The 144,179-nt window shown below is 34.9% G+C and overlaps 7 protein-coding genes, 3 long non-coding RNA genes and 2 other non-coding genes across 15 annotated transcripts; 5 read left to right on the forward strand and 7 right to left on the reverse strand.

Annotated features, from left to right (window-relative positions):
* Nucleotides 1-11,178: 11,178 nt before the first annotated feature.
* Nucleotides 11,179-11,286, forward strand: LOC112787958 (small nucleolar RNA R71). The gene has a single exon (XR_003195343.1). It is a non-coding gene; the product is annotated as a small nucleolar RNA R71 (small nucleolar RNA).
* A 4,090-nt stretch (nucleotides 11,287-15,376) lies between these two features.
* LOC112785540 (ethylene-responsive transcription factor 15-like) lies at nucleotides 15,377-16,177 on the forward strand. The gene is made up of 2 exons (XM_025829002.1): nucleotides 15,377-15,460; nucleotides 15,701-16,177. Exons 1-2 carry the CDS (start codon nucleotides 15,377-15,379, stop codon nucleotides 16,175-16,177), a joined length of 561 nt encoding a protein of 186 aa, XP_025684787.1.
* Nucleotides 16,178-25,096: 8,919 nt separating this feature from the next.
* LOC112782396 (uncharacterized) lies at nucleotides 25,097-28,039 on the forward strand. Its single transcript, XR_011878668.1, has 7 exons — nucleotides 25,097-25,723; nucleotides 25,808-26,092; nucleotides 26,202-26,299; nucleotides 26,565-26,738; nucleotides 26,819-26,956; nucleotides 27,070-27,194; nucleotides 27,299-28,039. It is a non-coding gene; the product is annotated as an uncharacterized lncRNA (long non-coding RNA).
* Nucleotides 28,040-30,379: 2,340 nt separating this feature from the next.
* On the reverse strand, nucleotides 30,380-32,334 carry LOC112785541 (protein FAR1-RELATED SEQUENCE 5-like). Its single transcript, XM_025829003.1, has 5 exons — nucleotides 31,855-32,334; nucleotides 31,609-31,698; nucleotides 31,445-31,524; nucleotides 31,208-31,391; nucleotides 30,380-31,111 (listed from the first exon to the last, which is right to left on the reverse strand). The coding sequence occupies exons 1-5, from the start codon at nucleotides 32,332-32,334 to the stop codon at nucleotides 30,380-30,382; spliced, it is 1,566 nt and encodes a 521-aa protein (XP_025684788.1).
* Nucleotides 32,335-39,318: 6,984 nt separating this feature from the next.
* LOC112784868 (uncharacterized) lies at nucleotides 39,319-42,717 on the reverse strand. Its single transcript, XR_003194093.2, has 4 exons — nucleotides 41,920-42,717; nucleotides 41,293-41,426; nucleotides 41,133-41,211; nucleotides 39,319-40,180 (listed from the first exon to the last, which is right to left on the reverse strand). It is a non-coding gene; the product is annotated as an uncharacterized lncRNA (long non-coding RNA).
* Nucleotides 42,718-43,867: 1,150 nt separating this feature from the next.
* Nucleotides 43,868-48,874, reverse strand: LOC112785057 (probable glucan 1,3-beta-glucosidase A). Of its 2 annotated transcripts, none has more exons than XM_025828460.3 (10): nucleotides 48,351-48,874; nucleotides 48,111-48,226; nucleotides 47,729-47,848; nucleotides 46,799-46,984; nucleotides 46,301-46,459; nucleotides 45,936-46,105; nucleotides 45,685-45,840; nucleotides 44,797-45,149; nucleotides 44,329-44,508; nucleotides 43,868-44,103 (listed from the first exon to the last, which is right to left on the reverse strand). In XM_025828460.3, the coding sequence occupies exons 1-10, from the start codon at nucleotides 48,424-48,426 to the stop codon at nucleotides 44,021-44,023; spliced, it is 1,599 nt and encodes a 532-aa protein (XP_025684245.1). In that variant the 5' UTR covers nucleotides 48,427-48,874; the 3' UTR covers nucleotides 43,868-44,020. The 2 variants fall into 2 exon arrangements, with proteins under 2 accessions (XP_025684245.1, XP_025684246.1); XM_025828461.3 differs by having other exon boundaries at nucleotides 48,346-48,836.
* An 11,609-nt stretch (nucleotides 48,875-60,483) lies between these two features.
* On the reverse strand, nucleotides 60,484-60,555 carry TRNAQ-UUG (transfer RNA glutamine (anticodon UUG)). Its single transcript has one exon. It is a non-coding gene; the product is annotated as a tRNA-Gln (tRNA).
* Nucleotides 60,556-75,280: 14,725 nt separating this feature from the next.
* Nucleotides 75,281-76,857, reverse strand: LOC112785542 (uncharacterized). Its single transcript, XM_025829004.1, has 3 exons — nucleotides 76,632-76,857; nucleotides 76,220-76,413; nucleotides 75,281-75,868 (listed from the first exon to the last, which is right to left on the reverse strand). The coding sequence occupies exons 1-3, from the start codon at nucleotides 76,855-76,857 to the stop codon at nucleotides 75,281-75,283; spliced, it is 1,008 nt and encodes a 335-aa protein (XP_025684789.1).
* A 5,497-nt stretch (nucleotides 76,858-82,354) lies between these two features.
* LOC140182985 (uncharacterized) lies at nucleotides 82,355-85,112 on the forward strand. The gene is made up of 4 exons (XM_072230971.1): nucleotides 82,355-82,615; nucleotides 82,659-82,746; nucleotides 82,915-84,036; nucleotides 84,316-85,112. The coding sequence occupies exons 1-4, from the start codon at nucleotides 82,355-82,357 to the stop codon at nucleotides 85,110-85,112; spliced, it is 2,268 nt and encodes a 755-aa protein (XP_072087072.1).
* Nucleotides 85,113-90,977: 5,865 nt separating this feature from the next.
* On the forward strand, nucleotides 90,978-93,324 carry LOC112783601 (uncharacterized). 3 transcript variants are annotated; one of them, XM_072229221.1, is made up of 4 exons: nucleotides 90,978-91,880; nucleotides 92,145-92,267; nucleotides 92,740-92,899; nucleotides 93,143-93,324. In XM_072229221.1, exons 1-2 carry the CDS (start codon nucleotides 91,129-91,131, stop codon nucleotides 92,197-92,199), a joined length of 807 nt encoding a protein of 268 aa, XP_072085322.1. In that variant the 5' UTR covers nucleotides 90,978-91,128; the 3' UTR covers nucleotides 92,200-92,267; nucleotides 92,740-92,899; nucleotides 93,143-93,324. The 3 variants fall into 3 exon arrangements, with proteins under 3 accessions (XP_072085322.1, XP_072085321.1, XP_072085323.1); XM_072229220.1 differs by having other exon boundaries at nucleotides 92,740-93,324; XM_072229222.1 differs by lacking the exons at nucleotides 92,740-92,899; nucleotides 93,143-93,324 and adding an exon at nucleotides 92,375-92,587.
* Nucleotides 93,325-94,497: 1,173 nt separating this feature from the next.
* LOC112783600 (ATP-dependent RNA helicase DEAH12, chloroplastic) lies at nucleotides 94,498-101,543 on the reverse strand. The gene is made up of 3 exons (XM_025826619.3): nucleotides 100,355-101,543; nucleotides 96,668-99,794; nucleotides 94,498-95,990 (listed from the first exon to the last, which is right to left on the reverse strand). The coding sequence occupies exons 1-3, from the start codon at nucleotides 101,288-101,290 to the stop codon at nucleotides 94,777-94,779; spliced, it is 5,277 nt and encodes a 1,758-aa protein (XP_025682404.1). The 5' UTR covers nucleotides 101,291-101,543; the 3' UTR covers nucleotides 94,498-94,776.
* Nucleotides 101,544-113,754: 12,211 nt separating this feature from the next.
* On the reverse strand, nucleotides 113,755-114,968 carry LOC112783847 (uncharacterized). Its single transcript, XR_003193628.3, has 2 exons — nucleotides 114,715-114,968; nucleotides 113,755-114,498 (listed from the first exon to the last, which is right to left on the reverse strand). It is a non-coding gene; the product is annotated as an uncharacterized lncRNA (long non-coding RNA).
* Nucleotides 114,969-144,179: the final 29,211 nt, after the last annotated feature.

Consider the following 144,179-nt stretch of genomic DNA (forward strand, 5'->3'; position numbering starts at 1 on the left):
GTACGTATGCACAAGTCTGTGCGTGTGCACAGGACCAAATTCTTGCATAGTGTGGGTGCGCACAGGGCTGTGTGTGCGCACACAAGCCAAAAATCACAAATTTTGCAGAAGTTGCAGAATTCATATTTTTCACCCAAACTTCCAACGATCATATCTCCTTCCACAAAATTCGGATTTTCACAAAATTTGAACCATTTAAAAGCTTATAAAGTTATCTTTCTATTGATGTAGAAATCATAAATTTTCGAAAACAATTGTTCAAGATATGATCCGTTGAAGTTCATCAAAATCTCAATTTTTCAAAACTTATAAACTCCCCATTTTCAAAGCGTACCTTTACCAAACTCATTCAAAAGCCAGCCAAACCCAAAGTTTCAATACCAAATACTCTTATCCACTCATTCAATCATCAACTCACCAATTTCCACCATATCTAACCAAATTTTAAGGCGACAATTCCCACATAAAAATCAACAATTCACACCTCAATCTCCAACAATATCCAATTCATCAATCACCATATATATATATATATATATATATATATATATATATATATATATATATAACAAATTCATATTTTCAATTCATGCTCATCAACAAGAGCCTCAATGCTATCATCAATTCTACACATTGAACCATATCACACCCAATTTTCACACATGGTACCACATTTATCATCATTTCACAATTCACTAAATTCATATACAACAACACAATTCATATCAATCCATCCACAATCTTAATAATTCAACTCCTATCTTAGGGTCTCTAGCCTACGTTTTCACACCACATTACATTTTAGATACAGGAAACTGAAACCATACCTTGGCCGATTTCCGTTCCACCCAAAACACTCTCAAGTTCACTTTTCCTCAACTTCCAATGTCTCAATGCTTCACCAACAGATTTCCAAGCTTGGGATTCCACACCAAAGCTTTCCAAAACCACCAATCAACCTCCAAAACACACATATACAATGCCTAAGCCACCATATCATATAAAAACACAATAACTCAATCACTAAATCACAAAATCTTAAGTCTCTAGCTTAGGGTTGAGAATCTCACCTTACCCAAAGACCAAGGGAGCTAGAGAAAGCTTTCCCTTCAAGTTAATTTGATCCTATAACACCAAGGAGTTCACAAATTTCAACATTATGCTCAATAAACTCAAAATCAAGGGCAGATAATTCGAAGGGCCAGCTAAGACTTACCTCAAGATTACTTGGGTGGATTTTGTAGAGCTCGATGCTGCAGTCGCGTGGCCGCAAATGGTGCATCAATCGGAGCTCCGAATCAAAAGATATGATCAAATGAAATTGGAACAAGGGTTTGTGTTCTCTCCCTTTCCCTCTCTTTGTGTTCTGCGTGTGTGAGTGGCTTTTGGGAGGGAAGAGAGCTGAGCTCTCATTAATTAATGGGGCTTGGCTGGGCCCTTGGGCCAATTTGGGTCCAGTTGGTCCGGTTTGCCTCTTTCGGCCCAATTTTGGGCCGTTTTCCTTAAAATTGGTGTCGAAATTCTCGTTTTAAATTTTTCTACCATATTAAATCATAAAAACCTTATTTCTCACTCTCTAGAATATATTTTTAATTTATGGATTAATTAGCCATAAATTAACCGGATTTTACAACATTGTTCGATGGTATTCTTTTGATTGTTTGAGAATGATTAAATGTTTCATACATTACCTATTGTCATTACATTCATAAAGAAGCAAATCCTAGTTGTAATGAACCTATATAGTCTAAAAGGACTTTAGTATTAACTTCAGTTTTAAAATTCGTATGGTTCGAAAATTAGATTTCTAAAAACTGGTTTTGGAAATGTATATTTGGTAAAAAATTCTAGTCTTCGAAATTGGATTCCTAAAAGGTGGTTTTCAAACTTCCTTTTTGGTTAACAAATGTGGTTTTAAAAATGGAATTTCTCGGAAAACTTGATTTTTAATTTGGATATTAAAAATTTGGATATAAGACGGGTTGATATATAAAACTGGATTTAAATATTAAAACGGGTTTGACACAGGTTTTGAATTTTCCATGACTGTTTTAATCGATTTTCCCTTTTAATCTGGTTCCAGTTTAGTTTTATGAACCCCAAAACTGGTTCTGAAATGGATGCAGTTTGAAATTTTGAAAATCCAAACTATGCCCACCCCAAACTGTAGCATGTGTAGAACGGTGGGACAAGACAAGCTATGAATGAACTTCATAGACTGACGAAAATGACATTCCTGAATTCGTAAGAGAAGATAAGTAACATGAACACATAGTTATAGGTGTTCCTCCCTCATCTGAAAACTTATTTCCTTACAAACTATGCTTCAATTTTGAGAATAATGTTTTTTCAATTAATGACCCTTATATGTAACTATAGCCGGTTTTGGTTCTTGGTTTCCAAGTCTTTCCACTACAGCTGCACCACAATTTTCGGTCCCTCCGCATTCTTATGGTTCGTCCTACCCCTACGGAATCATGCAAATAGCAACTTAAAATCAAGTAGCTTCTCCAAATTTTGTGACGCAGCTCCATCTTCCTTCCTCTTCCACATCATCATGAATCGGTTCGTAATCGTCCTAATTATTGTTGTGTATGAAGTTGTTATCAAGTTTAACAAATTTTTCAAACGTAATTCTGTTCAATAGTATCTTAAAACAAGACAGAATATTCATTCACAATCCATTTCAGTTTGATTCATTCCTTTTCAAAATAAAATGTTAAAACAATGTCGAGAGACTACAAAATACAAACAGGGTACGGATTTTTCCTTGTCGTTTGTTAATAATTAATTGAGTAAGTGCTGCCCAATACAATAGGTGGCATCAACTTTTATAAAAGAAATATGGGAGGGGAGTTTAAAAACTTTAATATCGTTAGACCTACCAGCCGGGGATAGAGTAAAAGTGAAATGGAGCGAGAAAGAAGATGATAGCGTTTGTTTGAATGAAGGTCGTTGCGGAGTTGTTAAGTTATCAGTGTTAAAGCATTGTTATTTCGTTGTTTTTAGGTGTAACGGTGAATCTAAATATAAATTCGTGGTGATTCATAAGGGTGTTTGCGGTGTGGTTTGGTTCAGTTTTTTAAGAAAAACCTATCATATCCAATTTTATATTTGTAGTTCGGTTCGGTTTGGTTCGGTCTTTTTACTGAGACCATCCGAATCAAACCAAACCAATTAAAATCGGTTTGGTTTGGTTCGGTTTATTCAGTTTTTCAACTCAAAAAATGAATTCAGTTCCAGTTATTTCCCATGTACTAAAACTTTGTCCTATGTTATTTTCAACAAAAACATATGCAACAAAATAACAAGTTTAATTTCACAAAGTCATAAATACAGTCATACAACATAATAACTAACAAAAATCTTGATACAAGAAGTTCAACAACAAAAGAAATTATAAATACAACAATCGAAAAACATGAAAAGTTCAACCCAGTAAAAAGAAAAAAAAGTTGCTTCCATTAATTTGTACAGCAAAGCAGCCATATTTTGATGTTTCCTAGCAAGATTACAAAAAATTGTTCAGCAAACAAAGAACCTGAAATTAGAAATTAAGTTATAACAATTAATACCAAATAGGGTTGTATATTCAGGAAAAAATGAATGTTAAACAGTAATATGAATGCTTAACTAAACTAAAAATGTGCCTCTAAAAGGTATTCTCGATTCTCAATCTTCAAATTAGGGGAACAGAGCCATGCCTCAATTTTTGCATTATTTTTAAAATTAGAATCATAACAAGTTTCAGCAAATAAACACAGTTTACAAACAAAATCATTGAATACAACCAAACTGATTCCAAAGTCACTAACAAGTAATCAACTTGACTCAAATCATTAACAAAGTAGTAAAAACACAACAAATTAAAATCATCAACAATTTTGTAAAAATAGGGGTAGCAGAAGAGTAAAAATAGGGGACACAGAAGATGGAACAATAATCAACCTCACTCACAAAAATCAAGAAGCAAAAAAAAGAAGGCAAGAGACTGAATCAGAAATAGAACTAAACTAAATAAGAAATATAACCAATCTGATTTCAAAAATTTTCATGTAGGGCACTAATTCCATAAATTCTTCTTCTTTCACCTTTTCCTTTCGTGCATTAATATTGAATAAACAAGAAATTCAGAATCAACCCTAAACAAGAATTACCCTAAATCAAACATAACAAAAAATTCAGAATTAAAAAATAAAATCAAAATCAACAACTCAGCGATAGAATCAAGAACAAGCCAACCAAGTGTTCATCCCAAATTAGAATCAATAAGAATACTAAAACAGATTTAAAAAAATAGAATCAGAAAAAAAAAAAACAAACTTGAGGCTTAGGCTCCATTACAGACGATAGAGATGTTGCGACAGAGGGAGATGCTGCGACGGAGGCGACAAGGCTAGAAGAACTGGAAAACAAATTAAAATGAAGAATAAATTAAAAAAATTAATAATAGCAGTGAACCAAGAAAACAAAATTAAAATAAAAAACACCAATCAATAATCAAGAAGAAAATTATAACAAAAATAGAAAAGAAAAAAATGGCAGTTAGAGAATGAAAACTCAGAAAGAAAATCAAGAATAAACCTGTGTGACGGAAGACATGGCGGTTGGACTACGCTGCGCTGTGCTTCACGGAGGGCAATGGTGCGTGCTGGTGCGTGCTTGGTGCACGAAATTGTGATCTCAGGCAACGGCGCTAAAAACTCTGTACGCACGTCTTAATAAATCGTTTTTCATTCACAACTTCGATACAACTAACCAGCAAGTGCACTGGGTTGTCCAAGTAATAAACCTTACGTGAGTAAGGGTCGATCCCACGGAGATTGTCGGCTTGAAGCAAGCTATGGTCACCTTGTAAATCTCAGTCAGGCAGATATCAAATAGTTATGGAGTTTTCGAATAAACAGAAAATAAAGATAGAAATACTTATGTATATCATTGGTGAGAAGTTCAGATAAAGGTATAGAGATGCTTTCGTCCCTCTGAACTTCTGCTTTCCTACTGTCTTCATCCAATCAATCCTACTCCTTTCCATGGCTGGCTTTATGTAAGGACATCACCGTTATCAATGGATACTTTTTATCCTCTCTGGAAAATGGTCCGATGCGCTGTCACTGCATGGCTAATCGTCTGGAGGCATCACCCTTGTCAATGGCTGCATCCCATCCTCTTGTGAAAATGGTCCAAATGCTCTGTCACAGCACGGCTAATCATCTGAGGTTCTCGATCATACTGGAATAGGATTCACCCTCCTTTTGCGTCTGTCACTACGCCCAGCACTCGTGAGTTTGAAGTTCGTCACAGTCATTCAATCCCAGAGTCCTACTCGGAATACCACAGACAAGGTTTAGAATTTCCGGACTCTCATGAATGCCGCCATCAATCTAGCTTATACCACGAAGATTCTGATTAAGAGATCCAAGAGATACTCATTAAATATAAGGTGGAACGGAAGTGGTTGTCAGGCACGCGTTCGTGGGGGAATGATGATGATTGTCACGTTCATCACATTCAGGTTGAAGTGCGAATGAATATCTTAGAAGCGGAATAAGTTGAATTGAATAGAAAAATAGTAGTACTTTGCATTAATTTATGAGGAACAGCAGAGCTCCACACCTTAATCTATGGAGTGCAGAAACTCTACTATTGAAAAATACATAAGTGAATATAGGGTAAGCATGGCCGAGTGGCCAGCCTCCCATGGAGGTCTAGAGATCTCAAAATGATCAAAAGATGTCTCATACAATAGTAAAAAGTCCTATTTATACTAAACTAGTTACTAGGGTTTACAGAAGTAAGTAATTGATGCATAAATCCACTTCCGGGGCCCCCTTGGTGTGTGCTTGGGCTGAGCTTGAATGTTACACGTGTAGAGGTCAATCTTGGAGTTGAACGCCAGTTTGTAACGTATTTCTGGCGTTCAACTCTGGCTTGTGACGTGTTTCTGGCGTTTAACTCCAGACAGCAGCGTAGAACTGGCGTTCAACTCCCTTTTACGTCATCTAAACTCGGCCAAAGTATGGACTATTATATATTTCTGGAAATCTCTGGATGTCTACTTTCCAACACAATTGGAAGCACGCCATTTTGAGTTCTGTAGCTCCAGAAAATCTACTTTGAGTGCAGGGAGGTCAAAATCCAACAGCATCAGCAGTCCTTCTTCAACCTCTGAATTTGATTTTTGCTCAAGTCCCTCAATTTCAACCAGAAAATACCTGAAATTACAGAAAAATACACAAAATCATATTAAAGTCCATAAATGTGAATTTAACATAAAAAATAATGAAAATATCCCTAAAAGTAACTAGATTCTACTAAAAACATACTAAAAACAATGCCAAAAAGCGTATAAATTATCCGCTCATCACAACACCAAACTTAAATTGTTGCTTGTCCCCAAGCAACTGAAAATCAAATAGGATAAAAAGAAGAGAATATACTATAAATTTCAAACTATCAATGAAACATAGCTCCAATCAAATGAGCGGGACTTGTAGCTTTTTGCCTCTTGAATAGTTTTGGCATCTCACTTTATCCATTGAAGTTCAGAATGATTGGCATCTATAGGAACTCAGAGTTCAGATAGTGTTATTGATTCTCCTAGTTCAGTATGATGATTCTTGAACACAGCTATTTTATGAGTCTTGGCCGTGGCCCTAAGAACTTTGTTTTCCAGTATTACCACCGGATACATAAATGCCACAGACACATAATTGGGTGAACCTTTTCAGATTGTGACTCAGCTTTGCTAAAGTCCCCAATTAGAGGTGTCCAGGGTTCTTAAGCACACTCTGTTTTTGCTTTGGACCTTGACTTTAACCGCTCAGTCTCAAGTTTTCACTTGACACCTTCACGCCACAAGCACAAGGTTAGGGACAGCTTGGTTTAGCCGCTTAGGCCAGGATTTTATTCCTTTAGGCCCTCCTATCCACTGATGCTCAAAGCCTTGGGATCCTTTTTATTTACCCTTGCCTTTTGGTTTTAAGGGTTATTGGCTTTTTGCTCTTGCCTCTTGGTTTTAAGAGCTTTTGGCTTTTTCTGCTTGCTTTTTCTTTTTATTTTATTTTTTTTGCCTATTTTTTTCTGCAAGCTTTGTTCTTTGCTGCTTTTTCTTGCTTCAAGAATCATTTTTATGATTTTTCAGATTATCAAATAACATGTCTCCTTGTCATCATTCTTTCAAGAGCCAACATATTTAACATTCTTAAACAACAACTTCAAAAGACATATGCACTGTTCAAGCATTCATTCAGAAAACAAAAAGTATTGTCACCACATCAATATAATTAAACTAAGTTCAAGGATAAATTTGAAACTCATGTACTTCTTGTTCTTTTGAATTAAAACATTTTTCATTTAAGAGAGGTGATGGATTCATAGGACATTCATAACTTTAGGACATAGTTACTAAATACTAATGATCATGTAATGAAGACACAAACATAGATAAGAACTTAACATAGAAAACGAAAAACAGAGAATGTAAGAACAAGGAATGAGTCCACCTTAGTGATTGTGGCATTTCCTTCTTGAGGAACCAATGATGTCCTTGAGCTATTCTATGTCTCTTCCTTGTCTTTGTTGCTCCTCCCTCATTGCTTTTTGATCTTTTCTAATTTCATGAAGGATGATGGAGTGCTCTTGATGTTCCACCCTTAGTTGTCCCATGTTGGAACTTAGTTCTCCTAGGGAGGTGTTGATTTGCTCCCAATAGTTTTGTGGAGGAAAATGCATTTGAGGCATCTCCGGGATCTCATGGTGATGAGCTTCATGCGTCTCTTGAGATCCATGAATGGGCTCTCTTGCTTGCTCCATCCTTTTCTTAGTGATGGGCTTCTCTTCCTCAATGGGAATGTCTCCTTCTATGAAAGCTCCAGCTGAGTAACATAGATGGCAAATAAGATGTGGAAAAGCTAGCCTTGCCCAAGGAGAGGGCTTTTCGGCTATTTTGTAGAGTTCAAGGGAGATGACTTCATGAACTTCTACTTCCTCTCCAATCATGATGCTATGGATCATGATGGCCCGATCCACAGTAACTTCAGATCGGTTGCTAGTGGGGATGATGGAGCGTTGGATACTCCAACCATCCTCTAGCCACAGGCTTGAGGTCCAGTCTTCTTAATTGAACCAGCTTGCCTTTGGAGTCAATCTTCCATTGAGCTCCTTCCACACATATATCCATGAGGACTTGGTCCAACCTTTGATTAAAGTTGACCCTTCTAGTGTAGGGGCGTGCATCTCCTTGCATCATAGGCAAGTTAAACGCCAACCTCACATTTTTCGGACTAAAATCTAAGTATTTCCCCCGAACCATTGTAATATAATTCTTTGGGTTTGGGTTCTTACTTTGATCATGGTTCTTAGTGATCCATGCATTGGCATAGAACTCTTGAACCATTAGGATGCCGACTTGTTGGATGAGGTTTATTAGAACTTCCCAACCTCTTCTTTGGATTTCATTTCGGATCTCCGGATACTCATTTCTCTTGAGTTTGAAAGGGACCTCAGGGATCACCTTCTTCTTGACCACAACATCATAGAAGTGGTCTTGATGAGCTTTAGAGATGAATCTTTCCATCTCCCATGACTCGGAGGTAAAAGCTTTTGTCTTCCCTTTCCCTTTTCTAGAGGATTCTCCGGTCTTAGGTGCCATCAATGGTAATAGAAAAACAAAAAGCTTATGCTTTTACCACACTAAACTTAGAATATTGCTCGCCCTCGAGCAAGAAAAGAAAGAATAGATGAAGAAGAAGAAGAAAATATGGAAGAGAGGGTTGTGTTGTGTGGAAATGAGAAAGAATGGAGGGCTATATATAGGAAAGGGAGGGGATAAGGTTCGGCCATAAGGGTGGGTTTTGGGTGGGAAATTGAGTTTGAATTTTGAAGGTAGGTGGGGTTTATGAGGTAGGTTTATGGGGAAGAGTGGATGGATGTGAGTGGTGAAGTAGTGATAGGGGAGAGAGATTGAGGTGATTGGTGAAGAGTTTTGGGGAAGAGTGTTTATGGAATTGTGTGAAAGAGGGGTGAGAAGAAGTGAGTGGAGGTAGGTAGGGATCCTGTGGGGTCCACAGATCCTGAGGTGTTCAAGGATTTACAACCTTGCACCAAATTAGGCATGCAAAATGCCCTTGCACACAACTCTGGGCGTTCAGCGCCAGATTGGTGCTTGTTATGGGCGTTGAACGCCAGAACCATGCTTGTTCTGGGCGTTCAGCGCCAGCTCTTCTCCAGGGTGCAATTCTAGCGTTCAAACGCCCAGATACTGCCCATTTTGGGCGTTCAGCGCCAGAACCATGCTCTGTTCTGGCGTTGAACGCCAGCCAGATGCTTCTTACTGGCGTTTAAACGCCAGTGAGATCCTCCTCCAGGGTGTGATTTTTCTTCTGCTGTTTTTGTTTCCGTTCTCAATTTTTTTGATTTATTTTGTGACTCCACATGATCATGTACCTATAAAGACATATAACTAATAAAAATATAGTTAAATAAAAATTAGGTTGCCTCCCAACAAGCGTTTCTTTAATGTCAATAGCTTGACAGTGGGCTCTCATGGAGCCTCACAGATGTTCAGAACATTGTTGAGACTCCCCAACACCAAACTTAGAGTTTGACTGTGGGGCTCTGGTTGACTCTGTTTTGAGAGAAGCTTATTGTGCCCTTTTTCCATGTTTACAGAAGGATGACCTTGAGTTTTCAACACAAAGGAGTCCTCATTCAATTGAAGGACTAGTTCATCTCTGTCAACATCAATCACAGCTCTTGCTGTGGCTAGGAAGGGTCTTCCAAGGATGATGGATTCATCCACATCCTTCCCAGTATCTAGGACTATGAAATCAGCAGGGATGTAAAGGCCTTCAACCTTTACTAACACGTCCTCTACTTGTCCATAAGCCTATTTTCTTGAATTGTCTGCCATCTCTAATGAGATTTTAGCAGTTTGCACCCCAAAGATTCTCAGTTTCTCTATTACAGAGAGGGGCATGAGGTTTATCCCTGAACCAAGGTCACACAGAGCTTTTTCAAAGATCATGGTGCCTATGGTACAAGGTATTAGGAACTTTCCAGGATCCTGTTTCTTCTGAGGCAATGTCAGTTGATCCAGATCACTTAGTTTATTGGTGAACAAGGGAGGTTCATCTTCCCAAGTCTCAATACCAAATAATTTGGCATTCAGCTTCATGATTGCACCAAGGTACTTGGTAACTTGCTCTTCAGTAACATCCTCATTCTCTTCAGAAGAGGAATACTCATCAGAGCTCATGAATGGCATAAGGAGGTTTAATGGAATCTCTATGGTCTCTAAATGAGTCTCAGATTCCTTTGGTTCCTCAGAGGGGAACTCCTTATTGATCACTGGACGTCCCAGGAGGTCTTCCCCCTTGGGATTCACGTCCTCCTCTCCCTCTTTGGGTTCGGCCATTTTGGTTATGTCAATAGCCTTGCACTCTCTCTTTGGATTTTCTTCTGTATTGCTTGGGAGAGTATAGGGAGGGATTTCAGTGATCCTTTTACTCAGCTGGCCCACTTGTAATTCCAAATTTCTAATGGAAGACCTTGTTTCATTCATGAAACTTACAATGGCCTTGGACAGATCAGAGACTAAGTTTGCTAAATTAGAGGTATTTTGTTCAGAGTTCTCTGTCTGTTGTTGAGAAGATGATGGAAAAGGTTTACTATTGTTAAACCTGTTTCTTCCACCATTATTAAAGCCTTGTTGAGGCTTTTGTTGATCCTTCCATAAGAGATTTGGGTAATTTCTCCATGAGGGATTATAGGTGTTTCCATATGGTTCACCCATGTAATTCACCTCTGCTATTGCAGGGTTTTCAGGATCATAAGCTTCTTCTTCAGAAGATGCCTCTTGAGTACTGTTGGATGCAGCTTGCATTCCATTCAGACTCTGAGAAATCATATTGACTTGCTGAGTAATATTTTATTCTGAGCCAATATGGCATTCAGAGTATCAATTTCAAGAACTCCCTTCTTCTGAGGCGTCCCATTGCTCACAGGATTCCTCTCAGAAGTGTACATGAACTGGTTATTAGCAACTATGTCAATGAGTTCTTGAGCTTCTGCAGGCATTTTCTTTAGGTGAATGGATCCACCTGTAGAAGTATCCAATGACATCTTAGCTAATTCAGACAGACCATCATAGAATATATCCAGGATGGTCCATTCTGAAAGCATGTCAGAAGGACACTTTTTGGTCAGTTGCTTGTATCTTTCCCAAGCTTCATAGAGGGATTCACCTTCTTTCTGTCTGAAGGTTTGAACATCCACTCTAAGCTTGCTCAGCTTTTGAGGAGGAAAGAACTTAGCTAAGAAAGCCGTGACCAGCTTATCCCAAGAGTTCAGGCTATCTTTGGGTTGAGAGTCCAACCACACTCTAGCTCTGTCTCTTACCGCAAAAGGGAAAAGCATGAGCCTGTAGACTTCAGGATCTACTCCATTAGTCTTAACAGTATCACAGATCTACAAGAATTCAGTTAAGAACTGAAAAGGATCTTCAGATGGAAGTCCATGAAACTTGCAGTTCTACTGCATCAGAGAAACTAGCTGAGGTTTCAGCTCAAAATTGTTTGCTCCAATGGTAGGGATGGAGATGCTCCTTCCATGTAAATTGGAATTTGGTACAGTAAAGTCACCAAGCATCCTCCTTGCATTATTATTATTTTCGGCTGCCATCTCCTCTTCCTGTTCGAAAATTTCTGAAAGGTGCTTGCTGGATTGTTGTAATTTAGCTTCTCTTAGTTTCCTTTTCAGAGTCTTTTCAGGTTCTGGATCTGCTTCAACAAGAATATTCTTGTCCTTGCTCCTGCTCATATGAAAAAGAGGGGACAGAAAAATAATAATAATAGAGATCCTTTTTGCCCAAGCATAGAGGTTCCCTTATGTGAGTAGAAGAAAAGAAGAAGAGGAAATCTGAACTCAGAGAGAGAGGGTTCGGATTTTTGATGAGATGAAGTGTTAGTAGATGAATAAATAAATAGAAGGAGATGAGAGAGAAAGAGGATTTTCGAAAATTATTTTTGAAAAAGAGTTAGTGATTTTCGAAAATAGTTTTTGAAAAAGGTTAGTAATTTTCAAAAATTAAAATAAAAAATTAAAATAATTAGTTAATTAAAAAGAAATTTTGAAAAAGAGGGAGATATTTTCGAAAATTAGAGAGAGAGAGTTAGTTAGGTAGTTTTGAAAAAGATGAGAAACAAATGAAAAGTTAGTTAGTTAGTTGAAACAAACTTTGAAAATCAATTTTGAAAAGATAAGAAGATAAGAAGTTAGAGAAGATATTTTAAAATCAAGTTTTTGAAAAAGATAAGAGAAGATATTTTTGAAAAGATATGATTGAAGTTAGTTTTGAAAAAGATTTGATTTTTAAAATCACAATTAATGACTTGATTCACAAGAAATCACAAGATATGATTCTAGAACTTAAAGTTTGAATCTTTCTTAACAAGTAAGTAACAAACTTGAAATTTTTGAATCAAAACATTAATTGATGATGATATTTTCGAAAATTATGATATAAAATAAAGAAAAAGATTTTTGAAAAATATTTTAAAAATTTTCGAAAATAAATAAGAAAAGTGAAGAAGACATGATTTTTGAAAAAGATTTTGAAAAAGATAAGATTTTCAAATTGAAAATTTGATTTGACTCATAAGAAACAATTGAATTTTAAAAATTTTTGAAAAAGTCAACTCAAATTTTCGAATTTGATGAGAAGAAAAAGGAAAGATATTTTTTTATTTTTGAATTTTTATGATGAGAGAGAAAAACACTAAAAATGCTCAATGCATAGAAATTTTAGATCAAAACAATGAATGCATGCAAGAATGCTATGAATGTCAAGATGAACACCAAGAACACTTTGAAGATCAAGATGAACATCAAGAACTTATTTTTGAAAAATTTTCAATGCAAAGAAAACATGTAAGACACCAAACTTAGAAATCTTTCATGTTCAGACATTATGAATGCAAGAATGCACATGAAAAACAAGAAAAGACACAAAGCAAGAAAACATCAAGATCAAACAAGAAGACTTATCAAGAACAACTTGAAGATCATGAAGAACACTATAAATGCATGAATTTTTCGAAAATTTTATGCAAACTTTAAAACATGCAATTGACACCAAACTTAAAAATTGACTCAAGACTCAAACAAGAAACACAAAATATTTTTTATTTTTATGATTTTCTAATTTTTTTGTATTTTTATTTTATATTTTTCGAAAATTAGTGAAAAAAAGAAAAATAAGGATTCCAAAATTTTTAATATGAATTCCAGGGATCTTGTATTCTTATTCTAAAGCTCCAATCTGAGGGTTAGACATGGCTTAATAGCCAGCCAAGCTTTAGTATGTAACTCAGACATGACACGGCTGACATTCCAATTAACTTGCTTCCATGCTGATGGTTGGAAGCCTTAGTCCAAAAGAATTTAGACATGGCTTTACAGCCAGCCAGGCTTTACATGCTTCATGAAACACTAGAATTCATTCTTAAAAATTCTGAAGAACATAAATTAAATATTTTTGAAAAGAATTTTTTTTTTCGAAAACAGATGAGAAATTTTTTTGAAAGATTTTTGAAAAATTTTTGAAAAGAAAACAAAAAGAAAATTACCTAATCTGAGCAACAGGATGAACCGTCAGTTGTCCAAACTCGAACAATCCCCGGCAACGGCGCCAAAAACTTGGTGCACGAAATTGTGATCTCAGGCAACGGCGCTAAAAACTCTGTACGCATGTCTTAATAAATCGTTTTTCATTCACAACTTCGATACAACTAACCAGCAAGTGCACTGGGTTGTCCAATTAATAAACCTTACGTGAGTAAGGGTCGATCCCACGGAGATTGTCGGCTTGAAGCAAGCTATGGTCACCTTGTAAATCTCAGTCAGGCGGATATCAAATAGTTATGGAGTTTTCGAATAAACAGAAAATAAAGATAGAAATACTTATGTATATCATTGGTGAGAATTTCAGATAAAGGTATAGAGATGCTTTTGTCCCTCTGAACTTCTGCTTTCCTGCTGTCTTCATCCAATCAATCCTACTCCTTTCCATGGCTGGCTTTATGTAAGGACATCACCGTTGTCAATGGCTACTTTTTATCCTCTCTGGAAAATGGTCTGATGCGCTGTCACTGCATGGCTAATCGTCTGGAGGCATCACCCTTGTCAATGGCTGCATCCCATCCTCTTGTGAAAATGGTCCAAATGCTCTGTCACAGCACGGCTAATCATCTGAGGTTCTCGATCATACTGGAATAGGATTCACCCTCCTTTTGCGTCTGTCACTATGCCCAGCACTCGCGAGTTTAAAGTTCGTCACAGTCATTCAATCCTAGAGTCCTACTCGAAATACCACAGACAAGGTTTAGAATTTCTGGACTCTCATGAATGCCGCCATCAATCTAGCTTATACCACGAAGATTCTGATTAAGAGATCCAAGAGATACTCATTAAATCTAAGGTGGAACGGAAGTTGTTGTCAGGAACGCGTTCGTGGGGGAATGATGATGATTGTCACGTTCATCACATTCAGGTTGAAGTGCGAATGAATATCTTAGAAGCGGAATAAGTTGAATTGAATAGAAAAACAGTAGTACTTTGGATTAATTTATGAGGAACAGCAGAGCTCCACACCTTAATCTATGGAGTGCAGAAACTCTACCGTTGAAGAATACATAAGTGAATATAGGGTAATTATGGCCGAGTGGCCAGCCTCCCATGGAGGTCTAGAGATCTCAAAATGATCAAAAGATGTCTCATACAATAGTAAAAAGTCCTATTTATACTAAACTAGTTACTAGGGTTTACAAAAGTAAGTAATTTTCCAATTCGTATGGGGTCATCATTATGGAAATTTCTCAAACTTGAATAATCAATCTCCAAAGCACTCGAACAAATTGCCATGATTATAAATTTAGATTCACCATTATACTTAAATTCCGCGAAATACTCATGCTCCAATCCCAATAACTCGACAACTCTGTACCAGCCTTCGTTCAACCAAACACCATCGTCTTCTTTTCTGCTCCATTTTACTTATATTTCACCCTCGGGTGGTACCTCCAATGAAATCAGACTCCGTTGTCGATTCCAATATTTCTGTTTAAAAATTAGACGCTACCTCATGATGTCGGCAACACGTCGCAATTTAAATATTAACAAGTATGTTGTTACTTCGAAATCGCCAAATTTGCCTAGTATTGCTGTCGATTAAAATTTAGAGTTCCACAGAAAAATAGGAATGCATCAAATTTAAAACGAGTTGAGTGATGATATAGTTTTCTGTCAACGAGTTACCACCCTGAAATTCGATTGGGGAAAATTTTTTTAAAATAACCGATTTTATTTTGTTCACTTCATGAGGAGGCTGAAGACGGGGGGGATTAAACAGAAGCTGCGTGCGCACATTTGGGTAATAGAGCAGAGGAGGAAGAATAGGAAGGTTTGCCGTACGCGTTAGAAGTGTGTGGTACGTGTTGATGTCAATTTCGTGGTGCGTGACGGTGGCACTGGTTACGCGACAGCGGAGCGGGTCTTAGAGTAACGCGACACAACCATGTCCGGCTAAGCTTGAAGTTGGACATAAGTAGAGTCAAGGTGGTGGCATTGAGGTAAACCGGAACTATTCGTAGAAGATGGCTACAGTTTCGAAGGATTCAGGGAACAAGCATGTTTATGTCAGGCTTCACGGGAAAACAAGGACAAAAGGCCCTATAGAGGAGTAAGGAGAAGGCCATGGGGTAAATTTGTAGCTAAGATTAGAGACTCAACAAGAAATGGTGTTAGGGTTTGGATTGGAACATTTGACACAGCCGAAGTTGCAACTTTGGCTTTTGAACAAGCTACGTTCACTACAAGAGGTTCCTTGGTAGTTCTCAATTTCCCTGAAGTTGTTTGGGAATCACTGAACAACATTATGGTAAACACTAACAACAACAATAATAAGGAAGAAGGCTCTTCTCCTGTTTTAGCATTCAAAAGGAAACATACTGTGAGGAAAAATTCAACGTCAAAGTCAAAGTCAAATGTGATGATTAGTAATAGCAACAATAACACCAACAACAATAGCAATGAGAAGGTTTTGGTGTTAGAGGATCTGGGTTCTCAGTATCTTGAACAGATTCTGAGTTTGACTTCTTCGGAAGGCATTATTTGCTAGTAGTTATGTAGTACACGAAAGTTTTCAAATGATCCAGTCAGCTTTATTGGCAATTTGACTTTTTCTGATCTTTCACCGCGGTAACTAGAGTCATCGAATGCTTAGGTAGACAATCAGTACTGTTCTATACTCCAAAATCTGTATTCTTGTTGTTGGTTGAATCATTGAATGACTCATTGACTGTTGGTTTTTTTTGTTGGTTGATATTTGGAAAAAGATTGGTTAGAAATGTTAAAATTGTCTTAAAATTTTGGTAAAATTGTGATCATCCAAAATTGTTGTAATGTTTATTAAACTTATGGTGTAAATTTTGTTAAATTTTTTTCAAGGCTTCTATTTCCTGAGTATGATCCGTCTTTGCTGGTAGCGCAATAATTGTGAGATCACAAGACTGCTGATTTCCTGATTTTGTTGCATTCATTCACTTACTTCTTTTCGTGAGAAGGTAACTGATCCAATTGTACTGAACTGGCTATTCCGTTAGATTCTTTAACTTGTTGCTTTGGGGTTATGCATATTTTTTAGATTTTGCTTTTTTCTTTTCCTGTTAGTTAGCCGTTCTGAGTTCCGTGTTCCAAAATTATTTGTGAATTCTTCACTCTTCTTTCATGGTTAAATAATTTTATAACGCTACACTTTTTTTGTCTGGAATTCAGCAGGCTGCGACAAAGAAAATTGCCATACATTACTCGTTGGGAAGACACAGTCCAATTTCTGGTTTTCGAATACGGACAACAAAATCAAAGACAAACGGTGATTTTCACGTCATGATGAGTATGAGAACAAAACATTCGGAAGATTTAAAGATGTCATTTATTCTGCACAGTCTTCCTTTCATGTAACACACTACATGGTCCAACTTAATGAATGTCATTCAGTGCCTTTAGTTCAGGTTGTTGTTAGCCTTATTCATGTGTGAGAAGGAACTTAAAGTTTGTCCTACATATATGCTTTTTAACTAAGGGTTGTACTGTAATGTTAATGTATATGATGACCTACATGAACAATTCATTCGTGTCAATTCTTTCATGAGCAAGTATTTATCTAGGTTAATGTAAATTTAACCAACATTGTCGAAACTAAAAGTCGGGCAACTTGAATCCATGTTGATACAACAATGCAACATGTATGATGTCGGTATAAATTCCCTTCAAACTCACAAATTCCCTAAACTAAAATTCATTAAAATACAATTTTCGTAAACATTTACACTTGCACAAAGTATAAGATGAGCGACCGAAAATAACAATTTTTAGGGTGTGATTTACTTGTGGGGAGGTTTCATCTTCATTAAACATAAGGATTGAGTCTAGTTTCATGTGACTGCCTTAGCGCATTGGAAGAACCACTTCACTCATGTTTTATTCATGTAGAATGGATTCGTATTGTTAACGTTCTACGTTATCCGAAATCACTAGCATTATGACTTGTTAAAGAAAACGGATGGAAGTTATGTCCCACTGAGAACAAGTGGATATTACATTTTAAATTGTAAAATTATTATACCCATTGAAACCAATTTTAGTAGCATCATCAATATTTTGGTGTTACTCTACGGTGAAGTAAACTTGATTTTATTAGCAAAAGTGTATCATTGAAGTAGCAGTCTGCCATTGTTAAAGGAGGGGTGGAAAATAAGGATAAAAGGAGAAAAACATACAAGTACATAAATTACAGGCAGATATCAATGGTACTATGTAGTAGTAGAAGCAATGTTTGTTGGACTCTAAGGGATGACATTGTAAAGGCTGCTCTCGTAATCCGATTCATGTTTTTGTATCCTGTCCTCAAGCATCATTACCTGTTGTTGAAGCTCTGTGTTTTCTCGCTGCAAGTCCCTAGCGCGAAGGTAGTTGAAGTCTCTGATTTCCTTACCCATTTTTTGTAGGAGAACCTACAACATCCTGAAAGCAGCGTCTTCCCTAGCATCATCTTCGACCAAAGAGTACCTTCCCTTAGCACGGACGTCTTCCCCGAATGGGTTTCCTGGAATTACTACGTTGAAGGCATACAATGGACCTTGTTAACGGTGAAATTTCTCCTCACGGAAGAAACAGGGGGTGGAAATTGCAGTGTCGTAGCAATACATCATTAGTCACAGCAGCAAAATGATGAGATGCACTCTCATCTGCTGGGATCATAGGGGCTCCTGTAATTTGAAAGGATAGAATACGAAAGTCATCGTTAGCGAATTTTCAAACATCATGCAGTACAACTTGAATGACTACTAAGAAGGCCTTATAGTGACATTCAGCAATTAGAGAAGGAGATGGTTATCACACAAAACGGGAGCAACGCGTCCGTCAGCGGTCGGAACTGTTCGGGGTGTACGTGGAGGAGAGTCGACTGTGCCCGTCTCAGCCATGATTTCTGCAAGACCTTCTCTGTCCGCCCGTAGCGTTTCCATCCTAGCCTTGTAGGCATGGAGTGCGACAAGGTAACTGTTGAAGGCCTGGTATTCCAGTTCCGGATGGTTGATGATCTGCTTATTGGCTTCACCGAACGATGCATATATTTCAGGCTTAACTCCCTTGGTGACAACGAAGAACGTGAATTGCTGCAACATGTGCTCCATTGGTGTTGGATAAATACGGTGGAGGTATGGTTTCCTTTTTTTTATTTTGGAAGGACTTCACATATTTTTTTTAAATGGGCTTTCGCCAGAATGTGAAAGAAAGTGCTATCTTTGTAGGGTGAGGGAAACTTGCTAGGGAAGATGTGGAAGTCCTCTTTTCGAGATTTGAAAAGACAAAATTAACCACAAAGTGTGGTTTTGTCATACACGTCAGGTCGGATTTGATTGGAGGTGTACTTGATCCGTGACTCAGTAATAATGAACTTCCTGAAATATCTAAGACTAGGGAGGCTGCAGAAATTTAGGTGTGGGGGTGTAGTACAATTTCCAAACTGGGTGTCACAAATTGTGGGGTTGCTTTTTCGTTTGCATGAAGGCTCTACAAACTTGTGTGTAATGAATTAATCCAGCGAAGGCAGGTGAAGTGAGGGCGTGTGCATTCCCGAACTGGGTAACTGGCGCAATAATTTTGCAAACTATATGACAATACCTCACCACTGATTAATTTTCTTGCAAACCCTATGGGGTTTTTAATTTGTCAAACGAATCGGACTGAAGGATTCATTAATCATTGAGCTCATTTGTTGGCCATTGGCGCATTCATGTTTTAGACTGTGTATCTAACCTGGCTATGGAATTAGAATGATGTCAAGGGATTTGGTGGGTGGATTTAGTAGCAAACCCTGTAAAGGGATGTCTAGATCTAGTTTGTACATTGGAAGTTGAATGATGTGACACAATGACTTACTATTGCTTTCTACCAAAACTAAACAAATATATGCATCCTTTTGGCTGGTGCTATAGATACGGGAATACATGATACTGATGTATAAATATCGGTGGCATATGCAGTCATTTGTATACTATGTTCATTGGAGTCATTCATGTGGTTAGTATTATAAAGTCAATTATTATAAGTACTTTTATTTTACCATACAAATATACCCATTTATAATGTCGATTACTAATTTCATTAGGCGGGTCAAACTATATAAAAAATGTGCTTTATATTTTAACTCATGAAGTTTTTTTTTTTTTTGGTTGAGTCAAAGAGTTCACTTTTATTCTATAACTCACAATGTAAGTAGATATGAGTTACATTAGAATTTTAATTAAATTTCATAACAATGAATATTGTTGATCTTATTGTTATAATATGAACAACTCGTATTGATTTTAAAAATATTGTAATCAAAAGTACTATGCTGATAGAAAAATTAATATAGATGCAGAGACGAATTCATTCACAAGGGAGTGGGGGCAAATGCCCCAGTGAAATTTACAATTTTGTTTTGAGTGATTCTTGGTAAAGAAGTTTTTTGCCTTCCACTATATTATTAATATTGACCCTATTATATTAAATTATTATAAAAATTATTTTATTAAATTTAACTCTACTAATATATATTTATTGTGTTAAATAATCCCACATTAAAAAATGTTATCTTATTAAACTTAATTTCGTATTAAATTTTAAAAAGAAAATTAATAAAAACATAAAAAAATTAGAAGTCAAAATAAATTTTAGGTTTACAATTACTCTAATTATCCTAAATGTTGAAGTCCCTAACTTTTGACTAATGTTCTATCTAATCCAATAAATTTTCATTCATTTAACTTTTGACACTTGATAGTCAACTTGAGAACTTCATATTAAATGTGTATTTTGATGATCAATGTTCAAATTCAAAAACAATTGGTGTTCATTTTTCAAAAATTAGTTGAAACTCAAAAAAATATTGTTTATTCATTAGTATTTTTCTTTTGAAGTTAGTTTTAGTTTTGCTCGTAGTAACTGCATGAGTTGAAAGAACTATCTCTACTATGAACATCATAAAAAGTTGACTTCATAATTATATGGGAGATATATTTTTAGATGAATATTTAGTAACATATATGAAAAGAGATATTTAATTGTATTGACAATAGAAAAATTATTTAATTTTTGAAAATATAAAATTCAAAAGAATAGATTTTAAATTGTCTTTTATTGTTCTGAATTAAGGTTAAGTACGATTTCGGTTCCTAATGTGTAGGCCAAAAAGATTTTTCGTCCCCAAACTTTTTTTCATACAAAGTGGTTCGTAAGGTTTAACTTGGTTTTAAACCCCTAAGGTTTGACTTGGTTTTAAAATTTTCGCGACAGAAGCGGAGACAGAGGTGGATCGTGGAGAGATTCCTCTTCTTCTTCCTTTCCCCCTTCTTCTTTCGTTCCCCTTTCACAGCACGACAAACACTCTCATACTCTTATTTTTCGTTTTTCTTAAGTAAAAATGACGATTTTAAAACTTGGTTTTAAACTTTAGGGATGATTTTGTATAAAAAAAAGTTAGGGATGAGAAAATTTTCGGCTTATATCTTAGGGACCAAAAAAGTTTTAAATTATTATTTTATCATTTTAATTTGTGAATTAGATAATTTAAAAGGCTAATTATATTTTACAATAACATAAAATAATTACAAAAATTATTATTACATTATCTATACTTTGCCTTCATTGTTAAAATTTTTTAGATCCTTCACTGTATAGATATACATAATATTTCAAATTCCGTGTCTCTCTTATGTCTGTCGAATTAAAAAAACTTCACGTATGAACTGTTTATGGCATCCTCATGAATTTATAGACTCATAGTCTTCGTAAGTCATTTTGGGTTTCTTAAACATTTTAAGTTTACGGTAAATCGTGCCTGTGCTCTGAGAGTGTGCCAAATTGAGCACAAATCTTGGAACCCTGCTTAGGGTTAGGAACAGCAGCTAAATCATGCCAGACTGTTGTGGTTTACTCATTAAATACGTCAAACAATGTACTTTTGAGACTATTTATAAAAAATCACTGTTTACATATTATACCACAAGCTCAATGTTAGTTAATCAACTTATAAACTCATTGAGACAAAATATAACCCAAGAATATGACGCTGTGAAGTTACACCCTAAACACCCCTAAACAATAACTCACTTAACCCTAACTTTTTTCAAGTCATGTTTCTTTCTAATTTAAGTGGATCTAATTAATTATTCCGCTAATTACCTTGTAATTCACTAGTTAAACTAATTATTCTGATTAGACGAACTAAGAATTGAATAACAAGTTATACCAGTTAACTTGTCTGCTGCAACCTCTAAGGGTGAAAAAACATAATATATACAATGGAGTTATATATATATATATATATATATATATATATATATATATATATATATATATATATATATATATATATATATATATATATATATATATATAACCGTAAACCCAAAATCTAGGGTCCGTCTCTTCAGAAACTTCTAAAATGACTCATTGAGCTGCCTCACGCCAAGCATATAATGCATGCCTGTTCTATGGCTGATGATATCATCTGTCGGTAATATATGCAACCCGACACGTCTCGGTAGCTAACCATGGACATGAACACCAAGTGTGGACCTAGTGGGTTTGAACTACGATCGACTTGGTACAACCCGCAAAACCCAAAGCGAATGGAATAACAACTACTGCGGGTACTACCCAGGCTGGTGTAGACAAGTTCAACCTGGAGCAACTGGAATAATCCATTACTGCTGCTACTACCCAGGCGTCACTGTTATTGGCCTGTAGCAAGCGGGGCGAAACACAATCCTTTCTATTGAGATCGTTTTTGAGATCGACATTTTTTATAAAGGAAAAATTTACATGTATATATTTTTGTGCTTTAGTTTTAGTTTATTCTTGCAAGTTAATGTAATCAAGTCATATTTGTATAACACAAAAATTAAAAAATATTAGGCGTAATAAGAACAAACCCACTAATTTAAGTAAAATTTTTAAAAGTAAGAACTAATAAAACATTAACAGTAATAAATAAAAACAGAGCCGACAGCCCGACACAGTACCTTATGTAACTAAGAAAAACATATCTTTATTAAATTACTCGATAGAACATATATTCATATATAAAATATAATACAATAAAATAAATCTATTGAGAGTACATAAAAGTATAATTAAAACCATGAACATACAAATATAATAACAAAATTGGTACTGTAAATAAGTAAACATTTTTTATCACACATAAATTATTTAAAACTTGAATATATTATTAGAACTAATAACACAAATTTAAAATGATAAAATCGAAGTTTCCTATTTTGTTTTTGTTATAGTATTTTTATTCATTGAATTTTTAATTTATTAGTACCTTGTTATGTAAATATTGGGTAAACAAATTATTTTTTTGACAAATTATTTTTTGTATTATCTTAAAAAAGAGACCAATATAACAGTCTAAAAAATAACTTAAAAATGATATTTTAACTTAAAAAATATTTAATATTAAATTTTAAAATACAATAACAAGTTGAATAAATATTTAAGAGATAAATATGAAATACATACCTAAAATAAATTAAAGAGACAAAATGAGAGTACTCTTGTTAAAAAAAGGAGAATTATTTCTGTCTACTTTATTTTGTTGAGGCATTTTTATTTCTTAAATATCTAGACAATTTGCTTTTGTATTTTAAAAATTTAATATTAATTAATTTTTATTTAAAATTTCATATTTACATTATTTTTTAAACTGTTATATTGATCTCTTCTTTAAGATAATATAAAAAATAATTTCTCATAAAAATAATTTGATACATTTTTTCTACAACACACAAATGTGTGCTATATTTTTAACAACATAATTAATTAACAAAAATTAGATAAAATTATAAAGAATTCAAATAAAGGAAAACAAAATGGCGTAAAAACAAAAGATTTTTTGAAATATACTTTAAAATGTATCTTCGTTTAAATGGAAATAGTTACGAACTGCAAAATTTATAGTGCTGCCCATTGGAATTTAGATACCCTTATCATGAATATATATGATACATATAAATTTAGTTAAAGTAGTATGTAATTTACTTGATATAAGTTAGTAAATGCTTATTCGTATTATGGAGCCGTATGTATGTACTTAAGCACAGCATTGTAACACCACATATCGGTATGTGCACCATTTTTATTGGGGGTGTTTTCATGCATTTTCGATATCAAGGAGTAGGGTGAGTCATGTATTAGAATTTAAGAATCTTTTCCAATTATAGTATAGGATATGGGTTTCCTTCAACTAGGGTCTATGAGTATACATTAGAAGAACATACCTACACGCTACTCTCTCAGAGGGGATTTGTGACGTCTTATCAAAGCCAAAAAAAGGTGGGCAACAAGGATTGCTAATATTGCACCGTTCAAGTCTATGTTTAAGATTCGTGCATATGATTCTCATGGAATTTCATTAGGCCAACAGCGTGGACATGCAATTGGCTTGCTATTACTTAGTCAACGAAGCCCATTTTGTTAGACTAAGGTGTGTGAGGTTTTCTTTAGTGACATTGCAAGTATCATGTGCTTGTAAGTGTATCAAAGTTCCGCTAAGGTGAAAGGATGTGGGCCAGCTTCAAGTTGTCGAATCAATTGTCAGATTTAGTCACACATACATGAACGGATCTCTTTAAAAGGAATTCAATGTAGAACAGTGGAAGACACATAGTCTAAGAGTAACCTTTCCCTTCTACTCTGGTATCAATTCACTAAGGCAAGGTATCACCAAAAAAAATCAATGGTGGGAATCGATAACTTTGGGTGCGGGATTATCGACTCCCAGGATTTTGAGGCCACTGATGCGTAAGTATTGCTTCCTGTATGTCATTCCTTGCCAATGATGTTGTTACACAACAATTTCCATCTCCCTTCATCACATTCAATGTCAAAATACTCTTGCTCCACTCTATTTATGCGACTTTTGTTATCTATTGAGCCTTTTTTTCAGTGTCGTATCGGCTGTAAAGTTGGCTCCTGTTGACAACATCGTTGTTGATGACGGACCAACAAATCTGAATCTGGAGCTAACCATGAATGTGGTATGGCCATCCTTTTGAAAATTGGATTATGCTATTACTTATTACCTTGTTTTCTCCGAATCAATTCCTAGTGTTTAATTTGTGTTTCTTTGACGGGAACACCTTGTTTTAAATTCTTGGTGATGCAACAGGGCGCTATAGACAGCCCGAGTGAAAACCTCACGGAAGATTCCAAGGTCCCACATGATGACTTAATTTAGATGGCAGTTAGGCTACTAGAGGTTCATCGTTAACCCATTTAATTTTTTCCATTTACAAATGCTTTAACTTTAAGGCTGGATAGCTTTTCGATAGACGACCCACGCATGACATGTGCCTGGGATTGGAACAAAGGCAGCAAATTTTGTCTTGGGTTAAGTAAAGTTAAGGGTGTGCCCCACATGCCGTGGTCCTGTATTCGTCCATTGTGTGTTAATAAAAACATAATGAGACTGAAACTATATTTTGCACAAGCCACTTTTCAAATGATTTGCATGTAACACGTTTTAAACCTAGACTAATGTTCCTTACTGATGTCGAAAGTTTCTTCTTTTTTTGCACCATAGCCATAGAAGATCGACTCCAGGATAGTCACTTTGGAAGAACGGATGTCAGCACTGGAACGACCAATGTTACACACCAAAGTAACGTTAACAGAGCTGCAATCGTTACTAACGAAACAAATGAAGAGTCAAAATACGTCGGGGAGTATGGTATCCATAGCAGCAGTTACCAACCCTAATCTTGGTGGGACCATGTTGGAGTTAATTTAGCCCACAACAATTCATTCGACAACTGCAGCGACTACTCGTTTCAGCTCACGAACGCCAACCGAAAAGATGGTGGAAAAAGGAAAGGGGGTATTGTTGGCCAGCAGCAACTCCTTGCTAGATATCATTGTGCCGAACTCTCCCGATTATGATGACGATGTCATAATCAACGAGGCATTTTTCACTCCGCGTCCCATTACAGCGAAGACCCAGGCTGGATCCCTGAAAGGGACCTTTGCACAGTATTGGTGCTCTGGAGTGCCTAAAAGGACCACTATAAAAGGTACCATTACACATGAATCCGCAGCAGTTGCTAATGATAAGGTATACCATCTTCCCTTTGAATTCTGTAAAATGGTGTTTTAGGAATTGAAACGAATGACTCAGCCATACCAATAATTTGTGCAGGTTTTATGGACCTTTCGAACATGTCTTAGTTTGACTGCACCAGTAAAGTCTGTGAAGTATTCGCGTTACTGGAGAACTGCAACAATCCAGTAAAGAAACCCAAATTGAAACCCGTAGTGTCGAAAGCTATAAACGCAGTAGGCCAACCTTTCATTACTTAGCCCACACTATCCGTTATCACTGGCCATGCCAACATAAGTTCTCCTTCTCTGCAGTATGGAAGTGGTTTTAGACCATATGGGATGTCGAACATAATAGACTCCCCCCGTGTTACTAATTCCACTGGCAAGTCATGCACACACTCTAAATGAATCATATATTACGCATCATGACGTACATTTGTTGTTAGTATTGAGTGGCTGATGTGATACTTTATTTTTGATTGTTTGATTAGGGGTTTCAAATGGTATTCAGGCCAACTGTGCACATGGATTTGACTTATGATGAATGCAAAATGGCTACTTACATTTATGGAAAAACTGATCAGTATTTGTAAGTATACTTATGTGCATATTGCAAATTTAGTACTGTTTAGTTTATTTCTCCATAGAAACCATGGATCACACACGGTATTGTGTGTATGTTGTAACAGGGAAGTGTTGTTTAAATTCTCGACATTAGAAGTCCCTAGAGCAGTGTTCCACTCTCTGTCCCCCATTTACATGCCTAATGTCAATGTGAATTAAATCTAACCCTGCCATATTAAAATTTCTATCTGCCTGGGAAGCTGAAGTGTTTGTCTTTTTGTTTTTGTCAGATTATGAACATCATGTTAATGAGCGCTTCCATGAAAGCTTGTTGTGTTCTTCCTCCTTGTGTTTGGTACACACCTTTCGTGTTTGTCGATGACATTCTTTTTCTGAGGCCGTTGGAAGTTATAATCATGAAATACCTGAACAGATGGATATCGGTGACACCTAAGCTTGAACATGTTAGAAACATAACTCTTTCTTTTTGTACTGCATCTAGAGTACCCAATTTAAGCATACAATGACCTGACTGCATTGATAGGTCTTTGTGCCGGTATGCGAACAAACCTACACATGGTACTTGATGGTTGTGGACGTGAAGCGAGCCACAGTGTACTGCCTAGATGTAACAAGAGCACCTGGATACAAGGAACGGGGGGAGCGCAATATGCAAACTATTGTGAGTATTTTGAAAAGTGGTTTATGATTTTAAAACATGAAAGACTTGGCAACAGGCTGTCGTGGTATTCATGAACATGTTTATGACAACAATTTTCGTTTAACCATATGCAGCTACTTATGCTAGCCCAGATTTTCAAGCTAGACATGAACCTAAAGAGTTTTGTCCATGTTTCCACTGATCCTACCACATGAGGACCAGTACAGTATCCTGAAGGAGTCCCATGCGATCCACAATGGTATACTTCATATTTACTATCAATTATGAAGTGAATTTAAACAATGGTTTATTTAGTGGATTTGGTCAAAGTTAATGACATGGACATAATTTTTGGTTACGTAGTAATGATTCTTGTCTCTGGATGTTGAACTGGCTCCAAACAGAGGGAAAATTCACACTAGCGAACCTTTCTTGTCAAGTTTATCTTCTAACTCATTTTTTTATTTTTTAAATGATATAATCTTCTTCTCACAACTAATCTTGTGTTACTAATGGATGGATCATTTGAAATTAAGGATGAAGACCGCAACAATAATTGTTCTTTTGGACTGCAACGAGGTCAAGGCTGCAGTGGAGTCGAAGGCGGAGGGCGCTTGGACGAAGATACTGCGCACTAAGGAGTTATCCTCTATCATATGAAAGAGATTCAGCGACATTTATATACAACATATTGAAATAGGCTAAGTATCATTTTGGTGCCAATATCGTTTGATGTCGTTGATACCGTTAGGTTGTATTTTGTTTTATTGTTTACATAATCTTGTCTAAGAATATAGGCCTTAATTACCTGCTGATGGCTACTTTTGTGTGTGGATACTAGTGGTCTTGTCGACAGGCTAGAGTACAATCTCCACACTCCCCACTTACATCTTCCTACTATGTGAAGCTGGGTTACTATAAGTTAAATGGGGATATTGCCAATACTAAATAAAGTCTACTTGGTTGCCATTTTATGTATTGTCGGTGATGTATGTGTATCGAATGATGGAAATCGTTTTGAATAGATGTTGTTGTTTTTAGTTTGAAAACAGGGTGTATCCTTACCCATTAAGTAGTGAATGCTTATGAATGTGGTTGACAGTATCGTCACATTTTTTTCTTTTTTATTTTGTTCGCAACTTCGTGATCTCAAAATTAAGATTCAACAAATAAATGAGGAAAGCGATGACGTATTACATTGATGAGAGGGGTAAATCAAATTGTTTGTAGGTACAGGTTTTTAGTTATATATTTAACACCTCCTGTGCTTTTAAATTACCATATAAGCCTCTCAAATAGCATTGAAATTACTAACTTGGTCATCTGTTGAGATAGTGGAGAATAATTTGCAATGTATTTACCACCTTAAATGTCGGGCTTAAAATGTGTAATCTTTCTGGTTATGTGACTATGACTAGCTAATGCAAGTGCAAAAGAGTTCAACTCGATTGGGTTTTGCTGTCAACAATTTTCTTTGCCTATGCTACTTGAAACCGAAGAGAGGCCCTGCTGAGGTGATTTTCTAATGGTTTGCTTAGCTCTTTAGATCATGCATGGATCAGTTACGATTCCTATAAAGTTTTATTTTTTTATTTTTTTATTATGGCAAGCATAAAATACAGCTTGACAGTGTAACACGACTTAAGTTATGTAAATGTTATAAGTTTGAGAGAGAGAGAGAGAGAGAGAGAGAGAGAGAGAGAGAGAGAGAGAGAGAGAGAGAGTAATTAAAGGTGAAGAAAACATTTGCCAAAAATCCCCGAAGCAGCTAAGATTGTCTCACAATCTGACATTCTCGCCAACTTTACTTAAAGTGGATAATACGAAGCTAGTTTGGCATCAATTTGGACACGCACAACATGTTCGATGCTGATACGCTGCACTAGGAATGGACCGGTTGCATGCCTTTCATGAACTTAATGGCTTCATACCCACAAGAAAGCTCCCTCTTGCATCTTAATACGTCATGCAGTTGAAATTAAATGTGATTGTTTTTAAAGGAATGGAAAACCACATATCACTAGAGCAAATATTGTAGGAAAACAGCTTCAAATAAATTCACATAATAAAAAGGCTATTAGCTGATGCCGAGAAAATGCACCGTGATTAATAGCATAAAAGTTTACTTTCGGGTGAACTACATAAGAATTAGTTTTCACACAACCAAAGTTGTAAAGCCCATCCAGAAGATGGGATAAAATTGTAACAATGTTAACCAATGTAAAGAGAAAACTAATTGGTGACGTGCGCATTGCTACATCATATAACAAAGGATTCTGCATTAGCCATGAATTAACATGTGCAGAAACATGCAACGATATAGTTTCTTTGAAATCATTAGTTGTAATAAACGTGGTCCTTCTAGTCACTACTTTATTACTAATATGAATACTGTGGAAGACATCATCTCAGTTGACTAGACCCTATATTCATCCTTGGTAAAGGGACACAAAGTTTGAATCAACCACCCGACACAGTAGAAGAGTACGAAAAGGATCATCAGTCATCTGCAAGAGAAATTGGATTCGAATCCTGTGCGACGGGTTGAGAAGAATTCTGCCCCGTTAGTAACACCCAACCTCTTTCATGACGCTGTATCAGCAAATGATAAAGCAGGTTGGTTCACAGATGATAAAGTACCAGAAAATTAACACCATCACTAACGACATAAATAAAGAGACGTTGCCATAAGCATATCCAGAAGAAAAATAATAATTCAGTAAAGGGTACCAAGGATGCAATATAAAATCAACATGCCTATTTCCTAAATGAATCGAACAGCTAACATGAAAAATAAAATAACACATGATGTTATTTAAATCAACGCATCTAAAAGATTCCGAACGGAGACTAAGTCACGACTTTCCAACCAGTGCAGATGTCCATATGTTTTTGTCATGTTTTGCGAATAGAAAGAAATACTGCAGTTGCAATGTTAAACATGCAGATTTTAGACACAATACATCAATTTTAATAATAACGAAGCGATAGATATTAATTAGAATTCAAGCAGAGAAATACGACATGGGAAAAATACTAAGAAAGGAACTTGAACTTCAATTCTTCACACAACTGGAATGCCAGTTTAAATTTGTAATTGTCTGATAACTCATAAAACACATTTCTATATGGAATAAAAAAGTAAGGTTACTATTCCGAAGGTGTGAAAAAAGTGTGTATAAAAGAAAATAGTAATAGAAAGATCAGTGCATCATGTCACACTTGATATCACAGAATTCAATATCGTTCGATTTTCAACACCATACCTTGACTTTAACTGTCATATGTCAGACCGTATATATTTCATGAATGTTTAAATTAGAATGTAACCTTTTCTCTCTTGCGTTTCTGTCCTCCTTTGTTGGCATTTTGATTTGTTGTCGCGGCTAGCGTCACCCCGTTAGGTCATCGAGTCCTCCGGTGCCCGAGTTTCCTGCACGAACTTCACTTCCTTTTCTTCTTGGTAGCAGAAGCACCGGCTTGACTGCACCGACCTGTACCTTTAGTTCTAACACGAACTGGGTCCTTCACTCCATTGTCGGTTGTTGTTGCGAGAACATTGATTCTTGGTCGAAGGCCATACTTTATTTCAAGAAAAACCGCATCGGATAAAAGTTTCTTCGAGTAAATCTTAAAGTCATCATCACTCATGCAAGCCACCCGGGCTAACCGCTTGCACAGCTGTAAAAATGCTACCAACCTTGTTCTATATGTCATGCTTTGGTCAGCAGTGCAGTGCTCAATGTTTTCATTTTCGGACTGTATTTTGGCTGTCTTGGACCACCTACGCAAAACTAGGCTTTCAGAAAGTTTCCCTAAGTCTAGCCTTACACACACGGCCATGATGTGCACACATGGAATACCAAACGAATCCATCCGCATACACGTGCAGCTAAAGCTGTTGGAAATAGGCTCCCTACAGACCTGCCAGGTCATGTTAGGCCTCCGATACTTTTGGATAGTATATATATGCGGGTGCACTGTTTCATTAATTTCAGATATTCTCACACGGACACAACGTTTCAGGCTTTCCTGAAATCTAACGAACATCTCACGAGTGAACTTGGTCCACCCTGACTTTTCCAACTCAACAAACTCGGTTTGTAAAATAAGTGTACCATACCAAGAGTGAAATTCCAGCTCATCCTCGTTGTCCCAAAGAAAATCGACACACCTCTAAAAATTTGTAACAAATTCCAACACACCATACCTGCTCTCAACAAACCTCCCATGTTTGGCGTAGAGTGATTCGCACCTAGAAGTTGTCCGTACCCCAGCTGTTGCCCATGTGTACTTTTTCACATACAAGTCCTTCACCCAGTCAACGTCGCCAACACCATACTCATGGATCATGGAGGCCCAATGCGCTTCAAACTCATCAATTTCCATATCATCCAACATGCAATGTCGAAATAGTTGTGTGAATCCCGGGTCACAGATGTTCGATGTTGCATTTCTAAAAAAAGATGCCAAGTGCATAACCGATGATGCGCCTCAAGAAAAACCGACTGAATCGCCAACTGCATGGCTGGGTCACCATCGGTGACAACAGATTGCGGTGCCTTTCCTTGCATGCATTCCAAAAATTGCTGAAGGACCCAAATGTAAGATTCATGTGACTCGCATGAAACCATGGCCGTTCCAAAAACGTAGGTCTAGTTGTGGTGGTTTACTCCGGAGAACACAACAACAGGGAGGTTATACTTGTTACGACCGTACGTAGCATCAAATGCTAGCACATCGCCGAACACGGAATAATCTTCCTGACAACGACCGTCGCTCCAAAACAAGTTGCACAGGTGTTGGCCTACCCCCACCTTATACCTCCAAAACATTCTCTCATCCATATGTGCCAGACCTTCCAAGTACCTTATAGTTGCATTTACGTCCCCACCCTAGAGCCCTCGTTGCTTCCGTACCTCATTATACATATCTTGCTTTGTAAATGTAACCAGGTTGAAACTCACAAGTTGTGGTGCAAATGACTTATAAATCTTTGGAATGCTAATCCCAATCTCCCTCATGCTTGTTAGCTGAGCAACTTCTACCTCAGATATCTTCCTATGTGACCGTAGATAATCCACAAGCTTGCCGAACGCTAGTTCATGATTATGCTCCTCGACGAAACGCGACACGTACCACTTCCCACTACCGTCTTTCCGCTTTATCCTCATCTCGGCAAGACATCTGCATCGGGTTACAACCTTATGATCCCTTTTGCGATCAACCTTTTCCAACAACTTCTTCTCTTGAAACCCTTGCCTGTTACAAACGAACATGTACCTCACAATCTCACTGAAAGTGTTTCTAACCGTCTTATCGCGCATTGAGGAAAAGCCCTTTAGTCGGCTGTAGTTGTTATAGAAGCTGCTTGCCTCCTCAGGTGTAGAAAACTCCATTTCAAGGATATGTTCGGCTCGCAACCCTTCCAAACCCAAAAAACCCTACACAGTTGAAGCCCCATGACGTTAGGGATTTTTGCTAGTAAATAATTTTATAAAAATAGTCGCATTGTAGATATAGATTCTAAACCAACAGAAATCCCTTCGTGCAAACGTTTTGGTTGTCACAAGTAACAAACCCCTAAATAAATTGATAACCGAAGTATTTAAATCTCGGGTCGTCTTCTCAAGGAACTACAGGGAAGTATGTTCTTATTATCGATTATGGAGATTGTAAATCGGGGTTTTGAAGATGAGGAGTAAGTAATTTAAATTGCAATTGAAATAAGTAAAAAGACTGTAAAGCAAATAAATAACTGTAAAATAAACTTTTGGCAAGGTATGAGAAATTAGAAGTCCTATCCTAGTTATCCTTATCAATGATGATGAAAATTGAATCTTAATTCCACTTAGTTAGCCTTTACTTAAAGTAAAGAAAAGTCAAGTGACTAATTAGTTAGATCTTCAAATCCTAGTTAATCCCTAAGGAAAGATTGGGATTATTGAAGTTCAATTCAATTAGCAAAGATAACAATTATCAATCATGTTTGAGTTTGATAACTCCTGAGTTACTGATTTCTTAACCAAGACCAAAAAGGAAAAAGTAAATCTACCGGAATAAAAATGTCTTCAGATTGGAAGCAACAGTAATATAAATAAAAGAGAGCAATAATAAACTGAAATACCACAAATAACATTAATCAAAAGAATAATCTGTAACATAGAAGAATTCATAAATTAAATTGAGAAAATAAATAAAAAGGAATATTGAACCTGTGATGAAGAAGAAATAATCCTAAATCCTAAAACTAAATCCTAAGAGAGAGGAGGGAACCTCTCTCCCTAAAAACTACATCTAATCCTAAAATTGTGAATTATGAAAGCATGTTATCATGAATGAATGGATTCTCCCACTTTATAGCCTCTAATCTGTATTTTCTGGGCCGAGAACTGGGTCAGAAACAGCCCAGAAATCGCTGGAGAAGAAATCTGCCACGCTGATTTTCGGAACTGCGACGTGTCCGCGTGGAGCACGCGTTCGCGTCGCCTAGTGTTAGGGCAACTATGGCATATTATATATCAAATCGAAGCCCCGGACGTTAGCTTTCCAACGCAATTGGAACCGTGTCATTTGGACCTCTGTAGCTAAAGTTATAGCCGTTTGAGTGCGAAGAGGTTAGGCTGGACAGCTTAGCAATTTCTCCAACTTCTTGTATTCCTTCCACTTTTGCATGCTTCCTTTCCATCCTTTGAGCCATTCCTGCCTTGTAATCTCTGAAATCACTTAACACACATATCAAGGCATCTAATGGTAATAAGAGAGGATTAAACATAGGGAACTTAAGGTCAAAGAAGCATGTTTTCAATCAAAGCACATAACTAGGAAGGCAAATGTAAAACCATGCAAATAGTATGAATAAGTGGGTAAAGAGTTGATAAAACCCACTCAATTGAGTACAAGATAAACCATAAAATAGCAATTTATCAACTTCCCCACACTTAAACAATAGCATGTCCTCATGCTAAGCTCAAGAGAAGCTATAAAGGAATGAAGAGGAAAGTAAGAATGCATGAAATGCAACCTATCTGTATGAATGCAACTACATGCAAAGTGTTTCTACCTACTTGGTTAAAAGTAAATAAATTCTCCAAGAATAAATATGAACTGGAATTCACTAATTCAAATCATAAAAATGAAGTACAAGTGAACTTGCAGAAGAAAATAGCTCATGAAAGCAAGGAACAAGGGATTGAGCATCGAACCCTCACTGGTAGTGTATACACTATAATCACTCAAGTGTTTTAGATTCGATTCTCTCAATTCTCTACTAAACTTGCTTTCTAAGACTTGCTCTTCATCTAACAATTAACATAAATTTAATGCACAGATACACATATCAAGAGGTCTTTTAAGGGTTGTAATGGGGTTAAGGTCAAGGTAGGATTGTATTTGGCCAAGTGGACTAAAATTTGAATCCTTAATTAACTTAAACTTTCCACCTAACTTTAGACAATCCATGTAATCATAGTACCACATCCAACTATCCATTAACCATGTTTTCCACATATTCATGCATTCTAATTTCAAGTACAGTGCATATGCATTGTTTTCACCACTTACTTTTGGGTATTTTGTCCCCTTTCTACTTAATTGCTCTTTTTTCTTTTCTTTTTCTCATTTTTTTCTTTTTTTTTAATATTTTTTTTTCTTTTCTTTTATTTTTCTTAATGCATATGATTAAATTATTGGATGCATGAATCATGTCCTAAATATTTTTTTTACATTTTCAGAAAATTCTAACATACTCAATTCTCAAACCAAATATTTCCAAATTCAACTTTCCCACACTTAATTCATAAGCACTCTCACTAGTCTAAGCTAACCAAGGATTCAAATTAAGAATATTATTATTTTCCGCTTAGAGTTAATGATGTGCTAAAGTAAAGAATAAAAGGGGTAAAATAGGCTCAAATTGGTTTGCAAAGGATAATGAAAGGTTAAGGCCATATGGGTATGTAAGCTTAGTGAAACAAAGGCCTCAATCATGTAAGTGTATGCGTACATCAAATAATAAAAATATAGAATTAAGCAAGACAAAGATCACAATTTTAGAGAGAAAAATACACACTAAAACAGAATATTGGTTGATAAAATGCAACCAATTTAAATAAGCTCAAAATCTCACTGGTTTTGTGTGTTCGAGCTCTAAACCATGTTCCAATATAATATTTCTTCAAACAAGTGTAACATTAAATTTTATTCAAATTAGTGAAATGCTCTTAAAAGGTTTCTTGAAAAAGAAAATATTACTTCAACCAAGTGGTAAAATATGCATAAAATCAAATAATCATGCAATCAAATTTGTAAATGCAACAACTAACAAGGAAAATAAATCATTGGTGTTGAGATAGAAGAGTGACTAACCCATGGAGATCGGTATCGACCTCCCCACACTTAAAGATTGCACCGTCCTCGGTGCATGCTGAGATGTACAAGTGGATGGGTCTCTCCAACTGTTGTGCTGATGGACTTGTTTGTCTTCACATGTAAACGTCTTCCGGTTCCTTTCCGGGTGGCCATCCTGAAAGAAAAGGGAAGAAAAGTAACCCAGAAATAGAGATAAGAAAATAAATGAACTATGGGTGGATTAATGCCAAATGAAAAGGGTCTCATTTACATGGAAGCTTCAACATGTACGTGAGAAAATAATAGAAGCCATGGCATACCAGTGGTACAAAATTTGTAACAATGGGGAAGAGTGTGGGTAATGAAAATATCAATATAAGTTCATGTCAATGCAAATGAAGTGCAAGTATCATAAAAGATTGGCATTGGAAGATAATTAATATCATCCCATAGTGTAAAACAAGTCACTAAGCACCAAAATAATTCAAGAAAAGATGCAACAGTTAAATAAGAAAATCAACACCAAAGAAAAATAATGAATTTAGAAAAGAAAAGAAAAATATGCACTAAATTAAAATACAATGAATGAAATATTCAAATAAATTAAGTAAAATATAATGAAAGTGAAAAGGAGTGAGAAGTGAAAGAAATAAAGTAAGAAAGAAAGAAGAAAAGATAGAAGAAATTAGGATTAGAAAAGATAAGAAAAATAAGGATTTGGAGAAGAAAAGATAAGATATTTTGGCTGATCTGGATATTCTGTGCACCGCATGTGACACGGACGCGTGGGTGACGCGGTCGCGTGGTGCGCGATAAGGTCAGGTGACGCGGACGCATGGGTCACGCGATCGCGTGACCTGATTTGTGCGATTGGCCCAAGTGCAGCCTCGCGATCGCACAACTCTCTGTTCGAAACTTGGTATTGCCAAAATCCAGGGTGACGCGGTCGCGTGGTCGACGCGATCGCGTGAGTGGCCATCATGGGGATATGACGCAGACGCGTGAGCCATGCGTCCGCGAGGTAAGGCGTGTGCAATCAGCACCAGTCCAGCACCACTCTCGCACAACTTTCGGTCGTGCACCCTTTCTTACGTCGATTTCCAGGTCACGCGGCCGCGTGAGTGACGCGGATGCGTGGGAGGCAGGTTCCCCATGTGACACGGACACATCAGCGACGTGGTCGCGTGGGATGAATTGTGCTAAAGGCATGCCTCCAGCCACGCTATCGCGTGACTCTCTGTTCGATTTTTCTTCTTCACAACGCACATGTGACGCGGACGCGTCAGCGACGCTGCCGCGTCGCGTGCGTGCTTTTTTTTTATGCATGAAAAATGCAGAATGTAATGCTAATATGAATGTTATGCAAAACTCCAGGTTCAATACAATAAAATAAAATAAAACTCAAAAACAAATAAAACTAAATAAAAATTGTAAGAGGAACAATCATACCATAGTGGGTTGTCTCCCACCTAGCACTTTTAGTTAAAGTCCTTAAGTTAGACATTTGATGAGCTTCCTGTTATGGTGGCTTGTGCTTGAACTCATCCAGAAATCTCCACCAATGTTTGTAATTCCAATGGCCTCCGGGATCCCAAACTAGGCGCAGAAAGCCTTCAAGTAAGTTAAAGCAAGTGACAAGGCCCCAAGAGTGTTGATTTCTAGATTGAATTCTGGGGTCCCAGACCTTGCCTTTGCACCCATCTTCTAGTTGATTATCATGATTCCATCTGGGTGGTTTAGTCTTAGAATTCTCACTGAAGCGTCCAAACAACTTCCCAGACCCATTCAATTGAGCTCTACGCCAACCTTTGCATTTAAACTTAAAGCTTCCAACCATAATGAACATTGCAGGACAATTCTTACCACTGACCATCTTCCTCTTACTCTTAATGTCACAAAGAGCTCTAAGTTGACCATCCGTCTCCAGTAGCCCATATTCAAGTGGAATTAGAAAGCTAAGGAATATGAATTTTACCCACTTGAATGTTGTGAAGGATGATGGCAACTTAGGGGGAGGGGTCTCCAATAACTTTGGCAAGGTGATTCCAAGCTCCACTCCCTTGTGCTCTTTGACAACTTCCACCTCTTTGCAAGCTTCTTCAATTTCAACATCTTCCTCTTGGTAGCTTTCTTCCAATTCAATCTCTTCTTCATTGCTTACTGAGGGCATGGGAGGCTGTGCTTCTTCTTCTTTAATCTCCATCTCTTGATCGACCTCTTCCAAGTCCTTAATCATGATATGCCTTAGAGGTTGTACACCCTCCTCAGCATCAATTTCAATCGCCTTGGAAGGAGGTTCTATAACCTGACTTTCCCATGGAGGTTCAGCATCTCCTAAGTCTGCAACCACTTCTTTCTCTTCAATAATTACAGCTTCCTCCACTTGTTTCAGTACAAAGTCATGCTCCGTACTGTCCATTGGAGTTTCTAGTATCTCCTTTATGCTACGCTCTTTTATTGATTCTCCACATGTAGCCATAGGAGTTCCTTGAGTGTCCGAACGTCGGGAAGCTAATTGATTTATTGCTTGATTCAATTGATGAAGTGTGGCATTAAATTTGTCAAATGTTTCCTTGAGTCGCTCCGTTGATTCTTGGGGTGATGGAGATGGACATGATGTATAGGGAGGTGGTGGTTCTTGGGAGTAATTGTGTTGGAATGAGTGTGGTTCTATGTATGGTTCATTTGGCTCATAAGGTGGTTGGTATGGTGGATACGGGTTATGGTCATATGGAGGTGAATGGTGGTAGTTGGCTTGTGAGTGTGGTGGTTTAAAGCTATGTTGAGGAGGTTTATAGGCATATGATGGGGGTCCATCATATCTATCATCTTGGTATGCCCCCTGGAATGGCTCTTGACTATAGTAATTTGGTGGGTGTTGGTTGTCACGGAAGGGTCCACCATAACTATTGTCTTGGTATGCATCGTGGAATGGTCTTTGTCTGTGATAGTTAGGAAGGTGTTGTTGCCTAAAGGGTTGATCAGATCCTCGTGGCTCCTTCCATCTCTGGTTGTTCTGACCTTGATGTATGTTCCTGTTATAGCTTCCATTCCTTTCAACAGCATTAGAACCAAACTCAAAGCGAAAGGGGTGAGAACTCATAGTTAGTTAATAAAAATTTAAAAACAAAAATAAAAGCAAATTTGAAATTTGAAGTTTAAAATTTGAAATTTGAAATTTGAAATTTTGAATTTTAAATTTTGAAAATTGAATTTTTAAAATTGAAAATTGATTTTTTTTTTTAAATAAGATAGGATAAGATAAAAAATTTTAAAATAAAAATCTGAAAAAAATTTTTTCAAAAAAATCAATTTAAAAGTAAATATTTACAATAACCAATAATAAGGCACACGTTTGCAATTCCCTGGGAACGGCGCCATTTTGACGTTAGGGATTTTTGCTAGTAAAGAATTTTATAAAAATAGTCGCGTTGTAGATATAGATTCTAAACCAATAGAAATCCCTTCGTGCAAACGTTTTGGTTGTCACAAGTAACAAACCCCTAAATAAATTGATAACCAAAGTATTTAAACCTCGGGTCGTCTTCTCAAGGAACTGCAGGGAAGTATGTTCTTATTATCGGTTATGGAGATTGTAAATCAGGGTTTTGAAGATGAGGAGCATGTAATTTAAATTGTAATTGAAATAAGTAAAAAGACTGTAAAGCAAATAAATAACTGTAAAATAAATTTTTGGCAAGGTATGAGAAATTAGAAGTCCTATCCTAGTTATCCTTATCAATGATAATGAAAATTGAATCTTAATTCCACTTAGTTAGCCTTTACTTAAAGTAAAGAAAAGTCAAGTGACTAATTAGTTAGATCTTCAAATCCTATTTAATCCCTAAGGAAAGATTGGGATTATTGAATTTCAATTCAATTAGCAAAGATAACAATTATCAATCATGTTTGAGTTTGATAACTCCTGAGTTACTGATTTCTTAACCAAGACCAAAAAGGGAAAAGTAAATCTACCGGAATAAAAATGTCTTCAGATTGGAAGCAACAGTAATATAAATAAAAGAGAGCAATAATAAACTGAAATACCTCAAATAACATTAATCAAAAGAATAATCTGTAACATAGAAGAATTCATAAATTAAATTGAGAAAATAAATAAAAAGGAATATTGAACCTGTGATGAAGAAGAAATAATCCTAAATCCTAAAACTAAATCCTAAGAGAGAGGAGGGAATCTCTCTCCCTAAAAACTACATCTAATCCTAAAATTGTGAATTATGAAAGCATGTTATCATGAATGAATGGATTCCCCCACTTTATAGCCTCTAATCTGTATTTTCTGGGTCGAGAACTGGGTCAGAAACAGCCCAGAAATCGCTGGAGAAGAAATCTGCCACGCTGATTTTTGGATGAAGCATGCGTTCGCGTTGCCTAGCGTCAGGTCAACTATGGCATATTATATATCAAATCGAAGCCCCGGACGTTAGTTTTCCAACGCAACTAGAACCGCGTCATTTGGACTTCTGTAGCTAAAGTTATAGCCGTTTGAGTGCGAAGAGGTCAGGCTGGACAACTTAGCAATTTCTCCAACTTCTTGTATTCCTTCCACTTTTGCATGCTTCCTTTCCATCCTCTGAGCCATTCCTGTCCTGTAATCTCTGAAATCAATTAACACACATATCAAGGCATCTAATGGTAATAAGAGAGGATTAAACATAGGGAACTTAAGGTCAAAGAAGCATGTTTTCAATCAAAGCACATAATTAGGAAGGCAAATGTAAAACCATGCAAATAGTATGAATAAGTGGGTAAAGAGTTGATAAAATCCACTCAATTGAGCATAAGATAAACCATAAAATAGCGGTTTATCACCCCACTGCATTCCCAGTCGGATAAGTCAGGGTCTGCCTCCACTCCCGTATCAAACATTGTCTCCTGAAAGAAAAAATTACATTTCGTTATCTTTGTGGATGTATCTGAAATGCATTCTTATCCTGTGACGGTAAGTCATTCATGTACCAACATTTATACTACTTCACAAAACTGGTGTTAAATAACATATCAAAGTGTATCAAATCTATCTAACATGAAAATCTTAGATATTAAATAATATTGAAATTATATGATCAAAACTGATATAGTAATAAAGAATAATGGGGTAATCCATTCAACGGTATAAACTTCAACAAAATAATTCTTAGTTTATTATTAAATTGTTTTAATATGCTTTTCTAAAATTATGCTTATGCATACTGCTTAAACTTTTATTTTCTAGTATGGTCAGTGTAAAATGTTTTTTGGACTTATCTAATTACGTCTATTCTTTCGGATAGTCATTTTCACAAGTGGATGTAATATATATTTTTTCTGTTTATACAAGTTAAAGAATATAGACTTAAAATTTTCACACAAAAATTAACATATATTTTGTGATGTGGGAAAAAATATAAATCCTCAATGAGAGCACAGATGTATTATTATATATGCTGTGTTATATTTTTTTTTTATTTTATCCCCCTAACTTCAAGTAAATATCTGTCCCGGTCTATCCAGCTTTTTCACATACTGCAGCCGCGCCCTCCTTAACAAAAAGAAAACCACCCTACCTTTTATCCTAGATATCGGATCCGTGACATTATCCTCAGCAGAGAAAATAATATTTCTCGGAACATAATTCTCGTACCTACTACCCATACTAACAACTCCGTAATCAGTCTGCCCAAACTCATTTATGAAATTCGAAAAACGACACGGCTACGAATTCCAAATTAACTACGACAACAAATCTAAAAGCACATATCCAGCTACTTCTAATCAACCCCCACTCTATACATATGAATTACAAGGTAAACACATCATACATGTTGATTCGAAACACCAATATTACCATCCATCCAGTAATCCCCAACTAGTTCATTCCACATATGCGGCTCCTCGCCAAACTTGCTGGTTGATGCCATTATTATCTGCAAGACACATAATTCTACCTATAAGAAACCATGAATTATAGACATAACAGATTTCTTGTACACAGTGACAACACTCACCTTTGCTGTCTTCTACCACCATATCCCGTGATCAATGAAAATATATTCCAAATTTTTGGCTCAGACACCCTTCGTTTCCCAAATTGTACGCAATCCAAGCCACTTGCCACAACCTCACAGCCTCCAAATGCCAACTACACCCACAAATTTCCAATAACAGCACAGGCATTACAGATACAGCACCAACATGCATACACACTACACCTAACCTACTGACATTCCTATCAATACCATTTTACGATAAACTTGAGCAACAAATAACATAATCCATAAATTAGATTTAAAGGATTATCTCAAAGTCGACGTCTATATCTTGAAAGGGATCAAACAAATTCGAGGGTCAGAGATGACATTAGGGAACAAACTCAATGCGGTCATGTTTTCCAGCAACAAAAAAATTGGCTCACTCATATGTTTACCTAGAAATTGAAGTCAAACCAACAAATTCAGGTCATTATAATTTTGAACAAAAAATTTAATTATGATAACTTTCAATCGCAAAAATATTATCCAATTCAACTAAGACAAAACATTACTTCATTAACAAATTAAATTTTCACCAACAGATTCAAGATACGTAAATGAAATTGAAAAAAAAAAAAAGAAACATGGCCAATGGACGCTCACTTGCCCAGAAAGCTACTGACGGCAAAGGTAGATGAGATACTAAATTGATGGGAGAAGCAAAATGACAACAACGACCACCACCCCACGGACCCGTTGCTGGTTTTGTCTACTGCAGCTGCCGGGAAAGCGATAGCAGGAAGGCAGCAAATGACCTTCAGACCGTCACGCCCTACCGCGACGAGCTTCACGCGGCAACGGTGAGCGACGACCTTCACTAAAAAACGGTGTGTCCCCGGGTAAGAACTAAGCAATCTGTCGACGCCGACACGGGTTGCATGCGACACCGAAAACTACCGTGATTGAGGTGACGCAGCCTCAGGGAGACAGTGTCAGCAAAGGCACACACAGAGAAGAGAGACGATGAGGGGTGAGGCCAGCCTCCGAAACTCCACGGGTGGGTTGTCACCAAAACATTAGGGAACTGGTTGGGTTTTGAAAACGACAACGTTTTCCATTAATGAGCAAAAATAATTTACCATTTTCCCACCATCCCTCCCTGCATCATTTCTATAACATGCTTCATTGTTTTCCCCTAACTGGATCACCAACACTACCATTATTTCAAAAATGGCAGCAATGATACAAAGGCCTGCAATAAACAAACCCGACTAAAATTTCAAACGTGCACACATTCCTTGAATTTTGCTCGTTAGGCCCAGTGCCTCCTGACCAAAAACAATAAAATAAAGTCCAATGGCTTCAGATAGTATACCAGCTGGCTCAGATGAATTTTGGCTTTATTTTGCTTTTAAGCTGATCAGAGATCATTGCCCTTGTGGTCACTTTTCATTTTATTGCAGGGACATTAAAGATATTACACATGTTATAAGACAAAAATTTAACTGGTAGCCTTACCATACGTGGATCATCAGAGTTCTAAAAAAGTAGACTGGATCATTAAAAAACTTTTTAATATTATATAATATAAAAAATACGAATTGAGACTCAATCCTACTCGACTAACTCACAGATTAATCTGTTCCACGCTCAATCCTACCCGATTGGATTGAAACAGGTTGGGTATCCGCGGATAAGGTTGTCGTAACCCCTAGACTGACGTGAGGGATGACAATCACCGACTAGTGACAACCTGCCACTACCAAGCTTGTAAAAGAGTCTACTGTAGTGGGTCAAAATATTGTTTTTAATAGGAATCGAATCGGTGGGCCTTGGAAACGTTTTAATGAATCTATTGAAATGGAGAGCCAGGGTTTATTTGGGCTATGTGATATTTGGACTTGCATATTTTTGCTCTGATGAGAATATGAGATTGTTTTTGTTTTCCATATAATACAACTAAAATTGAATATTAATGCATTATAGAATTGGACAAAAACTCATAGACACCAAAGAATTGACCTTAATACATTATGTAGAACTGGTGTATTAATACAAACTTGAACATTACTTTTTATGAATAGTCGAGACACATTGAAATTGACTATCAATTCGGAGAGACCCATCCGTGATAAATTAATGATAATATAAAACATATTTTAATAAGTATTACATTGTTTAAAAATTAATTAAAAAATATATAAATTAATATTAAATTTGATGTATTTTTATTTAAAATATTTTATAATACAAAAATTTTTTATATTAAAATTATATAAAGTTATATTTTTATTTGTTTTTATTTTTGTATTTATTTTAATTACTGGACTTAATCCTTTTATATAGTGTCTTTTTTTTTTTTTTGGTTGTTGTTAAACTTGTTTCTTTTTTCATATATTCTTGTCCACATCCTCTTACAAAACAGGGGGAGAGGGATTTCACATAACTCTATGTATTATACTTTGTTATTTGGTTACAACGCAGTTAGAAGTAGTTATTAGACTCAGTTAGTTATTCTAACTACTTTTCCCTCATACTTGTACGGAACCAAATCAATAGAATTGCAACTTTTCCATTCCAATTATTTTCAATGTAAAATATTACCTCCCAGTTTTATTTGAATGAAATGCTATATTGAAAATTATGCCTGAAAATACATCACTCTATGAATCCATCTAAATGAACAAGATGGAAAAGTTTATGAGAAAAAAATAATTGCATCGAATCAAATATGCTTTCATCGCAGGCTAAGGCGAAGGTTGTTTCACAAAAAAGGGAGACAAAAGCAGGTGAATGCCAATCCTATCAATCCAAAAATGTTAAATCTCTGTTTGCTGGGTGATTTGCCTGCATAAATAAATAGGCACATTAATCTTCTACTTTTTTTAAAAGTTTAATTTTGATCGTATCTGATCCTGATCCTTTTTATGACCATTTAAGCAGTCAATGTAAAAGATAATTATTTTGTGATGTGCATTATGTAAAACTGTTTAACAGTGAATCCAAATTAAATTCTTGTTTTAATATATCGTAAAATTTATAGAGTGCCGCCAAATTTATGATGTTAATTACCTAACTGAAGATAGTTGCTCCTAACGTTCCACTCAAAATCCCAGTGCTGTCTGTCATTTTTTATTGTCCAGTAACACCATCCAAAGGAAGCTGCATTGTAAACTTCTAACTGTGCCCTTCCGAAATCTTGATAATCCTTTTGCGATCCGCTCGTCACATTCCACTCATTCACCCACTCTCCTGAAAAGAATAATGATATTTGTAAATACTATGTGTCGATCGACAATGGGAAACTCATAGTAATGAGCAGGGAATCAAGAGGTTTCAAAAGTCAAGGTTTATGGCTAGAGATCGGTTATTTGTACTCACTTCTGTTCCGTACATTATACCATCCCTCCACCACATGATGAATCTAATGGTGGAGGGAAGTGTGTCAACTTGGTATACCAAACAAAATATGTACATAAACATTTCACAGTGAAACATAATAATATAGCCTCAAACAAGTACTAGAGAGAGTTGTCTTACCAATAAAAACAAGTGGGCTATTTGAACTATTCAAGGCCTTGAGTTGACCTTCCCGGCTATTGTATATGTACTGTATGTTATCGCCGACGCTCATATTAACAAAATACGCGTCGAAGAGGTTGTAGTAATGCAAATCCAAAACTGTGTTATGAGATCCTATGTTGGCTTGGTAAAGTTCCATAGGATCTGCCATGCCAATTCTTTGGCACATTATTACATAAGCTGTTGAAGAGTGTTTTCTAACAATTTGGTAGCCCTGTTTGTAATAAGAAACTAAAGTATCTAATGGAACTGTTCCGGCAGACGGTTCATTTAGAAGCTCAATTCCCAGCAAAGCAGGATTCCTTGCATATCTGTAAAACGAAATCTCTATTCAGTAAGGATATCGGCAGATCGCATGAATTCACATAGCAGATCTTAAATGAGTCCATGTCATTTTCCTAGTAGAGAGAAGTATTTATTAAATAAAAAAAAAAGTTAAAAAAAGAACAAAAGTCAGCAATGATGAACTTTAAGATGAGCTTTGTCTATTTTCTAACCAGGAACAAAAAAGGACAATCTAGAATGAAGGAATTGCTATTCCAAAGGAAACTAGGATCTAAATGATATTTTTTACTTTGGATGAGAATCTCACTGGCTACTACAACACCAACTGTATATCTTGTTCAGTGTTTCAATGCTAAAAATCTCTTTCTATTCATGTAAAAAAGGGTTAATACTCATATTTGTCCCTAAAAGATAACTCATTTTTCAAATTGATCCTCGAAAGATTTTGTTAGTCATATTAGTCAAGGACGAATTTGAGTATTAACCCCTAATGCTCAACATAGAAGTTGGTTATTCTATAATAAGAAAAATATCAAACATATTCACACACTTTAAACTTACCTAGAAACTAAAAATTCAATAACATTCAACGACTGTTGAATGTTATCTGGAGAATCAGGCCAGCCGGTGAATCCATCTCTGCTTGCACTATGTTCCATCCCATTTTGGGAACCAGGAGCAGCATGAAGATCAATTATGCATTTTATATCATATTCTCTGCACCAAAATAATCATTTATATTCTCAGAAAGAAAAAATACAGTTCCAATTGTGCTAAAACTTTTAGGATAATATAGTTAAAATAGCACTTACTGTGCCCATAAAAATGCATTATCTAGAGCATCAAGACTTCCTCCAATAAAAGGACTCGGAGGATCAGGATCGAAAGCAATCCACCACCCAACTGGTATCCTCACAGTGTTTATTCCGTGTTTATATAGAAATTTGAAATCCTCAATGGTGATAAAGGTATTTCTATGTCTCTGCAGTCACAGAAAGTTGAGCAATCAATATAGGAAACACAATCTTTTACTTGATTTTGCAAGTAAATAAAATAGCCAAGAAACTTCTAACTTGCATGTTATAGCTTTTTCTAACAAAATATATATATATATGTTCAACAAAAGGATCCTTTTTGCCATTTATGTGAAGAAAATATTTGAACAATATGATTTTACCTTAAGAACATCTTTCGCACGATCATGTCCATATCCATTTGCTAGCTGGTAATCTCCATGTAAATTATTCGACAAAATTGTCATGTCAAATGTGGCAGCATTATCATCCCATCCTGGTGAACCCGGGTAATCTGCTGTAAGCTGACCATCTGTTGTAGCCTATAAATATAGCGGTACATTCAATCATGTGAATCTGTTAAAAGTTTAATGTCAATATGATTTTACATAGTAAAATAGAGCTTGATTGATATACAGCACTATCAATATAAAATGTTTTATCCTAACATCCAATCGGGTCTTGTCGTGTAGGTAAAAGTAGTTTCTTTCTAAGATAGTGAGTGTGCAAGTTAACCATTTTTGGCTATTATGAAGCATTTAATTGAATGCCAATGGAAATGTCCTTTACACGAACAGCGAAGAGTGTTGTGTTAACAAGCATCATATTTTACACACTATCGAACGGCTACTTTGGATTTTCCAGAAAATAAGGATGAATACCTGCAGATAGGCCCCATTCTTTGTCTTCATATGAATTCTACTGTTCCCATTCCGCTCTATTTCGTATGTCTCTGATGTTGAAGGAGAGTTTGCTGTTGCCGAGACAGTGCAGCCATCGCCATCACATGTAAGAAACTGACCTTTTGAGGTACGAAATTGAAATTCAGATGGAGAGACTCTCCATAACTGCAACAGAACAAAGGGAGAATATTTCTATTTAATAAAGCTTTTACCAATTGCCATATCTAACTTTTACCATTATGTTGAGTGATATAAATTCAGTTATGCACAAACAGTAAAACAAGAAAGATATCATTACATCAACTACAATAAATTCTCCAATTACAATTTCTTCCAAGAAACTACCGACACGGAGCGAAGAACATTTGCCTTACAAGCATTTCATACTTAATGTAACTAGGAATGAAACTAAAAAGTAGAAAGCAAATACACCATTCTTAATGGGAACATCTTCATATAGCTTACTACTGATCATACGAATAATTGATGGTGAATGAAACCATAACTTATTCAACCAGGTCAATGTTATTAGTGATTTTGTGATTCTTCTGAGTAAGCAACAATACATCAGATCCGATAGAAGGATACCTTTTCTGGCAAGAGTCAGTATATGCTGCAAAACACTTCCAATTTCGGACGATATTCAAGATCATAAATAAAAAGTGATGGTGAATTCAGAAAGTGAACTGATATTAGGACTAAATCAATGCTGCTTCAAATGTTATTTTAACTTAAACGTCAACAAAGGAAATCATAATAACAAACATGATGACTAATTGACTATCTAAATATGAAACTTGCTTGAAGATAATGCCCGAAACAGGCAACATTTCATAGCTGGTTAAGGATTAACAATTTGACTGGACAAATTGTTATTAAATCGAAACTAGAACTCAACCTCCGCCTTACCCTGAAGGTTTCCCATGAAGATGCAACATCCCTATCAACAGTCACATTCATTCCTCCCCCATTATCTGCAGATACATACTTCTGCAATGTCACTGACTTAAATTGCACCTCTGTTCCATCCTACATTTCCCAATATCAACACAAATATGAATCAACCACATAATAATAAGTCACCAAAATACAAAAATTTAAGAGATAAAGAATAAACATGTTTAATTTCTATGATTTGTCATCCAATCAGGTGCTGCCATGTAGACAAAAAAGATTTAACTTCCATACCTAATTGGATGCCAATGCCACTACATAGAAATGAAACTCAAAAATCAAAATAAACAAATGGAAAAGTGAGGAAACAAAAATGTGAAGATAGTAGCTTGCTTACAAGCATGTCTCCATTGGCAATGCCATCAAACAATGAAGGTTTGATCCAACCTTCAATGACCAACCACCCTCCCAAGTTCACTCCTCTCACTTTAGAACCCCTATGTAACCCCTCCACTTGAGACAAACACCAAATTCAATAAAGAACCAAGTTAGCTTCACAACATTGCCACTTTTGAAGAATGAACACATGAAATGAAAGAACCTTTTGAAAGTTAACAAAAGCAAAACTTTACCTTACCTGAATGTACCTTGTAGGTTATGAGCCAACAAGAGAGTAAGAATGCGCATGCCCATTTAGTAAAAACAAGTCCCATCAATGAAATGTGGATTTCAAAAGCACCCAGAAAGCAAAAAATGAAGAATCCAACATAGAAAAGAAAAAAAAGGGAAAAGCTCCCAATAATATTTAAAAGAAAGAGAATCCAAAGCCAAAGGAAGCTAAGCTAAGCTAAAACAAAAAAGGGTCCACTTTTGAGGGGTTAGTGTGTGAATCTATGCAATCCCTTTCGTTATCACTAAGTTAATACCAAATTGAACTTTGTGATAGAAGAAGAAAAAACACATGAGAAGGTGATTGTGATTGGGGTTTGGGATTGCTTTTGTTGCTTATACAACTCCCATTTGTTTATAGTTAATTAATGAATTAATTAGTTAAAGAAATGAAATGTTTGCAGCTACGTTGAAAAAAGAAAAATGAAGCCAATGCGAAAATATGGGCGGAGGAAAAGAATCATGTTGTGGCGTGGGAAAGGTACTAGAATCAAAACTTGTGGGGACTAGGGAGTAGTGTTAAATATCTGATTCATGAATGAATTTTTGGACTTTTGCTTATAATTTCGATGCAGTGTAATAAAATGTTTTATATGATGATTTAATTATGAGTAAAGGATCTTGTTTGTCCAACATTTGGGATAAGTTTTAAAGTTGTCTCTAACGTTTAAATCGTCCTATTTAAGTTTTTAACGTTTTAAAATTGACTCAATGTTGTGTTGCTGTTAGAAATCTGTTAACGAAATTGACGGCAGAACAAAATTGAAACGATTTTGAAACGTTAGGGACTTAAATAGAACAAAAACGTTGGAGACAAAAACGATACATAGAAATAAATTTTAATTTTATCCTTCACCAATACCAATTTTTTACAGTACATAGTTATTCAATTATTTTTTAATCACATTTAAGTAAATTATACTTAATCACATTACTTTGATTCTAAATAAATTTATTTTTTTATAATTTTACTCTTAAAAATTTTTAGTCATCATGAAATATTTATAAAATGACTAGAATCACATTACTTTATTGTATATGTATCATTTTTTCCCACAAATTTATGTACTAGTCATTCTACAAACATTTTATGATGAGTAAACATTTTTAAGAGTAAAATTATAAAAAAATAAATTTCTTTAAAATAAAATTAATGTGATTAAATGTAATTTACTTAAATGTGATTAAAAATAATTGAATAACTATGTACTGTAAAAAATTGATATTATTGAAGGATAAAATTAAAGTTTATTTCTATGTATCATTTTTGTCCCCAACGTGTTCGTCCTATTTAAATTTATAATGTTTCAAAATCGTCTCAATTTTGTCCCGCCGTCAATTCCGTTAACAAATTCCTAACTACAAGACAGCATTGAGTCAATTTTAAAATGTTATAGACTTAAATAACAACTTTAAGAATTATTCCAAACATTAAAAACAAAAACGATACTTTACTCTTTAATTATATTTATTTTTTAAGATGATTATCATGCTATCAATAAAAAATAATTATTGATTGTACTTGTAAAACTTAAATTAAACTCTTTAAAAGATTTATTTTTTAAAATAGTTAATTTTAATGTATTAATAGTCTAAAATATTTTAGTCAATTATTTAATTACATTTATTTTTTAATAATTATTTATATATTTAATATAAAAAATATTTTTACTGACATAATATTAAACAATTAGATATATATAATTATTATATATTAAAAATTAAAATTAATCGAATAAATATTATGATAATCTTTTGATATAAAAATATTTTATGCATATTAAAATATATTTAATATATATTATTTCACATGTTATATGTTTTATATTTTAATATGCATTTTATACGAATAATTTGCTAATCTATGTTATTATTGTGTGATTTATCATAGATATGAGATTCACCATGTGTTATTGGATTTGAGCTCAATAATTAATGTACTATGTTATGGTGTAATGAACTTTGGAAAACTAAAGATATATACCATTAGTTTGCATTTTTTTTTATTTTAATGTTATTTATTTTCAAAATTTTTTAAATGAAAAATAATAAAACCAATAAATCATGTTTTTAATTTTTTTTTTTTACAAAATCCTTAAAAATATATTTAAAATGAGAATAAAAAACAAAAAATACAAACTAAACAACTTCCATGTTTTAGAAAATATCATTCTCAAAACATAAGAAAATTTATTGCTCTCCAAATTTTCACTCATACAACTTCTTGATTATTATTATTATTATTATTATTATTATTATTATTATTATTATTATTATTATTATTATTATTATTATTATTATTGGATTTGAGCTCAATAATTAATGTACTATGTTATGGTGTAATGAACTTTGAAAAACTAAAGATATATACCATTAGTTTGCATTTTTTTTATTTTAATGTTATTTATTTTCAAAATTTTTTAAATGAAAAATAATAAAACCAATAAATCATGTTTTTATTTTTTATTTTTACAAAATCCTTAAAAATATATTTAAAATGAGAATAAAAAACAAAAAATACAAACTAAACAACTTCCATGTTTTAGAAACATAAGAAAATTTATTGCTCTCCAAATTTTCACTCATACAACTTCTTTTTTATTATTATTATTATTATTATTATTATTATTATTATTATTATTATTATAACACTGAATAAAAAAATATTTTTTTACATAATGATACAAAATATATGTAAGATTATTATAAACTTTTTTCATATACCATAATTATGAAAATCAAATCGAACCGAATAGTCGAACCAAATTAACCAAAAATCGATGTCAAATTCAATTCGGTTTATAAACCAAATTGTCATACTTTTTTATTATTTTTATCAATTTTTTATAATTATATTTTTTATTATTATATTTTTATTTATTATTAAATAAAATATAAAAATATTTATTTTTATATTTCTATCTTTTATATTTTGTTCTCAATATTTTATCAATATTTTATCAGGACGCGTTTAACGAAACACAGCCCAAGAGATGCACTTCCACTTAGGGTTACATTAGTTATATATGTGGTATTTCAGCCAAAACGTAAAGCTCTTTTCCTTTTTTTTTTTTTTCCTCTTTGTTCATGAGTTATTTTTTCTTCCTTTATTAATATTTTGTGTTGCTGCTGCTAATAGAAGCTTCCTTTCCTTTGTTAATATATTTATTTTTTATTATACATTATATTCTTTTTTTTTTAAAACACTAATATAATATATCGATCTACTTTAAACAAACTGTATATATTAAAAATCAAAGGATATAGAATTTAACTTTTTTAAACTAAAATTAAAAATTAAAATACATTTATACTGATAAATATGTTTTGTGTATTTATTTTTTATATTCTATAATATATAATATATAATATAATAAATTATGTATATAAATTTTGATATTATTTTTTGATATTTGACTATTTTCTTTTATATTTCACTCTTATATTGTATTCATATAGAATTATGAGACTTTGGTTGATATTATTCTTTTAATTTATGTATCTTTTTAAATTTATATTATAGTAAATTTATATTTAATGAATTTTTATATTCAACATCAATTATAATATAAATATATATATATAATATTTTAAAATTATGCCAAAAATTAATTGGAGAAATATAATGGAAAATTATTAATATTTAATTAATTAATCAATTAATTAGTGTCTTGTCTTTCGTTATCATGGATTGGACTCAGAGGAGAAAAAGGAGGAATTGTGAGATATAGTCGGTGACATGGTAAGAAAAAGTACAAAATCGAAATCAAACGGATCAAGAAAAACAAACGCTTGTTTGTTTTCCACTTTTTAATTTGTATGAAAATAAAAGTGGTGTTGAACTTAAACATGGAGAATACAGGTGCTTCACAATTATGTGGGGTCAGTAGAACAATTCGGAAGGTCCGAGTTGCATTGGATATTTCATTTCATAAAAAAATTGACAACAACAAATAATTCGGAGGCTCCGTTTTCTAGCTTCCGAAATTCATATTTGCTCAACCACAAGTCGGACCATGCGATCTCTTAAGCAAAATTTTAAAATCAAACAATTCGTATGGTCCGATTTATGTACTCTGAGTTTTTTCAAATTTTTTAACACAAATCGAACCCTCCGATTTGTGTACTCTGATTTTTTTTCACTTTTTTAAACACAAATCGGAGGGTCCGATTTGTGTACTCCCATAATTTTAAAAAATACAAAAAATTACCATGTTAAAGTATATCACTTATTTTGCTTCCATATCAAAATTTTTTAGCCTTTGTTTTCTTTGCCTTTTTGCTGTATTGGGTATTGGTTAATTAAATTTTAATTTAATACATCATGTCATCATTTATTTTGGACAATTTTGATTACGGAAAACAAATGAAAATTGAATAGTCACCAAAAAAAAAATGAAAATTGAATCAAATTTATATTTAAATCTGAATCCAAAAATTAGATAAGACTCTTGTGTGAGTTGTATTTTAAATTGGATACATTTAAAATCAGCTTAATAATTTGGGTAATGTACTTAAATAAATAAAAAAAGAGAAAATTTTACGTAATTACAACAATTGAAAATTTTTTATTTGTATATTTTTTTGTTATTATATAATTTGTGAGAGCTAACCACGGTTTCCTATTTACATGTAAACTGTAGCAGCCTGCAACAGTTTAGTAAGGAGAAGTGTTGAACGTAAACCGTAGTAGGTCACAACGGTTTTTTTTTGGTGACTTAAAAGAAAAATAAACAAAAACTGAGAAAGAAAAAAAAAACAAAAAACTGCTTAAGAAAGGCAGTCCCGCTGAATACTACTCTCAAACTCCTTCCAAGGCAATGGAAGCTCCACTTGGGGAGAAATAGTCCTCATTGCAGTCTTTGCCATGATGTCTGCTACTGTATTTGCATCTCTCAAGATCAACCGAAGATCAGCACGCCATTTCCAAGACATGATATCTCGGATTTTTAACACCAAAGGATCAGTAAACCCAGAGCAATCTTGTAAATTATTGACAATAGTAAAAGCCTCCACACAGTCTGTCTCACATATAATGTCTCTTTGTCCCGAGTCCCATGCTAAAAGAAAGCCTCTCCAAATAGCAAACAACTCTCCTTGCAAAATGCTACGACTCTCAAATTTTCCCAGACAGCCTCGTTGCCACCTTCCCTTCCAATCTCTGCTAACACAAGCAAAACCAACTCGAGCACCACTGCCAGGATAGCTAACATCACAATTAATCTTAAAGGTACCCACTGAGGGGGGAATCCAAGAGCCACTAATGGTTGAGGGGATAGATAGTCGTTGCAACTCAAAAATATTTCGGAGCTCCTTTTCTAAGGACAAAGCCATACCAATCACCTTGTCTGTGGTCCAATGCTCGTGAGGATGAAAGATCTCGTTGTTTCTCGAACACCAAATCCACCAGAGACCAGAAAAGAATCTAAAGGGGCGCTGTTTGCTATTATGTAAGAACCAACTCATCAAATTCACTGGTTGATCGGAGATCCCTAAAGCTTGCCAAACAAGTTGGGCTTTTGGACAATCCCGAATACAATGTAAAACCGACTCCTGACTTGAGAAACATCGTGGACAGCTATCCATGTGCGAAATGCCCCTTCTAAAACGAAATGCAGCAGTAGGAAGAGCCTCCCGAAGACATAGCCAGGCCAAAAATTTGTGCTTTTCCGGAACATGTTGACGCCAAAGCCAAAGCCAATTACCCCTATCCTCCCAACTAAACATCTTCTTACTGAGCCATAAATAACCACTATGAGCATCATAAACCTTTGAGGCCGCACCAGTCCAACACCAACCGACCTCTGAACCAGCTTGAACATCTGGGTTGTAAGAATTAATGTTGCTCTGCAGAGACTGATTCAGAGAAGAATAGATATTCTCAAGGTTCCACTGTCCAGATGACCAAAGGTCCAAGATCCTGAGATCCGAATCAGAAATGTGGACATAATCCATCTCCTGACACAGTCGCCCCTCTCTTCTCCATTTAGAAAACCAAAAGTTCTGTTCCAAATCCCCAATGCACCAACTAAAACCTTCCTTTAGGATATCCCAAGCTCGACATATACTCTTCCAAACATAAGATCCACTTCCTCGAGACCGACTAAAACAATCATCCTTAGAAGAATGGTATTTCTCCGTCAACAGTTGAACCCATAGCTTGTTGGGATGGTGAAAAAGTTGCCAAACTAGTTTTCCAAGAAGAGCAATATTGGCACAAAAGGGATCTCTAATTCCCAGACCTCCAAACTTCTTAGGAGTGACCAACACTTTCCAGTTAACTAGATTCAGGCCTCTACCATCAGCTTGACCCTTCCATAGAAAGTTTCGCATCATGGATTCTATCTTATTAGTTACCCCTTTAGGGAAGAGAGATACTTGCATGCGATAAGTAGGAATCGCAGTCACTACCGAGTTGAGCAAACAGAGTCTGCCTGCCTTATTAAGCAATCTTCCTTTCCAGCTGGCTAGCCTTCCCTGAATCTTGTCCAAAACATCGTTGAAAGTTGCGCGTGTCACCCGAGAGTGATTAAGGTTCACCCCTAAATACTTGCCCAAGTTCTGAACGAATCTGATGGAGGAGACTCCAGTGAAAATCTCTTTTCTTGTCGCTGAAACATTCTTGGAGCATAGCGCTTTAGAATTTTCCACATTAACCTTCATCCCAGAGGCTCTGCAGAAATTTTCCAAAGCTACCATTACAGTTTGAACTTGCTGTTTTTCAGCTTTACAGAAAAGAAGCAAATCATCGGCAAATATCAAATGAGAAATTCTTGGACCCCCTCTAGAAACCGCAACTAGCTTCCACACGCCCTTATCAACTTGCTGATTAATAGAACAGGACAATCTCTCCATACACAACACAAACAGATACGGTGATATAGGATCTCCTTGCCTAAGACCCCTGCTCGGAGTAAAGCTATTTAATCTATCCCCATTCCAGAGGATAGACAGTGAGGAAGCAGTGACACAACGCATAATCAGATTGACTGTCGGAGGAGGAAAGCCAAAACTCACCAGGGTTTGTTTCAGAAATCCCCAATCCACTCTATCGTACGCTTTCTCCAAATCAATCTTAAAGGCCAGGGTGCCTTTCTTTGACTTTGTCTTCTTCATGAAATGGAGAACCTCTTGTGCTACAATGATGTTGTCAGGGGTTCCTCTCCCCGGGATAAACCCTCCTTGAAGGGGCCCAATAATCTCTTTGAGATGGGGACGAAGTCTATTGATCAGGACCTTCGTTATAGCTTTGTAAACCACATTACAGAGACTAATTGGTCGGAAATCCTTCATGGAAACCGGGTTTTCTACCTTCGGAATAAGAACCACAAGAGTTTCCATCATCCTTGGATCCATATCCAAACCAGAGAACGCATGACGAACCATAGTCCAAACATCAAAACCAACAATCTTCCAGTATTCTTTAAAGAAGAAAGCCTGAAACCCGTGTAGGTCACAACGGTTTAGCAATGCAGAAATATACCCAAAAAATTTTATAGCCAGCCACGATTTATAAAAGATTTATTAAACTTATAAACCCATGTAGGCTGCCACGGTTTAAGAGGAAAATTATTAATGTTTAACAAATTAAATAGTGATGAGCAGAAGGGTTTTGAAAAAGCTTGAACACCATTTGATGTCAACTGCAATGCTATGATTTAACTGTAACTATTATATTGAATAAACCTTATTAGTAGCACTATAATTTAAAGCTATTTTGACTAGCATACAAAAATTAAATTGTTTTCATAAAAAACCCACTTCCATCAAGTTGGTTACGCTTCAAAATAATCATGGAACTTCCTTTATTTTATTATTTTAATTAAATATTTATTAAACTAACAAAATAAGACACATCACACACATGAGACATCATATAATAATATAATTTCTTACACGAAGAGCTCGTGAATAGAGAGAGAAAACGCACGGCCAGGGAGAGGAAGAGGGATGCCTCGTTTGTGTCACACTCTGCCACTGCCGCCGATGCTTCTGGTCTTCGCCATCGCTTCTGGTCCTCGCCGCTCCTTCGCGTCCTCGCCGCTAGTCCTCCCTAGGGTTTCAATTATGTTTTTGAGCTGCTATGCTTCTATTTCTAATTTTTTCTACTTCTGATTTGATCTTCTGATTTTATTGTTCATTATTTCTTCTGCTTCTAATTTCTTCTGCTTCTGATTTGTTCTTTGATCTCTTTATGTTTTATTTTTCTGATTTTTTGTGTTCTGATTTCTTTGATCTTCTGGTGCTTTACCAGTAGAAAAAATAAGCTGCAATGCTCAGTACCACATTTCTCTGAACTTTGTATATATGAGAAAACAAAATCAATTTTCTGAACTTTGTATTTTTAATTCTATTTTTTATGTTTATTATATTGATTGTGCTTCTGATTTTATTGTTGTTGTTGCTGGCGCTGTGATGAAGAAGAAGAAAACGAAGAAGAGATGATGCTGTTATGGAGAAAAAGAAAAAGAATAGAAACTGGGTATTTTGGTGAAGAAGGAGAAGGGTAAGGACAGTTTTAAATTAAGTTAAACCTGAAGGACGATTTTGTATGCAAAAAAAGGTTGGGGACGAAAAAAATTTTCGGCCTATACCTTAGAGACTAAAATCGTACTTAACCCTAAATATAAAGTATATAAATATATACAAAAATATTTTTATTTATTAAGATTAATTATTATGTAAATCATTTGTAATTACAAAATATAAAATAATTATTTTATATTACTTAAAAGTTTTTATATTATTTAAAAATAATTAGATTATTTGTTAAAAAATAAAAATATTGTAATAATTAATTTTGTTAAAAATATATTATTATTATATAATATAATTTTTTTAACCAAATATTTATAAATATGCATCTTATTCAAAATATTTCTAAATATATAATAATATAATGAAGAATATATAATAATATATTTTCTAACGTGCATAGAGTTATACTTTGATATTAACATATGTTTTAAGGGAATGATTTTAATCGACTAACTAGAATTTTAGATCTTAATGATCCATATAGAAAAATATAAAATAATTTTATAAAAGAGTAAATAATTATTTTTTTATGAAAAATTTGAATGTTGATAAAATTGACCATAAAACAATAAAATTAAAGTTGTACTTATGGAAGATCGGCTTACTACGATAAAATTATCCAAACCTTAAAAAATTATCCAAAAATTTTAAATTACCCTTCCCTCACCGATCATTATTATCACATTACTCTCTCTCTCTCTCTCTCTCTCTCTACACAGGCTTACCGCTCCAATCCCCCTTCATCCTCTTTCATTCACCACCGCTATCATTGTGTCTCTCTCCGCATGTATCCACCTTCATCACCATCGCTATCTTCGGAACTGGTGAGCATCAGATTCTATTTTTTCCGATTCGAGCTTTTTCCATAACCTCCAGTAGCGATCAAGGCTCGCTTTGTGACCTTAGCTCAAAGAACTCACCGTTGAAGCTCAATGTGAAACCTTTAGGGAAAACGAAAAAAGTTATGCATTTCGGCTGAATTCGGGTCAAGTCAGTTGGTATTCGAATTTTGCAAGTGGGACTGGGAATACGTTACTGAGAAAGGTGAAGATGGTACCTTTTTCGGAGCTGGAGACGGTGGCGGCTTTGAATGTGAGTAGGTTGAACAGTATCACCCCAACTGGTCCTCTGTAATCAGCGTCAATCACCCCACACTAACGTCAATCAAATGCTTCAATGCAAGCTCCGATCGGAGAGATGCAGAGAAACAAAAACCCCCAAAATCAGCACCAAAAATAAATTTAAAACCGTAACCCGAACAAAAACGAAGACGAGGATGAGTTTACTTTACCACACTACTCCTAATCTTTGAGAATCAGGGCCTCTTCTTCGACGAGGACGAGTTCACTCTCCATCGCGCTCCTTGCTGACATCGGTCTGGTGGGGGTTGATGACGACTGCCACCGAAGGAAACCTTAGTCGGAGCTCTGATCGGTTCTTCCTTTGGTTGAAGCTTTACAGCAAAAAGGATGCATCTGCTGCTCGATTACGTTGGGGATGAAGCTCTCCTGATATTGCATCTTAGATTTTGAATGCTCGATGGGACCAGGGATTAGATTCGCTACTGTGGCCAGCGCTAGTAATTGTGGCTTTTCTTTGCTGCAAAATGTGCGATGTATGAAGCTAGGGCACAGTCGTAACTCTGGAAGTGATGATCATGATGATGGGAGAGGGAAGGATAATTTAGGATTTTTTTGGGTGATTTTTTAGAGTTTTGATAGTTTTATCGTATAAAGCTGATCTTTCATGGATAAAACTTTAATTTTGTTGTTTCATAGTTAGTTTTGTCAATGTTCGAATCTTTCATAATTAGAAATGACTATTTACTCTTTATAAAATATTTATATTACCCTTTTCTCACTCCTAAGGTAATATAATAGTAAGAATAATTCTAGTATAGGGTGATCGTGTGAAAAATCTAAACATAATTTTAAAAAACATTCTTGTATTTGGTATAGAAATATGATATATATGTTTTTGTTGCTAGAAAGTGGAAAAAGAGTCCTATTTTTAATACATTGTTTAGTTCAAAAAAAAAATAAACGAAGAAAATGAAAGAAAGTAAAATGGGCGAAAAAATATATTTTCTCTTGTTTGCTTCACTAGTGAATATGGTTTGAAAGAAAATTTAGTCGTGGCCAATTTTTCTTTTTCCATTATTGAGAAAAAAATATGAAGAAACTATATTGAAAAATTTTGTTTTTCAAATTTATCTTCATTTTGTTCGATTCAAATAAGAAAATGAATTTTTTTTTCAATTTTTTTTACATCCAAACAACATAAGAGAAAAGATTTTTTTTATTTTCTTTTATTTTATTAATTTTTTTTCTCTTTTTTCTCTTATCATCCAAACAAAGACTAATCATCTTAGTAGGCTTTTATATAATCTTTTTAATTTCTAATTTAGTGGTCAAATTTGAGAAGAAAAAAGATCATTTCTCATGAAAAAAAATGTAATATAATCTTTTTGCACGCCTTTATTTTTTAATCAAAGTTTTGACCACTAAGTAAAACATATTAAAAAAAAGTTTTTTACTCCACTTTTTCAAATACTAACTTTTTATCCAAATAGCAGAATGAGTAAATGTAAATAAAACTATTTAAAAGAGATAATAGTCTTGACAATACTTGAAGTGTTCTACACAAAAAGTATTTTGTAAGAAAATTTTTGTGATAAACATAAAAAGAATAGACACTTAACTTGATTCAATTCTAACTGTATAATTATTTTTACAGTTAAAATGCAACCAAATCACTCTACCAAGCTAGTTTTCATTCAAAAAGATGAGTTCAACCATTGTTAGGTTACTTTAGATTTCATCCTTTGACAATACTTGAAGTGTTCTACACAAAAAGTATTTTGTAAGAAAATTTTTGTGATAAACATAAAAAGAATAGACACTTAACTTGATTCAATTCTAACTGTATAATTATTTTTACAGTTAAAATGCAACCAAATCACTCTACCAAGCTAGTTTTCATTCAAAAAGATGAGTTCAACCATTGTTAGGTTACTTTAGATTTCATCCTTTTAGTTTAACACTCATATAAGAAGTTTTATGCTCTTTTTGACCATGCATAGGCTACAATAAATATACTTCAAAAATACATATTTTTTTTGTGCGTGTACAATTACTTATGAGTTAAGAATGGTCATTTTTTCTCTTTGGACGATCAATCTTCTTCTAGCTAGCAATCCACATTATACCTAAGCTTAAGTTCTGGGTATTTTATCTCTGGCTACTAATCTTTTCGAATTCAACTATTAACTTGTTTTTGTTTTGTCTATTAACTCAGAATCTTTAACACCAACACATGTTTGTTTTTTTTTTTTGTTTTTTTTGAACGAAACACTAACATATGTTCAATTAAAGTAGTATATCTTTATTCTTAACTAATAATTTTGGGTTTAGAATTTAAATAAATGATATACAAAAAATTAATATAAATTATTATAAAATTGAAAAAGAAAAATGGGTATTGTCCTTTAGAAAAATATTATTTTTTTGGCAAACAATTAATATAAAAAAAAAACAGTAACATTTTTTATTTTTGGATGAAAAAGGTCCTACCGGGAGTCGAACCCAGGTCGCTGGATTCAAAGTCCAGAGTGCTAACCACTACACCATAGAACCAAGATGTTACGGAACAATTTTCAAATTTTTTTTTATTTATAAACTTAGTTTTGTCGTGGGAAGCATATGATCGTTTCACTTTCCTAGTAAAATAAGCAATTAAAAAGCCAAAAAGAGAATACTCCAGAGCAAATTTTTTGCATGGTACAAAATAAGGTATGATTGGTCTTAAGGTGTTAATATGTAGTTATGTACTATGCAAGTTTGTCCTTTTTAGCTTGATAATCTACATCTTTTTTCTAGATTGAATCACATATATCTAAATTATATTATTTGAAATTAGAATTTGAGTGTAACTTTTTGTAGATATTGACCAAATTTTGGTTGTAACATTCTGTTATTAAATTTTGTGGTATTTTTTAAAAATTTTAAGAGCGGAACAATACGTTTTATGTGTATTGTATATTTAAATATTAAAGTACAATATCTTCTCTGCGAATTATACTATTTTTATAATTTTAAAAAATATCATAAAATCTAATAATTAAGTATTATATTAAAATTTATTCAATATTAAAAAAAAAAAACACCTCAATTTCGAAACTATTAATAGAACAAGCAAAGTACTTATCACTTTAGCTCATAACACATTAATATGTGTTAGTCTACTAATATTACTTAACTCTCTTCATTTTTTTTTTCTTATTTATTTTGTTTTTGTGCCTGAAGTCAAGGATTCTTCATGATATGTATTTCGCCCCATTTAAAATTGGTAAACGTCTTGAATAAAAAGTATAAAACTAACAATATCTATAGTTAAAGAATTGACCACAACCCTAAGCATAATTAAATTAGTTTTTGATTAACAAGTATGCTTCAATTGTACCAATTAATGCCGAAAGATTTACATGGTTGAGAGTAAAAGTGAATAAAGAGTGAATATTTTTATTAAATTTATAAAAAATATATGTATCATACATGATAAATTATTTTAGGTAGATTTTTTATTTATTAAAAAAAGCAATCTTTACTTTTTATTAAAACTTTATTTTTTATCGGAGCTTTATCTATGTTGGCAAGACTAACATAAAATATAAATAATAGTATTATATAGAAATTCAACTGTAGAAATTACGGTAAAAAATATTTTTTTTTTCTTCATACATTTCTTTCATTCTTTGATCCCTAAACCGTCCAAGTCTCCTATGAGGAGCGGCTTTATTCGTGGAGGACACTCCCGTGCTCACAAATCGACGAGAAAAGCAATTGAGGAGCAACCCCTATGCGTAGTCAAAAAAGTAAGGAAAGAAGGGGAAGACAATGACTTCTTAGGTGAGATATCATTAGTTTCTAGAGAAGAAGAATGGATGAGGTGTGAAGGTAATAAAGGCAAAAAAGGGGAAATACTGAGAAGATTCTTTTGCGATGCCATAAAGGGAGGAAGATTGCCAGTAGCAATGAAAGAAGATGACAACTTCTCAGAGTCGGATAGTTCTGAAGAAGAAATGGAAGAGAATGGAAAGAGGGATGAAGGAACAAACCAGAAAGAAAAAGAAAATAGATCAGACATAAGAGTAGAGAAGGTAGCTGGAATATACAATGTTGTGATTAATGAAGCAGCCATTAAGAGTCTGAGACATCCTTGGTGGGATACCTTGATAGTGAAGCTTATGGAAATGAGGATCTCCCTTATGGCGCTTTGGTGCGGATTTTCCAATCCACAACTTACCGGTAAGTGCACCGAGTCATACCAAGTAATACCTCAAGTGAGTGAGGGTCGATCCCACGAGAATTAATGGACTGAGCAACAATAGTCGAATGAATCACTTAGTCAGACAGGCAGAAAATGGTGTTTTGAGATTCAAAAGCATTAAAATACTAACGCAGAAAGTGAGACAAGCAAATAGTAGAATCGGTGTGAAATGTATCTGAGAAGATAGTTAAGGTTTCAGAGTTATTTATTCTTCTGGATTAAGTTTTCTTACCAACTATTTTAATCATGCAAGATTCATTTCATGGCAAACTGTAATTGACTAAACCCTAATTCCTTAGTGATTTAGTCTCCTCTAACCTAATCAACCGCCAATTCCTTGGTCACTTAGGTTTAATTCTAGTTTATTGGCCACAAAAACCCTAATTACCTAAATATAAGAGGATTATATGTCACGTATCTCGTTAAGTCCAAATAATTAGCAGTTTAGGAGGAATTTACTTTCAAGCTAGTATTCAAGTGAGATAACTTTTTCAAGAATTAACAAGAATTCATATAGAATAAGGGTTATTCTTTCAATATATCCAGATTCATAAGATGAAGAACGAAAGTAATCCTTGAAATTGAATCAATACATTGATTAAAATAGAATGATAATAATGCTAATCCATAGAAATAAACAGAGCTTCTAACCTTAACCAAGGAGGTTTAGTGGCTCATGACTCAAAGAGAAAACTAGGATTCAAAAAATGTGAAAGTGTGTAAGAGAAAAGATCCCCCGAAGGGCTAAATCTTTTCCCTTATCTAACCTAGTTTTATTTGAAACTAAAATAAAATAATAAAATAATAAATTCTAAACCTAAAATATTTTGTTTGTAAATAAAAATAACTAAAATAAAATAAAATATAACAATTAAAAGCCAAATCCAACTAAAGATGCTCCTTTGGTAAAGCTTGATCCGCTTAGCTGGCGCTAAACACCAGGCTTGGCGTTTAGCGCCCTAGGGGCAGAAAGTCTCCTTTCAATACTGGCTTGCTGGTGTTAAATGCTGGGCTTGGCGTTTAGTGCCCTAGTGGGCAGAGAGCTTCCTTGCGTTTTTGAGTTGCTGGCGCTAAACGCCCAGGTCCGCGTTTAGCGCCAGCATGGTAGATTCATTTTTCTTCTCTTTTCTTGCACACGAACTCAGCCAAACTGATTCAAACTTCACCTGAAATGATTAAAACACCAAAGCAACTCAAAGTAGCATCCAAAGAGATTTCAAACACTAAAATAAAATTAAAACTCATTATATTCTAACTTAAAATAAACAGAAAATAAAGAAAAGATGCTCACGCATCACAACACCAAACTTGAACTGTTGCTTGTCCTCAAGCAACTCAAAATAATATAGAACTATGAAGAAAAATTGCCTAAGACTTGAGTGTTTATTTAAGCTCCTATCCAATTACTGAGTGGGGTTAATGACACTGTGATTCTGAATAGGTTTGGCATCTCACTATCCTTTGAAGCTCAGAAATATTGATATCCTTCAGAAATAGAACTCGGATCATATTGTGGATTCTCTTTCTTTAAGCTCTGATTAATCTTTGAACACAATTTTTTCTTATCTTTTCTTTGGTGCTTAACACCTTGAGTCTAGCCGTGACTCTAAATGTTTTGTCTCAAGCTTAACTTGACACAAAAACACCACAAGCACTTAACTGGGGAACTCTTTGAGTTCTATTTTTTTTTCTTTTAATTTCTCTCAGTCAGTGGTGCTCAGAGCCTTTGGCATACTCTGCAATTGCACTTGGTCTCAACTCTTAGTACTCTGTCTCAAGGGTTACTTGACACATTCAGACCACAAGCATATGATAGAAAAACAACTCTTTGAGCTTTTAATTATATTTGACATTCCTAACCATTAATGCTCAGAACCTTGGACCCTACTTTTTATTTTATTTTCTTTTTTTTGCTGTTTATTTTTCTTCAAGGATTAATTTCTTACTCAATTTAGAGAATCCATAATATTTATCTAAGTTCCTGTACCTCAAGAATCAACATTCAAAACTTCAATATCAATTATGTACTATTCAATTCATACAGTCAGAATCATAGATAATACTGATAAACCACTATTTTATGATTTATTTTGTACTGAATTGAGTGGATTTTATCAACTATTTTCACACTTATCCATATAAATTGCATGTTTTTAAGTTTCCTTTCTAATTTTGTGCTACGATTGAAAACATGCTTCTTTGGCCTTAAATTTGCTAAAGTTAATCCTCTCTTATTACCATTCGATGCCGTGATATATTTGTTAAGTGTTTTCAGGGTTTATAGGGCATGAATGGCTTAGAGGATGGAAAAGAATGATGCAAAAGTGGAAGGAACACAAGAAATTAAGGATTTCAGAATCTGGTAGCGACACGCACGCATGGACGATACGTACGCGTGACCGGTGTAGCAGGCAATCAACGCGTACGTGTGGATGACACGGCACGTGACCAGGAATTCGTTCAGCAACGCGTACGCGTGGCTGATGCATACGCGTGACGAGAGTCACGTGCTGCAATTTATAGAAAACGCTAGGGGCAATTTCTGGGCTGCTTTTGACCCCGTTTCAGGCCCGAAAATACAGATTACAGGCTGGGAGTGGAGCAGAATCAATCAATCATTCACTTTTCACTATTCACAATTTTTAGGTTTTAGATGTAGGTTTCTAGAGAGAGAGGATCTCTAGCCTCTCTCTAAATTTTAGGGTTTTTAGTCTTGTTCCTTCTCAAATTCAGATTTCTACCTTACTTTAATTTAGTTTTCTTCTACTTTTATTTATTCTAGTACTTTAGTTTATCTACTTCTCTTGTTGATTTCTTCATGTTGCCAATTTAGTTTATGAATTCTTCTTGTTTCCTTTAATCCATATTAATGCAATTTATGTTTTCATGTTTATGATTGCTTCCTTTAATTTGTTATTGTTTTCTCTTGCAATTGTTAGTCTTAGATTTTGCTATGTCTTGTTGATTTTCTATTCTTTTATTTTATGCCTTCCAAGTGTTTGATAAAATGCTTGGTTGGATTTTAAATTAGATTTTTATGTTCTTGACTTGGATGGATTGATTAGAGACTCTTGAGTTATCAAAATTCTCTTGTTGATTGGTAATTGAAGATTGTCGTTTAGCTTGAGCTTCACCAAATCTAGTCTCTCACTATAGGTTAACTAAAACTTGTGAACTCAAGTTGATTGTATGCACTTGACCTTCCTCCATTGGTTAGAGGTTAACTAAGTGAAAGCAATTCACATTTACCATCACAATTGACGATGATAATGAGGATATGACTTCTAATTCTCTTTTCTTGCTAAGAGCTTTCTTAGTTATTAGTTTATTTTCTCGCCATTTTACTTTCTTGTTTCTTATTTCAAAAACACCAAAAATATACTTTCCCATAACCAATAATAAACTACAGTTTCCTGCAATTCCTTGAGAGACGACCCGAGGTTTAAATACTTCGGTTAATTTTATTGGGTTTGTATTTGTGACAAACAATTTAAACATTGGCCGAGGATAATTTTTTGGTTTAGAACTATACTTGCAACGCGATATTTTTGTGAAAATCTTTACCGACAATTTTTCTCCGTCATGTTTTTGGCGCCGTTGCCGGGGAATTGCAAATGTGTGCCTTATTATTGGTTATTGTGAATATTGTGAATATGTTTGCCTTTTGTTTCTTTGTTAGTTGTTGCTAGTTTTAGGAGTTTATTTTCATTACTTTTTTATTAGTTTTTGTTTTTATTTACTTTTGTTACTATGAATCCTCACCCCTTTGGCTATGAGTTTGGTTCAAATTATGTTGTAGGGAATGGAAGCTACAATGATAACATGCATCAAGGATGGGACAATCAAAGGTGGGAGGAGCCTCAAGCTTATGGACAACCTCCATGGTAACAACCCTCTCCAATGTACTACGAGCAAGAGTCATTCCTTGATGCATACCAAGACAATGGATATGGTGGACCTCGTTGTGACTACCAACAACCACCGCCATATGCCTATGAACCCCCTCCTCAACATAGTTTTGAACCACCATACTCACAAGCCCCCTACAATCAAACACTTCAATATGACCCAAACTCATATCCACCATACCAACCACCTTATGAGCCAAATGACCCATACATAGAGCCACCCCAATTCCAATCCAATTACTCCCAAGAACCACCACCTCAATATACACCACCTCCAGTGTATGCGAACTTTCAACCACAAAATGAATTTTTCTTTCCACGATAACCCTCCATAGGGGAATGTCCACATCCATCAATCCAAGAGCAATATGATCCTAATTATGTTAGCCAAGTGGAACAAGAACCACGGGATCATTTTAAGGAAGCAATGGATCGACTTCAAGCAACCATTCATCAAATGGAGCGAGAGAAAGGCCGAAAAGCACACGAAACTCTCATGGCTAACATTGCCAAAACGAGAGCCACCATCGACCCATGGGACTCATGCAACAAACAAAACATTTCCACAGATGAATATGGAAAGTCAACTGAAGAGCGGAGCCTGAAGGAGATCTTAGAATCTCAACTTGAGAACAAGGGATTGGAGTGTGTTGTTCAACAAGTGAAAAAGATGTAGAGTGTTGAACCGCCATATCCTTATCAAGATGAACCACCTTCCTATCATGAACCCTTCCTCCCAAGCAATGAACCCTCATATCCACTCCACTCTCCAATGGATGACACCCTTGGTGTTCTTCTTCAAGGGCAAAGAGAGATGCAACAGATGACACTAGAGTTTATAGCTACCTTGACCGAGGTAGTAGATAATTTAGCTTCCCTGCACTTCGACACTCAAAGTATCCCATGGCTGCATGTGGAAAATCTAATGAAGAACGTAGCATGAAAGAGAGACTAGGAACTCTGGTGGAAAGTGAGAAATGTGACTTTGTATTGGAACAATTGGAGGAAGCCGTAATTGTTGAAGAGGAAGAAGTGGTCGAAGAGTTAGGAGATGTTGAACCTCCATGGGAATCTATAGTTGTAGAGTATTCCTCCAAGAAGCTTGAATTTAATGTTGAGGATGGTAGTGCATAACCTCCAAGGCATATTCCCTATGAAGAATTGGACGGGATAGATCAAGAAGCAAGTTCCCTTGGTGATGATGATCATGAATCAAGCCATCCTAGTAATGAATTTGCATCCACAAGTGAACCCCTTGAGTTTGAAGAGCCTTCTCCCGATAAAATTAAAAGCAACATTGAGGTAGATTTCTCTCAACCTCAGAGTTATAATTTGAGTAACGGAGAAGAGTTGGATGAATTTGGTGAGGAAGAGCTTGAAAGTGAAGAATCTTTTCAAAAGGCGGAAGTCCTTCGGCAAGGTTGGACGGGAGTTGAATATGCTTTGTCAAGATCGTTGGAGACTTCTCTACCTAGGTTGCCATCTAATCCTTCATTTGAGTGAGTAAAACTTATCTCTATTAGCTTTATTGTCCCACTTGAGTATGGTATGCTTGAAACGGATGGCCAACTTAGGAGGTTTTGTGGAATGAAGCGTAAGAGAAGGATATTTAGTGGTTGGAGTTACAAATCAAGACTCATCAAGGTTGATATTTCAAGAGCTAGATGCAAGGGTTGGACTAGTGATCAATTGGTTGGATCTAAGAGAAGGGTTTGGTACTGCATTGAGAATTCGGATTGCTTACCACCCGGTTTGAACAATGATGATCGACTTAAAGACGGGTGTAGAAACAAAATTTGGGATCCCGGTATACAAGAGGATCAACTTTGGGAGCTCAAAGTTTGTGAAGAACTTCATCAAGGCTTGGTGAATTCACTTGGAAATGTTGGAGCTTATTGGAAGTCCAAGCGTTGGTGGAAGTTTCAAGATGAGTTCAAGTACAAGCCACCATGACAAGGAGCTCACTAAATGTCCAACTTAAGGACTTTAACTAAAAGTGCTCGGTGGGAGACACCCCACCATGGTAAATTCTTTCTAATTTTCCTTCATCCATATTGGTAATAAGTTGAATTTGCAATTTTAATTAGGTTTATTTAGTTTAAGTTGTGTTTAAACTTGTTAGTTTATTATATAAGATTCTAAAAAAGAAATGGCAACCCACGCGTGCACATGGGCTACACGTATGCGTCGATGCCAATTTTGCTCTCTGGTCTAAAAAAACCAGAGAGTTGTGCTGGAACGATGCGGGTGGGGTGCTAGGCGCACAACCCAACCCACGCGTACGCGTCAATTGCATTTTTTTCTCCCACGCGTGAGCGTGGACGACGCGCACGTGTCGTATCTTCATGCTGCCATCCCTGGTACAAAAACCCGAGAACTATGCGAGTGTTGTGCGAGGAGCACAATCCACACCCACGCGTACGTGTCACCTCTTTATTTTGCAACCCACGTGTGCGCGTGGACGACCCTTACACGTCGCTTCTTCTTTTCCTTTCTTCCTCTTTCTTCTCTCCTTTCTTATTATTTCCTCTTTCCTTTCTTCTTCCTTTTCTTCTTCCTTTCTTACTTTATTCTTATCTCACTTTTCAAAATTTTCCTTCTCGTTTTTCTTATCTTTCTTGTCCTTTACTTATTACATTTGCATACTTGCATTCGTTGAATTTTAATTCTGTTGTTTGTTTTCCTTTTCTTTTCTATATTTGTTATTTTAACAATTGGTGTTAAATTTTCTTCCTCACCTGTTGAATATTCTTGCATTATTTTGGTGCTTAGTGGCTTATTTTATATTGTTGGGTGATATTATTTATAGGTCAATGCTAATCTTTTATGACACTTATTTTCCTTTTGTATTGATATGAACTTATATTGTCTATCATAACCCACTCTCTCTCCCTCATTGTTGCAATTCTTGCATTATTGATATGTCATTCTCCTATATTATTTTCTCACTTGCATGTTGTAGCTACCATGTAGTTGAGAACCTCATTATTATTTGGCATTAGCCCACCCATATTTTATTTGTTCGCATATCTTTGTTTGTGGGTTATTCTTCTTCCTTCTCTTCTTTCAGGATGGCCACCAAGAAGGGAAACGTAAAACTTCTAAATGGGGCGACAAACAAATCCCGCCACACAATCTTTGGAGAAAGCACATCAGTTGTAGCAACCCGTCCACTTGCACGTCTTTGCAGGCACCGAGGACGGTGCAATCTTTAAGGGTGGGGAGGTCGATACCGACTTCCATGGGTAACAATTCCTTTTCCCAACACCAATTCTTACTTTTCTTTGTTAGTTCGTTGTTGCATTGCATAATAGATTGCATGTGTAGTTAGTTGCTTGCATTTATGTACTACTTAGTTGAAGTGATGAATTCCTTTCCAAGAAACTTTTCAGAGTATTTCACTAATTTGAATTAAAATTTTTGTTAAACTTGCTTGAAGAAATTTATTTTGGAACATGGTTTAGAGCTTGAACACACAAAACCAGTGAGATTTTGAACCTATTTGATTGGTTGCATCTTATCAACTAATGTTTTATCATGGTGTGTGTTGTTCTCTCTTTAATTGTGATCTTTATCTTGCTTGATTCTATATTTTCATTGTTTGATGTATGCATGCACTTATGTGATTGAGGCCTTTGTTTCACTATAGCTCACATACCCATATGGCCTTACCCTTTCATTACCCTTTGCAACCCAATGTTGAGCCTATTTTACCCCCATTTATTCATATTTTAGCACATCATTAACTCTAAGCGGAAAGCAATAAATGTCCCTAATTTAAATTCTTAGTTAGCTTAGACTAGTGAGAGTGCTCATGATTTAAGTGTGGAGAAATTGGGTTTGGAAACATTTGGTTTAGAAATTGGGTATTGTATATTTTTGGCAAGAATGTGGAAAAAATAGTTGAGCATATATTTTTGCATTCAATACCTTAATCATATGCATTGAGAAAAATAAAATAAAAGAAAAAGAAAAAGAAAAAAAAGAGGAAAAGAAAAGAAAAAGAGCAAATAATAAAAGGGGACAAAATGCCCCAAAGTAAATGGTGATAGCAATGCATATGTACTGTACTCAAAATTCGGATGCATGAATTTGTGAAAAAAAATAGTCAATGGGTAGTTAGGAGTTGCATTGTAATTATATGGAATGTCTTAGATTAGGTGGAAATTTTAGGTTAACAAGGATTCGAATTTTAGTCCACTTAACCAAATACAATCCTACCTTGACCCTAACCCTATTACAACCCTTGAAAAGACCTCTTGATATGTGTATTTGTGCATTAAATTTTTGTTGATTGGTAGAAGAAGAGCAAGTCTTAGAAAGCAAGATTAGTAGAGAACCGAGAGAATCGACCCTCAAACACTAAAGTGATTAGAGTGTATACACTTCCAATGAGGGTTCGATGCTCGATTCTTTGTTCCCAGCATTCATGAGCCATCTTCTTTTGCAAGTCTATTTGTACTTCATTTTATGATTTGAATTAGTAGAATCTAGCTTATATTTGCCTTTGGAAGATTTATTTACATTTAATCAAGTAGGTAGAAGCATTTTGCATTTAGTTGCATTCATATAGATAGGTTGTATTTTATAAATTCTACCATTCCTCTTCACATCCTTTATAGCTTCTCTTGAGTTTAGCATGAGGACATGCTAATGTTTAAGTGTGGGGAGATTGATAAATCACTATTTTATGATTTATTTTATACTGAATTGAGTGGATTTTATCAACTATTCTCACACTTATCCATATAAATTGCATGTTTTTAAGTTTCCTTCCTAATTTTGTGCTATGATTGAAAACATGCTTCTTTGGTCTTAAATTTGCTAATTTTAATCCTCTCTTATTACCATTCAATGCCATGATATGTTTGTTAATTATTTTTAGGGTTTATAGTGCAGGAATGGCTTAGAGGATGGAAAAGAAGCACGCAAAAGTGGAAGGAACACAAGAAATTAAGGATTTCAGAATCTGGTAGCGATGCGCACGCATGGACGACGCGTACGCGTGGATGATGCGTACGCATGACCAGGAATTCGTTCAGTGACGCGTACGCGTGACAAGCGTCACGTGCTGCAATTTACAGAAAATGCTGGGGGTAATTTTTGGGCTACTTTTGACCCCGTTTTAGGCCCGAAAATACAGATTAGAGGCTGGGAGTGGAGCAGAATCAATCAATCATTCACTTTTCACTATTCACAATTTTTAGGTTTTAGATGTAAGTTTCTAGAGAGAGAGAGAGGCTCTCTCCTCTCTCTAGGTTTTAGGATTTTTAGTCTTGTTCCTTCTCAAATTCAGATTTCTACCTTACTTTAATTTAGTTTTCTTCTACTTTTATTTGTTCTAGTACTTTAGTTTATCTAATTCTCTTGTTGATTTCTTTATGTTGCCAATTTAATTTATGAATTCTTCTTGTTTCCTTTAATCCATATTAATGAAATTTATGTTTTCATGTTTATGATTGCTTCCTTTAATTTGTTATTATTTTCTCTTGCAATTGTTAGTCTTAGATTTTGATATGTCTTGTTAGTTTTCTATGCTTTTAATTTATGCCTTCCAAGTGTTTGATAAAATGCTTGGTTAGATTTTAAATTAGATTTTTATGTTCTTGACTTGGATGGATTAATTAGAGACTCTTGAGTTATCAAAATTCTCTTGTTGATTGGTAATTGACGATTGTCGGTTAGCTTGAGCTTCACCAAATCTAGTCTCTCACTATGGATTGACTAGGACTTGTGAACTCAAGTTGATTGTATACACTTGACCTTCCTTCATTGGTTAGAGGTTAACTAAGTGAAGGCAATTCACATTTACCATCATAATTGACGATGATAATGAGGATAGGACTTCTAATTCTCGTTCCTTGCTAAGAACTTTCTTAGTTATTAGTTTATTTTCTCGCCATTTTACTTTCTTGTTTCTTATTTCAAAAATACCAAAAATATACTTTCCCATACCAATAATAAACTACACTTTTCTGCATTTTCTTGAGAGACAACCCGAGGTTTAAATACTTCGGTTAATTTTATTAGGTTTGTATTTATGACAAACAATTTAAACATTGACCGAGGATAATTTGTTGGTTTAGAACTATACTTGCAACGTGATATTTTTTGTGAAAATCTTTACCGACAATTTTTCTCCGTCAAATACCACCATATCAAAGTAACTAGAACAACTCAGAATATATAACTCAAGTCTCATGTATTTTACTACTTCTTTTCTTTTTCTTTTGATTTTTCAAACTCAGTGAGCAATACATTAGACATTTTTCAAAATAAACATAAAAGATCAAATTAAATAACTAAGCTAGAAAAACAATAAAATACTACTAATAATCATGCAAAGGCTTCAAACAGATAACAGAAAACAAGATATAGTACTAAAAAATAGGAAACAAGTAAAGCAGTAGATAATGAAACTCAACCACCTCATTCCCGGTGGCTGCTCCCTCCTAGGAATCCTCTCCAGTGCCTTAGCTCCTCCAACTCTCACACCTGGCTCTACTGTTCCTCCACTAGCTGATGGAGGAAGGCAGAGTAATCCTGATGCTCTATCCTCAGCTGATCGACTGATGATGTCAGTTGCCCAATAGATGTAGTCAACTGATCCCAATAATCACGAGGAGGAAAATAATATCCTCTCAGCCTGCTCCTATTGAGTAGGAGAACTGGCTCTTGAGGCGGTGCTCGTCCAAGCTCTTTGGCATACTCTATACCCCTCCTAGTGATCGGCCTATCAACGTCAATTGGGGTGTCTCGGTCATTGCAGACGCGAGCAGCCACACACAGGCGGAAGATGAGATGAGGGAAGGCTAGTCTAGCAGAGGTGGAGGCCTTCGCTGCTATGCTGTATAACTCCTGCAGGATCACACGATGCATCTCCACCTCATTACCTAGCATGATGCAGTGAATCATTATAGCTCAGTCAATAGTAACCTCGGACCGGTTACTCGTAGGAATGATGGGGTACTGAATAAACTCCAACCACTCTGAGCAACCGGCTTCAGATCATCCCTTCCCAACTGGTATGGTTTCCCCTTAGAATCACGCCTCTACTGTGCTCCGGGGAGGCATATGTCAGTGAGGATCAGGTCCAGTCTCTGATCAGTATTGACCCTCCTAGTGTAAGAGTGAGGGTGATCTCTGGATGTTGACAGCTGAAGTATATCCCTCACTCTCTCTGGACCAAACTCTAAGATCTTCCCTCAGACAATAGTGCGCCAGTTCATTGGGTCGGGGTTCACACCCTTGACATGCTTGTAATTCACCCAAGCATTGGCATAGAACTACCTGACTATCAGAACACCCACATCAGTCACAGGGTTGCATAGAACTTTCCAACCCCTCCTCAAAATTTGTTTCCAGATCTCCAGATACTCATCCGGCTGCAAGTTCAAATTAGACCTCCGGGATCACTTCTTTTTGCTCACAACCTCATTAAATTGATCCTCATGGGTCTTGGAACTAAACCAATTAATGTCAAATGGACCGGTTACAGGAGCCTTCTCCTTTCTCTTCCTTGAAGAGGATTCTCTAGTTTTTGGTGTCATATGAAAAATGATAGAAATAGAAGCGGAGTGTCCCAACACCAAACTTAAAGTTGTTGCTCATCCCCAAGCAAAGAAGAAGAAGACAAGAAAAAGTAAATAAAGGGTAAAAGGAAAGATAAAGGTGGTGAAAAAGAGAAAGGTGCGGGCAAGGAAGGGGGATGCATGTATGAGGGGAGGGTGTGGTGAGAAGTGAAATAAATAAAAAATATGTGGAAGGAGAGAGGGGGTGTCTTCGGTTAAGAAAGGAACAAAACGGGAGGAATTGGATGCAAGTGAATTGGGTAAATTGTTGTATGGTAAAACGATAGGAAAGAGCGTGTATATATATATATATATATATATATATATATATATATATATATATATATATATATATATATATATATATATATATATATATATATATAGGTAGGGAGGGGGTTCGGGTATGAGGGAGAGGATGGGGTAAATAAAAATGGGATTGAATGGAATGGGGAGGGGATAACGGTTGGGGTATGGGGAAGAGAGATTTGGTGGGATTGCTGGGATATGATAGGGTGATGGGAAGGGTGGTTGGTAAAAGGGGGATGGAATAGGGATGGGAAGGTGGGCAAGGGGAAAGAGGGAGTAGGGGGTTGTGGTTTGAACGGTCAAGTGGGGTGAGACCCACTGGTTTTACCGATTTTAATGTTCAAACCTCTTTCTTCAAATTCAATTCTGCGTTGCTGGTGCTAAATGCCAGCTCCAACATTTAGCGCCACCACCTCAAGTTTTTTTTGAAATTAAGGACGAGGCCTGGCGTTTAGCACCCTATGAGGCATGTGCTCCTTGGATTTTGTGCTATCTAGGGCCAACACCCTAGCTACCAATTCAAGTGCTAAACGCCTAACTTGGCATTAAGCACCCAAATCGTCGTAATTTCACCTCGATTCGCATGTTCCTCAGTGCTAAACGCCTAGCCTGGCGTTTAACGTCAGCCATCAGAGAGCTTCTTGATAATTGTGCCATCTCTGGGGCTGAACGCTCATCCTAGTGTTTAGCTCCAGAGCACTCGAGTAAAATACTCCCCAGGGTATTCTGTTTCTCTTCCAGAGTCCTCCTGTTCCTATTCTAAACACTTTGCATGACTACAAACATAAGTAAACCAAGGAAAACTATGAATAAAAGTCATAAATAAATAAAAATTAAACAGAAAACAAAATCAAAGGATACTCAGAGTTGGGTTGCCTTCCAACAAGCGCTTCTTTACTGTCACTAGCTTGACGATCAACTCTGCTAAGATGAGGGTTGATCATAGTGCTTTAGCTCCTCATCTCTCACTATGAATCTTTTTCCGGTGTTCTTATAGTTTAACTCAATATGCTTAAGAGAGAGGATCATGTTCACAGTATGAGACAAGATTAGGCTTTTAGTCAACACCACTTTCACTCCTAGTGAGAAATCTTCAGTAGGGATCTTCTTGTTTTTCATCCCTTGGGTATTTTCTTCTTGGGACCTTTCTCCTTGGTAGATGATGCACACCCAACACCCAACTTAATTTTGATGTCAGGAGGGATTGTATTAATTTCCACCAAAGGAGGCTTGAGCTGTAAACTCTACTTCACTTCATTCATGGATCCTTTGAGATTTGGGTTAGTGGAATCCTTCTTCATCCAATTGTTTCTTTCACTTGAGTGTTGCATGGATCCAAAAACCTTGAAGATCAAAAGCTCCTCATGCACCCTCAAAACAAATTCACCCTTTTCCACATCGATCAGAGCTCTTCCAGTGGCTAGGAATGGTCTTCCTAAGATGATAGAGACATTTTCATCCTCTCCCATCTCAAGGATCACGAAATCTACTGGGAAGAAGAATTCCCCCACCTTGACCAAGACATTCTCCACCATTCCATGTGCATGTTTCAAAGACTTGTCTGCCATTTGTAATGCTATTCTTGTTGGTTGTACCTCTTGAATTTGCAGCTTCTTCATCACAGATAAGAGCATTAAATTGATACTTGCACCAAGATCACATAGGGCTTTGTCAAAGATTGTGCTTCCAATAGTGCATGGAATCTGAAAGCTCCTTGGATCTGGCATCTTCTTTGGCAGTTTGCTCTGAATTATGGCATTGCATTTCTTGGTCAGGACTACAGTTTCATCTCCCCTTAAAGTCTTCTTCTTGGAGAGTAAATCCTTCATGAACTTGACATAGAGAGGCATTTGCTCCAAAATTTTAGCAAAAGAAATATTGATTTGCAACTTTCTGAAGACTTCTAAGAACTTTGAAAATTGCTTGTCCTTGGTCTCCTTTTGCAGCTTCTGGGGATATGACATCTTGGGCTTGTACTCAGGAGCCTTGGGCAGTGCCGGATATTTTTCATGATCATCTGGAAAGGGGTTATTCGGATGCCTTGGAGGGGCATGTGCTACCATATCCTCAGTCTTCTCTGGAGCTTATTTTTCAACTGGTCCCTCAATAACTTGTGCTTCCTCTCTGGTCGTCAATTCACTTACCACTGTGATAGCCTTGCACTCTTCTCTTGGATTAGGTACTGTGTCACTAGGAAGAGTGTTAGAAGACCTCTCAAGTACTTGTTTGCTCAATTGACCCACTTGTATCTCCAAGTTTCTGAGTGAGGCTCTAGTTTTCTGCATAAAACTATAAGTATTCTTGGAGAGTTCTGCAACTATAGAAGCCAAGTTAAGAGTATTTTGAGGTTGAGAGGGTGCTTGTTGTGCTGAGAAGCCTGAAACTGACAGTTGTTAAAATTATTCTGATTAAAACTGCCTTGAGAATTATTGAAGTTTGGTTGCCTCTAAGATTGGTCTCTCCACCTAAAGTTGGGGTGATTCCTCCATCTCTGATTAAATGTCTTAGAATAGGGATCATTATTGGGATTTCTGGAGGAGTTTCCCATGAATTTAACTTGTTCAGAAATAAACTATCCATAGTTATAAGTCTCACCTTGAGGGAAGCCATCACTCATATCATAGGAAGTATCTTGAGCATTAAAGGCTGAGACTTGCATTCCACTCAAACGTTGTGTAATAGCATTAATTTGCTGACACATGGCCTTGTTCTGGGTAAGAATAACATCCAAGGTATCCAACACCGTAACTCCCTTCTTCACTATGGTCCTCTCAAAAGAGTACAAATATTGGTTATTGGCAACCATCTCAATCAACTCCATAGCTTCTTCAAGGGTCTTTTTTATGTGGAGTGACCCTCTGCAAAATTATCCAGAGACATTCTGGCGGTCTCAGAAACTCCATCATAGAATATCTGCAACTGAATCTAGTCTGAGAACATATCAAGGAGACACTTCCAGAGTATCAACTTGTATCTCTCCCAGGCTTCATAGAGAGACTCACCTTCTTTCTGCCAGAAGGTTTGAACGTCTATTCTCAGCTTAGTCAGCCTCTGAGGTAGAAAGAACTTGGACAGAAATCTGTTAACCACCTTATCCCAAGTGTCCAAGCTCTCCTTGGGCTGAGTGTCAAACCACTATTTAGCTCGGTCCCTTATAGCAAATGGGAATAGACATTAAGATAAACTCCATTTTTCTTCATAGTGTCACAGATTTACAGGAAATTAGATATGAACAAGTTTGGGTTTTTCTACGGGAGTCCGTATAACTGGCAATGCTGCTGCACCAAAGAGATCAACTGAGGCTTCAGCTCAGTTATTAGCAGCAACAGGAGATACAACAATGCTATTCTCATAAAAATCAGGAGTGGAGGCAGCGTATGAGACAAGTGTTTTCCTCGGTTGTTCAGGCATATTAGGAGGATTAACAACATTGACATTAACTGCATTGTTGTTATTGTTGAGCTCCATAGTGGACTCTTCAACTTTCTTATCAAACTTGTTACTGAGGTTCTCAGCAGCTTTATAAGCCCTAGCTTGCTGTAAATGCCTTTCCAAGGTTCTCTCAATTTCAGGATCAAAGTCTAAAAGAAGTTCTTTGTTCCTGTTCCTGCTCATAAATAATAGAAAACAAAGAAAAGGTAAAAATCTCTATGTCAGAGTGCAGAGAATTTTCAGTGAGGTATCCTGTGTAAAAGAAATAAAATAAGATAAACTGCACAAATAACACTAAAAATTTTGAAAATCAACAAAGAAAATAAACCACTAAATTCGAAAATAATGAAAAGAAAGTTAATCAGGAAAAATAAAATAAAATTACTAAGGGGACACCAAACTTAATTTCAGAAACTAAGATTGAATAAAAGTTAAAAACTAAGAACGCCTAATCTAAGCAATCAAACAACGGTTAGTTGTCAGTCACAGTCAATCCCCGACAACGGTGCCAAAAATTTGGTGCAGATTTTCCAATCCAAAACTTACCGACAAGTGCACCGGGTCGTACCAAGTAATACCTCAGGTGAGTGAGGGTCGATCTCACGAGGATTGATAAACTGAGCAATAATAGTCGAATTAATCACTTAGTCAGGCAGGAAGAAAATGGTGTTTTGAGGTTCAAAAGCATTAAAATACTAAAGTAAAGAGCGAGACAAGCAAAAGTAGAATGGCTGTGAAATGTATGTGAGAAGATAGTTAAGGTTTCGGAGTTATTTATTCTTCCGGATTAAGTTTTCTTACCAACTATTTTAATAATGCAAGATTCATTTCATGGCAAACTGTAATTGACTAAACCCTAATTCCTTAGTGATTTAGTCTCCTCTAACCTAACCAACCGCCAATTTCTTAGTCTCTTAATATAGATTAGAGGGTTATATTCAGTTCTAGTTTATTAGCCACAAAGACCCTAATTACCTAAATATAAGAGGATTATATGCCACGTATCCTGTTAAGTCCAAGTAATTAGCAGTTTAGGAGGAATTTACTTTCAAGCTAGTATTCAAGTGAGATAACTTTTTCAAGAATCAATAAGAATTCATATAAAACAAGAGTTATTCTTTCAATATACCCAGATTCATAAGATGAAGAACGAAAGTAATCCTTGAAATTGAATCAATACATTGATTAAAATAGAATGATAATAGTGTTAATCCATAGAAATAAACAGAGTTTCTAATCTTAACCATGGAGGTTTTAGTGGCTCATGACTCAAAGAGAAAACTAGGATTCAGAAAATGTGAAAGTGCGTAAGAGAGAAGATCCCCCGAAAGGCCAAATCTTTTTCCTTTTATATCTAACCTAATTTTATTTGAAACTAAAATAAAAAATAAAAAATAAATTCTAAACCTAAAAAATTTTGTTTGTAAATAAAAATAACTAAACCAAAATAAAATATAATAATTAAAAGCCAAATCCAACTAAAGATGCTCCTTTAGTAAAGTTTGATCCGCATAGCTGGCGTTAAACGCCAGGCTTGGCGTTTAGCGCTCTAGGGGGCAGAAAGTCTCCTTTTAATTCTAGCTTGCTGGTGCTAAATACCGAGCTTGGCGTTAGGGGTGAGCACGGGTAGCGGGTACCCGATTACCCATCCGAATCCGAACCGAACCAATTAAATTGGTTCTGGAACCAACGGGTAATCGGGTTCAACCCGAATCAAACCGATGGTCTTTGTTATTGATTGGTTCGGGTATCGGTTCTAGGAGTGCGGAACCCGAACCAACCCGCGAACCGGATCATATATTAATTAAATAAAAAAATAAAAAATATATATATGACTTTTTTATTAGGCAAAGATTATTCACTATTAATATGTTTGGATTTTAATGAGTTTAATTTTTTATGTGTTTGGTGTTTAACATGTTTGGATTATTTCTATTGATGTTACATGTTTATTGTACTTGTTGAATTTTTAAGATAAAAATTTGATTTTTTTTTATGAATTTCAAAGTCATCGGGTATCCAATTACCCGAACCGAACCAATCCGTTCTTAATCGGTTTGGTTTGGTTCGGATACATGTACAAAAAAACACAAATCCAAACCAAACCAAACCAATTATATTTTGATCAGTTTGGTTCTAATTTTATCATGAATCCGAATCAAACCGACCTGTACTCACCCCTACTTGGCGTTTAGCGCCCTAGTGGGCAGAGAACTTCCTTGCATTTCTGAGTTGCTAGCGCTAAACGCCCAGCAAAAACGATAAATTAAAATCCACTTATAATTCAAACACAAATAAAATATAATCAAACTACAACACTATTTTTCACGATCTTGTTTTAAATTATCAACTTCAATACCGTTGTTGTTCATCATAATATATATTCTCAAATTATTGCAAAAAATAAAAAAATAATTTCAATTTATTTTTTCAATTAACACATCATTTTTAAACAACAACAAAATTTATTAGATAATACAATACAAAAATAAAAATAGAATCTTGTAATAAAAATTTTTTATTTTAAGAAACTTACACAATCTAAAACATATATACAAGACAATAAAATAAAATAAAAAATAGAAAAGTAAAATAAATGAAGAAAACAACAAAAAAGAATAAAAAAGAAAAAGTAAAAGAGAAGTGTTTGAAAAATTCTAATTTTTAACATATATATATATATATATATATATATATATATATATATAATCACCTTTAAAGAAAATGCAATTATAATTCAATGTGAAATTGTTGTTTTATTAACAGTTATTAAAGAATTGCAAATTCTTGATAATATGTCTAGCTATCTATCTATAGTAATATTCCAAATCAGTTCTTACAAAATTTTTAATAAGATATTTTAATTTTCAATAAATTTTAATTACCAAATCACTTTTTAAATATTTATTTAGTTAGATAAATCATCCTCACATCAAATTATTCGTCTAAAGGAATTACTTTAAAAATTTTAAAAATTTTTAGGGACTAACATATTATTGTTAAATAACAATAGGGACTAATTTTTTTAATTTTTTTTATCAAAATTTGACGTGAAAATTAATATGTTTAACAAAATAAAAAATTATATACTAATTTTTAGAAATAAACCGTGTGATTAAACATTGTTTGTGGACTAATTTAACGTATTACTCATTAGTACATAATTGAGTAACCTGTGAAATATACATGTTGGATAAAATGAACTAGTTTGAAACCAATTAAATTTCATCGGTATTTGGAGGGAGGCCAGAAAATAGGAGAAGGCAATATTAATAGTTATATTTTTAACATTACCTTTTAAATAAGAGTCAATATAAAGCTCTAATACTATGTTATGAAATCACTCATCTCAAAAAATTAAATTGACTGGAAAAAGCAACATTAATAGTTATATCTCTAACAAAAAACATAGTCGATAGAATTTTGTTTTGACTTGTTTGATATTGTTATGTTTTATTTGTTTGACATTCCTTTTTTGTACATTTGTTATTTTGTTATTTGACATTGTAGTTGATTATTTTAATTAAAAATAATATTTAATTTTCATTAATTATGAGTTAAATATTGGTTCTCAATATATATGTTGATTCTGATATAGCAAGTTATAGTAACGACATTGTATATAGACATTTTTAAAAAATAAAAAAATTATTTTTTTATTATTGTAAGATTTATTATAGAAAAAATCTAACTGTAACTAGCGGCAAATTCAAAAAAAAATTGACAATAAATAATTACTGACGAGTTTTATACCATCTGTTTTAGTCTAACAAAAAATTTAACAATAAATTTGTTGCTGTCAAATTTTATTAGAAATTTCGCTAGTAAATTTGATTGTACTTGATGAGTTTTTGAAGTGAGAGCATATTAGATCATGTTAGTGTATTTTTTGTGACTGGACCCGAACCAATTCAAGTCTATCAATTTCAGATTGGATTGATTTGGGTAATCGGATACCTATTTAGAATTAAATTTGTTAGAAAAATAAAGAATGGAGAAATGGGAAAAAGAAAAAAAGAATGATGTAACACTGAAAAACAAAAATAAGAAAGAATGGCAAATGAAGTGAGATTAGGATTAGAAATTTTGCTAATAAATCTAACGGTACTTAGTTCAATCGGTCAATCTTTGCTTTTCTTTGGCTTGAATTTAAACATAAACTGGAGCCTGAGTTACCATCCTTTTGGAAAGTGTCACCGATGTCTTCATCATTCACATTAGATGTGACATTGTTGATCATGCCAGGCCTGTTTTCATTCTACATATTTGGTAAAAAAAAATCATGTTTCCTAAAATAGACGTCTATCATGTGTCTGTTTTTTTCACAATGAATATAGTATTTGGAGTTCCTGTCCCCTTTTTCATATGTGCCTCTACCAGTTCTGCCTTGGCCTCTGTAAGAAAGAGAATAATAGAATTGGGTGGGAGTGAGCACTCTAATGCAAACCATGCTACTAAAGGGAAGTTAGTTATAGAGCAGAAACACGTGGCTGCTGACCCACTTTCTGCAGACGTGCGTAGAAGCATGAGAGGACGCATCATAAATACCAAATGGAAGGATTATGAAAGATAGCTAAAGCCTAGTATGGTGCTATTCTATCTTCTGTTCCTCCCTATTCTAGTTACATAATACTCATTGTTCTGTTCTAATTAATTCTTCTTCTTACCCAGGTCCTCACGCAAGATCAGAATTTGATGCGTTCCTTTTCCTTGCTTCACTTAATTCTTCTTAGTCCAATCACTGTTCATTGTTCTTTTTCTTGTCTTCAAGTAATACTTTCAACTCATATAGCTCCAAGTTCCTTGTAATTAAATTCTAATTCATCAATACAACATCACTTTTCCTTTGCGTTATTAAGTACCTTCCATTTGGTGCTTTCATTGTCATGGCAGACAACACCAAAATGAAGGGTTTGGAGGCCGACATCAAGAAGCTGTTCCAGATGATGGAGTCGATGATGGAGGATAATAGATTTGAGCGTGCTCGATTGAAGGAAGCAACGGATCTGAAATTCGAGTCTCTCCAAGCCTCCATTTCCCAAATCGCTAATGAGTCTTCTCAAGCTCGCTCGGTTGTCTTGGGTTCTCATCATGGCGCGAACTCCAGAGGGGATCATTCTTGGCGCGGAGCTGCGCAACCCAGGAAGGTAAACTGCGACTTGGCCAAATTTGACGGATCTGATGCCTTAGCTTGGATTTTTTTTTGTTGATCAATATTTTGAGTTCTTTCGGGTTCCCGAAGAGGAACAAGTGGGTCTAGCTGCAATGCACATGTCAGGTATGGCAATTCCCTGGTTTTAGATGACGCAACGTACATTCTCCTTTTGTTCTTGGACCCAATTGAAGAGATCAATTGAAATTGAGTTTGGTCCTTCACTGTTTGAATCACCGAGAGAACTTCTTTTCAAACTCCAACAACGAGGGACGGTTTCCGATTATTAAGCAGAATGTGTGGCATTGGCTAACCGATCCCACATTGAGCCCCTGGATGCGTTGAGGGATTGTTTCATTAGCGGGTTACATCAGGATATTAGGCGCGAGGTCAAGGCGCAATGCCTGCCTTCCTTGATGAGGGCCGTGAGCTTGGCCCGTTTATACGAGGATAAGTTCTCACCCAACCCGACTACCACTACGGTGCCGGCCTCGTTCCGCTCTGTTAACCCTCAGACATTGGCTCTAACTCAACTTAAGCCTTCTCTACGTGCAGGCTCTCCTCCATTACTACCAGCGCCATCACCACGATCCTCCACTTCTTCTCTATGGAATCCGAGTCGCAGGTCATCCTCAGCTGAAATTCAGGCTAAGAGGGCCAAAGGCTTGTGTTATTGGTGCGGTGAGAAATACACGACTCTCCATAAATGCCCAAATAGACACTTCATTTTATTTCAGCTTGAAGAAGACGAAGCCCCTGATGGGGAACAAAAAGCTGCAATTGAAGAGGAAGTAGATCCCTTCCTTCAGACCCTTGAGCAACAAGTAACTGACCATCACCTATCCTACAATGCCATGCATGGTACCTCTGGTTCATCCACAATCCGAATTAGAGCTCTCCTTCAAGGATTGGAGGTTCGAGCTCTATTGGATAGAGGCAGCTCTGATAGTTTCCTCCAGCCTCGAATAGCCAAATTCTTGAACGTTCCAGTGCAACCTGCCCTTGGTATGAGGGTGACAGTGAGAAATTTTGGCATCATGGATGTTGAGGGTTATATCCCTTCTCTGGAGGTCACAATGAGTGGGTGCAAAGTCACTATTCCACATGTCTTTGTGCTACATGTGGCTGGAGGTGACTTGGTGATTGGTTCTCCTTGGCTCAAGCAACTGAAAATGCATATTGTGGACTATGATGCTTCTTTTCTTCGATTCCTGCATAATGGTGAGTTTGTGACAGTGCATGGTGAGAAGAACCCCACCCCGAAGCAAGCTCAGTATCACCACATTCGACGTCTTCTCAACACTGATGCAATTGAGGAAGCCTTCACAGTGGAAGTTCAGCAACCTGCACAGAATACAGCCACTCCCCTGCCGTTTTCCCTACCATGGGGCCTACTTTTACTGAACTCCTCCAGAAGTATCAAATAGTATTTCAGCAACCTACAGGGCTTCCCCCACAAAGATTGCATGATCATTTTATTTCCTTGGTAGAGGGGGCAGCACCAATTCGAGTTAGACCGTACCGATACCCTCACCACCATAAGACTCAAATTGAGTTCATGATTCAAGAGATGTTTAAGGATGGCATCATTCAGCCTAGCCGTAGCCCTTTTTTCATCACCAATCCTTTTGGTAAAAAAGAAGGATGGCTCTTGGAGATTCTGTACTAACTACCGTTCTTTGAATAATATTACAGTCAAGGATCGCTTTCCCATTCCCACCGTGGATGAACTTTTGGATGAGTTATTTAGAGCAAAATTTTTTTCAAAGTTGGATCTCAGAGCAGGTTATCACCAGATTTTGGTGAAGCCGGAGGATAGATACAAGACCGCATTCCGCACACACCAAGGACATTACGAATGGCTAGTAATGTCATTTGGATTAACAAATGCACCAGCCACCTTCCAACATCTTATGAATGATATCTTTCAGCCATTCTTGAGAAAGTTTGTCCTTGTCTTCTTCGATGACATATTGATCTATAGCCCTTCCACTTCTCATTACTTAGCACATTTGGAGATCGTGTTACAAACATTACAAAAGGAATCCTTTTTTGCCAAGATGTCAAAATGCGTGTTTTCTGTGTCCAAAATTGACTATCTGGGCCACACCATCACAGAGAAAGGTGTGCACATGGAAAAGGATAAAATTCAGGTCGTAATAGCTTGGCCAACACCTGAGAACCTCAAACAACGTCGGGGATTTCTAGGGTTAACAGGTTACTATCGACGCTTCATCAAAGGCTACGCTTCTCTTGCATCTCCTCTCACAGATTTATTAAAGCAAGATGCCTTCCAGTGGAGCTCAGTTGCTGCTCATGCCTTTGAGTCATTAAAGAAGGCAATTACTTCAGAACCAGTGTTAGCTCTTCCCAACTTCGATCAACTTTTTATAGTGGAAACTGATGCTTCTAGTATGGGAATTAGAGTGGTTCTTTTGCAAGATAAACACCCCATTGCCTTCTTTTCTAAGAAATTATCTACTAACAAATAGCACCAGTCAGCTTATGCCCGGGAATTCTATGCAGTAATTGAAGCGGTAGCCAAGTTCCGCCATTACTTATTGGGGAAGAAATTCATTATATGTATAGATAAGTAGAGCTTAAAGACTCTAGGAGATTAGACCTTCTACACCCCTGACCAGCAAAAGTGGATACACAAGCTCATGGGGTATGACTTTGAGATTCAATATAAACCTAGTAAGGAGAACACTGCTGCTGATGCCCTTTCTCGCAGCTTCATGGCTGCTTGGTCTTGCCCAAAACCGGAATGGTTTAATACATTGAAGAGCGAAATAGAGGATGACAACGTACTGAGGGAGCTTCGGGGGAATTGTGAGAAAGGCTCACCGAAAGACCCCAACTATTCTGTTCAGAATGGGGTGCTATTATGGAGAAATAGGTTGATAATTCCGAAAGGGAGTTCATTGATGCAAGTAATTTTGCACGAATACCATGATAGCGTGATTAGAGGTCATTCTGGCATTGCCAAGACTGTGGAATGAATTTGTTCTGCTTTTTATTGGCCAAATATGCAACAAGATATAAGAGCTTATGTTCTTTCCTGCTCCACTTGTCAGCGCGCCAAAACAGAGGCTCAACTACCTGCAGGATTGCTTCAACCTCTCCCAATACCATCACAGGTTTGGGAGGCTGTCTGCATGGATTTCATCACTGCTCTTCCACAGTCTCATGGGTACACAGTCATTATGGTGGTCATTGATAGATTGACAAAATTTACTCATTTTATACCGTTGAAACATGACTTTGATAGCTGCTCCGTGGCAGAGGCATTCATCAGGAATGTTGTTAAACTCCATCGCTTTCCTAGATCCATTGTCTCGGACAGGGACCGAGTCTTTATGAGTCATTTTTGGCAGCGATTATTTAAGTCGCAAGGCACTACTTTATCCATGAGCTCAGCATACCATCCACAAACGGATGGGCAAAGTGAGGTCTTGAACAAGACATTGGAGATGTACCTTTGTTACTTCTGTTTCGAGAATCCTAGGTTATGGTTTGATATTCTATCTTAGGCCCAGTATTGGTATAACACTTCTTACCACATAAGCATCAAAATGTCTCCTTACATGGCTTTATATGGTCGTGCTCCCCCAAATCTCATTAGATATGAGTTCTCTCATGATGATGAATCCTCGTTGCAAGAGTTGCTAACCAAGCGGGACACACTGCTGGAACAACTTAAGGCCAACCTCAATCGTGCCCAACAATATATGAAGACGTTTGCTGATAAAAATCGTCGAGATGTTGAATTTCAAGAGAATGATATGGTACTAGTTCGTTTACAACCCTACCGCCAACACTCAGTGGCTTTGAGAAAAAAATCAGAAGTTTGGTATGAGATACTTTGGCCCATTTCGCATTATCAAGAAACTTAGCTCGGTGGCATATAGACTAGAACTTCCTCTAGAGGCCAAGATTCATAATGTGTTTCACATTTCAGTGTTAAAAAGATTCCGCGGGGATAACACTGATCAGTACTTGCCATTGCCTCTACAGACTAGTGCCAAAGGGGGAATGGATCCTCTCCATTTTTTTTTAACAATTGAGGGAGTAAAGTGTGATCTTTCACCATTAGTTTTATAAGTGGGACCAACAATAAATATGAGAGAGAGAGCAATGGAGGGTTAAAAATCACACTTTACACTCTCAATTTTTTTTAACAATTGAGAGGATCCATTCCCTGCCAAAGGTCCTATACTTGAGCCTTCTCGAGTTATAGAAGTTCTGACGATTCTCAAACATGGAAAACCAGAAGATCATGTCCATATGCAGTGGGGAATTGGAGACACTGCAGAGACATCCTGGGAACCAGTTGCAGACATGATTAGACTATACCTTGCTATCAACCTTGAGGATAAGGTTGGTCTAAATGGAGAGGGTAATGTAAGAAAGAGAATAACAGAATTGGGTGGAGTGAGCACTCTAATGCAAACCATGCTGCCAAAGGGAAGTTAGTTACAGAGCAAAGACACGTGGCTGCTGACCCATCTTCTGCAGACGTGCGTAGAAGCATGAGAAGACGCATCATAAATACCAAATGGAAGGATTATGCAAGATAGCTAGAGCCTGGTATGGTGCTATTCTGTCTTCTGTTCCTCCCTATTCTGGTTACATAATATTCATTGTTCTATTCTAATTAATTCTTCTTCTCACCCAGGTCCTCACGCAAGATCAGAATTTGCTGCGTTCCTTTTCCTTGCTTCACTTAATTCTTCTTAGTCCCAATCATTGTTCATTGTTCTTTTTCTTGTCTTCAAGTAATACTTTCAACTCATATAGCTCCAAATTCCTTGTAATTAAATTCTGATTCATCAATACAACATCACTTTTCCTTTGCGTTATTAAGTACCTTCCAGCCTCTTCCTCTAAGATTAGAATTGGCCATCAAATTTTGTCTTTTGTTAGTTTTCTTGCATTCATCTGTCTTTCTTATTGTAGAAGCAAGGAAAAAATTTTGTCTACCACAGATAATGACTTCTTCAACATTACTTGAGATCTCACAGCTGAGAACTGTTTGTTCAGACCCCTAAGGAGCCTCACTATACAGGATCTTACTTTGTATCCTCTAACTATGTTCAATACACACTTGCAATCATCATCATCATCACATTGAGAACAGACCGAAATTAGTTGAAAACTGTTCAACTCTTTCTAAAGTGCTTTCAATTTTGTATAATACATAGTTATTGAAAGATCTCCTTGTTTCATAGCAAACAATTCTTTTCCTAATTCTACAATTCTAAAAATATCACTTTGATAATACTTGTATTGTAGCTCTTTCTACAGTTCTCTCGCTGAATCTATCCATAACATACTCTGCGCAATCTCCAGGCTCAACGAGCGGTTGATCCATGAAGTCACACAAGTGTTGCAACACTCCCATGCTTCATACAATTGTTCATTTTTTTCTGGTTTCTTGATTGATTCATCTACGAACTAAATTTTGTTGTTCGACCTAAGCACTCGTAGCATCGCTTTCTCCCATGCATGATAGTTGCTTATTCTAAGAACTATTGCAATTAATGGAGTTCCTAGGCTTTTTCCAAGATGAAGGAAGTAGGGACTTATTGGATCCAGTGCTGAATTAACTGAATTTCTAGGTTGATTCACTTGCATCTAATTGATCCAGTTCACTAGATGTGTTATCATTTGGATATTGATTAAACAAAATGAGGCAGGAATGTCCTCCATTGGTTCGAATTCTCAGAAAATTTTAGATCTATTCAATGTTCGAGAGGAAATTCTCAATAGTATTTGTGATTCCTTTAATTTTTTTATCTATGTTTACCGCACCATATAAAAAGATGAGTTTTGAGAGTGAAGAGAATTAAGAACACAGAAATATTGAATAAAAAATAGATAAGAAAAAAAGAGAAAAAAAAAGAGAAAATTTGTCCAAACTTTTTTTACTAATTTTTAAAAAGATGAAAAATAAACTTTATAAGAACAAATCACATACATTACCACTAACTAACTTTACTTATATACTACACTATTCGCCTATAATAATTACCAATTTTCACATACTTAATAGCATTGTTGACTAGATATTGTAACTAGATATTGTAACTGCCTAACTAACTTATTGATCAATTAGTACTCTACAAATTATTTTTGGCGTCAACTCTAATTAACTCATGTAATAAGTTCTATATAATAAGATAAGGAAATTATTATGGTACTTTTGAAATAAATTTCTCTGATACCATGTTAGAAACAAGAGATTAAACTGGAGGAAGGATTTGTGAGTATTCAAGTTGTTTATTTAAGTTGTCTAGAATGATCCAATATAGAAGGGTATTTATAGGTGCTAAGAGAATCGAAATAATAAAGACGTAATCTCCTATAATAAATATTCAAATATACTAAATAATACTAATTGATCTTAATTGATCCTAATTATATTCTAACATCCCCCCTCAAACTCAAGTGACAATTTGAGTTTGAAACCTATTTAAAACAATGAAATAAAGAGAAAAAAAACTACAAAAACTGATAAAACGGGTGCAGACGGAACTGCCAGAAGAAAGTACAGATGGAACTGCCGCTAGTCTGAAGGAAGCGCAGACGGAACTGCCGCTATCTGAAGGAAGTGCAGACGGAACTGCCAGAAAGAAACGTAGACGAAACTACCACAAGGAAACACAGACGAAACGCAGACAGAACTGCCACGAAAAAACACAGACGGAACTGCCATGAGAGAACACAAACGAAACTGTCACGAGAGAACGCAGATAGAACTGCCATGAGAGAACGCGGACAGAACTGCCACGAGAGAACGCAAACGGAACTGCCGAAAGAGAGTGAAAACTATATGATTTCTTCATGAGAATAGGTAAGCAGCGGAGGACAATGGTGTTTGATCATTCGACTAAAAAAAACACAAGACAGAAAAAGTAGGCTAGTCGATGAGGTGAAAAAGCATAAAAAGAGTGACAAAAGGGAAAGAAGAATGACATAGAAAAAAAATGCAAAAACTACGGTGATTTCACCGCAAGAAAAACAACATATCCTCTTCAAGGAAGATACCATGACTCTGATACCATGTTATAAACAATATACTAAACTGGAGGAAGGATTTGTAAGTATTCAAGTTGTCTATTCAAGTTGTCTAAAATGATACAATATAGAATGATATTTATAGGTGCTAAGAAAATCGAAATAATAAAGACGTAATCTCCTATAATAAATATTCAGATATACTAAATAATACTAATTGATCTTAATTGATCCTAATTATATTCTAACAATTTTAATCTAAAATATCATATTTGAATAATTTTTTAAATAAGTATCTTGTCATAGAATTTATTCTTATGCAATTATAAAATTTGAGAAATACTTACATCATCTTAAAATATATTTAATATGTATTTTAAAACCTTATTTTTATCCAACTTTTTAATATGTTGGATTGATTAATTATATAATTATTTTATGTATTAAAAGTGTGTAAAACAAATATATATAATAATATACGAAAGAGTGTCATTTATCCTCTAGTTTAAAAAAAAATACAGGAGTATTTACCGATAATAAAGGAAAAGCATAGTGGCATTAATATAGAGAAAGTTTCGGATTCTTAAGCATATTTTTATATAATTAATAGATTTAATATTTAATTTGATTTTTGAAATAATTTATAAATTTTAATTTAATCTTTAAAATTTTAATTATCTTTATTTAATTCTAAAATTTTGCAGGTGTGATTCACATATTTTTTGAATAATTTTTGACACATAAATACGTTAATAAAGCACTGATATAAGTCATTAGATGTAACTTATAAAATGATACTATTTTTGTTTTGGCACTCAAATAGTCGTAAAATGATATTGTATTATTTGTTTTAGAAAAAAAAATTCAATAAACATCATTTATGATATATTTTTTTTTTTTTTTGCTATTTGAATACCAAAACTAAGTTGATATCATTTTACAGAATTTAGCATAATATTTGACCATTTAAGTCAACATTTTATTAATATTTATATATTAAAAATTATTTCAGAGACTAACATAAATTATGTTCATAAAATTTAAAGATTAAACAATTAAAACTTTAAAAACTAAATTAAGATTCGCGTATCTCAAATTAATAGAAAAAAATAATAATTATTGCAACAGTGACAAGAAGATAGTCGCATGTCTTTTTTCATTAGTTGTGAATAATTGAATATAATACACTTGACAATACTACATATACAAATATCTAAGAAATTCTGTAATTCACAAGACATTAACATAGGAATCTTTTCCTTCAAGGAGTGAGGGCAAGTTGCAATTTTCATATAATTGGAGATGGACCAAACGCGCAAGCAACGAATTTTTCAAACTCAAAAATATGACGCAAACTTGCACAGCAATCCAAATTCCTAAAATTAACAAAATTACTGTCGCTTTTGATTCACACTTTTCCAGTTTTCAGTTTTCCCTCTCAACAACCAACTTCACAAACCCAACTACTTTTTCCTTCCACGCAACTGCATGTTTTTCCCCTTCCTTTCATACCCAAAACTCTCCCATTTTCAGTTACATTTTAGAAAAATTAACCCTGTAACTGCCCTTTCCCCCACTTTAACCTCCTCTTCTTCAAGATTGGATTTTTTTCTAATGGGGGGCCAAGAAAAGAAGATTGATCAAAGAACAAGGAAAGAGATTATTACGGCTTTCACAGTTTCTTCTCATCACAAATATGCAGGGATTGACCTTATGCAGAACTGTGATCTTCCCCCACCTTCCAAGGTTTTTGTTGGACCGGATGAGACCATTGTGTTTCCGATGAATCGGGCCTGTGATGCTGTGGGTAAAGAAGGAGAGGAAGAACAACGGGATGGAAGACATTATGGTACTTATGGGGGTGAAAACGGTGGTGGCGATGATAGAGATAAAATTGAACTTCTGAAGGCCCTGCGAGCTTCGCAGACTCGTGCCAGGGAAGCGGAGAAGAAGGCTGCAGTTCTGAGGAAAGAAAGGGATGGTCTTTCAGTGGCTCTGGTGGAGGAGGCTATGCAGTTGTTCGCGTATAGGCAGCAGGTGAGATTGCTTGAGCTTCAAGTTTTGCACTTGCGATTGCTGTGGCCAGAGAAGAAACTTGTAAATTGTTGCGCTGACACAATAGGATCATCATCGATGGAAGATGGCTCTGATGGAGAAAGGTCAAATGTAAAATTTGTTCTGGCTTTGGCTCTTACTTTGGGGATTGGAGTGACCACTGTTCTTGCTTGCAAATACTTCTTGTAAACTCGCCAACTTCTATTGAAGTTGTTTCTATATAATGATTGCACATGCAACTAGTAAACAAATATTTTTGACTCACGAATCAATAAATAATGTTCTAAACAACGGTTAAGCATTCCCTATTGATTAAATCCCCAATTTGGTCCCCAAAATTTAAACTATGCATCAATTAAGTCTCTGACTTTCGTAAATGACCAATTACGTCCCTTAAATTAAAAAATGTGAATTCACGTTCATTCCTAAATAAATTGCCGTCTTAACAGTGCTGATGTGTGCTGTACATTTCAAAAAGGAAGGTTGGTAGATTATTCACTGTGACTAGGGATACCAGTCGGAAGCAACTCGTGGGAGGAACCAAAATCACCCTCTTCCTCAAGGAGGATCAGGTAATACAGAGACCTTAGCCCCATTTTGATTTCTATTTGTTCAGAAGTTTGATGTTTTCTTTGGTATTGAATATGGTTTTACGTTTGGTATTCTATATGATACGAAGATGTTTAGGGTAAGAGGTTTGGCTGTGAAGAATCTATGTTTGGCTCGCAACGAGTGGTTGACGGATGAAACAATCAAATGATTACTTCCACTAGACCCAATCTAGAGATCATATACTTGAGCTATTGCCAAAGCATTTTAGAAGAAGTTGTTGTTGTTGAAGTCTTTTAAGAGATGTCATAGGATTAATGATCTGAGCTTAGCTTATTGTAGAGTGAGTCGATTTCATTTTGAGTTTGGGTATAAAGATCTTACATTGTTTGTGTTGAACTTATTTGGGTTAATGATTAGTGATGTTTCACTTTCTGCAATCTGAAAGAGTGCTTTTAGGCTAAAGCAGTTAAACAATCATTGTGGTCAAAACAGGCCATAGTAAAGTGCAAGCAACTGAAGGTGATAAACTTGAAGCTATATCAAAGAGTGGCTGCTGATATTGTTGATTGGATGGTTCTTGAAAGGCTATCATTGAGAAACATAATAACAGCTCCTTCTCAATTTCCTCTCACTGAATTTCAGAAGGAAAATGGTAAGTTTCTCTCTATTTTCCAGTGTACTGTTGTTCAAAGTAATATGAGTATAAGGAGGTAGATAATTAATTATAGATAAACAATGATGAAGTTTTCTTTATTTACCATTTTCATATTTTTACAAATGCAAACCATAGTCATGTAGTTCAGGCACTTCGAAGTTCGAAGGCTTGGACTTGAATATTGCTTTGAAAAAATCATAAGCTTTGATACTCTGAATCCCTCCACCAACATCAATGTAGTTCTGGGAAGCCAACGAAAAGCATGAAATTGTCAAGTATAATGTTGCAATTGAGGCATCAGTGATAGCTCAGTTCAAAATACAAGTTTACTCTCTAGTGCCTTGTTTTGTGTAAGCGCCTATCTGATCAATGTAATTGTCAAGTTATTTGAATTTTATTTATACAAATGAATATTTTGACCAGTACTAGGGACCTTTCTATCATTTCAATTCTAGCACGTGTTTGCATGTATTCTATTGTCTTTAATCCAAACTCGTTTATAACAAGTGATAATTTCAGATTTCTTAATAACTAATGAATATTATAAAGTGAATATTAGAGAATCCAAGTATATTTCTTGCTAGGTTTCAGCCAAAAAAAAATGCACTAATAGTGTTTTCTTACACCCTAAATTAAAATTAAACTGAAAAAGACAAAGAAAAATGGCCTAATAAAAGGATCGACTTTTAAGTGAATACATCTTTTCCCGTGAAAGCTTGGAATTTTGGCTCTTGTGGCTCTTGTTTGATGAAAACTTGGAATCAAAACTTTTGTGTTCATTGTCACTTGCTGTTTTGCCATCCGAGAGGAGGAAGAAACTTATTCAGGTGATTGTGTAGATGACTTACCATCTAACGCCTTGCTGAACCAGAGAATGATACAAATTCTTCAATCTTTGTTGTAAAGAAGCATTCATAATTCATTTGTTATTGGACTGAGAAGACCACGATGAACCAAAGAAGGAGGATGAAGGTGATGTTGAGGAAGTTGATGAAGAGAAGGGAAAGGACTCCAAGAAGATCAAAGGTTTCTCATGCAGCAGATAAAAGAAGACGAAGAACAGAAGAGAAGAGATGATGAAAATTGGGATAGGGGGTTAAGGTTTTATAATTCAAGATGGATTGATTTGGGCATTAGAAAACAAATCAGGACACCAATTTGAACCATGCTCAATCTTTGTCCACATTAGTGTACAGTTAGAATGCCTAAGTTAGCAATTAACAGTACACATCAGCACTGTTAAGACGGCAATTCACTGAGACGAACGAGAATTCACATTTTTCAATTTAAGAGAGGAAATTGGTCATTTACGAAAGTCAAAGATTTAATTGATGAACATTTTGAATTTGGAAAACCAAATTGGACATTTACACATTCCCTATCTGCGTTCATATACTTAAAACTGATGTGCCAAACAATAATCTTAGCACTCTGCGTTACTCAAAACTGTTCTCAGATGCCAAACAAGAGTTGTGCTCTGTGTTTGTGTTCATATAAACCTGTTGAGAGTAATGATATAATATCCAAGATATTTTCAAACATCTTACTAAATAGTAAATACTACATGAAAAATTAAGAAAACGTTTAGGAGTATCTACTAAGAAAATAGATCTTTACTCAACTGTAATTCTAGATTGCTTAGGTAAAGCCATCTAACGGTCCAATTGAACTGTTTTAGAGCTAAATGACATCATTATTACGTTATACAGAAGCCGACGAACAAGGAAAGTGAAGCTTCTACCGTTTAGCTCTGGTAACTGAACACTATTATTTACATTCGAAGAAGTTAAAGTAAGCTGTACACATTCCTACGCCAATTTACAATATGCACAAACTAGAATGAGGCATTCTCGGTATATAAATTACAACATTACTCAAATGATGGCCATGTGTATATTTCTCAAATGGTCATAGCAATTATCACTACTTCCAAAGAATTCCAAGCAAACCCAGCACACATGCTTCCCACACTTGCACTCGATATGGTTGCAACCATCTACCTTCTCAATTGTATACCCACAAGATGGGCACCGCTTAACATGTTCTTTACCGCTGCACCATGCCTTCAGCGATGAGTCGGGGTCGTCCTTGAATTCCCGATATTGATCGCACGATATGTACGGATGATACTCCAAGTGGCACCTTGTACAAGTTTCTGAATAACATGCCCCGCATACAAATGGCTCGCCGGCCGTCCCAGGATCAGCAACTCGATAAACGGAGGGGCAGTCAGGTGACGGGCAAAATCTGTATGTTCCCCCACTGGACGCCACAAAAGATCCCAAAGAAGCCCTGAAAAGTTCCTCCAACTTGTCACCCAGTAAGAGGGCCTTTAAATCTGTGACCAGAATGGGATCTCCACAGCCCTCGCGAGCACAACATATCGGGAAAGTACCTTGGTTTCTTATAGCAGATTCGCATTGATCCACCAGGCATGAACGGCAGAATAAGTGACAACAACCTTCAAGCAGATATCCATCCTCAACCTCACACAAGCAAATTGGGCAACTAGGTCCCGTGCCCAATCCCGCAACAGCACGATGACTAGAACGCGCGATCTCAAAAATGAACTCCTCTACTTTTTGTTTCAACTCCTTGTTGCCACGAAGATAGATTATCTGGCGGCGTATGTTTAGTACAAGATCTGCCCCAGGTACCTTCACTTTCAACCCACTAAGATCTGGTCCAAATTGCTTCACCACCTGCTTCATTAAGTCAGGAGGTAGATCCCGGCCCCTCAGATGGATTTCCAATTGCTTTGCCTCATGGAAAGAGAGTAGGGACTGAATCAGTTTCTGCTGAGCCAAGCAAACCTTGTCTGGGGGCCCAAACACACGGACACTCAGGTTGTACCTGTCAACAAGAATGTAAGTTCCTGTCTCCTGCTGCAATGAGCTTTTGAGATTAAAGCCCTCTCTCGAGAGCAAGAGTTGCACAACTGCAGGGGTGAGGCTGGCGTGGTCGATTCTTTTCCCTCTTGATAATTCTTCGAAAGGTCTCCGAACTTCTGCTACTGTCTGTGTGGCATTTGCTGTAATTTTCAATCTCTGGGAACCATTGGAAGTCTTTTCCAGTCTACATTCAAGACCTTAATAGAAGAAAACTGATAACTGTCAGCAGTCAAACTATAGTGTAAAACAAATAAATAAAAACATACACCAATATTAAAGGAACTCAGCAACATAGTAATGATAGTGGATTTAACTTGCACACAAAGATAAAACACTGAAATGTTAATAAAGAACAAATGATCAAATTCATAGACATGCACATATCGGACCAATGATCAAAATGCACTACTGATTTCTACTTCATTTTTGTCGTCATCCTTTTCTGAGGCAGAACCCTGGAAATCTAAGTAGGTAAGTATATTCAAATCTACGGATGAGAACATTTTACAAAAACTAAATTGGATATAGTGCACAAGCATCCCGCCTTATGCAAGGTCCTAGGAAGAAGCACACCAAGGGTATAATGTAGGCATCCTAGACACAAGAACCAATAGCTGATTCCAGGACTTGAACATGTGACTTTATGGGAGCAACTAAACCATTGTTCCAAAGCTCCATTCCTTTTGGTTAAAATAATAAAAATAAAAAACTATCAACACAATGGAACAATGGAATTGAGGGAAAAAAATCAGCATAGAACATATCAAGTTGCAGCGGTGTACTTTACGAGTAAAATGCTTAGAATGTGAAAAAGAGGCATAGAAAGATGGGTTACAAACATCCAAGGAAGAAAAGATACAAAATAATGAAATACCCTTTAAATTACTGAAGCTTTCAAGTATTTTCTCCAATTCTTCCCTAATTACACGGTACACTGGCAGAGGAACTATCAACGAGCTATGGAAGACGCGCTGACATTTTATCTTCTGCCATGAAAGACATCCTGGCAACACCTTTCCCTCAATTTGCTCTAAAGCTTTCGCTGCCTCTAAATGTAGTCTTCCATCAAACGTGATTAAAGCTCTCATGTATACATCCCTGGGCTCAGGTTGGAAGACTTGAACCCGACAAGAATTAATATGGGGATCTTTCTTGGGCATGAAGGGGGAAATTTCTTTAAGAAGCGCTTCTTCACAGGCATTGACTGGTGGATTCCCAACAGCATCTCCTCTAATCAAGAAAAAGTCTGAAATCCTTATACTTGTAGCATTTCTTACTACATCTAGAATTTCAGCATCTGAGAGCTCCTTGTCAAACCCACTTATCACCACACTATCCACATCCTTTCTACCAGGTTCACACCGTACATACCTTCCTCCTATAGAAAGGTTATAGAAATCTCTCAACATGATATCAACATCCTTTATGTCACATTTAACTATCGCAACCCCCTTGCTAAGCCTACGAGGCCAAAAAATTTTTGCTTTGACGGCAGGAAACAAAAATGATTTATCTCCAGAAGCTGTTTGTGAATGAGAAATTTTCAAAGGAGAGCCAAAAAACTCTTCACCATCTAGCTCAGCAGCTCTTAAAGCAGCATCCGGGGAAAGAAATGTAATCCTGCCCCACTTTTCACTATCCTCAACATCCCTTCCAGTGCATGTGTACTTGTGGACAGAACAGACACTTGCTGAGGTATTCTTCTCCAAAAACATCAGGAGCTGTTTGTCTTCAATTGCATCTGTGTTTGGGTGACAAACGTCAACACTCAGGGAACGCTTCCCAAGTTCTAAATGCTTAATTTCTGCACCAGAGCCAAACAAAGCTATAGGTGAGAAACCAGACCCATGATACAAACATTTTTCAATACACTCAGTACGTAACCACTTTTTCTCACATTCTAAAACCTCATTTACATATTGAACGGCTGTTTCCATATCATGTGATGTCGCATATAACTGAATGTCATTGTGGTCAACATTAACTTCAATAGAAATTCGTTCATCCTCACAAACTTTCCGTATGCGTGACACAAGACTAATCAAATTAGTGTTGGCTTTTCCACAAAATTTCTTGAGAAGAGTACAACAAAAACCAGACAATGTCCTGGTTTCCAATTTCCGCTTTTCCATATTGCACACATCAAACAAGGGAGGAGGGTCAAGGCTGTGCAATGATTCAAAATCAAAAGCACTTACACAGACCAAATATTGATTAGAATGTGAAAGAAGCTCACTAAAAACCACCCAACTAGGTTTCTGAGCAAATACAAGCAATGAACAAGATGGATGAAGCTGAACATGTTGCCCAGTTTGTGCCACTTCATAACCAAGTTGCTTGCATCCAGAGTACATGGCTACATTCTCAGGAAGGGAGGACAGTATAACCCTTTTCAGATACATATCACATCCGGAGGGCATTTGGGGTGTCCAACGCCAGTAACTGGGAACAACAAGGTTAAGTTCACGCTCAAGACAGGATTCTAGCTCTAAAATTGTGTCTTGGCATCTCCTCATAGATTTGGCATTGATACTATTTTCCCAACACCACTGGTTCCTCCTCTCCCGAGGCAAACCCTCCCATTCCTTGTACACAGAAAGAAGGGTAAAGAGGTCGCCATCACAATGGCAAAATTGCATTTTAAGACAATCAGATCTTTGCTTATCCTTTTCACTACCAACTCTGCAGAATATGCTGCTAGCATTAGCCATCAAGGCAGCAAGGACAATGCCTTCTCTACCCAGTGTATGATGAAGACAGCCAAGAATCAGTTTACCAAGCCTAGGTTCGATCCCCATTTTTACCAGGTACCTACCTTCATTTGTTAATTCAATAACATTATTCTTCATTTGAATGACTCCTAAGAGGATTAGATTCTGGATAGCCATCTCAATGGATCTTTGACTTGGAGCATCAACAAAATCAAACTCTTGCACATTCTTCACCCCTAAAGCAAGGATCCTCAAAACTGCAACACCAAGATGCACTCTTCTAATTTCAGGTTCTTGATTTTGTTCCATGCACTGATAATCAGCTTCAGAGTACAATCTATAGCACCGACCAGGTTCAGTCCTCCCAGCACGGCCAGCCCGTTGATTAGCAGAGCTTTGGCTAATCCAACAAACCTTAAGAACATTCATCCCACTGCCAGGATCATATCGACTATCTTTAATCAAACCAGAATCTATCACATACTTAACGCCAGGAATTGTGAGAGATGTCTCAGCAAGATTTGTTGCAAATATCACTTTCCTTTTTCCAGGATAGTTCTGGAAAACATGAAATTGCTCACCGGGCAAAAGTTTCCCATGTAAGGGCAAAGCAACTGCACACACAGCTTCAAAGTTGTCACACGCCCATTCCACTTCTATCTGTGAGGTCAAAAATGCAAGAATAGTGCCCTCTTCCTCTGTTTTGTGAATCTCGATTGCCATTCTGACAACATCAGAAACGTAAGAGGCAATGCCAGACTCAGAATGTCCTGCATAGTCAGAAGGAACATATTTCACGTCCACAGGAAAACTTCTTCCGAGCACATGAACAATGCGACAACCATAGAAGTATTCAGACAGCTGCTTTGCATCAGCAGTGGCAGACATAATGATAAGCCGCATTTCAACCCTTCTAGAGAGTAAATTCTTGATCAATGCCAACAACAGATCAGTGTTTAAGCTCCTTTCATGAGCCTCATCAACTATGATGCATGAGACACCAGACAAATTCTTATCAGCCATGTAATGCTGCAATAAACAGTGGTCTGTCATGAATGTTATTTTAGAATCAAACTCATTCAAGGATGAAAATGTCGAATAACTATCGATAGCATTGCCTTCATAACATCCATTGCTTTCTTCCTGGACTCTTTGAGCTAATGATCTCGCAGCAATTTTTCGGGGTTGGGTGCATATAATGGACTCAGCAGCTCCTACACCTGAATCCGCAAGAAACTGTACCAGCTGAGTACTCTTTCCAGAACCAGTCTCTCCAACCAATACCGTTATCTGTTTAAACACAACACTAGTAAGAGTAACCCCAAAACACAAGAGATATATAAGCCTCAAAAATAAAAAATTATGTATAGAACTTTTAATAAAAAACTGAAATTTGCAAAAGTTTCGCTTTTAAATAGCAAGTTCACTTTAGATTGTAATTTCCTCAAACGAAAAATTCTAAACAGCAACAGGAGACTACACCAGCCAATGCTCCCCAAAAATCGCTCCTTTCTTTCCTTTATTTTCCGCACAAAAAAGGCTTCCGTAACTGCAGTTGCCATTTTAAAATCACAAAAAAAGTAAACACATTATGATTTATCTATTTTTTCCCTAGTCCTCCTCAAACATAAGTACAAACTAAAATTTTAAAAATTCTTTTCTTTTTTGTGATCATGCTATGTAAACAAAAACTCTTAGCTACCAAATCAACATAGAATGAATGTTAAAATACAAAATACACATTGAAAATGAGTTTAGTATTTTTATCCACAAATACATGATGGATGATTTTTTTTTTTTTTTGTGCATGTAGCATTTCTTTTCATTCTGAAATTTCCAGAGTAAGATACCTGCTGATGATGAATGTCGTGAAGAATATCCCTCCGGTAAGCGTAAATTGGCAAACCCTCCTCAAGTCTACGACGCTCCCTCATGATAATACTGTGAACCCTCTTCCAATTCAACCTTCCATCAAACCTAAACACAGCATCATAATCATAATCATCATAATAATAATTACCATTAACCCCTTCATTCCTTTCCTCATCAACACCACCCTTCTCTTCTAGAAGCTTCAGTAGGCACTCCATGGCGCACCGAAATTCCCTCACCCTCCGTTCCACCAGATTTTTCTCTTCCTCAAACCTTTTCTTATTCTCATTCATCTGAAAAAATTCCCCAACTTGATAATGTTTGTTCTTCTGTGGCTCCATACGCGCGATCTCCTTCGTTAACCGCTCACTCTCCCCTTCCCAACGCTTCAATTCCTTCGCTTCTTGCATGAGACTCTTCACGTGACGCGCGAAGACAGCGCGTAGCCGAGAATAGAGTTCGTCCTCGTCGGAAGGGACCATCACATTGGACTTCAGCTCCGGAGTTAGGTCGTGCATGCCGTCGAGGCGCGTTTCCCAGAGATACGCGACGGCGTTGAGCGTGTCCACCCACTGAAGGAAATTGAGGATCGCTGCATCGACGGTGGAGGAGGAACAGCGGTGGTAGTTATGGTCGGAGGAATAGGGAAAAATTGAGAAAGATTGTGGTTTGGAAGGGCACTGGGAGATGATCGAGTTTATGAGGTCGCGGCGGAGATGGCGGCGGCCGCGGCGGAGGTGGAGAACGAAATTGGGAGCCTGGAAGGCGGTGGGATTTGGAGGTCCCGGCGGACGGTAGTGGTTGGGGTGAAAATCGATTGGCTTCGAGAAGTGGCGGCGAAATGGCGGTGGCTGACGATGGTTGTAGTCAGGGTGATGCATGGTGGCGTTGGGGTGGTAAAATGTTTTCTTCATTGAGAGGAAGATGATGAAAGAAAGAAAAATAAAAACCCTAAAACTGGAGCGAAGAAGAAGAAGACGGTGTTTAGAGAAAGGGAAATTGGGGGGAGTCAAATCCTTAGTGGTTATGGGAGTTTTTGTGTTTTGTGTGTATGTGTGTACAGTGCATTATGTTGTTCAGTTCTTGGTCTTCACTCTTCCGTCGTGTCAGCCACTCGCAATATATAGTAATTAGTATATTGCTTCTCTCACAAGTCTGAATGAACATGACTAATTGACCTTAGTAGTCTTTCAAATTTAGGGTTTTTGTCCATTTACTTTTTTTGAATTCTACCTGCATTATCTATCTCATATACTAAAACTGGTTCCTTCGACTAATGGAAGTGAGGTATGAAAGTAAGGTGTCGATTTCTCGTAAATCTATTTTTTCGCTAAAATAAATATATTATTTTTTTTTCTAAATTTATTTTATAAAAACATCTTTATTTTAATTACAGTATAATTTTTTTTTACTAAAGATAAGAGACTCGAACCCGCAACCTCTTAATTGAATATGGGGAGACTATGCCAGTTGAGCTATAACTTATTGGCTATAATTACATTATAATTAACATTTAAATAATAATGCATAATTATACTAATTTAAGAAAATATCTTTATTATAGTTATATAAAATCAATATTTAATGTATTATTAAACTACTTATCAATTATCAATCAAAAATATTTTTAATCATTTTAATAATAATAATAATAATAATAATAATAATAATAATAATATGATAATTATATGATAATGGCACCGGTTATTAATAACTAATTTATATTTCTCTAAATAAATTTATTTTAAAAAAATATCTTTATTATAATTATATTACAATATTACAATTAATATTTAATAAATAATATACTAATTTAAGAAAATATCTTTATTATCTATCTATTCTATCTATCTATTCTATTATATAAAAATCGAATTTTTACACTTAATGATGGAACTGATGTGGCATGCTCTTAACGGTTTCCTAATTTATTTCATTTAATTCGTTAAAGCAAATTAATTATAATTAATTAATTATATCAATTAATTAATTTGGTTAATTATATTAATTATTTGATTTAATTGGAGTAAATATCAAATTATTTAATAAATAATAAATATAATAACGAAATATATGAATTAATTTAATTAATTTATTTTTTTCAATACCATATATTTATACAAGATCAAATATTTTTTACTCATTCGTCTCTTTTCTCTCTCTTTCTTCCTCCTTCCCTCCCTCCTCCTCTTCTCCCTTTCCTTCCCTCTATCCTTCTCTCTCTTTTGTTTAAGGTACAATTTTTATAATTTGTTTATTTTTTATTTTTTTATCTTTATTTGTACATTTTATTTTTTTTATATATTTTTAAATTTTTTGTTTATTTTAATTACTTATTATTAAGTGCATGCTTTATATATATATATATATATATATTTTGTCCTTTTTTGTGATTCACAATTAATATATACATTGTTCGTGTATGTGGTTTATATGTTAATATTTTTATTGATTCTTTTTATTATTATTTTTTTGTATGTCTCTTTGTTGCTCTTTATTTTAATTATATTCATTGATTTCTCTGTATTGATACTCTTTTTATTTGAAATATCGTAACAATTTAGAGTATATGTTGTGACCCATATAGGGACGGATCCAGAAATATTATTCTGGAGGGGCCAATAATATATATAATATTAAAAAATTATACAAAAAATTATATAATGTAAAATGTATTACAAAAATATATCGATAGAAAATATATTTTAAAGTACAAAAAATATGTATGTACTTTTTATTAACGAAGTGGTCAATTTTTTGTATCATAAAATTTATCGATAATAGAATATGTGTCAAATTTTTCAGCAATTTTCTTTTCAATATAATTAAAAGACAATTAGTAAAAAATTAACCTTTCATTTTGTTTATGAGTTATTCTTCACAATATTCATCGCTAAAAAAGATCTCTCAATTGTAATAGTTAAAATAGAGAGAATTAATACCAAATGAATCAAGAAGGATGCTCACAAGAAAAAAAATCCACTTTATGGGATTTGAAACATTTTATTTAATTAAAAAATATTAGTAATAATATTTTTTCAGATTTTTTTAATATTGTTACTTACTTTTTTAGATATTAGAAATTATTAATATTTAGGTTAGGCTAAACTTTTATTTATATTAGATTAAATACTAAATAAATTTTTAAAAAATTAAATCATACTTAATAACTTATTACTGTTAATCTTTTTTTAAAAATGTTAGGGGCCGAGGTGTATTAATCCTGATAGTCACCATGTGATATTCTTTAATTTGGTGTATCTTTTTAGATGGTTAATGTTATAATGTGTTTAAAGAGTTGACTTAAAATTATAATATGATATATAAATTTATAATATGATTTATAGTATGCTAAAATATTAGGATATTGTCATATAAATATTTTTTTATTTATCCATTAGATTCAACTATATAGGATCTTGAAAATTATGCAATTATGTAATTAGTTATTTTTTATATAATTATTGTATTGATTATTTACATTAGTGAGACTATTTTTATTATTAATATTTATAAATATGTTATTATTTGTATAATTGATTGAATCATCTTATTCATTTAAATTTAATTCTATTGAATTAATTATTCAAGTTACCATCGCTATTTCTATTTTTAAAGATTTTTTTAATATTATTTAACAAATCTAATAACATAATAACAATTAAAAAAGACAGAACAAAAAATTTTTTAATGTAAAAATAGAATAAAAAGAATAAATTTATTTAATAATTTTTTTTAAGATATATATGTTTTTTTATAAATAATTATTAGATTCTAACAATAATTATTAAGGATAAATGATTATTATAATTAAAAATAATATTAATTTAAATGATATACAAATAAATCATACCAAACATAACAACTTAAAAGGGTTACTTTTGAAAGAATATAGTTTAATAATTAATTTGTATTTCATGTTTTTTTTAAATTATCTTGATCACTCTAAAATTTGTTGGATACCATATTAATAATAATTTACTCCACAATTGTCACACTCACCACTAACAAAGGAAAAAAGTGAAAAAGCTAGAAAAACAAACATACATTGGAGTCATCGATGGTTCACAATGTCCAACGCCTAATCCAAAGGTCATTATAAAACTTTTCCACCCAATCCAAAAAGACCAAAAGTCCAAAACTCATACTTTAGCATGTCTAGAATCTTCCCCAAATAATCAAAGAGGCCTCTTTATTGCAAAATCATACGAGACTTCTCGTGTTTCGTTCAAGCCACTTACCCATAAATTACTACTTGTCCCTCAAGTCACCAAGCACTAAAAATAAAAACCAAATTAAATTTAAAGAATTGTTAACGAGTGTTTATAATGACTTAAAATATTTATTATTTTATAAAACTACATCCTGCATGGTGTCATCACCCAAAAGTGCCAGTTAAGCAATTTTCATTACAAATTAATGATAGAAATAATAAAAGAACAATTATTCTTTATATACAAGTTATTTTTTTATACAAAGTTTATATAAGTCATTTTATCCTAATTTACCTCACGCGCCTCTTAATTTAACTAACTTTTCATTCAACGCACAAATATATAACTATCTTTTTCAAAAGGATTTCGTTTCCGTTTTCGAATTTTCTCAACGTTTTCGATTTATGTTCTCTTCTATCTCTGCATTTTCTGTATTTCTCTTCGTTTGTTCTCTATATTTTTAAAATCAAGCTCTAAAATCAGTTTTGAACAGTTATTTCGTTGTTAAAGATAATGAATAATTTAAGTTCATATTACCAATTGAACCAGAACAAAATTGATTATTGTTTTTAATCGAATCAAGTGGCTGAGGTGTGGTTCGATTCTAGTTAATGTTTTTATTAGTAGTTTATGATTTTGTAGGTGAATAATGTTGTTTTTGTTTGTGAAAATTGTTGTTCATCGTTGATGGTTTGAATTGAATGTAATGTAAAAGTTTTGCATTAAAGAAAATATTTTTCTATATTTGCAACAAATTTCGGTATAACACGAAGATATTTGAGTGTATTGTTTAAGAATTTTCGGTGTATGTGTGCTGATAAATTCTGTATGATTCAAAACTCTTCTTCTCCCTCCTCCTTATCTTCTGCTGCTTCTTCTTCTTTTTTTTCATCATCATCATCATCATCATCATCATCATCATCATCATCATCATCATCTTTTTTTTCCTTATTCATCTTTTTTTCTTGTTTTATCTTCTCAAGTTTTTTCTTGTTTTATTCTCTTAACAAGAATAAAAAAAATCAAACAAAGAAAAAAAAAACACATAATAATACAAAATTACTTAGAAGAGGAGAACTTACATTTATTCAACTAAAAGAAAGAAATAAATAAGGAAAAGAAGAAGAAAAAAATGCAGTATTAGAGGAAATATTTTTCTGTATTTGCAGCAAATTTGAGTGTAACACGAAGATATTTGGATGTAACACGAAGATATTTGAGTGTATTGTTTAAGAATTTTCGGTGTATGTGTGCTGATAAGTTCTGCATAATTTAAAATTTTTCCTTTCTTCTTCCTCATCTTCTGCTGCTTCTTTATTTTCTTATTTCATTTTCTCATCATTTTTTTTAGTTCAGTTTCGCAACTTCCTTCACTTTTCGCGATGATTTTCAGAAATTTTTGAGAGATTTTGATCTTTATTTAAATTTTGAGCGTTGCGATTTTGATTGAGGAAAAGAACCGTTTACGTTATTCAAAAGTTAGGAAAGCACCTGTTTACAAGCAATCAAAATTAAAGGTTATTTTTGTTAGCTTGAGCCAAATTATATGAATTTATATACCAAAAAATTTTATGTATGCAGCAGATTTCATATAAAAATCGCGTTGTCTTATAATATTAAAAGACATAAACTAAATTAAATTTATTTTAAATATCAAAGATGATCTGTCTTTCATAGTAATGGTTAAGAACTCAATTGGGTATTTTCTCATTTATATTCTCATATTTGTTTTAAGTATTAAATTTTAATTTTTAGAAAAAAGAACTTGGACTTCGTAAACTGCGTTCTAAAACTACAATTATAAACATCAAGTATTCTACTTTCTTAGACAGTTAATTAAACATCATGATCATTAATTCATTGATTATTATAATATGAATAAATTTTCATTATATAATTAGAGTTTTAAAAAAAATAACAGCGTAAAGTGTTTTATGTTTTTAGATAATTTTTTAAATAATAAATTAAAAAATTAATTATTTTTATTGAAGTAGTAATAATCCACAATTAAATATTTATGTGTAATTTATTTAAAGTGAAAGTGGATAAAACTTAAATTCATTTAAATTAAATATGGTCTTCCACAAGTCATGTTTGAAAGGGGCCGCGAATTGTATTACTTTTTAAGGATTTGCCTAAAATATAGTTTAAGTATATTGGTTTAGAGAATAAAAAAAGTGTTTGGTAGAGAAATAGAGATGGAAAGACTGAGACTGAGAGATAGAGACTAAGAGATAGAGATTGAAATAAATCTTAATTTGTTTACTGTAAAATGAAAGACAGAAATTGAAACAAGAATGAAATTCTAATTTAATTTGCACAAAGGGTAAAATTAAAATTAATTAATTGAAATGAGGATATTTTAGGTATAAAATGTTATTAAAGTTTTAGTCTCTATCTCTAGAAATTTTAGTCTCCTATGTCCCCACTTTTTTGAGATATTGAAATAGTGAAATTTTGGAGACAGAGACAGAAATTTTAGTGTCAGTTTCTGAACCAACAAATATGATAGAGTCGTAGTCTCTCAGTCTCTATCTCAGTACCTCAAAACAAACATTACCTTAAGTAACAAATTTTTTTTAGATAATATTAATCAATTTTTTTAAAATTTATTTTACTTATCTTAAATTTTAAATTCTATATTATAAATTCTTTTTATATTTTTAAATTTAAATACTAAACTCTAAAATTAGCTAATATTAACTGACTAACAATTAATTTTCTATACTTTTTATTTTTTATTTAGACAAATGTAAAAAAAATATATATGTTTATGTTTCGTAATGTAATAAAGCTCGTTTTACTCCAAAAGACATAAAATCTTAATAAAGTAATAAAATTTATTTTATTTTATAAAAATGAATTATAATTTAAATAGTATAAATTTTTTTTATTTTTACTTAAAATTATAAATACAAAATTCACTCTTAATTTTTAAAAGTATATTTTATAGTATCTATTTATATTTGCCTAATTTATTAAAAAAAATAAAAATTAATATTTAAAATTTATCATATATTTGGCAAATTCAGAAAGTTATAGACACCATAGAATTTGCCTTTTAAAAAAGCGGCGGCAACTAGGCAAAGTTAGCCGAATGAGTGTATTTAACCTGCCAACAGAAAAACCTGCCTATTTTAATGGGATAGGATGAGCTGATTAGTTGCTTGGCAAATATTTGACAGGGCAGGCAGCCAAGGCTGATCCGTTTATCCTACTAAGAGTAGTAATAAATTTATGCCTGTCAACGTATTCCAATGCAAATATTGGCCTAGTTAATTTTCATATTTATTTTATTTAAATAAAAATTCTAATAACAACAGCTTTCTTATTATATCACAATAATTTTTCTTTCCTTTTAATGAGAAAATAAAATATTACAAATTAATTTTAATATATTAATAATATAAAATATTTTATAAAATTAGGTAAAAAATATATTATTCTAGATAAACTTTCGTAAAATAAGTGTGAAAATTTTTATTATTAGCTTAACAATACATAGAAATAAAATATCTTCATTCTAAAATTGAAAAGAAATTAAATCCCAATAAATAATCTTATTCTTATCGATAAGATTTGAATATTTTTTTTATTTGTTTCCTTAAATGAAGATTTTTTTGTGACTTAAATAAATTAAATAAATTAAACAAAGAAAAACAAAAAAACTCCTTAAATAGAGGGACAAAATTTCATTTAAAACTACTTTTAAATTCTTTCTAAGGTAAAAGAAGTTTCACATAATGAAATTGTAACTTTATTGTTATTTTTGTCATGATGTCTGTCATGCACTGTGTTTGCATATCTCATAATCAAACGAAAGTCAACACGCCAATTTCAATGCATGATATCTCTTATTTTAAGTATCAATGGATCAATCAACTCAAAATCATCTTAATGATTAGTAACAATATTAAACACTTCTACTTTAAATAAAGATTTAATTTACTATATTTTATCCTCCATTTATTAAAAAAATGAGAAATACTTATATTTTATCCTACAGAGAATGTTTACCCTATCATTGTTTGGTATCATCACACTCTCTCATTTTTGTTTTGTATGTGACTTCTTTTTTTTATTTTTTTGAAACTAAGATATGAACAATTGAACATTAGCTTTATAGGAGGGGCGAAGCTACATACATTAAAAGGGGGCAATCGTCCTCCCTAATTTTAATTTTTTACATGTAAATTATATGTAAATTTCAGTTTAGCCCCCCTCTTAAAATTTTATTTTAATATTATTTTATTGTGTAAATATTTTTAACCCCCCTCTAATATTTCATTTAGCTCCGCCCCTACTTTATAGGCATAATCAACTGAGAAAATGAACAAAGAATAAGTACAAAACTAGAGGAAAGTAAAAGTGGAGATAACTAATGTGTATTAAATTTTAAGTTTCAATAGACCAATAATAGAATAATTATGAAAATAATAGCAAAAATCAATCATCAATTATAAACATTCACAACTGCAACTGATTTATTATTTGGTGTTCTTTCTTGTACTGTTCTCTGAACTCAAACTTGCAAAACAAAAACATAACAAAATATTTCAACCAAAAATAAAAAGCAAACTAAAAATCATAACAAAAATCAAGAACACAAAAAATTAAGAATAAATCAGAACAAAAATCATAAAAAAAATTCAAAAATTACAAATTTCAAAATTAAAATAAAATAATGAACACATAGTAAATCTTAAAATCAAAATAAAAAAGAACAAAATTAGAACAAACCCTTAAAAAAAATATAACAAAATCAAAATAAACAGGAACATAGGCATACACCATAAATTAGAGTTTATGGTTAAGGTTCAAAAGGGAGTTAGGGACTTTTTTTTTTTTAAATGAAGTAAAAACGAGGATGGAATAGGAAGAAGGATGAGGAAAACCTACTTGGGAAAGGGAGGAGAGACACAGGTCGGCGATTAAGGGAGCAATGACGGCGGCAGTAGTGGCGGGAGGACGAAAGCGGCGGCGACAGAGCAACCAACACGTCGCAAGGAGCATCTAACCGAATTCAGCAGTCTTTGAACACAGTTGGTGGTGGCCGACACTGGAGAAGGGGATGCCAAAGGTGGTTTGGGGAAAAGAGAAAAAAGGGAGAGAAGAATGTTAAAGAGAGAGAGTAGTTTGAAAATGAGGGGGAGAGGGTTTGCGATTCAAATTTAAGGCAAGCTTACCATTGGGTTTATTGTAAACCCCAGAAAATTAGTAAACAATTAGTCAATAAATTAATTTTTAATAAAGAAAATTAAAAATATGAATATTATATTAAAATAGGATAGATCTCATTAAAATAAAAATTTTGACACTAATTTCAAAGAATTTGGCCTAAGATTGGGCCGAACGGGCCAAACCGGACCCAAAATGGGCCCAATGCCAAACTAGTCAACCCAAGTAATTAAAGAAGGGGTACTCTTCTTCCCTTCACTCCGCAAACACGCTGGAAAGCTCAGCATGAAGGGAGAGAGCATGTAGCACTTCCAAAACCCTCACTCAAATTTTATTTCTCAATAACTTTTGATTTGGAGCTCCGATTGACGAAACGTTTACGACCACGCATTCACCGCGACGAGCTCTACAAAACCCATGGAACAATTTGGTAGATAACTTACTATTCTCTTCTCATCCACTTTCCCCCAATTTCGGAAATTTATGAGTAATTATGTTGAAAATTGTTTAATTTCGGTGTTTAGGATCAAATTAACTTGGTGGACTTATCGGGTCTTGTCCCAATTTTCTATTTGTAAGGTGAGAATCCTAGAACTCTAATTAATTCATTAATTTGGTATTTTGGGTATTAAATTTTGGGAATATGCTTGTGATAATTATTTTAGGTACATGTAAATATATGATATGAGGCAATTGGATATGTTGGAAGTATAATTGAAAGTTTGGTGAGAGTTCTAGTTGCTGGATTTTTGGCGGTTGAGGCTTACAACTTTGCCTTGTGGGTTACCTTGGATAAGTATGCGGAAATCGGCCAAGGCATGGTTTAAATTTCTCGTATTTAATATATAATGTTCTGTGAAAACTTAGGCTAGATGACCCTAGGATAAGTTGGAACGTAAAGGAACGTTTAATGTTTAGCATCCTTGTAGTTGAATTATACTATGAGTTGTGTATTGGGTTACTGTGGTGGATAGTGATAACAAGATGTGAATTGATGAATTTATGACTATGAACTTGTTGAAGGGATACATGAATGTCTTGGATAGGTGAAGGACAATTTGTTGATATATTTGCAAGGTCGATATATGATATTGTGGAATTGGGTTATGGTAGTTATGGAAGAATTATTATGGTAATGGTAAAGTGATATTGTGTTGACTTTGGTACTTATTAACTAATTGGTAATTTGATGAATTGATAACTAATGCCTTGGGTACATGAGCATATGAGCTTAGAATTGGTAAATTATAATTTTGGTTGATGCATTTGGGAGGCATGTGGATGTGTTGTTGATTTGAGGTATGGTTTATTATGGTGGATGTGGTGGTAATGATATAGATAGGTTATGCTGATGGTAAGCTGAATTTTAAAGAAAATGGGGGTTTGAGGTTTTTGAACAAAAACTTTATTTTTACGAACTTTCCATAACTCGAATCTCAAATGTTGGATGAAGATGAGATTTTTTTAAAATCAAGAGGGTTTTATAAACTTGAGAACAATATAAATTTTGCTGAAAACCGAATCCTATAGAGGAAGTTATGGACGCCGAAAATCTGGTGCGAAAACTGAGATCTTTTAAAATTAGCAGAACCAGAATTTTTGGTGTGTGCCTATGCACATTGATGTGCACACGCACCTAGCAGAACCAACAATTTCACTTGTGCGTACGCACACCTTTGTGCGCACGCACACACCAAGATATACTTCCTGCTGGTGGCGCTCGCATAGGTGAGGTGCACGCACACCTGTGTGTGTTCGCACAACTCTGTTTTTCCAACACTCGTATTTTTATGATTCAAACATAGTTTCGAACCTCTAAACCTCTATTTTTATTCGTTTAACTCTAGATCTTATTAGTAAGCTTAGTAATTAGTTGAAGTTAGGAAATTGAGGTAACTTAGAAATGAAGAAAAGGGTAAACGTGATGAATTATAAGAGAATGATGTGAAAGCTAAATGAATACATATTGCTATGGCTATAAAGAATGAATGTAAGGAAATGATGATGGTAAATGATGAGATTTGGGATGACTGTATGTGGCCGAAATGGTCGATATGGCAAGTTGAGGACGGAAGTTCCCTCTCTTGTCGTGATGTAGATGTAGGGAATGTGAAAAGGCACCCTCCTTCGTATTGTTTCCCTCACATTCTTCTCTGGTTGCAAGGTGGAAAGGCACACTCCTTCGATGTGGAAAGGCACTCTCCTTCGTATATCCTCCAAGAGAATGTGGAAAGGCACACTCCTTCGATGTGGAAAGACACTCTCCTTCGTTATGATCCTCCTGGAGATGCGCAAACTAGAGACCAATATCTGGATTAACTACCAGATATGTCGGGTTCTTGCAAAGTAACCGACACGTGAGCTCACTGCTAGTAGGATAGACATTCATCATATGCATTTTGTTTGTTTGTTTGCTTGCTATGCCTTATTTGGGATTGCCTAACTGAATATATTATGATAATTGTGATAATTGCTACTTGCACTACTTGTTTCCTACCTGTGCTTGCAATTGCCTGTTTGTCTGTATTTGTAAAACCACTAGAGATGGAGGAACGGAGGAAAGGTGGACATGTTGGGTGTTAAGATAAAGTTTAAGTTGAGTTTAGAATTCCCTAGACACCTACCCCTTTTATGGTTTCTGTTTAGTAATTTTAAGCCTTATAATCTGAGTGTCGGTATTCTAGGATTGCCTCTGGCATTTCCAGGACCTTATATATTATGTGCGTGGCACCTTTACCATGCTGAGAACCTCCGGTTCTCACCCCATATTGTGTTGTTGTTTTCAGATGCAGGTCGAGAGGCTCCTCGCTAGGCGTCTGGACTTCTGAAGCAGAGTAGTCTCTGGGTTTTATTTTGATGTACAATCTTATATATATGTACTTAATTTTCTCTCCGCGTATCTTGTTTATTTTGTTTCCTCTTAGAGGCTAAGGAGAGCTAGGGTTTTATCTCTGTATTTTGGGCATTTTGGGATAGGTATATATGTATGTATGTATGTAAATTTCCTCCGGCCAGCCTTAGCTTCGCAGGCTGAGTTAAGAGATTGTTAGTTTGTACCCTTGATCCTATGCTCTTATCTTTTGTACATATGTTAGTGAACTTTAGCTTTAACCCTTATTTCTGAGCGTTGCGTTTTTAATTTTGCGATTTTGCTTTACCTATTCTTCAAGACTCCTTGAATACTGCATTCTTTCAATTATTAACGTATTATATTTTATTTTAGAGGTCGTAATACCACACTACCTCTATTTTACGACTTAAGCATAAAGCTCTGTGTGGTATGGTGTTACATTTACCATCGGAAAAATCTGACAGTAACGCTTTGAAAGTGAACAAAATGCAGCGTTGCACTAATAAGAGATTACCGGCGAATAAACCTGACAATAAATCTCGCGGTAATCTCGACGCTAATTTTTCTTGTTTTCCCTCCAATTATTACCGGCGAATTTATCGTCGAAAATTAAATCCAACGGTAACCTTTTTATCTGACGAATTTATTATCAAATTCACCGGTAAATTCGATGGTATTCGACATTTTTCTTGTAGTGATAGAGAGCTTAGCATGTATGTTCACTGCATGATTGAGAATAATCATGAAGTCGGTGTTATACCAAGTAAAACATATCAATCACTTATTATAGTAGTTGGTGGTCATCATGAATAAAGCTTTATTGAAAAAGACATTAGAAATTACCAAGGTTCTGAAAACCGGACCGGTCATCAAACCGCTTTAGTTATTGGTTCACTAGTTTAGTGGTTCAACCGGTTTAACCGATGGTCTAACCGGAAAAACTGTTTTAAAATAAAATAATAAATAAATTATAAAGGACCAAAAGTTGAGGATACTCCAAGAACTCCTGTTAGATGCAACTGCATTCAACATTATCACATATTCTCACACACACACAAATTCAAAGCCTTACATCAAAGAACAATCACAGCAAGTGATTTGGAAAGAAAATGTAAACACCAAACAATCACAAGCATACACAACATGTGAATATTATTATAGCAAACATAATACAAAATAGCTCTTCTAATGCGTCTCCTAAAATATCCCAAATAAAAAAGCTACATGATCTGATCCACTTGATTCAGAAAGTTACATCTATTGGAAAAATTAAGAATCAACTAAAAGAAAAAGAAGAGGAAGGCCTGGTTGATTCGATTCAATTCGCTGAGAGAGTTGGGATTTTGATTCAGAAATCATGCCGATGGTGGATTCATTTCCAGAGGACATGATACTTCCTCCCAATATAAGCTCACTGCGCATAAGCACATTGAAGTGTCTCAAGAAGCTAAACTACAGAGGTTCCAATATCTGAATGCTCTTTATATACTTGAAATTCATTGCTGTGACATCCTTTATTTCTTGCCTGATGAAGAATTTCCTTCCACCCTTAATCAACTTTATGTCCAAGAATGCCCTTTGCTGACTCCAAGACTTAAACCAAATAGTGGGAAGGAGTGGCACAAGGTGGCTCGAATTCCACACATACAAATTGATAACCAAATACTCTATTTAGGGAACTAGTGCCAAAGCTAGGCACTCAGGTTAGAGGACTATAAACACTATGCACAGGTAACATGTTATGCATTCTGATGAGGACAAAAGGGATGAATCCATGTTGTGCCAGTTTCATTGTGTCTTGATCTGTACTACCCTTTGATTTTCATTTTTAGCATTCAGCAAAAAATATTACAAAACAGCAACAAGTAATCCCTAATCCCTGAACACAAATTTCAATAATGATTTGATTTTCATTTTTAGCAGCAGCAAGAAAATTTCAACAAATATTTCAGGAATTAAAGAAAGAGCAACAGCACAAAATCAGCAAAAATTAGCAATTTCACAATTTCACATTAAAAATCAGCAAACAAAGGCTTTGGGGAGAGAAGACAGAGACACGAACAAGAATCGAAAAAGTGAAAGCAATGACACTAACCATCGATGGAGTCACGGACGGCGACCGGGGAGACGACGGTGAGTGGCGAGCTGCTCCAAGCCAACAAAACAGAGAAGCCATGGAGGACGGATGGAGGACAAGGGGAAGGAGGAGGCCGAGCTACAAGAGAGGGCCTGGCCACAGACGGCGGCGACAGCATGGACGGCGGCAGCACTGCGGTAGAACAGTTGCAGGGAGGACCTAGGGTTTTGGTTTGGTGATTTAACTTTGCTTCAAAGTTCAGAGGGATTCACAAATTGGGGGGGTGTGGTGGGGGAAGGGGGGAGGGAGTAAAGCTGTAAAGGTAACGTTTTTTCTTTTTTTTTTTCTTTTTTTGCAAATAATCAAAACGGTGCCGTTTAAAGAGAACCGGCCGGTTACCGATTCGGTCCAACCGGCCGGTTCTCGGCCGGTTTGGCGGTTTTGGAACGGTTTTCAAATGGGCGGTTATTAGAGATGGACCGGATCATTTTCATCGCCGGTTCCCGGTTGGACCGGTTCAATCGGCCGGTCCGGTCCGGTTTTCAAAACATTGGAAATTACATTACGAGGGAGGTTCATAATGTTTCTAAACAAGATGATACAAAAAAATTTGTAAAATTCTTATTGAGAGTGAAAGAGAAAAATTCTTTTAAAACTATAATTACGACGCAATTCTTTTGAAAAATTTGTAAACCGACTTTTGGCCCTTCATCAATGATACAAAAGTATCTAGAATTAGGATTTTCAGAAGCAGTTAGAAATCTAAATAGAGTACTCGGTGATTATGCTCATCAGCGGTTGAGGCAAAACCAAAAGCTCTTCGCACGGTGCCTCCATTTGGACACCTAAAACAAAATAAAAAACCCTAGAAAACACGATGATGATTCATAATTTCCATATACTAACAAAATATCCGAGATCTAACCTGTATTCAGGTGAGCAAATATTTATTCCAGGGCTCGCCGCAACTGAACTCTCCTTCAGAGAGAGAGAGAGAGAGAGAGAGAGCCCCAGCGAAAAGTCATTCTCACCGTCTTGGAGGGAGAAGTCACTTCCCGTCGAGCCCTCCTCGACCCCATTATAGTCTATCACGCCTCTTTAAGTCCTCATCGTCCTCTTTCTTTGCTCATTCCACCGCTGTTGCGTTTGGAAAGGAGAGAAAAAAGTTTGAAAAGTTAGAGTTTGAAAGAAAGAGAGAAAAAAATTATACAAAAAAGTAAGAGAAACTAACCCTTAGTCTTTACTTTTTATTCCAAAAATTCTAGGCAACGACACGTACACATTTTGGGTTTCAAAGGGATGAGGGAACGACACCTAAGTTAAAAATCCATGAACTTTATACTATTAGAAAATTAGGAGATAAAAAATTTTTAATATTTTAACAATTATTTTATAGAAGTATATATTGAATTACTTTTTATAAATTTTGTTTAATTTAAGAATTTATTTTTAGTATAAAGAGAAAGTCAACTAGTTATTTTAATTTTATCTATTAGAGTGTTTTTAATTTAATTTTTGGTACCTAATAATCAATTTTATATATAATTTTTTGTTAGACGTAAAAAATCTAAATATCAATTAACAAACTCAACTGAAATTTGTATTTTTTTAAAATTGTTTGAAATTAGAAAGGATATGTTTACGTGTTGATATTTCTTCTTTTAAACTCTTTCTCTTCCCCTTTTTGTCGCCAAGAATAGTTGTGTCCCTCAAAAGAGTTTTCATTGTACATGTGACTTATACGCTGAAACATATAAAGCACATGTTCGGGGTGTCGAGTTTCGGACGGGTCGGTGGTGCTTTCAGGGTGTGGTGGTAGGAACCAGCTTTGATCTGAGTTTGGAGAATGAGGGCGGAGACTTCGCGACCTCCCAAGCTGTTGCGATGCGAAGGGGGAGCCACCTGCAATGACACTCCGACGCCCAAGTCAGAGTTTGTACAAATGACAGTAAGAGTATGGAAGTAGTGACGTACCGTGGGGGAGGGTAGGGCCCTCCCCTTATATATTCTGCCCCTTAGGGCGGGTCCTACAGGATTCTTATTCCTTCTAGGAAGTTTCACCCTTCTAGCTGTAACAAGCAGTGCTGGAAGAGAGGGGGTGTCTGGGCGCTCTTATCGGGTCGCTTGTTGGCCACTCACCGAGTCGGCCGGGGCGCTGCCTCAGGCGGGCAGGACTGGAACAGCACAATATCACAAATAAAACACCAATTGCAGGTAAGACACTGCTTCATTAGTTCCCATTGCTAGATTAACCATGAAATAAAGTAATGATGTTAATTTGGAATTTGGAGAAGAAGAAATATAGGTGAAGTTAAAGATTTATGATGGGATAATTTGCGATTTTTTTTTTAAAAGTTAATAAAAATTTAAAATTTGAGTATTTTTATTGTATAGAATCTATTATTTATAGGTAAAATATTAGTTTTTTTATAAGTATTTTTGTCTGTATTCATAAAGTTTATGAATACAAATAGTTTTTTTCTTAGTTATATTAAATTATTAACCTTCACCCGATGTTTTTTGTGGTCATGAACTTTCATTCGGATTGTAAAACTTAAATCTTTTCCATTGTTATCAAGGAAAATGGATTTTATTCATTTTTTTTAACAATTGAAGGAGTAAAGTGTGATTTCTCACCATTAGTTTTATAAGTATGATTAAGAATAAATATGAGAGAGAAAGAGCAATAAAGGATTAAAGATCATACTTTACACTCTCAATATTTTTTAACATTTTAGAGGATCCATTTCCGTTTTCAAGCATTAGCTTTCAACTATTTCTGTTTTTTTTTTTTTTGTCCACAGTGAGCAAGTCAACATTTTTGGTAAAGATTAAAGCAATCGGCATGATTAAAGCAAAGTCCATAAGCTTTTTCCTTTATGGGGAGAGAAAAGTCCATAAGTTTATACAAACTAGGGCCTTAATCTTTTGTCCATAAGAAAAAAAAAAATAGTATACTTTATGTTTGTACTTTGTAACATGTGGGGTAGATTTTAATTTGCTTCAAACGTTTAAATTGTGGCATTCATAATTAAATTAAAAACGAATTGATATTTGGTTTTAATTAATCCATGTGAGGATCTACCATCCTTATTTTTTTATTACTTGTGACTCTACATCAATTTCAATCAATTGACCGACAACATGTCACTAAATTTTTTTTTTTGGTCAAGTGGATTGGACAATCCCCAATCCTAGGCATTATACCCATGTTTCACACACACACACACAACACACTCACACATACTATCATAGGTATCATGGGTTCTTAAACCAACAACCAGCCTCCACTGGAATTTGAACCCAGATGCAGCGTTGTATGAGGCGGACAGATATGCCAACATGTCACTAAATTTTAAAAGGAAATCTGTGTAACAATGTTGAAGAGTGATCACAATCATAAACCCAAAAGTTAGCAGAAACAAATTAGAGTAAATAATTAAATTAATTCCTTAAATCGTATACGTAATGTAAATTGGTGTATCAAATTTTATTTGAATTAGATTGGTCTCCTCAAATTAATTAATTAACATGCATCATGTTAATTTATAATTTGATAAAAAAAATATTGTACTATTGAATTCATGCTAACGCACATTTGAACTAAATTATCATTTTTTTTATCATAAAAAACGGATGTTTTAGTAATAAAATAACCTAAATATTTACCAATATATGTATTTATGAAAAAAAATATTTTTTTATATTTTATTACACATTTTGTTTATCTTATACAAATAAAAAAATATACACATATCTCATTTATAGTCATTTATAACATTAAACAATATAAATAAAGATTGATTTTTTTTTATCTTATCTACAAACGAGATATATAAAATTTACAAAAAAAACATATCTTGATTACAAAATAATGTATAAGCAATTAAGCATGGCTATATATAGGTGTCAATGAGATCAATTTATTTGCGAGACTTTTGAATTTATAACTCATATCGGTAATTTTTTAAGAATTTCTTTTGATCATAAAGAGTATTAGAAAGTCAATAAATTTTGTAATTTATAATTATTAATTAATCATCATTGATATTTTTAATAATGTAAAATTTCATCCAATAATATAAAATTATTTATTTTTTTTACTAATTATATTGACTAAATTTTAATAAAAATATTAGTCCTTAAACTTTTTCTTTAACCATAGCTTCAAGTAATCAACAGTGCACACCACAAACATCAAGAAACTGAATAAGACGTGGCACATTGCCGGACTTTGGATTTCTAAGTTGGTAGTAATTTCTTCTAAGAAATTTATTTTTTGAAATATTTTTGAGAATTTAGATAACTTGTTAGATTAAAATAATTTCTTTTGCTAGTTTAGATTTTTTTGGCTAGATTAGAATCACCTTTTGCTTTTTGATTCACACTTTTTCGTATGAAGGCTTTAAATATTAACTCAGTTGCAAGAGAGGAATGGATACAGACGAATTAGCATGTATCATGGACAAATTAATGCCACAAAAGAGAGTATTATTCAATTGGGCATGATCTTGGGATGTTATCGGTAGGGGTGTACATTACTTGTTCTGATTTAAAGATCTGATCCCGATCTAAATATTTTAGAGGTTAAATGAGTGTAATTTCATTGCGTTTAGAATTAAATAAAAATTTTAAAAATACATCCGATCATTATTTAAGGTCGAGTTTAGATCAAGGCGAACTCGATTTCACTCGATTCATGTATATCCTAAAAAGACTGAAAAAGATATATATATTTTAAATTAATTTTAATATTATGTTATATTAATTATAAATTGATTGTTTTATTTTTAATTATACTTGATGAATTAGAAAATAAATCAAAGAATCATAAAATTAGAATTTATGGACAAATTCAAGTTCAAATAATATAAATATCAATTTTACGGTAATAAATATATTTTTTCTCTTTTATAAACAAGTGTATAATAATTTTTTGATATAAAGTTTATCAAGGCCCAGACTTCACCTGTCTAGATCCAGTTTTAGTGTGACTCGAAAGTAGTGTGATTTCACCGAGTCTAAGACCGGGTAAAAGTCTCAAAAATAGAGCTGATTATTATTTAGGGCCGGATCCAGATCAAAGTGAACTCGCCTTCACCCGACCCATGTATGCCTCTAGTTATCGGTGCTAATAAACATGTAAAATGTGAGCGTTTTTGTCTCTATCTTTCCATTAAAGTAAACATCAGTGCAGAATATCCTTTCACTTTACCTATTCGTAAGACGTGAAAGAACTCGATTATTGCTAATGCGGCTGTAGCGATTTCATTGTAGGTTTTTAAAAGATCAATTTTTTGGACAACAAAGTCTTTATAGGCTGCCGTAGACGAAAATAATTATTATCTTATATGTAATAATAATAATAATAATATAATTGTTGAGTTTAGAAAATTAAAGGGTTAAGTATGATTTTAGCCTCTAATATAGAGGTTAAAAATTTATTTTGTTTTCGACTTTTTTCGCTACAAAATGGTCCCAAAGGTTTCAGTTTGTTTTAAAATCATCATTTTATCAAATTTTTTTATTTTTATTCCAAAAATACCCCTAATTATAAAAACAAAAACAAAAACAAAAACAAAAACAAAAACAAAAACATTGAATAAGGGGGAACGGGGAAGGGATTCGCGGGGGGAAGGGGGAAGGATCTCGCCACTTCAATCTGCCGCCGCTGCTCCAATCCGCCGTCGCTGCTCCTCTGGGGTCGGCGGAGGTGCTCGATGGCAGTGGGTTCTGGTTCGAGGCAAGAACAGGGGAAGGCTTTGGTGGTGAGCCGAGGGAGGGGAAGAGGGAAGGATCTCGCCGCTCCAATCCGCCGCCACTGCTTGTCATCACTCAGTGGAGGTGCTCGATGGCGGTGGATTCTGATTCGAGGCAAGAACAGGGGAAGGCTTCGGTGGTAAGCCGAGGGAGGAAAAGGGGTCAAAGGGATTCAGGTGGCTCGCCAGCTTCTGCTTCTGCTTCCATTCTTCTTCTGCTTCTGCTTCTATTCTGCTTTTGCTTTTAGTATGTTGTTGATTTTTTATTATTGTTACTTTTGGTTGTTTCTGCTTCTGATTGATTATATTATTTCATTGTTGTTGTTATTGTTGTTTTACTCCTACTTCTGTTTCTGCTTCTATTTTACATCCACTCTACTCTCCTCTCTATTCAAATTCTTGAACTATGTAATACTCTCTATTCACAAAACGCTAGAATGTGATTTATAATGTGCATAAACCAATCTTCCTAACTCGCACATGCCAAACAGGCAAACATATATGCAAAAAGCAGTGATTGCCATGTCTATAAAATACAAATATATTTTTTTTCTTGCAAAACACAAGTTGTTTTGCTTGTTCCAACGCAAAAAACAGTCAAAGAAATAGTGACAGTCTCTTACATGATGACACTAATCCATCTCTTTTTAATACAATAAGATGCTACGTTTTAAGAGATGAAAAATAGCTCCCTATTAAACATAGGTAATATTTTGTATGTGTTTTGTCTTTTTTTCTTTGCAAATTTGAAATTGTATTTTGTATATTTGTCTATGAACAAATTTATATTTCTGTAAAATATACCATTAAAAGTTTTCAATGACCTAAAAAAAAGAGATTGAATCGATTTTTAAGCTTTTTAAAACACCAAAATAGATTCTGCAATTTTATTACGGCTGTGTCTATAATATCGATTATGTAGGAGACAATTTATTTTTGTCTCATAACGAATAAAATAAAAATAGAGTAGAAAAGAAAAGAGAACACAATTATGTATCATGGTATAACCACCTTGTACAATGTGACCTACATCCAGTCTTCACTATAATTATGATAGAAATTTTATTATCTTTTTCAAGGATTACAAACACCAATTCTCTAGGATTCTTCTTGTAGCGACCCTTAATTTTAAAAATATAAATAAGTTATAATTTATTTTATAAAATTAGAATTCCTTATTTTTAGAAAATTATTTTTATTATCAGTAATTGAACTAATTTTATAATAATTTGAATTTAATCAAATCTATAATAATAACCATTAGATACAATTGTCATGAGTATTATATGTATTATAAGTTTATATAGTTTTAAACCCTAGTATTATGTATTCATTATTGTTATTATATTCACTACGTTGTTATTATTATTATTATTATTATTATTATTATTATTATTACTATTATTACGTTTATTATTATTATTATTACATGATCATCATTGCTATTGCTAGTATTATTATTATTATTATTAATTATAAAGGATGGAAATCAAAGCCGGTTTATATTTTGGATTAAGTTATATATATATCACTATCATTATGCATATATACATACATATAAATATATAATAATAATAAAGAAAGCCAAAGCGGCTTATAAGCCTTCATAAGTCATATGTATACCTATCTATCTATCTATCTATATATATATATATATATATATATATATATATATATATGAACATTGTAAGAAAGAAAAAAAAAGAGAGAGAATAGCGTAACGAAGAGAAAAAGAAATAACGTAAATTCCTTCGAATTTTCGGCTTCGATTTCTTGCAATTCGTAACTCCAATAAAAAATCTAATCCGGTAAGAGTATTTGTAACCTCCTCCTATACACGTTGGCACTATTTTTGATTAGTGAAAGTTGACAGTGACGTAGCTCCTTTATCTCTTGGGTTTGGCCAACGGAAATTTTAGGAGGCACAGACGATTCTGAACGTTTTCTTCTTCGATAGATCGGTCAGAAAGCTTCTCCGGAGCTTTGAATATTTTGATTCTGTAGAAGGTATGATTTTGGTTTCTCGTAGTTAATGTTTAATGTCACGTGAAAACTTAGGCTAAAAGACCTTAAGATAGGTATGAACTGAATGAATAATTGATGGATTGTGTATATGGTATAAAATGTGTGGTTTAGCTGTTGTTAATAATTTGCTGTTGAAGTTGGTTGGTTTTGGGAAAAGATTTAATATTGATATTTGTTTGATTTTGAAATAATGTTACTGGAAATGATTTGAATGACTGAGAGGTGTTTGGTTTGATAATTGGGACCCTTGAAGGGTGGCAGAAATTCGAGTTTTAGAGGAGATACTGCCAAAGTTTCTATAAGAATTGGAGTTTTGATTTGAGGTGTTATTTTAAAAAGGAAAGAGATTATTATGTAGCTTGTGAATTTGAGACTATTTGTTGACCCTCTGTCGCAAGATGTGACCGGGCACTTTAACTCCCCGGATTCCCCCATGGGCATGCATATATATGAATATTGAATATTATATTTGAGCTTGGAGTTCGACTCCATGGAACACTATATTGTTGAGCTTGGAGTTCGACTTCATGAAATACTATATTATTGAGCTTGGAGTTTAACTCCATGGAATACTATATTATTGAGCTTGGAGTGTGACTCCATGGAATATTATATTTGAGCTTGGAGTTTAACTCCATGGAATATTATTGAGCTTGGGGATGCGCGCACAGAGGGACTGTCCAATGGTTAACTACCAGGACATGTCGGGTTGGCTGTATAACCGACAGATGAGACTCATCCGCCATAGGACAGGTATACATCATATGCATTTGTTTGTTTGCTTGAGTGTGCATTGTTTTGGTTTGCTTAACTGTTTAATTCTGCTTATCCGCTACTTGTTCTACTTGCTGTAAATGCTTCTCTATCTGTGCTTTCCTTGCTTGAAATGTATGTGTATGTTTTTTGAGAAATCCCTCTTGACGAAGGTGTGAGGGGAGAAGGTTATTCCACCAGTGATTCGGAGGATTGGAGGCGAGAGAAAGTGAAGTATTAAGTTAAAGTTAGATTCAGAACTAGAATACCTTAGATAACTTACCTAACTTTTGGTTTAGTTTATTTTATTTAAGAATGATTTTGAGTGTCGGAGTTCTAGGAATGCCTCTGGCTTTCCCGAGACCTTTTATATTAACTATGTGGGCACCTTTACCATACTGAGAACCTCCGGTTCTCATTCTATACTATGTTGTTGTTTTTCAGATGCAGGTCGAAAGGTATCTCATTAGGAGTCTAGACACCTGAAGCGAAGTGGTTACTGTGTTATTTTGTTGTGCAGTGATGTATATACACATACTTAGCTTTCTCTCCACATAACTTATTCTTTTTGATCCTCTTAGAGGTTTATGGAGAGGCAGAATTTTGTTTATGTACATCTTGGGTTTTGGATATGTATATATATAAGTAAATATTCTCCGGCCAGCCTTGACTTCGCGGACTGAGTTAGGAGCTTGTTATTTTGTACCTATGGCTTTCGATTCCTACTTTTATTGTCTTACATTTTATAGTTATAGTTTGCCTCACACGTAAGTTGATCCGTTTCCGGAGCGTGGCACTTTTCATTTTGCGATTTTATTTTACCCATTTTCAAGGCTCCTAGTCTATTATATTCTTTCTTCTATTATAAGTATGTATTTTAATTTTTAGAAGTCGTAATACCTCGCCACCTCTATTTTACGACTTAAGCGTAAAGTTTTGGGTGGTAGGGTGTTACATTATGGTATCAGAGCAGTTCGTTCCTATAGAACCTGAGGGATGGACTGATTATGCTTCTGGGCATACTCTGGGTGTGTGTATGTGCTATTAGGATATCTGATTGATATATGTGGCATAAATATTCATGAGCATGCATCTGGAACTTGAAGCATTAAACTTGCGATATTGAGACTGATCAACTTAATATCACTTGTTTGGTGTGAACAGGGACCAAATGTCGTCTCGTGGATCCGAACGAGGTATTCAGAGAGGAAATCCCGTGGTTGAACCAATGCAAGGATGTCAAGGTGGAAACCCTAGTGCTAGTACAAGTAACATAAGTCGATACTATAGGTCTATGACCCTTACTGACTTCCTCAAGAGTGGTCCACCTCGGTTAAACGGAAACGCCAATGCCCTGGAGGCTGATCAGTGGTTCCAAGAAGTGGAGAGGTTTTTGTACACTCAGCACGTTCCTAAAGTACAGTCAGTGGAGATATTGACTCATATGTTGGAGTGAGATGCTTAGAATTGGTGGCAAGAGTTGTGTCATACCTTGCAGGTGGAGTTAACGGATGTCCCTTGGAATAGATTCAAGACAGAGTTTTACTGTAAATATTTCTTGCATGCGTTTCGCACTGCAAAAGAATTGGAATTAATGCAGATGAAGAAAAATGATATGTCCGTTGCTGACTATACTCATGAATTCGATAATCTGTGCCATTTCTCAAAAACTTGTCAAGGAAATCCAGCCGATTATGAGGAATGAAAGTGTGCTCAGTATGAGAAAGGACTAAGGAGAGATATCTTTAATTACGTGTATCCACAAAAGCTAACAAATTTTACTGAGTTGGTTAAGAAGAGCCAGCTCGCAGAGGATTGCTCCATGAAATGGACACTACTACAGGAAGGCTTTGGTGAGACTACTCCAGAGGAGCCGCGCAGGTTCGGACTGGGAATGTGCTTTCGATGTGGAGCACCGGGACACATGTCTAGAGATTGTTCGCGTGGGAGAGCCGCAGATGCGAGTTGGCCACGACAGGATCGAGGTAAGTATGATACAGAATGCATAGGACAGATTTGTTCTGTGTAGAGCTAGGACCCCGCTTTCGTTTAGGTTACATAACCGGATATGGAAGTTTAGGACTGGAAAGACTGGACGTAGTTTTGGACTTGAATACGGACTAGAAATTTAGGCCGATAGAAATATCTCTTTGATAACCAGTTAGGTGTCGAGAGAAAAAGTAAGTTGTGATAGATTTAGTGTCAGAGGCTGAACCAGTTTCGATAGTATTACATATGATGACACCATTAGAATAAGTAGAACTTAGGAGCTAGATGAAGCGAGTATTAGAAGCGATAAACCCGTCGTTCTAATACCAACCTGCCTTATAACCTTTCTGCATCGAATCTATCTTGTATCTTTCGCTTTGCGTAGACTTTTAAGCTATAAGAATATCCTGGATTTGCAAACTAAGCATGTCAAATCTTTCTGTTTTCTTTGACATGTTTAAGAATGGAAATTACGTTAGTATGAATCTTTTCTATTTTATATCAATTTTCGAGTACGAAAATTTTTGTAAGATGGGTAGAATGTAGCGACTCTCAATTTTAAAAATATAAACATAAATAAGTTATAATTTATTTTATAAAATTAGAATTTCTTATTTTTAGAAAATTATTTTTATTATCAGTAATCGAACTAATTTTATAATAATTTGAATTTAATCAAATCCATATTATTATTATTATTATTATTATTATTATTATTATTATTATTAGATACAATTGTCATGACTATTATATGTATTATAAGTTTATATAGTTTTAAACCCTAGTATTATGTATTCATTATTGTTATTATATTCACTACGTTATTATTATTATTACTATTATTATGTTTATTATTATTATTATTATTATTATTATTACATGATCATCATTGCTATTGCTAGTATTATTATTACTATTATTAATTATAAAGGATAGAAATCAAAGGCGGTTTATATTTTGGATTAAGTTATATATATATATATATATATATATATATATATATATATATATATATATATATATATATATATATAAAGAGTATTCGTAACCTCCTCCTCTACACGTTGGCACTATTTTTGATTAGTGAAAGTTGACAGTGACGTAGCTCTTTTATCTCTTGGGTTTGGCCAACGGGAATTTTAGGAGGCACAGACGATTCTGGACGTTTTCTTCTTCGATAGATCGGTCAGAAAGCTTCTCCGGAGCTTTGAATATTTTGATTCTATACGAAGGTATGGTTTTGGTTTCTCGTAGTTAATGTTTAATGTCACGTGAAAACTTAGGCTAAAAGACCTTAAGATAGGTATGAACTGAATGAATAATTGATGGATTGTGTATATGGTATAAAATGTGTGGTTTAGCTGTTGTTAATAATTTTCTGTTGAAGTTGGTTGGTTTTGGGAAAAGATTTAATATTGATATTTGTTTGATTTTGAAATAATGTTACTGGAAATGATTTGAATGACTGAGGGGTGTTTAGTTTGATAATTGGGACCCTTGAAGGGTGGCAGAAATTCGAGTTTTAGAGGAGATACTGCCAAAGTTTCTATAAGAATTGGAGTTTTGATTTGAGGTGTTATTTTAAAAAAGAAAGAGATTATTATGTAGCTTGTGAATTTGAGACTATTTGTTGACCCTCTGTCGCAAGATGTGACCGGGTACTTTAACTCCCCGGATTCCCCCATGGGCATGCATATATATGAATATTGAATATTATATTTGAGCTTGGAGTTCGACTCCATGGAACACTATATTGTTGAGCTTGGAGTTCGACTTTATGAAATACTATATTATTGAGCTTGGAGTTTAACTCCATGGAATACTATATTATTGAGCTTGGAGTGTGACTCCATGGAATATTATATTTGAGCTTGGAGTTTAACTCCATGGAATATTATTGAGCTTGGGGATGCGCGCACAGAGGGACTGTCCAATGGTTAACTACCAGGACATGTCGGGTTGGCTGTATAACCGACAGATGAGATTCATCAGCCATAGGACATGCATACATCATATGCATTTATTTGTTTGCTTGAGTGTGCATTGTTTTGGTTTGCTTAACTGTTTAATTCTGCTTATCCGCTACTTGTTCTACTTGCTGTAAATGCTTATCTATCTGTGCTTTCCTTGCTTGAACTGTATGTGTATTTTTTTGAGAAATTCCTCTTGACGAAGGTGTGAGGGGAGAGGGTTGTTCCACCAGTGATTCGGAGGATTGGAGGCGACAGAAAGTGAAGTATTAAGTTAAAGTTAGATTCAGAACTAGAATACCTTAGATAAGTTACCTAACTTTTGGTTTAGTTTATTTTATTTAAGAATGATTTTGAGTGTCGGAGTTCTAGGAATGCCTCTGGCTTTTCCGAGACCTTTTATATTAACTATGTGGGCACCTTTACCATACTGAGAACCTCCGGTTCTCATTCCATACTATGTTGTTGTTTTTTAGATGCAGGTCGAAAGGTATCTCATTAGGAGTCTGGACACCTAAAGCGAAGTGGTTACTGTGTTATTTTGTTGTGCAGTGATGTATATACACATACTTAGCTTTCTCTCCATATAACTTATTCTTTTTGATCCTCTTAGAGGTTTATGGAGAGGCAGGATTTTGTTTATGTACATCTTGGGTTTTGGATAAATATTCTCCGGCCAGTCTTGACTTTGCGGACTAAGTTAGGGGCTTGTTATTTTGTACCTATGGCTTTCGATTCCTACTTTTATTGTCTTACGTTTTATAGTTATAGTTTGCCTCACACGCAAGTTGATCCGTTTCCGGAGCGTGGCGCTTTTCATTTTGCGATTTTATTTTACCCATTTTTCAAGGCTCCTAGTCTATTATATTCTTTCTTCTATTATAAGTATGTATTTTAATTTTTAGAAGTCGTAATACCTCGCCACCTCTATTTTACGACTTAAGCGTAAAGTTTTGGGTGGTAGGGTGTTTCACTTCTTAATCTTATCTGGGACGAGCCAAGCTTCTAATCAAGCTTGTTTCTGCTAGGTTCACTCCATATACTTTTAACACTAAGTGCTCACCCAACTTAATAAGAAAAATCTCTCAAGCTCATTATTATAAAACAAAAATATATCAAAAGAGTTTTGACATAATAATGACTTTTCTCTCAAAGTTAACTCTTTTTGTCTTTTTTTTCAAATGACTTTTTCATATACTCCACAAATTGTCTTTTACTATGAGAAATCAAAGATAAACAAGAAAGCAAGATATTCAATGTAATCTTACAAAGGAGAAGAAATATAATAGCTTGAAAGTTATGAAAAAAATCAAATTTAAGCCTCTCTCTATCTGCCTTTTATCTTGGCAGAATACCTTTTTAGTGTAGGTGTATTGCTTCCAAAACTTCAAGTTTTAAGTGATAGAGATGCTTTGAAAACTCAAATTTTTTGTGTTCACTCTTCTAGCCTCAATTTCTAGCTGATTGTTCTCCTTTTCTATTGGATAATGCCTCCAAAATTTGAGCTAGTAGATAGAATCAACTTCTGAATATTAGAATAATTAAGTTTTTCTTCTTCTCCCAAAAAATTAGGGCAGAACAAGCATAATAAAATGGTGCAGAAGTGTTGAGGAGATGGACAATTAATTCATTTAGGCTTCTTAAACAAAGAGTAACTTGTGCCTATATCAATAAAACTTGCATTAAACAACTTTTGGGTTTTTAACTCAACCAAAAACATATATTTGGCATCATCGGATCAATAAAATTAGAGGAAAAAAAATTCTAAACGACCCTGACAATTATTTCAAAAGACAACGAGGTCCTAAAAAAAATACCTTTCTCAGCCATTGATCTTTATTTCTGTGAGATTTGTTAGCATCTCTATTAATATTTTTTCTCTGTATTAACAAAATAATCCTGCATGGCATATTAAATTGTTAATTTATTCGTTAAAAGCCAACTAGGATTGACAGATTATTTTTTGAGAGTCTCATTATTTTTTAGAAATAATTATGATAGTTGTTTAAATTTATTATTATTTTTTTAAATACATTAATTAAATTTATTATATAAAATTGAAAAATATTAGTATTTTTTATTTTTACTTATAAAATTAAATAAAAAATATATTAGTAATTAACGTGTCATATAAATATATTTCAAAAAAAATCATTAAAAAAGGAGTTAATCAATCTCACAAAATTAATTATCAATGATAAAAAAAATATTTTTTTATTAGACTTTATAATTTTTTAAAAAAATTATCAGAAATCGAAATGAATATTCACCTAAAAAATTATTGTTTCCAAACTCAACAATCATGATACAATATAGTTAAATAACAGCATTTTCTTTTCCATTCTTAAAAAAAATTTTCTCGTTAACCAAATTAACCTGATATTGTTAAAAAAAAATTAAAGAAAAAGAAAAAGGGAAAGAAAGCTTCCTAATATGGTAAATAAATGAAGGACCGTTTACTGTTTCTCTGACAAAAGATGAAGACCAATCATTAGAGCAACATAAACATGAGTCCCAGCACATTTTTCAAAGCAAGCAAGGCCCTGCTTAGAGGGACTTGGTTTGTTTGTATTGTAATCAATGATATTTTAATATGTGACACTTAAATTAAAAAAAAATTAAATAATATGGTATTAATATAATAACTAACGTTGCTGCATATGTTATCAATAAACGGTTGGTCTTCATCTTATTATATACCAACTTATTTAACTTTATGTATATAATTAAATATTATAATTATGTATAAATTAAATATGATTTAAGTATTTAATTTAGTTATTTAAAAAATTATATTAAATAATTTATATTAAGTATTTAAATCATAATTAATATAAGTAATTAAATTAATATTGAATATTAATTATATTATTATATTAAATTTGCTGTTATAAAATTAGCCGTTGCAAAATTAGTCGTTGGAAACTAACCGTTACTATGTTACTGTTATCATTAACAAATTAATATTTTGTTACTCTATATATACCACTTAGACACAGTTCTATTCTCACACTTTCTACTACTCTTCTTCATCTTCTTCCAAGTTTACAAAATCAAAATTCTGCTAATATTATTTTTTGTTCGAAAGAATGGATCCAAACCAACTTAATTCTTTCTTCAATTACTTACAAAACTTTTCTCAAATTCCAAATACCCAACAATCTCAAACCGCAAACTCTCAAGTTCCAAATCAAAACTTCACACTACCGCTGCGATACGGATGTTAGCATATGGCATAGTAGCTGATGCTGTTGATGATTATGTGCGCATAGGCGAGAGCACTACAATTGAATGCTTGAAAAAATTTGTTGAAGGTGTTATTTCAGTGTTCGAAGATGAATACTTGCGAAAACCAAATTCAAATGACGTTCGGCGCCTGCTACAAATGGCGGAGGGTCATGGCTTTCCTGGCATGTTGGGTAGCATTGACTGCATGCATTGGCAATGGAAAAATTGTCCAAAGGCGGGGAAAGGTATGTACATGAGTGGTTATCGTGGGGTTGCAACCATAGTACTTGAGGTTGTAGCTGTAAGACCCAGAACCTTTGAAAAGTCTTTTTATGATCAAGTCTCAAATCATATAATTATTTATAACCTTAATTTCAGAAATTATTTTATTAAAGATAATTAAGGCAAGTTTTGATTTATTGAATTTGAGACAATGTGTATTTGGTGTTTGTAGCAGCCTTATGTATTATTTGATTGTCACGAGTGATTATGAATGTTTGTTTGGCTGAATTGTTGTGTGGTTTTATGAAACGAAATGCTTTTGAAATTGATTCTTTTAAAGCTTTGAGATCGAGTTTAATCCGTTGAGAATTGATTTGAGCTAAGTTGACTCTTTTGATAACGTGAAAGATAGAATACTCTTTGAAATTCAGCCTAGTTTGCTTTAATTGATTTGGTTTTAATAAATGATTTGTTGCTGAACCGATTCTTTAAAGCTTTGGAAATAAGTTAAATCGGTTGATATTGAGTTGATTTTGAAATGGTTTTCTTGAGATATGCCACTGAGGCGACTGTTGGATTTAGCTTACTTTTGAATTGATTTCTGGTTTTGAGCTGTTGAAAAGGAATGAGAAACGGTTTAGTTGGGACCCGAACCGGGTGGCAAAAGTCCAAGTTTTAGGGGAGGTGCTGCCGATATTTCTACAAAATCCTAGTCTTGTTTGAAAAGTTATTTAAAAAGGGTTGGATTCGAGAAGTTGTATTATTTGATTTATTAAGAGAATATTTATGTTTTCAAGCTTAATTTATTTAGTGAACCTTATGCCTTGAGTTTGACTTAATTAGAAATAAACTATTTTTACTGTTTGAATCAGTGAAGGAAAGAATGATGCTCTAATATTGATTTCAAAAGGAGCCTTTAGTGATTTCAAAGGAATATAGACTTTTTATTGAGTAATTAAGTTTGAGGCATTTTGGAAGAGTTAGAAAAATGGGTTCCAAAAAGAAACCTGAAAGTGGTTTGATTCAAATGAACCGGTTCCTTTTCAAATGAGTTGATTTTTGGACCGGGTTGGAACTTGTGATTTCGTATGGTCGGTTTCATAATAAATTCAGTTTTATTTACTTGAACCGAGAATCCATGATTTTAAGAGTTTCAATGAATTTTAAGGAATTGATATAGGTTGACCTTCCCTAAAGACTTGGGACTCTGCCGAGAAGCTTTTGTTATAAAATCCCATTGTTGGATGGGTGGTTTTGAATACTTTGAAATAAATCCTTAACTTGCCATGGTTTTGGAAGTTTTGGAGAGAGAATGCCGAGAGTGGCTTTGTTTTAAAAAAGGGGACTCACTTTGAGTAATATTTGGCTTATGAGCCTGAGATGATTTGAGAAATGAGATCTTTAAAGCCAAGGCTGAAAAGATTTGAAATTTGATTTCAAAGTGAAATGGCTTGAGAACAGTGATTTATGGCTTAAATGCCGATTTTATGAATTTGATGATGTTGAATGGTGGAAGTGCTGTTTTGTTATGGGCAAGAATGGCTGTGTATGGTTATGAATATTGGCTGGTTTTGGATTGAACCGTGAGCCAGAATGGCTGTGTACGATATTGATTTATGGCTGATTGCCGAATGAGTTATGGGCTGTATGGCTGACTATGAATTATGAATTTAAGCCGGATGGCTGAGATGGATGTTGATCCATGGTTGGGACTGAATGAATATATGCTTGAGATACCTGGATAGTAGCAAGGGTTGTGGTTCGTCCCACTTGCTCCAGGTCAGAGACTGTGACGCCTGGGTAGTAGCGGTAGTAGTGGTGATTCCACTCGCTCCAGGTTGAGCTTTTAAACACCCGCCTGGGTAGTAGCCGCAGTAGTGGTTATTCCACTGGCTCTGGGTTGAGCGGGTAGTAGCAATGGGGTTGTAGCTCAAACCTACTTGCTCTGCGATGGGTGTTTCTGTCCATGGTTAGCTACCAGGACGTGTCGGGTTGGCTATATAACCGACAGATGATATCATCAGCCACTAGGGCAGGCATGCATCATATGCATTTATGGGACATTGTTTAGGTGTGCATATTGTACGTGGTTTGCCTTTGTGATTAACTGCTAATTGTTCTACTTGCTGTAACTGTTTGTTTGTGCTTGAACTTCCTATCTGTGTTTGCATCTGGGACTCTGTTGGACTGTGGTGATTGGTTGATGGTTGGATTGTTTGGGCCTAGGGCCATGGTTGGAATGAGATGAACCGATGGTTGATTTCGGTTTTGTATTTCTGGTTTGGAATAAAATATGAAAGGCTATTTTGGTTCAGTATAGATAAACCCTTTTGAAAGGCTTTTGAGTTTTTGAGAATTGAACTGTTCCTCTTTCAGAAAAGATTTTCGATTCCTCTTTTATTATAAATCGTTGTTTTTGAAAAGAGGCATAAGACGGTTATTAATCACTGGTACGGGTTATCCTCACGTATTCTATTACAGTAATTCCCAAAAACCCTCTACTGAGAACCCTTTCGAGGATAATGTTCTCACCCCCTACATTTTTCCCCTTTCAGGATATGGACGCAGAAGTCACGAGAAGTTTATTTAGTTGTTATTGAGATGCTCTGTATTGTTTTAGTTATGTTTTATTGAACCCTCGCCATTATCTTGATATATTCTGTAAGAGGGATAAGAATTATATTGGTTAATGCTTGTAAAGTTATTTATATATATTTATGTATATATATGGATGTACTCTTTATGAGTTGTTGTAAGTTGTATGATATTTATGGATGTACGTTATCGAACGAAAGTATTTTTGGGAGAGGTATTGCTGTTTAAAGTTTTTAATCAGGCTCATATTGTAGTATTAAATAGTATAAGCATCGTCGTAATGTCCGAGCTATCAGAGTTGCGCAGCCGGAAGCGTGAGCTTTGGTAGTTAGGGTGTTACATTATGGTACCAGAGCAGTCCTTCCTGTAGAGCCTGAGGAATGGACCGACTATGCTTCAGTTGCATACTCTGAGTGTTTGTCATGTATTAGGTCTTGTCGAATGACGAGAATTAAAGCTTTATGCACATGACGGTCTATTGATTAACGCTGTTAGTCTTGCATTGCATGATTCTCGGTATTAAGTTTGGCCGGCTTAATACTAGTGAATTATGTATATGAAGGCACTGATGGGTTATCATAGATGTTATACGAGTTTTGAGTAAAGCGAATCGCGGGTTTTGGGAACGTTGGAAACTATTTCTCGAGGCTATTCAATTGCGTGTCTTGAATTCTGTTCAAGTCGACCTGTTCCTTCATGTCCTAATTTGAGGTTCTTGTTTGCTAATCCTTTTGAAAAGTAGTTTGATTTTTCAACTCTATTCCTCTATTCATATGCATTCTTGTTTGATCTTAATTGCATATGCTTGTTTGGAATCCTTGTTGCGTCTATCTTCCTCAGTTTGAGTTCTTCTTGATTCAGGTATTCTTTGATATAGCTTTGAACTTGTCTTAATGCACTGTGCCTTTTAACTCAGGGTTCTGAGTCCATTCTTTGAGAAATTGTTGATTCAGTTTTTCTCTTACTTGACAGTGATCACAGCCAATTTTGAGATTTTATAAATTGCTGTTGATTAGATATATACTTTTCTATATATGAAACTTTGAGATTACTTATACAGTTTAACAACTATTTCTTTCTAATACCTCGCCTGTACTTGTACTGGTTTACGGAATTGCACTTACTTTTAAAGTAAATTGACTTTCTAGTAGTTTTACTATAGTTCCATTGCACATCTTCAATTGATTATATATTTGGGGTATTTTTTAAAATTCTGGAAAGAGAGGGGATTTCTTGCTTTTATCCCGGTTGAGTTTCGTTGGATAAACTTTACTTAATTCATTTTGATTTGAGTTTGATTTAGCATACTACATGGTTTATGTCATTGTTGTTCTTTTAAAAATGTTGGACTTATAGCTTTTTTCTTATGAACGGACTCGCTTCTTCTTAAGCTTTTCACCTCTATGAATGTCATACGTGATTCTGTTTTTAAATATACATCTACCTTTTGGGAGCACTATAATCAATCTCAGCTTTCCTTCTATGGTGAATCTCATTCTTATGAGTTAGTTTGATTCGTTTCAAAAATAGTGCATCATTTATCCTCTCATTGTCTCTACCAGAGTTTTTAGTCAAAGATTTATCCTTGAGAAATTACTAATGATTGAGTTGTCTTTTCCTATGACTTTTGTATTCTTTTAAATCAATTGAAAGCTTGTTTGATGTCTCATGCCTAGTGAATCTTGTTTGAGCTATCTTGGTTTAAGATCCTTTTTTTGTACGGTTTGACTCCTTCAAGTACATCTTAAACTTCTTGAATGTTCTTCTGAGATGGTGATTTCAAGAACACTTTTGGAGTCTTGTTTTGAATTTTTTTAAGAAGTTTTGAATTCTCTTTAAAGAAATACTAAACGAAAATTATTTTTTGTTGCTTGATTTAGATTGAAACCATTGTTCAATTTTGACGAAGTTAATTTAAATTTGGCATGCACTATTTTTAAATGAAGTTTTGAAAAGCTTCATTGTTTAGTGGAAATCGGTTCGTTTGTAATGCACCACTTATTTCCTTTACCAAATTGTAAGCAAATTTTTTACTCCGGAGTTTCTTTTCTAAAAAGAGTTTAACTCCTCTTTTGTCCTTGCTATGAATGTTATACACGCTTGTTTGAATATGGACTTTGAGAATTTTTAAACAAGCATTTGATTTTTCTTCCGAGTTTTTTTGTGACTACTTTTGGTTAAGATTGTGCACCCAACTAACTTTCTAAAATATTTGATGAAAATATTTTTGCTCTTAGCCAAATCTGGGTGCATTTTGTTTTTAAAACTCTGCATAATCTACTTCAACATGAAGTTGAATTAGAGCAAAGCCACGTTATTGCTTTTGTTGCCCTATTGAGGAATGTTTGCTATTGAGCTTTTCTTCTAAATTGCAAAGTGATTTTCTGCAAGTTTTTGATTCTTTTACGAACAATGTATTTGGTAGTATTTTTAATCATGCTCTTAAGTTCTGTGAGTTTTGTCTTGGGTTTGAGATATTCTTTTCTGTAAATCTCATACTTCTTTGGCTCAGCTTGAATTGGTATCAAGCTAATGCGTTGACTTTCTTCTTATTTGTCCTGTTGAATTTCTTGATCCAAGGGTTATTTTTGAAGTTGTCAATGAAATTGTGTCTAGCAAACTTCATTACTTGAGTATCCTTGTTTATCTAGAATTGGATACATTCTCTCAAATCTATGAGTACTACCCTTGACATTTGACTCTCCTTTCTAAATCTTGTATCCTTTTGAGTAGACTCGAGAATTGTTCTGATATCACGTGCAACTTGTAGACGTAGTAGCGCGATGCGTTAGTTTTTTAAGACGTGATATGTGTGTATGGAAGGTGAAGCGGTAGGTGTAAAACGTTATGAGTTGTGGGTGTTCTGTTCCTTGCGAACGGGTTTGCGGTTGTTAGGCTTATGATTGGCTATGAGGTTGTAAAATGATTGGTGGAGTTAGGAAATTGAAGTTCTGAAGTGGGAACGAGAATTGTCAGCGAACGTTATGCCGCTGTTTAAATACCAACATGCTTTGCAGCCTTTTACCACACTAATTACCACTTTACTTTGTGAACGCCTATCTTGATTTGCACCCTATTTTGGTACCTCAAGTTTTTGTAAAGCTTTGAGATCATATGACCTTGTGCATTGAGCATATGTTGTAACGTTTGCTTTGCAATCACACTCCTACCTTTGTATCGTTATGCATACGACCATCCAAGTATTTGAAAAACTATATATATGTTTATATTTTGAGATATTTTTGCTTCTTCCATAAAAGTGTTCAAGGGTGAACTGTTATGAAATTTCTTTTGTTTTGTATCAATTTTCGAGGACGAAAATTTTTGTAAGGTGGGTAGAATGTAAGACCCAGAACCTTTGAAAAGTCTTTTTATGATCAAGTCTCAAATCATATAATTATTTATAACCTTAATTTCAGAAATTATTTTATTAAAGATAATTAAGGCAAGTTTTGATTTATTGAATTTGAGACAAGTTATGATTTATTATCCAATTTTATAATTATTGGATTATTTTCTATATTCAAATTATAAAGTTGGTAGTTGTGAAATAATAAGGATTTCTATATAATTTGGATTAAATAATTAATATTTTAAATATTAATACTGCTACTTTGGAAAATAAAGGGTTTAATTATATTATTTCTAATTATTTTGATTTGAGCATTTTATGGAAAATAATTTGTAAAATTGGTGAGCAAATAGTATTTTCTATATGCAATTAGTGTTGGATTTAATGTGGGTTTCAATTACTATATTATCCACAATTTTATTAGAAATTACTAAAATGCCCCTAGCCCTAATTTTCTCACAAACCCTAACCCACTACCCGGTTTCCCTAAACCCAGCAGCAGTGACACATTTTCCCCTTCCTCCAATTCAATGCGTAGCAGCAGCAACTGCTGCCATCAAATGAAATGGAAAGAAAGAAAATGGTTAGGAGGAAGACGGGAAAGAGAGGGAAGAGGGGAGGTATGGCGCTGGCGAGGAGCCACTGCCGCCGTGCCACCAACGCTGTCGCGAAGAAGAGGCGTCGGAGAGAGGGAGCATCATCCGCGCCGTCTTCCAACCGTCGTCCGGCCCGTCATCTTCGGTGTCTCACTATCGTTGCTGGGGAAACCGCACGCCTTCGAGGTTCCTGCCGCCGCCTTGGAGTCCGTCGTCAGCGTCACGGCCAAAGAGGAGATCTGAGAGAGAAGGAAGAGGTGGCCATGCTCCCGCCACCATACGCCGCGTCGTGCCTGCGCCATCATTCACGCTCGTCGGCGTGAGCTTGTTGCTGTCGAGGAGGAGTTGGTGTCGCAGGCGAGAGGGAGAGACGCAGCGCGCGAGGAACAGAACGCGATGGAGGAGAGGAATCTTGTCACCGTCGGTCTATGGCTGCCACTGGGGATGGGTTGCTGAGAAACCACGCCGCCATCGCCAGAAGAACACTGCCGGTAAGGTCTTGTTAATGGATTCTGTTTCTTTTGAATTCCGAGAATGCCATAGTAATGGCTTGTCGCTGCAGCGGTCATCTGAGTCGCGTGGAGGGAAAAAGAGCCACTAGGTGTCGCCGCACCTGGCCTCCGCCGCCTCTATCGCCGAAAACAGCCACCGAGTCCTCTGTTTTGGTAAGAATTTCTGAGTCGAAAGGCTTTTTGTCGCTGCTCTGTAAACTTATGCTGAGGCGTCGCGGTGTTGTCCATCATAGGGTTGTGTATCGATGCTTGCGTGTCATGCTCGGAATTCACGGCTGCTTCGTTTTGCTAGTTCAGTAAGTACTTATGTTTCGGAAAACCTCGCGTTAGTATTCTGCTGTGTTCGGTTAATGAATATGAGTTTTGATAACGTGGGATCGAGTCCTGATTATTGTATGTTGCAATTAGTGTTGCTATGGTTATTGCGAACGTGACTGGGAGCTAAGGTTTTGGTTGCTATCAGTTCGGGTTGAGGTGGAAAGGACTCTGTGAGACGTTTGGATTATGGAATTGCGTTTTGAGGTAGGGGCGCTTTCCGAAAATTATATTTTACATTGGAATTATTACATATGGATACTGATGTGAGACAATGTGTATTTGGTGGTTGTAGCAGCCTTATGTATTATTTGATTGTCACGAGTGATTATGAATGTTTGTTTGGCTGAATTGTTGTGTGGTTTTATGAAACGAAATGCTTTTGAAGTTGATTCTTTTAAAGCTTTGAAATCGAGTTTAATCCGTTGAGAATTGATTTGAGCTAAGTTGACTCTTTTGATAATGTGAAAGATAGAATACTCTTTGAAATTCAGCCTTGTTTGCTTTAATTGATTTGGTTTTGATAAATGATTTGTTGCTGAACCGATTCTTTAAAGCTTTGGAAATGAGTTAAATCGGTTGATATTGAGTTGATTTTGAAATGGTTTTCTTGAGATATGCCACTGAGGCGACTGTTGGATTTAGCTTGCTTTTGAATTGATTTCTGGTTTTGAGCTGTTGAAAAGGAATGAGAAACGGTTTAGTTGGGACCCGAACCGGGTGGCAAAAGTCCAAGTTTTAGGGGAGGTGCTGCCAAAATTTCTACAAAATCCTAGTCTTGTTTGAAAAGTTATTTAAAAAGGGTTGGATTCGAGAAGTTGTATTATTTGATTTATTAAGAGAATATTTATGTTTTCAAGCTTAATTTATTTAGTGAACCTTATGCCTTGAGTTCGACTTAATTAGAAATGAACTATTTTTACTGTTTGAATCACTGAAGGAAAGAATGATGCTCTAATATTGATTTCAATATAAAAAGGAGCCTTTAGTGATTTCAAAGGAATCTAGACTTTTGATTGAGTAATTAAGTTTGAGGCATTTTGGAAGAGTTAGAAAAATGGGTTCCAAAAAGAAACCTGAAAGTGGTTTGATTCAAATGAACCGGTTCCTTTTCAAATGAGTTGATTTTTGGACCGGGTTGGAACTTGTGATTTCGTATGGTCGGTTTCATAATAAATTCAGTTTTATTTACTTGAACCGAGAATCCATGATTTTAAGAGTTTCAATGAATTTTAAGGAATTGATATAGGTTGACCTTCCCTAAAGACTTGGGACTCTGCCAAGAAGCTTTTGTTATAAAATCCCATTGTTGGATGGGTGGTTTTGAATACTTTGACATAAATCCTTAACTTGCCATGGTTTTGGAAGTTTTGGAGAGAGAATGCCGAGAGTGGCTTTGTTTTAAAAAAGGGGACTCACTTTGAGTAAAATTTGGCTTATGAGCCTGAGATGATATGAGAAATGAGATCTTTAAAGCCAAGGCTGAAAAGAGTTGAAATTTGATTTCAAAGTGAAATGGCTTGAGAACAGTGATTTATGGCTTAAATGCCGATTTTATGAATTTGATGATGTTGAATGGTGGAAGTGCTATTTTGTTATGGGCTGGAATGGCTATGTATGGTTATGAATATTGGCTGGTTCTGGATTGAACCGTGAGCCGGAATGGCTGTGTACGATATTGATTTATGGCTGATTGCCGAATGAGTTATGGGCTGTATGGCTGACTATGAATTATGAATTTAAGCCGGATGACTGAGATGGATGTTGATCCATGGTTGGGACTGAATGAATATATGCTTGAGATACCTAGATAGTAGCAAGGGTTGTGGTTCGTCCCACTTGTTCCAGGTCAGAGACTGTGACACCTGGGTAGTAGCGGTAGTAGTGGTGATTCCACTCGCTCCAGGTTGAGCTTTTAAACACTTGCCTGGGAAGTAGCCGCAGTAGTGGTTATTCCACTGGCTCTGAGTTGAGCGGGTAGTAGCAATGGGGTTGTAGCTCAAACATACTTGCTCCGCGATGGGTGTTTCTGTCCATGGTTAGCTACCAGGACGTGTCGGGTTAGCTATATAACCGACAGATGATATCATCAGCCACTAGGGCAGGCATGCATCATATGCATTTATGTGACATTGTTTGGGTGTGCATATTGTATGTGGTTTGCCTTTGTGATTAACTGCTAATTGTTCTACTTGCTGTAACTGTTTGTTTGTGCTTGAACTTCCTATCTGTGTTTGCATCTGGGACTCTATTGGACTGTGGTGATTGGTTGATGGTTGGATTGTTTGGGCCTAGGGCCGTGGTTGGAATGAGATGAACCGATGGTTGATTTCGGTTTTGTGTTTCTGGTTTGGAATAAAATATGAAAGGCTATTTTGGTTCAGTATAGATAAACCCTTTTGAAAGGCTTTTGAGTTTTTGAGAATTGAACTGTTCCTCTTTCAGAAAAGATTTCCGATTCCTCTTTTATTGTAAATCATTGTTTTTGAAAAGAGGCATAAGACGGTTATTAATCACTGGTACGGGTTATCCTCACGTATCCTATTACAGTAATTCCCAAAAACCCTCTACTGAGAACCCTTTCGAGGATGATGTTCTCACCCCCCTACATTTTTCCCCTTTCAGGATATGGACGCAGAAGTCACGAGAAGTTTATTTAGTTGTTATTGAGATGCTCTGTATTGTTTTAGTTATGTTTTATTGTACCCTTGCCATTATCTTGATATATTTTGTAAGAGGGATAGGAATTATATTGGTTAATGCTTGTAAAGTTATTTATATATATTTATGTATATATATGGATGTACTCTTTATGAGTTGTTGTAAGTTGTATGATATTTATGGATGTACGTTATCGAACGAAAGTATTTTTGGGAGAGGTATTGCGGTTTAAAGTTTTTAAACAGGCTCATATTGTAGTATTAAATAGTATAAGCGTCGTCGTAATGTCCGAGCTATCAGAGTTGCGCAGCCGGAAGCGTGAGCTTTGGTAGTTAGGGTGTTACAGTAGCATCTTCAGACCTTTGGCTATGGCATGCGTTCTTTGGAGTTTCTGATTCAAATAACGATATCAACGTGTTAGATCGTTCTCCAGTGTTCGATGATATTCTAAATGACCGTGCTCCGGAGGTAAATTATACTATTAATGGTATCAATTATACTATGGGATACTATTTAGCAGACGGTATTTATCCTGAATGGGCCATATTTATCAAATCAATCTCAAAGCCACAAGGGGGAGAAACGCAAGTTATTTGCACAATACCAAGAAGGGCAAAGAAAAGATGTGGAGCGAGAATTTGGAGTGTTGCAAGCACGCTTTGTAATTATACGTGGTTCAGATCGCTTTTGGGAAAAGAAGAAACTTGCCAACATAATGAGAGCTTGTATTATATTGCATAATATGATTGTTGAGGATGAAAGATACACTTATGCAGGAAATTTTGCTCAAGGCTTAGAGTATGATGATGTCGAAAATGGCTTATCACAACCTTAGCTGGGAGAAGAAGATTTTGCACCATACCATCAATTTCTTCAAAGAAATGCCTAACTTCGAAATAGGCAGCAGCATAGACAATTGAAAGAGGACTTGATTGAATACATATGGCAATTTCACAATGATTGTCGTCAACTATAGAGTTTAATTATGTTTTTCTTTGTATTAAGTAATTTTACAAATTAGTGTAATCCCGAATTATATATTGTGTATTATTGTTATATATGAATTTATTTAATATTAATATCTTTTAATAGTTAATTATTTTTAAATTTATAAATTTAAATTATATTATTGAAAAAAATTAATTACATTTATTTTAAGTATTTTAATTAATTAATTAAGTGGGACCATAAAAGAGACTAAAGTTAGTTCCTCCTAATGAAGAAGAGAGAGATGCTTTGAGTTCCTATTTACTATTTATGACGCAAAAACTAATGTGGAGTTACTTTTTATGACAGGTGGGCCATAAATAGGAATTGGGATAAATTCCCTACTGAAAATAGTCTAAGGGTTATTGACGGACGAGGATTTATACCGGTTCGGAATTCCACAAAATATTTCCGTTGTTAGTATAATCCAAACCAATAGACAATCCTCAAATCAAACTAAATTTGGTTGTCACAAATAACAAACCCCAAATAAGAATTAACCGAAGTATTTGAACTCCAGGTCGTCTCACAAGGAATTGCAATGAAGTGTTCAATTATTGGCTATGAAGATGCAAGGGGGTTTGGTTGATAGAAGGGGCAATAAAATAAATGACAAGAAAAGTAAAGAGAGCAATTATAGAAAGCAATTAATAAAGAGAGACATTCGTGGCAAGGTTTGAGATCATAGGCTTTCTATCCTAGTCATTAATCATAACAATACTTAACAAGAATTTATCTTATTTCGTCATCCCTAATGTTGGAAGAAGGTGTAGGTTATCTTCCATTAGAGAAAGTCAAACAAGACTAGTTAATCTCAAATAAAAAATCCTAATCAACTCACTAATTGAATTAGCAAGAGATTAGAGTCATTGAAAATGATATTAACTAACAACTCTACATCACCAATCTAAATTGGGTATTAATGACTCAAGATTGCCCAATTACTCTTCCCAAGCCAAGAATGCTCAAAATCTACTCTAAAGCCCAACCAAGCATTTTGTCAAATACTTGGAAGGCATAATAGAAAAGCATAGTAAAAATGCAAGAATAATAAATCTACCAACTACCAATTGCAAGGAAAGTAAATCAACAACTCAAATCATCAATTAAAAGAACATCAAACATTAAATTTCATTAAAAGAGATCTAAATCCAACATAAGCATCTATGAACATAAAAAGAAAGCATAAAAGGGAAATTAACATCATAAATTAAGAGAATGAAACTGTAGAAGTAAGAAATCATAAAGGAAACAAGAAGAAAAGATGAGATTAAACTTAGATCTAGGAGAAATTAACCTAACCTAATTCTAGAGAGAAGAGGGAGCTTCTCTCTCTAGAAACTAAACTACATGATGCCAAAACTCAAAATAATTGCTCACCCTTGCTTGGACTTCAATTCTGCATGAAATACACTTAGAAACAAGTTGGATTTGGGCCTGGGCAGCTTAGAAATCGTCCCAGTGTTTTGCCTTTAAGTGGGTCACGTGCGAGTATCGGCGCGTACGCGCCATGTGCGCGTGCGCGTCGATTGGCTATTTCTTCATCCGCGCAGACGCGTCATGTACGTGTGCACGTCGCTTATGTGATGTCTCTTCTGCGCGCGTGCGCGCCTTGTACGCTTGCGTGCCCATTGATGCATTTCCAATCCTTGTTTCCTCATGCATTCTCCACTTTGTATGCTTTTCTCCTTATTTCTTCCATCCAATACTTGCCTTATGAACTTGAAATCACTCAACAAACACATCAAGGCATCGAATGGAATTAAGGTGAGTTAAAATCACCAATTTAAGGGCCTAAAACGCATGTTTTCATATTTAAGCACAAATCAAGGGAGAATTGCAAAACCATACTATTTCATTGAATAAATGTGGGAGAAGGTGATAAAATCTCCCAAATTAAGCACAAGATAAACCACAAAATTTGGGTTTATCAAATCTCCCCACACTTAAACCAAGCATGTCCTCATGCTAAGAATAAAGAAGTACAAGAAAAAAGGGTATGAACATTTATTCAATGCAAATAAACTATATGCACCTATCTATATGAATGCAACTAAATGCAAAATGATTCTACCTACTTGGTTAAAAGTAAATCAATCTCCAAGAACATATATAAACAAGTAGGGCTAAGATCATATTACAATTTATGAATCCTACCAATTTGAATATCAAAATAAAGTTCAAACAGACTTGCAAGAAGGAAGCTCATGAAAGCCGGAAACAAGAAATTAAGCATCGAACCCTCACCGGAAGTGTATCCGCTCTAATCGCTCAAGTGTATAGGGTTGATCACTCAATTCTCTTCTACTCATGCTTTCCAAGATTTGTTTTTCATCTAACAATCAACAATTATTCAATGCATGTATACATTCATCATAAGGTCTTATTCATAGGTTGTAATGGGGCTAGGGTAAAGGTAGGGATGTATATGGTCAAGTGAGCTTGATATTTGAATCTTTGATTAACCTAAGCTCTCACCTAACACATATAACAACCTATACAATTCTAATACACAACCT

The sequence above is a fragment of the Arachis hypogaea genome, chromosome 20 (genome assembly GCF_003086295.3).
Source record: "Arachis hypogaea cultivar Tifrunner chromosome 20, arahy.Tifrunner.gnm2.J5K5, whole genome shotgun sequence".
Taxonomy (NCBI): Eukaryota; Viridiplantae; Streptophyta; class Magnoliopsida; order Fabales; family Fabaceae; genus Arachis; species Arachis hypogaea.

Coding starts and splice junctions, on each gene's coding strand:
- LOC112785540 (XM_025829002.1), top strand. CDS start 15,377: ATGAGGAGGCTGAAGACGGGGGGGATTAAACAGAAGCTGCGTGCGCAC. Junction 15,461..15,700: donor AGAGGAGGAAGAATAGGAAG/GTTTGCCGTACG, acceptor TGTTTATGTCAG/GCTTCACGGGAAAACAAGGA.
- LOC112785541 (XM_025829003.1), bottom strand. CDS start 32,334: ATGGAGTTTTCTACACCTGAGGAGGCAAGCAGCTTCTATAACAACTAC. Junction 31,525..31,608: donor CTGTTGTTGTGTTCTCCGGA/GTAAACCACCAC, acceptor TGGGTCCTTCAG/CAATTTTTGGAATGCATGCA. Junction 31,112..31,207: donor ACACATGGGCAACAGCTGGG/GTACGGACAACT, acceptor ACAAATTTTTAG/AGGTGTGTCGATTTTCTTTG.
- LOC112785057 (XM_025828460.3), bottom strand. CDS start 48,426: ATGGGACTTGTTTTTACTAAATGGGCATGCGCATTCTTACTCTCTTGT. Junction 47,849..48,110: donor TTGCCAATGGAGACATGCTT/GTAAGCAAGCTA, acceptor TGGGAAATGTAG/GATGGAACAGAGGTGCAATT. Junction 45,150..45,684: donor ATTGAATTTTTAGTTTCTAG/GTAAGTTTAAAG, acceptor TTCGTTTTACAG/ATATGCAAGGAATCCTGCTT.
- LOC112785542 (XM_025829004.1), bottom strand. CDS start 76,857: ATGGAGTTGATTGAGATGGTTGCCAATAACCAATATTTGTACTCTTTT. Junction 76,414..76,631: donor GAGTGATGGCTTCCCTCAAG/GTGAGACTTATA, acceptor TGTCAGTTTCAG/GCTTCTCAGCACAACAAGCA. Junction 75,869..76,219: donor ACACTCTTCCTAGTGACACA/GTACCTAATCCA, acceptor CTCTATGTCAAG/TTCATGAAGGATTTACTCTC.
- LOC140182985 (XM_072230971.1), top strand. CDS start 82,355: ATGGCAGACAACACCAAAATGAAGGGTTTGGAGGCCGACATCAAGAAG. Junction 82,616..82,658: donor GAGCTGCGCAACCCAGGAAG/GTAAACTGCGAC, acceptor CTGATGCCTTAG/CTTGGATTTTTTTTTGTTGA. Junction 82,747..82,914: donor AGCTGCAATGCACATGTCAG/GTATGGCAATTC, acceptor ATTATTAAGCAG/AATGTGTGGCATTGGCTAAC.
- LOC112783601 (XM_072229220.1), top strand. CDS start 91,129: ATGTTTTTCCCCTTCCTTTCATACCCAAAACTCTCCCATTTTCAGTTA. Junction 91,881..92,144: donor CTTGCTTGCAAATACTTCTT/GTAAACTCGCCA, acceptor CCGTCTTAACAG/TGCTGATGTGTGCTGTACAT.
- LOC112783600 (XM_025826619.3), bottom strand. CDS start 101,290: ATGAAGAAAACATTTTACCACCCCAACGCCACCATGCATCACCCTGAC. Junction 99,795..100,354: donor ACGACATTCATCATCAGCAG/GTATCTTACTCT, acceptor GTGTTTAAACAG/ATAACGGTATTGGTTGGAGA. Junction 95,991..96,667: donor AAGCTTCAGTAATTTAAAGG/GTATTTCATTAT, acceptor TCTTCTATTAAG/GTCTTGAATGTAGACTGGAA.